The following is a 144,179-nucleotide window of genomic DNA, read 5'->3' as shown; positions in this document are numbered from 1 at the left end:
TCCAAGAAAACCTAGCTCTTGATGCCAACATGAAAGTTGTTTGGAATGTAATAAGGAGTAACTTTTCTCGGAATAATTTTCACATGACAAAAATTGTAGGATATAGGGTCTAGGGAACCTTAGTTTTGACTAGTTGACTTTCTCTGGTCAACTTCTTAGAACCAACTTGCAACAATGAAGTTCTCTTGATCTTTTAGACTCATGGAGGATAATATATGCATAATATGATATGAAATTACGTATAAATTTATATTTTTGACCATTTGTTTGAAGAAACTTACTTAGGAAGTCACACAAGATACCCAAATGAATTAGGGCTTCCAAGGCAAACAAGCTTCAAACTCTTGATGAATTATTGATCAAATTGGAAAACTAAGAACATGGGAATCCATATATGATGATTAGAATCATTTTGAAAATTTGTTTGATTGATCTCTTTGTATTGAGGGTCTCAAACCCTAGTTGTGAGCTTGATAGGGCATATGTGGACATACACACTACCTACAAATGACACAGACATTTATAGACATATTTTTGGTATTTTGGTTAGTAAACAAAGAAAAATAAAGTGTGATACAATCAAATGTGCTTGGTGATCTCTCCCAATACAAACCCAATGAATGAGGGGTAAGGAGGATGTCAAGGTGTGATCCCAAAGCCAATGCAAATGTGAGATGCCATGAGGGATCTTAGGGTCAAAATTGGGGTCTTATAGCTGCCCCTATTTAAGGACATTCTAGATGAGGATGTGAAGGTTAAAATATTCGTATCAACTCAGTGTAATGGAGTTAAATAAAAACATCTAGAAGCAAATTTTGGTCCATAAGAGACCTCATGATGCATATGATATGAGTGTAAAAATAATCTTTGTGGGGAATATATTGCCACAAAGGAAAATAATTCGGAGAGACTGAAAGTCCACAAGAGTATAAGGCATTCCATAAGGAAAACTCACTAGGGAGACATAGACTCTGGGGGATAAAAGCTATGCGTAGGCCAGACTACGTCTTAAAACTACTGGTGACACGAGGGGTTTTCCATGAAAATAAATCAATGGCAAGACTCGGTCGAGGAGAAAGGGAAATGGCATGTATTGTGGTAACACCGATACAGCAAGAAACACCTGTTGGAGAAATGCGTAAATCAGTGCAAAGCTGAAATACTCGAATGCAACAGAGGACTGGCGATTTCACTAGGGAAATACGCACTCGAACTCAACCGGGGAAAAAAGTTCAACACAAGAGTAAAAGAGATGTATTATATACTACTAGTTACTGTGTAAGAAGATTAATACACGTGGACAATGGGACATCCATTACCGGTTAGGGTAAATATATCAAGGATGACTCACTGAGAAAAATGAGATATATTTAATACCGGTTACTGGGTAAGAATGACTTACTGGGAAAAGATGTCAAATAGGATTTACAACTACCTATTACTGAGCAGAAGGCCGCATATAGAGTATTCATCACTAGTTAAAGTGAACATATCAAGGATAAACTCAAAAGAAAGAATATATGTCACCGGTTAGGATGAACATATCAAGGACAGAGTGCCATGAAAAAATAGGGTTTACAACTATCCGTGGGGATAGAAGATCAAACAAAGAGAAACTTCGTCACTGGTTAAAATGAACATATCAAGGATAGACTCTGAGGGGAGAATAAGATTTATATCTACCATTTACTGGGCAGAATACGCAAATAGGAATTACAAATACCGGTTACTGGATAGAAGACCGAAGAAAGGGACAATCTGTCACTGGTTAAAGTGAACATATCAAGGATGAACTCTTCTGGGGAAAAGAGGAATTACAACTATCTTTTTACTGGGTAGAATACCAAACAGGAAGAATATCTATCATCAGTTAAGACGAACATATCAAGGATATACTTGCTGGGGAAACGAAAAACGAATCTGCTAGAGAAGAACAAAGGAGAAAATTACCTTTTACCAGTTACTGGGTAAATTAACACAGGTAAAGTACTCAACACCAAGAAGAATATTACCAGTTACCGGGCACTAAACTCTCGGGGGACCAAAAGATCTATCTAGGTAAGAGCTAGAAAGAAACGGTCAAACAAGACTTAACCCAATGAGGATATAACTCAAGGGGAGTGGCTCCATCCAGATAACAAACTAGGAAGGAAACTCAAATAATAATCATCCACGAGGAAATAACTCAGTGAGGAAAGGAGAGAAGATAAACCTTTTCTGCTTAGGGGGGCTGACACTCTACAATTGAAGGAGAACAGACACACCAAATCTGCGTGGGGAAATAATATCACAAAAGCAGGGGATCAGAATAAAAATCAATGCGATAAAAAAATGCACAATAAAATATCCGATGATGTGTTTTATGCATGTATATGCATGAGTATGTATATGATTATGCTGACAATCGAACACGAAGGATACAAATAGAGAGGATTTGAATCATCATTACAAAACACTCGGCTAATCTCAACAAGATGGAAACACCCATTGGAGAATCTTCTATGGGTGAAAATAAATCATCTATCTCTGAATAAATCAACTTTGGTTGGGGAAGGACATATGTAACATGTTTCCCACCAACATGGTAGACTCAGCGGGGAAGAAAGCGCTACTGAAAAGTATCACCCAATCATGCTGAGGAATAAAGGGGGATCAGTCGAGGATTCTAACAAGTCAATGCTGCGGGGAATTTTAAGTCACCACCATATCAAATGGGAGACAATCTTGCAAGAGACATAATCAATATGGCTCAGGACTATCGAGGATGAGGGAACTTCCATCAGAAGATGAGCTCCGTCAGGGATACAATAGGCAAATCTCTGAATGAGGAACTCGGAAAACGGATGGGGATCTCGTGACTTGCTGGAACAAATCAAAGACTATCAGTTTCCTCAATAATCATCATATTCTTCTTGGAAATCATGAAATAAACCAATTCCAAGGTAGAGATAATCAGATCTAATTCGCACAGGGGAAAAACTTCTGCGGTTATGCAACACAAATGCAAATGAGGATCTGGAGACCAAATAAAGGTTCTGAGATAACCAAGGTTCAATCAAGTCACAATTGGGGAATACAAAACGTGAACACCTTAGCTAGGGAAGATGAACTGCTTCAGGGACTAATCATCAACTTAAACAGGGATAATAGGTTGCTTGGGGAGAAACTTATCAACCATGCTAGGGATGAATGACGAACTGTTAGTGAGGAGGAAGTTACCAAACCAACTGCTTGGGGAAGACAACAATGCTTCACTTCCATACTTACCCGTCCCTAGATTGTTGTTGACATTCCTTGTTGGAATCAATTATTCTTAAAGTGAATGGTTTTATTGTTTTAAGAAAAATAATTATTCATTGAATTATTTATTTCAAAATTATCATCATAAAAGTTCAATTTTAAGATAGAAACAAATAAGAATAAAAATAATTGGATAAAAGCTCAACTTCATTTAATAGAATGGTAGTCCGCAAATGGGGGAACTCCATGGATCTTTACAAAGTTTGAAAATGGTAATTTACATGGAAAATGGCTACATTGATTACAATGATCACTACTCTCCATACAAACTTCAAAGTCCACTACGTTTGCCTTCGGTTGAGAATGATGAATCAGAACCATATGATTGCTCAAAATTGCTTCCATGATTAGGACCAACCGAATGCAGTTACTTGCCATAATCCCTAACTTTTTCCTAGATTTCCCCAAGGCGGGGTACTCAATTTACCGGGATAATTTTTTTTTACGTCTCTAACTTTTTCCTGGATCGGCCTTTTGGGTTTTCAATCCACCGAGACACTCATTTTTGCCTAAGCCTCCCTTTCAGGTTTTCAACTTAGCGGGCTGTTCTTTTCTTTTTAGGAAAAGTATTTCTTGACTGCATCGATGTTCACAGGACGAGTGACCTCTTCACCATCCATAGTTGTAAGAATCAGTGCACCGCCTGAAAAGGCTCTCTTAACAACATATGGGCCTTCATAATTAGGAATCCATTTTCCCCTAGCATCAGGTTTGAAAGATAAGATCTTCTTAAGCACGAGGTCACCTTCTTTGAACACATAAGGCTTGACCTTTTTATCAAAAGCTTTCTTCATTCTCTATTGATACAACTGACCATGACACATGGCAGTCAACCTTTTCTCTTTAATCAAATTTAATTGGTCATATCTAGTCTGACACCATTCAGCTTTTGTCAACTTGGCCTCCATCAAAACACGTAATGATAGGATCTCAACCTCTACATGGAGCACAACTTCCATGCCATAAACGAGAGAGACAGGGGTTTCCCCTATTGAAGTGCGGATGGATGTACGCTAACCATGCAAAGCAAATGGGAGCATCTCGTGCCAATCTTTATATGTTACAACTATCTTCTGAATGATCTTCTTGATGTTCTTATTCGCAGCTTCAATAACCCCATTCATCTTAGGTCTGTAGGGAGAAGAATTATGATGTGCAATCTTGAAGTCTTTGCAAAGAGCTTCCACCATATTGTTATTCAAGTTCGATCCATTATCAGTAATGGTCTTGCTTGGCACATCATAACGGCATATAATCTGATTCTTGATAAACCGGACCACCACCTGCTTGGTCACATTTACATATGATGCTACTTCAATCCACTTTGTGAAGTAATCAATAGCCACCAGAATGAAACGATGTCCGTTTGAATCTTCGGGCTCAATCATGCCAATCATATCACTTCCCAACATGGATAAAGGCCATGGGGAGGAAATGACGTTCGACAGTGTCGGAGGAATATGAATCTTGTCTGCATAAATTTGACACTTGTGGCATTTCTTCATAAACTTGCAATAGTCAGATTCCATTGTCAGCAAATAGTAACCTGCTCTCAACATCTTCTTTGCCATAGCATGTCCATTGGAATGAGTACCAAAGGAAACTTCATGGACTTTAGTCATCAACAGGCTTGCTTCGTGTCTATCCACGCATCTGAGAAAAACCATATCAAAATTTATTTTGTAAAGCACGTCACCATTCAGGTAGAAATTGCCAGCTAATCTTCTCAAAGCCTTCTTATCTTTCAAAGATGCCCCAGGTGGGTAAATTTGTCTTTGGAGGAAACCTTTGATATCATAATACCATGGATTTTCATCTCTGACCTCTTCAAAAATAAATACATGAGTTGGCCTGTCAAGACACATTATAGTCAAATTGGGAACCTCATTCCAAAAATTCACCATAATCATTGAAGCCAACGTTGCAAGAGCATCTTCCATCCGGTTTTCATCTCAAGGGATATGATGAAACTCAACCTTTGTAAAGAAAGTTGATATCCTTCTCGCATAATCTCTATATGGTATCAAACCTGGTTGATCCGTCTCCCATTCACCTTTGATCTGAGTCACAACCAAAGTTGGATCTCCATAGATGTCAAGATATTTGATTCGGAGATCAATGGTTTCTTCAAGCCCCATAATGCAAGCTTCATACTCAACCATATTCTTTGTACATTTGAAGGTCAATCTAGCTGTAAACGAAAGATACATGCCTTGAGGAGTAATAATCACTGCCCCAATGCCATTACCATATGAATTAACAGCTCCACCAAATACTATGCCCCCACGGGAACTAGGTTCTGGTCCTTCTTCAAGCAATGGTTCATCACAATCTTTCATCTTCAAGTATAAAATCTCTTCGTTAGGAAAATCATACTGCACTGACTGATAATCTTCAATGGGTTGGTGAGCCAAATGATCAGCCAAGACACTACCTTTTATAGCTTTTTGAGATCGGTATTCAATATCATACTCGGATAACAACATCTGCCAACGGGAAATCCTCCCAGTTAAAGCAGGTTTCTCAAAAATATACTTGATTGGATCCATTTTGGATATCAACCAAGTAGTATGATTCAACACATACTGACGCAGACGCTTAGCAGCCCAAGCCAATGCACATCATGTCTTCTCAAGCAGAGAATATTGAGTCTCATAGTCGATGAACTTCTTATTAAGGTAGTAAACTGCATATTCCTTCTTCCCAGATTCATCTTGCTGACCAAGGTCACATCTCATACTCTCTTCAAGCATAGTCAAATACATGATCAACAATATTCCTTCAACAAGCAGGGATAAAGTCAGAGGCACAAGCAGATACTCTTTGATACTATCGAAAGCTTTCTGACAATCCTCGTTCCAATCACAAGACTGATCTTTCTGAAGAAGCTTGAATATAGGCGCACATGTGGAAGTCATATGTGATATAAATCATGAAATATAGTTCAAGCGGCCGAGAAAACCTCTGACTTGCTTCTCAAATTTGGGCATAGACATTTCTTCTATTGCTTTGACCTTGGTAGGATCAACTTCAATACCCTTCTCGTTGATAATAAAGTCCAACAACTTACCAGAACGAACACGAAAAGTACCCTTATTGGGATTCAAGTGGAGTTTATACTTCCTCAAATCCTGGAATAACTTTAACAAATGCTCAACATGTTCTTCTTCATCACTTGACTTAGCAATCATATCATCAACATAAACTTCAATCTCTTTATGCATCATATCATGAAAAGAGTGGTCATAGCTCCTTGATACGTTGCACCAACATTCTTTAAACCGAAGGGCATCACTCGATAACAGAATGTTCCCCAAGGCGTAATGAATGTGATCTTTTTCATATCTTCGGGTGCCATCTTTATCTGATTATAATCGGAAAATCCGTCCATAAAAGAAAAGACTTTGAATTTAGCTATGTTGTCTACCAACATATCAATGTGTGGCAGAGGAAAATCATCTTTTAGACTGACTTTATTCAAATCTCTATAATCAACACACCTATAGACGTTTCCATCCTTCTTCGGAACATGCACAATATTGGCCACCCACTGCGGATATTCGGAGGTAACAAGGAAACCAACATCAATTTGGTTTTGCACTTCCTCTTTGATTTTCACGGCCATATCAGGATGAATTCTTCTCAACTTCTACTTGACCGGAGGGTATTCTGGCTTCAAAGGCAATCTATGCTCCATAATTTCAGAATCTAAACCAGACATGTCTTGATAGGACCAGGCAAACACATCTGAATACTCTCGAAGAAGATCAACCAACCGCTTCTTAGCCTCTTGACACAATTGAGACCCAATCTTGATTTCCTTCACTTCATCATCAGAACCCAAGTTGACTAATTCAATTTGCTCTTCGAATGGCTGAATGCCTTTCTCCTCGTGCTCAAGCAAACAAGATAACTCATCAGATACTTCTTCATCATCATTATCTTCCTCAACTTCAAACACATGGAAATCAAAGTTTGGAGAGGGAGTATGATCATTATATTCAATGGGTTTGAGAACCAACCTGCATAATCATTTGATATTTTGATTTTAGAGAAATGGAGTGCAAACAAATATTATACAGATGGAAAGTTCATTATTTATATATGTTTTTTTTTGTGATTACCATTTCAGAAAAAGCGAAAAGTAAAATAAACATCATAGATGTAGATGAAAAAAATTGTACTTTATTGATGATAATAAGAAAATGTCCGACAATGTTCACTTCTCCCTTAGGCATATGAGAAGGATTTTTCTTAAAATAAAGAAAAAAATTACTTAGAACGGTGAATAACAGTAGGAATATCAATAGCAACCCAGTTGTTGCAAGTCTGGCCACGTGTCACGAAGTCGTCACAAGCCTCGTCTTCATCACTACTGACTTCAATAACGGCAGCTGAGTGTTGATCATTCCCATGAATGAACCCTCCACTACGGAAAATTGGTTGCATAACCTTGACATTGGCGTTGAATGTCCCTGGTTGAAACCTAGCTATGCTTTATCCTTGTTTTCAGCGACTTCCATAATACAACCCTATTTATCAATACTAACAACCTGAATAACCTCTTGCGCATCTTTTAAAGAAGACATGGGTGCCCCATCTTTCTTTAATTCATCAGCAATGGACAAAGCTTGGAATGGCATTCCAACTTCCTCCTCAGCATCAACATAAGTGAAAGATTACAAATGGCTCACCAACAATGCCTTTTCTCCACCCACAACGACAAACTTGTCGTTCTTCACAAATTTCAGCTTTTGGTGCAAAGTAGATGTCACAACTCCAGCTTCATGGATCCAAGGCCTTCCCAACAAGCAGCTATAGGCGGGTGGATATCCATCACTTGAAAAGTAATTTGGAAATCACTCAGACTTATCTTAAACGAAAGGTCCACTTCTCCAATGACAGTTCTATGAGAACTGAAAGGTCTACTACATCGATGTACCTCATCGGGGCGCCTTGATAGGAGAGTCTTGATAGAGTTGACTTTGGAAACATGTTCAGTGATGACCCAGTGTCAACCAACACATTGGGCAGAGCATCCTCCTTGCAATTCATCGAAATATGTAATGCCAAATTGTGATTCCTTCCTCCCTCAGGAAGCTCTTCATCACAAAAGCTCAGATTGTTGCAAGAAGTGATATTGGCAACAATATGGTCAAACTGATCCACAGTAACATCGTGTTCAACATAAGCATGTTCCAATAGTTTCTACAATGCTTCTCTATGTGCCTGGGAATTCATCAATAAAGACAGCACAAAAATCTTTCACGGCATTTGGAGTAGCTGCTCCACAACGTTAAATTCACTTCTCTTGATTAATCGTAACATCTCATCATCATCGTTAGTCTTCAATTTGTTGGATTCACCAGTCTGCCACATTGGAGCACTAACCGAATCAACTGTAGGAATCTATGCCTTCTTACCTACTGACATATCTTCCACAACTTTTGGAAACACTTGACTGAACAAACGACCACGACGGCTCACCTTTGCAATATCTGCAATGTTTACCAATAAGTCTGCACTTGGAAGAGGAACCTCTTGACCATTCTTTATCATAGTGGCATTATATTGGCATGGAACAACTTTATCGGATGCATAGGGAACATGGCATGCTAACCGTATAACCAACAACGATACCAATCTGTTAACATTACTGTTGTTGCTGCTATCAAACAGAATGACTACCCGCTCAAGGGTCTTGAACACTGGCAGAATGACATTCACATCATCCCCCATATCCCTTGACTGTTGAATCTGAATAACATTCTCATCCATCAACGTTTGTATGTCCCTTTTAACAATTATACACCCATGAGGGTTCATACTGCAAATGACACAACCATCATGGTCATGTTCGCAATCACTAATCAAACACAGAGTTCTCTGCAACTCAACTAGAGACCTACAGATACGCCGTACATCAAAAACTCTAAAGTTCCCTGGACAGCCGTCCACCGTGTTGACAAAAGTGTTACCATGAGCGAGCAACGGATAAGCTTTTAGATTTGGCGCTCTATCCTTGAAGGACACCATACCACTCTTCACAATCTTATGAACTTCATACTTCAGCGGATAACAATTTTCTATATCATGACCAGGGGCTCCTTGGTGAAAAGCACAATGAAGATCAGGCTTGAACCATCATGGTAGTGGCTCAGGGATTTGCGGAGGGTTCCTTGGCTGGATACGATTCTTGAGTACCAAGGACGGATACAACTCTACGCATATCATAGGAATAGGGTCAAAAGATACCTTCTTCCTCTCAAAATTTTGTTGATGATTGTTGTTGTAGTTAGTTCTTTGTTGTGGTTGTTGCTGATGATGTTGTTGAATTAGAACTGATTGATTGGTTGAGTTATTGGTGAAAAGTGGAATTACTGATGATACTTGATGTTGATGTTGATGGGATTGGGAACTTTTCCTAACCTGAGGCCTCCTCTGCCTCCCAATTGATACTACATTAGTTTCTCCTTCTTTCTTCTTGGATAAACTACCACCATACTTCTTGCTAGTTAACGCTTCATCCTTAGACAAACGTCCTTCACAAACTCCTTCCTCAAATATCATTACCATGTTTACCATCTCAGTAAATTCATTGGGGGCACTTGCAATCATGCATTCATAATAAAATGAACTTAGCATCTTCAGGAAAATCTTAGTCATCTCCTTCTCTTCTAGAGGTGGATTGATCTGAGCGGCTAACTCCCTCTATCTCTAGGCATATTCCTTAAACGTCTTCTTGTCCTTCTGAGACATAAACCTCAACTGGTGCCTATCTGGTTCCATATCCATATTATACTTGTACTATTTGATAAAGGCCTCACCCAATTGAAAGTACAAATGCTAGCACTGTCCAGGCCCATGTACCATCTGAGGGCACCTCTAGTCAGACTAGCCTGGAAGTAGTGAATAAGCAGCTGATCATTATCAGTTTAAGTAGACATCTTCCTAGCATAAATAACAAGATGGCTCAACGGACACGTATTCCCTTTGTATTTTTCAAAGTCTGGGACCTTGAACTTCACCAAAATCTTGATATTGGGAACCAAACAGAGTTCAGCAACACTCATTCCAAACAGATCCTTTCCTCTCAGAGTCTTCAATTCCTTGCGCAATTCAAGAAACGAATCTTTCATTTCATCCATCTTCTCATAGACATCTGGACCTTCAGACGGAGGAAGAGTGTGAATAATAGAAGGACGCACTGACAGGACCGGGCTAGATGCCGACAGAGAAGCACAAGTGGACGCATACCCCTCAGGCACAAAATTAGGTGGCATTCCCCACGGGAACCCAACTGGCATAATAGGAACAAATTGGATGGCAGCAACAACAATTATAGATGGCGAAGCAATCTCTGAAATCACAGTCCTCTGAGGAGGAGGAGTTGCAGTAGGCGAAGACTACTGGTTCTGAGCAGCTATCACAGATTCCATTAGCACCGTGAGTCTGGCGATCTCATCCTTAAGCTCTTTATTCTCTTTTTCTAGATGCTACATTCTTCTCAAACAATTAGCATAAGTGTTGTAGTGGTGAGTCAGCTTGGCTGATACACAAAAGAAGAACTGATAAGACACCTGGCGGAAGAAACATGTTATGCAAATGATGCATGAAATGAAATGAAATGTTTTTTATTTTAATTTCAAGGAACATATGAAAAATAATCAATAATAACAATTCAATTAACCATAAAATCTCTTTTTATTCATAAAATTTGGAAGGATTACACTGAGTACAATTTCAGAAACCAAAGTACAAATACAAGAGAAAAGGAAGCTATAATGCTAAGGATCCCTATCAACTACATCAGATGATCTGGCTATGGGAGCATACTTACTTCGGATGCATCGAATCTCAGTCTCAAAGGATGTCTTCATCTGAGCCTTCTCAAGGACAAGCTGACCAACAATGTTCTTCCAAGCACCGGAAGGTTGAGGCATACTAGAGACAGCTAAACCCTTTGGCTCTCTCTATCTCTTCACTGCACGATATTCAAGAATCTCAATAAGTATATCCTTGTCTTTCAACTCAAGCTGCAACTCCTCATGCTTTTGGCTCAAAGCATGGCACCGCTCTTCCCATAAATCTCTCTCTTGCTTCATCTTGGCAAGTGCATCTTCCAACTCCTCTACATCTTTGTAACGGTAAATTCATGACCATTAAGCTATGGATAAACTTAACATCAATAAAACCAGAGTCGCCACCGCGCTTTTATTGTTTCCAAAAGAAAAGGGAAAAGTATGAACAAAACCCACAAGATAAGAAGTTTTCAAATCAAAACTAATAAAATGCCAGTGATTACAGGTAATGGGGTTGGTTACACAGAGGGAAGGTGTTAGCACTCAATGTGTCCTAGGTACTCCTAGGGAGCCCTTTTTTATGCCTGTATGTGTTTTTGGTATAAAAGATGTTTGCAATAAATAAAGTGTGGGGATGAGAAAAGAATTCATTAATTATATTTTTGTGTTTGACAAGACCTTCAGACTTGTGCCTACGTACCAACATAAAAATGAGGGATCAAAACCTCGTAGTTCGTGATAACAATTTCAAAATGAGTGGATTGTTTTTTATTCAAAAGTTAAGTTTAAAAGAGGCACAAAAGGCCCAAAAGTTTGAATAGGTGTTAGTTCTTTTCGTCTTTTGAAATTTTAAGTCAATATGATTAGATTTATTTACAAGTTTGATTAAGAAAAGAGTTTGAAAATTCAATGGCATATCACCAAAGTTTCTAATTTGCAATAAAGTCTAAGTGTAAAATAACAAGCAAAGAAGGTTTTTTAAAAGGGGGAGAGATTTGAAATTTAATAAGTGAGAGGAGATGAAGAGACTAATCCTAAGCATAAAATTAAAAGTTAAGAGTTGAAAAGTTCTGACCAATGGGATGCAATCCAACAGACAAGAATGTCATATAGAAATCCGACTTTCCCTTTGGACTTAGAATCAAGCAATAATCAGCAAGCAATTAGAAATATCAAGAGCAAGGCATCAAATAAACATAGCCAAATCCAATCAAGAAACTTCACAGCTAACAGTCTTCTTTGCCTTCTTATGCACCAGATGAAGTACTCCTTGATTAACTCAGAATAAGGCATTAGGTACCAGATCAAAATGACAATTGCATCAAGACCATGTAGCAGATAAACTTAAGTGGATCCAAATACTTGTATCATATGAAAGCTTAAATCATAATGACTTGGTTTCAGAAATATTGTCATTGACCAAGTCCTTTTGCATATGGAATGTTGCCTAATTCTAAGTCCAAAAGCTCAGATCAAACCCAACACTCCACACAAACATTTTTTAGGGTTTTTGTTATTTATTAAGTATTTTAAGGTCTTAAGAATACAAACACAAACAAATATATACAAGCAAATATATATATACAATCACAATATATGGCTCAAATGAGCAAAGTGAAAACGGCATAAAGTATAAACAAGTTAAATGATATGTAAATGACAAGTGAAATGGTAAATGACTTGAACTTAAATTGCATAAAGTAAATGACTTGAAAGATAAAAGAAATATTAATACAAGTTAGTCAAAGGTTAGTTGATTAGATGTTAATGGTCTTTTGCTTTTCAATTGATTAAGTCATTCTTTGGAGAACACTCAACTCTCTATTCACAAGCATGGATCCTTGAACCAAGACATCTTCCAAAGGAAGGAAAAAAGGCCAAGTTTCCATATAATACCATGAAAGGGGGAGACTTACAATCCCACTTACTAAAATGTTATGCCGTTAGGGTCAAAATTTAGCTCTATGTTAAGCAATCGTAATTGGGCTTATGTAGAAGTCACAACTATCTGAGGCCGGGTAATAGAAATTTAGGTGCTAATGCATGTTATAGATTTGGTATAATGAACCAAACTCCTAAAACATACCATACACTAAAAGAAAAAGATCAAAGGGATGGACCTATCTCATCCATAATTGTATTGGTTCATCTAACATAAAGTTATTGATGAACCAATTAGCCTTAGGATATTGAGATGTCATTGGTCAATGGAAGGGATGGGAAAGAATGTGATTGGAGATGAAGAGGTAGGGGAGACGAGATAACACAAATTGGTCATGGGAGGAATTTTATCAAATTAAAAGCATCCATTCATTTTGGGATATGAAATGTACATTTCATCAATCCCCTAAATCCAATGATTTTAACTTAACAAAAGTCAAATCAACCATGACCAAGGCCCAAACACATAGTCAAACATCACAAGTCAATAAAAATGGCTCAACATAATTTCCATACAATTAATCAATTAAAAATCAAATTAAAATGAATTAAATTTCAATTTAAATTGGCCAAAACCTAAAACCTCTTCAAACTACCAAATAAATGGCCAAGAGATTTATCCTAGGTCAATGAAAGTCAAAGGACCTTGGACAAAAAAATTCATGATTTTTGAAAAGTCAGAAGTATTTTTAAACAATTAGAAATATGCACAAAAACAATTAATTCATGAAAAATATCAAAATTAATCCAAAAAATAATTTTAGTTCAGAAAATGAAATAGGAAAAAATTAAAAGATTATTTAGGAAAGTACCATATTTTTTGGATTAAAAATGAAATTGATATGAATTAATTAAAATAAATGGATTAAATGGAAAAAATAGAAAATCAAAAAAACAAGGGCCATCTGATCTCCCTCATTCATTGAGGTGGCAGATCAGATGGCCAGGAGTGCACAATCCACAAGGACCTTAGTCAAACACGCTGCATGTATGGTAATCAGATTGGACGTGTGAGATTAAAACATTTCAAATGGATCAAATGACTTGGATTGATCCAGCGCACCACTAGAGCCTTAGCTCCGGTCATCTTCTCCGACGAGGACCACCAGATTGGTCCAATCAAAACCTTATGAAAAATGAAAAGTGAGTACACTAATTTGAAGGAAAAATGCTCAGGAGCACGAATCTGGTCTCAATTTTCTCCAATTCCAAGTATATAAAAAGATACAGGGATTTGAATTTTGAGGATCATGAACTAAGTTGCTTCGATTTGACCTTAATGCAACTTAATTTTCTTGCCTACATTGATAAAAATTCAGACAACAAAAAATCATAAAGAATGGTGAAGAATTGAGGGAGAATCGAAGAGATGAAGTTTCTAAAAATTCACCTTCAATGGAGCTTCAGATTGACACGATTTTGATTCCAATTGTGATTGGCCTTACTTCAGATGCTTGTTGGAAGTGATTAGGATCAAGTAAAGGTATGGACTCTTGGAGTTTCAATCTCAAAAATAGATGGAGATTTGAAACTCGATTTTCAAATAAAACCTTCAAGATTATACTTCAATGGTGAGGGTTTGAGATTGCAGATTCAAAGCTTGGGCATGAGGTCCTTAATTCTGAGCAATGAGGGTCTTATTTATAGCCAAGGAGATTCATTTCCACACACTTCCAAATTTGGCAAAAAAATGAAAAATTCTCTTTGCCTGCTTGCATGGGCATGTGATAGGCCCATTATGTGATGTAATTAGGTCCAAAAATGAATGAGAACCATGCTGAAATCATGCTACAAAACCACGCAATCGTGTATGAAAAGTGGAAATCATCCAAATGGTTCTTCATATTGAACCCATGTGCAAGTCCTTCATCCTTTGGCCAAATGAGATGATCTTGAACATTTTGGAAAGGTGAGATCAAGGGGAATAACTTTCATGTTGAACACTTTTTCATTTGAAGCTTAGATCATGATGAATTTTCAGGTGTAAGTTTGGGAAATCAACCATATTTTAAAATTTTCTAAGTCCCAAGCCATATGTTCACTTCTTCCACCTTGAATAACTTTTTATATGGACTTCAAATGAGAAAAGTTCCTTAATAAAAGTTGTAGATATTTTAAACATATTCAATTTGGTCACAAATTTTACCTCATTTGGATTTGGCATGAAGACGTTATGCATTTTCCAAGTTGAGGAAAATCACTTGTTCAATGGTATTGGTCCATAATGACCTATAATGCTTCCTCTTGGCACATGCATTTTCAAGTTGAATTTGAACCTCCTCCAAACATCAAAGTTGAAGTAGACATATTTAATTAGATTATTGAATTTTAATGGCTTTCATATCATAAAAAAATGAGCAAGTTTTGGTCTTGGGAAATTGACCTCCAAACTAGGGTTTAGACAAAATGACCTATAATCTTTCACCATAAAACATGACTTTCCAAGCAAAACTAGCTCTTGACTTCAACATGAAAGTTGTTTGGAATGTCATTTTGAGTAAAGTTTCTCTTGTAATAATTTTCATATGATAAATAGTGTAGGAGAAAGGGTCTAAGGAACCCCAGTTTTGACCAATTGACTTTCTCTGGTCAACCACCATGAACTAACTTACTAGCTTGACATTCTATTGACTTTTGGGACTCATGGAGAATCATATATGTATATGATTATGTAATATCAAGTATCCCTTAAAATATTTGATCAAATGTTGAAGAAACTTGTTGGAGAAGTCACATAAGATACCCAGATGAACTAGGATTTCCAAGGCAAACACATCCCAAACTCTTGATGATTTCTTGATCAAAATGATATGTGAAGATCATGGGGATCCATATATGATGCTTAGAGCCAATGTCAACCATTTATTGATTGAGCTCCTTGCATTGAGGGTCTCAAACCCTAGATATGAGCTTGATGGAGCATAGGTGAGCATACACAACTACCTACAAAAGAGTTAAACTATACATTAACATATTTTTGGTATTTTGGTTAGTAAATAATGAAAAACAAAGTATGATACAATCAAAAGTGCTTGGTGATCTCTCCCAATGCAAACCCAATGAATGAAGGGTAAGGAGGATGCCAATGTGTGATCCCAATGCTAATGCATATGATGAGATGGCATGAGGGATCTTAGGGTCAAAATTAGGGTCTTACAACTGCCCCTATTTATAGACGTTCTAACTGAGGAGATGAAGGTTAAAATATTCGTATCGACTCAGTAGAATAGATTTAAATAACAACATATAGAAACAAATTTTGGTCCCTAAGAGACCTCATGATGCATATAATATGAATGTTTAAAATAATCTTTGTGGGGAAAATGTTGCCACAAAGGAAAAGAATACGGAGAGACTGAAAGTCTACAGGAGCATAATGCATTCCATAAGGAAAACTCACTGGGGAGACAGAGACTCTAGGGGATAAAAAGTTGTGTGCAGGCCAGACTACGTCTAAAACTACTAGGGGATACGAGGGTAATTCCATGAAAATAAATCAATGGAAAGACTCAACCGGGGATAAAAGGTAAATCTGTAGGGGGAGCGAGTAAATTAGAACAAAACTGAAATACCCGAACCAAACAGGGAATCGGTGAATTCACTAAGGAAATGCACACTCAAACTCAACTGGAGAAGCATAAACTTCAGCACAGGAGTACCAGAAGTATATTATCCATTACCAGTTACTGGGAAAGAAGATAACATAATCTGATAGAGATACATCCGTTACCGGGTTAAGGTAAACATATCAAGGATGACTCGTTGAGGAATATGAGGTGTATTTGTTACCAATTACTGGGTAAGAACAACCTGCTAGGGAAAATATCAAATAGGATTTACAACTACCGTTTACTGGGCAGATGACCAAAGAAAGAGAATATCTGTCACTAGTTAGAGTGAACATATCAAGGATAAACTCAAAGGGAAGAATATCGTCATCGGTTAGGATGAACATATCAAGGATATACTGTCGGGGGAAATAGGAATTATATCTATCACTTACTGGATAGAATACCAAAAAGAGAATATCCGTCATTGGTTAGGATTAACATATCAAGGATAGACTTAGAGAGGAAAGTAGGATTTACAACTACCGGTTACTGGGCAGAAGACCGCAAAGAGGAGAAAACCCGTCATCGGTTAGGATGAACATATCAAGGATTAACTCTTTGGGAAATGAAGTAGGGATTACAACTACCTTTTACTGGGTAGAAAACCAAAGAATAGAATATCCATCACTGTTTAAGGTGAACATATCCATGATAGACTCAAAGGAAAGAATATTTGTCATCGGTTAGGATGAACATATCAAGGATAAATTACCTGAGGAAACGTAAGACGAATTCGCTGGGGATAACAAAAGAAGTAGGTTACTCTTACCAGGCATTGGGAAATAGTAAAGTACTCAACAATTGAAAGGAATATTACCAATTACTGGGTAATAGACTCTCAAGGGACCGAAAGCATCTATCTAGGTAAGAACTAGAAAGAAATGGTCAAACAATGACCCGACCTGGTGAGGATATAACTCAGGGGGAGTGGTTCCATCCAGATAATCAACTAGGGAGGAAGCTGAAATAATAATCATCCACGAGGAAATAACTCAGTGGGGAATGGGAAAGGTTAAATTCTTTCTGCCTAGGGGGCTGACACTCTACAATTGAAGGAGGACACACACACTAAATATGTATGGGAAAATAATATCATCGTAACACGGAATCAGAAGTGTGATAATAATGCATAATGAAATCTATATGAATGTATATGTATATGTGTATATGATTGATGATTATGCTGACAAACTTATCACAAAGGATACATATGTCACTGATCTGAATCACCATTGCAACACTCAGCTAATCTCGGCAGGATGGAGGCATCAACTGGAGAAAAAGCTAGGGATGAACATAAATCATCCATCACAAACAACTCGACCTAACTGGAGAGATAGAAAAGACATGCGGAATTGTCCAACTCTGTGGGGAATTTTAGGTCAACACCACATCAAATGGGAGACAACCTTGTAGAGGACCAAAATGTTGCTCAAGAATCAATGTTGGCAGGAGTCAGGAGTGAATTCCATTAACAACTTGAGGGGAATAAAACTTATGCTAGACTTATGCAAACCGTTGAGAATATGTGCCTCTAGCTCAGCTGGGGAGGTGATCACAAAACTCGGATGGAGAAACGGAAATGTCGTGGGAAGAAAAAGTGATCAAACCAATTGCTTGGGGAAGACCAACAATGTTCCGCATTTTTAGACTTCCTTGTTCTCAGATTGTTGTTGACATTTCTTTAATGAAGTCGTTTGATATTGAAAGTAATTGCTTTTATTATTTTAAGAAAAATTTCAATTTTATTGATTTAAATATTTCAAAATTATCATCATAAAATTTTAATTCTATTTTAGCTGAAAGATAAAATAGAGTAGAAACAATTGGATAAAAAGCTCAACTTTATTTAATAGAATGGTAGTCTGTAAATGACAAGACTCCATAGATCTTTACAAAAGTTGAAAAATGGTAATTTACATGGAAAAGGGCTACATTGAATACAATGATCACTAATCCTTCTATCAACTTCAATATACATTGTGCTCTTGGTTTCAGTTGAAAATGATGGATCCGAATTGACTAACTTGCTCAAGATTGTTCCAAGTCTGGAGATCAACCGAATGCAGTTACTTGCCATAATCCCCATTTTTTGCATAGATTTTCCCCAGGTGGGGTACTCAACCTATCGGGATGAATTTTCTGTTTTATGTCTCTAATTTTTTCCTGGACCGCCATTTCGGGTTTTCAATCCACCGAGACGCTCATTTTTGCCTAAGTCGTCCTTTCGGGTCTTCGACTTAGCGAGGTGTTCTTTTATTTTTTAGGAGAAGTATTTCTTGACTGCATCAGCATTTATAGGACGTGTGAACTCTTCACCATCCATAGTTGTAAGAATCAAAGTACCGCCTGAAAAGGCTCTCTTAACAACATATGGTCCTTCATAATTGGGAGTCCATTTGCCCCTAACATTTGATTTGAAAGATAGGATTTTCTTGAGCACAAGTTCACCTTCTCTGAATACACGAGGCCTGACTTTCTTATTAAATGCGTTCTTCATTCTCTATTGGTACAACTGACCATGGCACATGGCAGTCAACCTCTTCTCTTCTATCAAATTCAATTGATCATACATGGTTTAACACCATTCAACTTTTGTCAACTTGGCTTCCATCAAGACACACAATGATGGGATCTTAAACTCTACTGGGAGCACAACTTCCATGCCATAAACAAGTGAGAAAGGGGTTGCCCCAATTGAAGTGTGGATGGATGTACGGTACCCATGCAAAGCAAATGGGAGCATCCCATGCCAATCCTTGTAGGTTACCACCATCTTCTGAATGATCTTCTTGATGTTCTTGTTTGCAGCTTCAACGACCCCGTTCATCTTAGGTCTGTAGGGAGAAGAATTATGGTGTGCAATCTTGAAGTCTTTGTAAAGAGCTTCCACCATATTATTGTTCAAGTTTGATCCATTATCAGTAATCACTTTACTTGGCACACCATAACGGCATATAATCTAATTCTTGATAAACCTCACAATAACTTACTTGGTTACATTTGCATAAGATACCGCTTCAACCCACTTTGAGAAGTAGTCAATAGTCACCAGAATAAAATGAGGTCCATTTGACGCTTTTGGCTTAAACATGGCGACCATATCAATTCCCCACATGGAGAAGGGACATGGAGAGGAAATGTCATTCAATAGTTTCGGAGGAACATGAATCTTATTGGCATAGATTTGACAGTTGTGGCATTTCTTCACAAACTTGCAACAGTCAGATTCCATTGTCAGCGAATAGTAACCTGCTCTCAACATCTTCTTCGCCATAGCATGTCCAATGGAGTGAGTACCAAAGGAACCTTCATGGACTTCATTAATTAATAGGTCTACTTCGTGTCTATCCACGCATCTGAGCATAACCATATCAAAGTTTCTCTTGTAAAGCACATCACCATTCAGGTAGAAGTTGCCAGCTAATCTCTTCAAAGTCTTCTTATCTTTCAAAGATGCCCCAGGCGGGTAAACTTGACTTTGTAGGAAACTCTTGATGTCAAAATACCACGGATTTTCATCTTTGATTTCTTTTATAACAAACACATGAGCTGGCCTATCAAGACGCATCACCGCTAGATTGGGAACCTCATTCTAAAAATTCCACCATAATCATTGAAGCCATTGTTTCAGGAGCATCTGCCATCCGGTTTTCATCTCAAGGGAAATGATGAAACTCAACCTTTGTAAAGAAAGTTGAAATCCTCCTTGCCTAATCTCTGTATGGTATCAAACTGGGTTGATTCGTCTCCCATTCACCTTTGATCTGACTAACAACCAATGTTAAATCTCCATAGACGTCAAGATACTTGATTCTGAGATCAATGGCCTCTTCAATCCCCATAATGCAAGCTTCATACTCATCCATATTGTTCGTACACTTGAAAGTTAATCTAGCTGTAAACGGAAAATGAGTGCCTTGAGGAGTCATAATCACTGCCCCAATGCCATTACCATACTGATTAACAGCTCCATCAAATACCATGCCCTAGCGGGAACCAAGTTCTGGCCCTTCTTCAAGCAATGGTTCGTCATAATCTTTCATTTTCAAGTACAAGATCTCTTCGTCAGGAAAGTCATATTGCATTGACTGATAATCTTCAATCGGTTGGTGAGCCAAGTGGTCAGCCAAGACACTACCTTTCGTTGCTTTTTGAGACCGGTATTCAATATCGTAATCTGATAATAACATCTTCCAATGGGAAATCCTCCCGGTTAAAGCAGGCTTCTCAAAAATATACTTGATTGGATCTATTTTGGATATCTACCAAGTAGTATAATTCAACATATACTGGCGCAGACGCTTAGTAGCCCAAGCCAATGCGTAACAAGTCTTTTCTAGCATAGAATACCGAGTCTCACAGTTGGTGAATTTCTTACTCAAGTAGTAAATATCATATTCCTTCTTTCCAGATTCGTCTTGCTGACCAAGAATGCAACCCATATTTTCATCAAGCACAGTCAAATACCTGATCAACGGTTTTCCTTCAACAGGTGGAGACAGAATTGGAGGCTCAAGCAGATACTCTTTGATACTATCAAAAGCTTTTTGGAAATCTTTGGTTCAATCATAAGACTGTTCTTTCTGAAGAAGCTTGAATATAGGAGCATGTGTGGTAGTCATATGTGATATGAATCTTAAAATATAGTTCAAGCAGTCGAGAAAACCTCTGACTTGCTTCTCTATTTTGGGCGCAGGCATCTCTTGTATTGTGTTGACCTTGGCATGATCAACTTCAATACCCTTCTGACTGACGATAAAGCCCAACAACTTACTAGAACAAACACCAAACGTACACTTATTGGGATTCAAGCGGAGTTTGTACTTCCTCCAACGCTGGAATAACTTCAACAAATTCTCAATATGTTCTTCTTCATCACTTGATTTAGAAATCATATCATCAATGTATAGTTAGATCTCTTTATGCATCATATCATGAAAAAGAGTGGCCATATCTCTCTGGTAAGTTGCACCAGCATTATTTAGACCGAAAGGCATCAATCACTCTATAACAGAATGTTCCATAGGGTGTAATGAATATGGTCTTCTCCATATATTCGGGTGCCATCTTGATCTGATTATAATCGGAAAATACGTCCATAAAAAAAAAGACTTTGAATTTAGCTGTATTATCTACTAACATGTCAATGTGTGGTAGAGGGACTTTTCCATCCTTCTTAGGAACAAGCATAATATTGGCCACTCATTGTAGATATTCAACGGTAACAAGAAAACCGACATCAATCTGCTTCTGCACTTCTTCTTTGATCTTCACTGCAATATTAGGATGAGTTCTCCTCAATTTCTGCTTGGTTGGCCGGCATTTTAGCTTCAACGACAATCTATGCTCCATAATCTCAAAATCCAAATCAGGCATATCTTGATAGGACCAGGCAAACACATTTGAATACTCTCGAAGAAGATCAATCAACCCCTTCTTAGCCTATGGACACAGCTGAGACCCAATCTTGACTTCCTTCACATCTTCTTCGGAACCTAAGCTGACTAACTCAATTTGTTCTTCGAACGGATGAGTGGCTTTTTCCTCGTGCTCAAGTAGACGAGACAATTCATCAGACACTTCTTCATCAATCTCTTCCTCAGCCTCAAACACAGGGAAATCAAAGTTTGGATAGGGAGTAATGTAAGACCCCAATTTTTACCCTAAGATCCCTCATGGCATCATATCATTGCTCAGTGCATTGCCTCAAGGATCATAATATGTTTGGCTCCTTAGCCCTAGGGGTGGGACTTGTGTGAGTGGTTTGAGACCACCAAGCATGCTTGCATTGTATATTATTGCTTTTCTTATTTTGATTACTAACTAAAAGCACAAAAATATGTCACTAACTCTTTTTGTTTTGAAGCTCAAGTGATCATGTGCTCCCATGCTCCTAGGAGGCTCCTAAGCTCAATGAATTGGCTATATGAAGATGAGAAAAGGCATGAAAATGGTCCACCAAGTTCCTAATCATCATATATGTCTCCCAAGTATGTCAATTTGCCAATTTGATTAAGGTAACCCAAAGGGCTTGAGGATTGTTTCCCAAGGAAACCCTAATTCAAATGTGCATTGAATGTGCCTTGCTCATGAAGCAACCTCAACCTATGATTAAATTTAATCAAGGTAAGTTATTTCATTCATCATTTTATGCATAAAAGAGCCTATGTGAGTATCCTCAATCATTCATTCATCAAGATTTGAAGTTTGGCCTTGAGAAGTTGACTAGTCAAGTCATCTGACTAAACTGAAGATCACTGAGACACAACTTGTGATGTGTTTCTCAAATGAAGATTACGCCAAGAGAAAATATGTTCTTAAGAACCATATTAACAACTTTCATGTTCATCAAAAATCCATTTGAAACTTGGAAGGTCATCATTAATTGCAAAACATTATAGGTCATTTTGACTGAAACCCTAATTTTGGGTCAACTTCCCAAGGACCTAACTTCCTTAATTTTTATTATGTTGATGTGAGACCAAATTCATTGGAAATATTAAGATGTCTACTTCAAATGTTATGTTGGACAAAATTTCATAATCCTAAAACAAATACATATGATAGTACAAAACATTATAGGTCACTTTGGACCAAAGCCATTGAATTTGAAAAATGTCCAACTTCAAGTGCCCATAAATTTCTCATGAAAAATTCAAATGATGAAAAAATTAAGTATAAATTGATCATCTTGAAAATTTATACAACTTTTAAGTTGGAGGTTTTTCCATTTTAGGCTTGCATCACTGAAACAGAAGGGCTTGAAGATGCTTGCTTTTGGTAAAAAAATTCAAAGGGAACCTAGACATGTTTTGTACCCAAACCTTCACAGTTAGTTTTCATAAATTTCCAAACTCCAAATGAATTTTTTCCCAACATGACTTTTGTTCCTTACTTCAAGGGCTTTCCAACCATTACTCACATTAATATTTTGGACTTTCCATGAGTGAGTCTCGAAGAAATTCATGTTTATGTTCATTTTTGCATTTCACTTTGTAACTTCATGTGCAAGTAAATGCCAAGCCTGATGCACGTCCAATTCACTTCTATTTGATCTCAGCATGGATTTCCATTCATTCTTGGGCCTCACATGCGCCTGTACAGGCCCATGCATGGAGGATCCAAATTTCATGGACACGAGCCAAGCATTGCTTTGCATCCATTCCAGCTATAAATAGAAGCTCATTCTCATTCAAATGGGAACCACAAGGAGATCTGAAGTGCTGCTGAATTGAAAACCAAACCCTCACTAAAGGAATTTTCAGTTTTCAATTTCAATTTCATGCTTGAATTTCAACATCATTAGTTGATCTTCAAAGACCAATTCCTTAACCTTGTATCACCATCACACTTCCAGAACAATATTGGATCAAGAGCTTGGACAATTCGTGCTGTTTGAAGCTGCATTTCAGAGGTAGAACCTCAATTTTTCTTGATCTAGATCTTGCAATGTGATGTGAATTCCTTTGGTTTGTGTTGTTTTTTGAAGTCCTCATGCATGAGGCAGGCCAGTGGTGGTCTCAATTTTGCAAATCGTGCCATTTCAATTCATGTACCATGATCTTCAAGCTCATGTTTCTCTCTAAATAGGAACTTTGAGGAGGATCCATGGTTACAGGGGTGAGTACATCACCTCAGCTTCATTTTGATATCCTCAGTTTTCATTTTCATTAAAGTTTAATTCCCTGTGCGTGGTGGCCGGATCTGGTTAGATCGCCGGAGAAGATGGTGGTTTCCACCACCATCCCCACGTGGGAGCCTCAGAGCCATTGGATCTTGCTAAAATGTTCTAATCGTGGCCTTCCAATGTTATGACTTATTTTAAATCCATATGTAGCGCGCTTGACTTTGGTCTTTCATGGATCCGCGCCTCTGAGCCACATGATCATTGTCACGTCAATTAATGAGATGATCAGAGGGCGCTGGTTTTTCCTGATTTTTCTTATTTTTGTTTTAATTTCATTTCATCCCTTTTATTTTCAAAAATTCATAAATATTTTATTTGAAGTCACAAAAATATGAGACCAATGCCAAAAAATTTCTTAAAATATCTAGTTTCATATTTTGATTTTTAATTATTTTTGTGACTTCATTTATTATTTTTTGTGAATTATTTGGTTTTTCATAGTTTTAATTCATTTTAAAATACTTTTTGATATTTGAAAAATCCAAAAAATATTTTTCTAACACCTATAGATCATGATAAGTCAATGAAAAATAGTCTCATCAATTAATTAATTGATTTGAGATTTATTTATTTTTCATTGTTTTTAATTGTTTTTAAATAGTTTTTGATTTCAAAAATTATTGAAATTTTTTGTCAAAGCTTGTTTGACCATGTTAGACCTATGAGAATTTAATTGGACTTGTTGAAGTTGATTTGAATTAAATTTGAGGTTTAACCATATTCTGTTCATTTTTATTTTTGCATTTATTTTTATTTCAAAAATACCAAAAAAATATGTTTGACTTGCCGACTTGTGATCATCATTTCTCTTCTGTTTGACATTGATTGATGATGATTTGATTCATATTTGATCATTTGTGTTTCACACTTTATTTCTCTTTCCATCCATTTCATCTTCATCCCATTTCTTTTTTTCCTTTTTGGCCAATGAGTTAATGTCTTATGGTTGGTCTTGACAAATGAGAGGTTTATCCTTTTTTGATCCAAATCAAACTCAACTTGATCCAAGATCAAGTGAGTTGCTTTGTGTCCAAGATAGGTTGCTTCTTGGTCAAGCAAAAAACCTAAAGTCCATACAAGGCTTCTTCTGTTTTCTTTTGGCATGGCAAGTTTGTGGAGCTTGGCTTACTAGTCATGATCTCTAACTTGTGCTTATTTGCCTATAGTTTTAATAATCGGCCTCAGAGAGGTGTGACTACTACATTAGTCCACTTACGATTGCTTAACATAGCGCTAAATTGTCTTATGACAAACTAACATAACTTCACTAATTACTAACTTTAATTTGAGCATTTAATTTCTTGCCCTTTACTTTAATGCAATTTACTTCTTTCTCATTTATTCATATTTCTTTTTATTTTTCTCACTTGAGCACATATTTTATGTTTATGTCATTTTCCTTTTGCTCATTTGAGCTCATTATTGTATATAAATATATTCTTGTCTTGTGTTGGTTTTGCTTTTGTTTTGTGTGAACCTAATGCAAAAAGGAGAAAGGACTTAGAATTAGGACATACCCATGCTTAAAGGAGTTCAAGAGCAACTAGGCCTCATGCCTTTAGAATGCTAAATTTGTTCAAGAGCAACTAGGCCTCATGCCTTTAGAATGCTAAATGTCCAAGTTGATTTCAAAGGACTTCCTTTCCAAAACTTATTCTTTGTCCATTTCTCTTATTGTGTTGTGAACTTTTTGATGTTTGCTCTTGTGTGATAGGGATTCCATCTTGAGATAGTAAGGAGGACCATTGTCATGAGTAGCCAAGTTAAGAGAGACAAGCCAAATGGAGATCCTAGGAGCTTGAATAATTGTTTGATTGCTTGATTGTGTGCTAAGTCCAAAGGAAAGGAGCATCTTGAATCATATCTATGATTTCAAGAAAAGGGACTCCAGGGGTTTTATCTTCTCTCTTATCTTTGTATATTTTAGGACTAGCCCTTCTCTTCTTCTCCTCACTCTAACCCAAGCCAAAAACCTTTTCTAAACTTTGACATTGTTTTTCAAACTAGAAATCTAGCCCTTATGCCTTTGACTTTTCAAAATCGTTTCATCAATACTCATTGTTAATGAATCTTAATCCAAATTTGACTTCATTTTGTAAATAAGTCTAATTTGTAAATACAACTCACTTCAAGTTAATTTTGTGGTTCCAATGGCCACCCTTTATTAAAACCTTTTCAAAAAAATTAGTCATAGGTTTGAGTTATCATAGATGTTGATGTAAACCTCACCTTATCCTTAGTGATTGGATTATAAGTATTCCATACTTATTATAGGGTTAACCCCTCACTAGTATGTTGAAGTCTTCCTCACATGGTGGATTGTTGGTTTAGGTTGAGTTTTCTCCCTTTGATAACAAAAGACCTTAAGGCTTTTGATCAAATCAATTCACCAATCTTTGAGATTTTTACCCTGAACTACGAGGTTTTGATCATATCTTTGTGATGGTACGTAGGCAATGGGTTTATCCATTCAAACAAAAAAATTGTAAATATAATCGATTCTCTTCTCATCCCCCCAATCTTTTGCACATATTTTCACAAATACCAACCTACAACACATGTTTGCAAAAAGAGGTCCCCTTAGAGTACTAAGGATGTTTTGGGTGCATAAAACCTTCCCATTTCATAACCAACCCCCTTACCTAGATCTCTGACATTTTTATTAGTTTTTGATTTGATAAAACTTCTTACTTGGCTTTTGTTCGCTTTTTAGCCTTTCCTTTGGACAAATAAAAGTGCAGTGGCGACTCGAATTGTATGTTCACTTTTGGTTTAGTCAATAAACCTAAAGGTAACGAATACCCCACTAGAAGTAGGATCATTGTATTCAATGGGTTTGGAAACCAACCTGCATAATGATTTGATATTTTGGTTTTAGAGAAGTGAATTGTGACCAAATATTATGCAGATGGACAATTATTATTTATTTATGTTTTTTGTGATTACCATTTTCAGAAAAGCAAAAAGCAAAAATAAAACATCATAGATGTGGATGAATAGAATTGCATTTTATTAATGATAATTGATAAATGCCCAACAATGTTCACTTCTCCCTTAGGCATAGGAGAAGGATTTTTCTTAAAACAAATGAAAAACAAATTACTTAGAGCGATGGACAATAACAGGAACATCAACAACAACCCAATTGTTGCAAGTCTTGCCATGCGTCACAAAGTTGACACAATCTTCGTCTTCATCACCTTCAATCACAGCAGCTGAGTATTGTTCATTACCATGGATGAACCCTCCGCTACGGAAACTTGGTTTCACTTTTTCAGTTTTGACGTTGGACGGCCCTTGTTGAAATCCCAATCCAGCTCTATTCTTATTTTCTGCAATTTCTACCATACGGCCCCATCAGTCTGTACTGCCTGCCTCGATAGCTTTATGAGCATCTTTGAAAAAAGACATGGGTGCCCCAGTTTTCTTTACCTCAGCAATAGACAAGTCTTGGAACAGAGTTCCAACCTCCTCCTCGGCTTCCACATACGTAAAAGATGACAGATGGCTCACCATAAGTGCCTTCTCCCCACCAACAACGACAAGCTTGCCGTTCTTCACAAATTTCAACTTCTGGTGCACAGTAGACGTTATAGCTCCAACCTCATGAATCCATGGCCTTCCTAACAAACAGCTATAGGCCGGGTGGATATCCATTACCTGGAAGGTAATTTGGAAATCACTCATACCTATTTTCACAGGAAGGTTCACTTACCAATGACAGTTTTTCAAGAACCATCAAACACTTTGACAATTATGCCATTATACCTCATCGGGGCGTCTTGATAGGATAATCTAGATATAGTTGATTTTGGGAGTACATTCAGAGAAGAACCGGTATCAACTAGCACATTTGACAGTGCATCCTCCTTGCAATTCATCGATATGTGTAATGCCAGATTATGATTTCTACCTTCCTCAGGAAGTTTTTCATCACCGAAACTCAGATTATTGCAAGCAGTGATGTTAGCCAAATGTGGTCAAATTGATCAACAATCACGTCATACTCAACATAAGCTTGCTCCAACACTCTTTGCAATGCTTCTCTGTGCCCTTCAGAATTCATCAACAGAGACAACAGTGAAATCTTCGAAGGAGTTTGGAGCAGCTGCTCCAACATATTAAATTCACTCTTCTTTATTAGCCTTAACACTTCATCATCATCGTTAGGCTTTAGCTTGCTGGATTCACCAGACTGACATGCAGGAGCACTAACTGGGTCTATCACAGACACATCAACCTTCTTACTAACTGAAACATCTTCTACCACCTCTTTTGGAAAGACGGGACCGAAAACACGACCGCTACAGGCCACCTTCGTAATATCATCTATATTCACCACATAATTTGTCGTAGGCAATGGAACCTCCTGACTATTCTCCACCGTCATGGTGTTATACTGATAAGGCACAACTCTATCGGATGCATACGGGATGAGGCCCGCTAACCGTATCACTTACGGCGATACCGATTTGTTGTTATTATTGCTATCAAACTGAATCACTACCTGCTCAGGGGTTTTGAACACTGGTACAATTACGTTGACATCATCTATATCCCTTGACTGTTGAATTTGGATTACATTCTCATCCATCAACCTCTGGATATCTCTCTTGAAAAGAAAACAACCTCGGGGGTTCACGCTACATATTGCACAACCCTCATGGTCGTGCTCACAGTCACTGATTGTACACAAGGTCTTATGCATGTCCACCAATGACCTACAGACATGTCGTACATCAAATACTCGAAAGTTCCCTGGACAACCGTCCACCATGTTGACAGAGGAGTTACCATGCACGGGCAACAAATTAGCTTTTACATTCGGTGCACGGTCCTCAAAGGACATCATCCCACTCTTCACAAGCTTCTGTACCTCGTACTTCAACGGGTATCAATTCTCAATATCATGGTCGGGAGCACCTTGATGAAAGGTGTAAGACCCCAATTTTGTCCCTAAGATCCCTCATGGCATCATAACATTGCATTTGCATTGCCTCAAGGATCATAAGCATCTTGGTTCCCCTTACCTTTGGGTGGGACCTCTTGTGAGTGGTTTGAGATCACCAAGCATGCTTGAATTGTATATTATTGCTTTTCTTATTTTTGTTTACTAACCAAAAGCACAAAAATATGTCACTAACATTTCTTGTTTGTAGCTTGAGCAATCACAAAGTCAAAAGCTTCAAAGAGATCCTTTGTGCAGAGATATGGCCAAGTGAAGATGATAGCAAACATGGAAATGGTTCCCAAAGCTCTCATCCACCAAATATGCCTCCCTAGTATCTCAATTCATCATTTTTATCAAAGCAAGTCAAGGTTTTTGAGGTTTGCTCCCCAAGGAAACCCTAATTCATCTATGTACCACAATGCCTTGCTCTTGAAGCAACCTCAGCCCATGATCAAATAAAATCAAGGGAAGTTCTTTAATTCATCATTTCATGCATATTGGAACTTATTTGAGTTCCCTCAACCATCAATTCATCAAGATATGAGACATGGACTTGAGAAGTTGATCAGTCAATTCATCTGACTATTTTGAAATGCACTGAGACCTAACTTTTTATGTGTTGGTCAAATGGAGATGATCCCAAAATAAAAACTGTTCTTAACGCCAATATGAACAACTTTCATGTTCATCAAAAATTGATTTGAAGCATGGAAGTTCATCTCCCATTCCAATACATTATAGGTCATTTTGACTGAAATCCTAATTTTTGGTCAACTTCCCAAGAACATAACTCATTCATTTTTTATGATTTTGAGGTGGGATTAAATGAATTAGAATGATTAAGATGTCTAATTCAAATGTTATGTTGACCAAAATTTCAAAATTTCAAAGGAAATACATGTGATAATGCAAAACATTATACGTCACTTTGGACCAAATGCATTGAAAGTCAAAAAGTCCAACTTCAAGTGCCCATAACTCTTTCATAAAAAATCCAAATGATGCAAAATTTAAGTCCATTTTGATATTCTTGAAAACATCTACAACATTTTTGTTGTAGGTTTTTTCATTTGAGGCTTGCATCATCAAAACAGAGGGGCTTGAACATTGGCCAAATTTGGAAACCTTGCCTTTGCATGTTTTGCACCTTACACTTTAAACTCAAAATTCACTAATTTCCACACTTCAAATGGATTTTTCCCAACATAACATTTGTTCCTTACACCAAGGCCTTTCCAACCATTACTCACATGCTCATGTTTGGATTTGGCAAATGGCATTTTCGAAGAGGAGACGTTTTAGGCATGATTATGCATAACATGTTGAAATTCATCACACAAGCCAATTCACTCCAAACTACACGTCCAAACCATCTCACATTCATTTCAACTTGCATTTGCACCAAGTTTTGGGCCTCACATGCGCCCGTATAGGCCCATGCATGGAGGACCCAATTCACATGCACACGAGTTTGATCATGCATTGCATCAGCTCTTGCTATAAATACACTTGCTTGCTTCACTTGAAATCGAACCTAATGGCGCCTGAGATGCTGCACAACTGAATCCATAACCATTACCAAAAGAACTATTTCACTTTTCTTCAAATTTTTCAGATCTAAAATTCAACTAAATCTGGTTGAATCTTTGGATCTAAAGTTCCTAGACCTCCATACTACAGTCCATAGAACGTCTGTTTGGCCAAAGAAAGCAAAGAAATCAGATCAGATCACCACAATCCAAAGGTATGGTCCAACTGATTTTTGCTTCGAATCTCCTTATTCCATGAACTATTTTCCTGGCCAATGTGTTTTGTGAAGTCCTCACTTGAGAGGCAAGCCAGTGGTGGCTTTAATTTTGTGTTTTAGTGAACTGTAATTTTTGTACCTGAATCTTCTAGCTCAGATTTCTTATTCTATAGAAAGATTGAGTGCAATTCAAGGTTACAGGGGTGATGTACATCACCCTAGCTTCATTTTGATATAAGGAACGTGTGGTTTGGTTAAGGTTTGAAAACCTGCAAATTCTGGCCGGACGGTGAGTCTCACCGGAGAAGACGGTGGTTTCCACCACCGTCCCCACGTGGATGAGTCCATGGCCATTTGATCCTTTGACTCTGATCTAATCTCAGCGCTCCATTTGATTGACTTCATTTAATGTCATGTGTTTCGCTGCTGACTTTGGTCTACCATGGAAGCGCGCATGTGGAGCGTTTGATCAGCCACGTCAATTAATGAGGCTTGATCAGACGTTCCTGGTTTTTTTGATTTTCCTATTTTCTGATTTTATTTCTTTTATTTCCATTATTTTCAAAAATTCATATCTTCTTCATTTTAATTCCAAAAAAATATGGGACCAATTGCATTCTTCTCCAAATAATTTCTAGTTTCTAATTTTGATTTTTAATATTTTTTATTTTGTCATTTGATATTTTTTGTGAATTTTCTCTTTTCTGGTTATTTTTTATTCATTTTAAATAGTTTTTGATATTCAAAAAATACAAAAATATTTTCCTAACCTATTTGAATGATGATGGATCTATGAAAAATATTCTCATCAATTTTTTAATTGATTTGAGATTTATTTGAGATTTTAGTTCAATTAGGTTATTTTTATCCATTTTTAATTGATTAAAAATAGTTTATGACTTTTAAAAATGCTGAAATTTTTTGTCAAACTTTGTTTGACCTTGTTGAACTTGGGATAAATCACTTGGACCTTTCAAGGTTGATTTGAAGTGATTTTGAAGTTTGACCTTTCTTTTATTTTTAATTCAAGTATTTTGATATTAAAAATGCCAAAAATATTTTGCTTATTATTTGACCTCCAATCTTCATCCCATTTCTGGTTTCTCATTGTTTGACTTTGACTTTCAATGTCATTTGGTCAACACACATGGAGTGGTACATTTTATCTCACCTTATGCACTTTATTCTTTCCATTTCCTATTCCATTATTCATCTTCTTCTCCTTCTTCTTCTTTTTCTTTTTTGATCAATGAGTTGAAGGTTGATAAGTTAGCATTGATTAGGGAGACTTAATCTTCCTTGATTCAAATCTAATTCATCTTGATCAATTGATCAAGTGAATGGCTTTGCATTAAGGATAGGTTGTTTCCTAAATCATGCAAAGGACTTAAACCAATACAAGATCAATTATGTTTTCTTTTGGCATGGCAAGTTGTTGGAACTTGGTTCACTAATCAAGACTTCTAACTTATGTTGTTGCCTACATTATTATTGACTGGCCTCAAATAGTTGTGACTTCTACATAATTCCAATTACGATTGCTTAACATAGTGCTAAATTTGCATCATGGCACACTAACTACTAACACTAACTATTAACCATTAACATTTACTTTTGCTCTTTAATTTTATGCAATTTACTATTCTTGCACATATTATCCATTTGCTTTTTCCTTTGCTCACTTGAGCACGTGTTTATGTTAATGCAATTTGCCTTTTGCTCACTTGAGCACATAATTGTGTATATACTATTGTGTTTGTGTTTTGTTTGATTGTTGTGAACCAAATGCAAAAAATGGACAAAAGGACTTAGACTTTAGGACCTTCCCTATGCAAAATGGAGTCAAAGAGCAACTAGGCCTCATGCCTTTAGAATGCTATAAATGTCAAAGAGAAACTAGGCCTCATGCCTTTAGAATGCTTAAAGCTTGAAGATGAACATTGAAAGGACCACATTCTAAACTCCCTCTTGTCCATTCTTTGATTTGTTAATAGAACCTTTTGATGTGTGTGTTTCTTTGTGCTAGGGATTCCAACTTGATCCAAATTGAGGAACCATTGCCATGAGCTTCTAAGAGAGAGGGATCTTCCAAGGGTTCATTTGATTGTTGATTGCTTAAGTTTATGCTTATGTGATTGCTTATTCCAAAGGATTGGAGCTACTTGGATCATCAATATGATCTCAAGAGAGGAACTCCATTGTGGTCTCATTCTTTATCCCTCACCTCTTGTATGTTTAGGATTTATCCTTTCTTCTTCTTCTCTCCACTCTAACCCAAGCCAAACTTTTTGTGCAAACATTAACATTGCTTTCAAAATTAGAAACCTAGGCATTATTCCTTTGATTTTTTAACCTCTTTTCATAACACTTATTTTGAATTGAATCTTAATTCAACTTTGACTTTATTTTGTGAATACTTTTCATTTGTAAATACAACTCACTCAATTGTTTTTGTGGTTCCAATGGCCACTTTTCCCAACTTTTTTTCATAACCTTTAGCTATTAGGTTTGAGTTATCCTTGAGGTAGATGTAATACTCACCTATATCCTTAGTGATGGACAATGAGTCTTCCATGCTTATTATAGGGTTAACCCCTCACTAGCATGTTGAAGTTATCCTCACATGGTGGATTTGTGGTTTTAGGTCGAGTTTTCTCCCTTGGATAACAAAAGACCTTAAGGCTTTCGGACCAATCAATCCACTCACTCATTTTGAGATTTTTACCCCGAACTACGAGGTTTTGATCCTAATATTTTTTTTAAGATGGTACGTAGGCAATGGGTTTATCCAACCAAACACAAAATGTAAATAACTTGTACATTCTCTCCTCATCTCTTCAATCATGTTTGCACAAACAAATTTTTCAAAAAAAACCAACAACCTTACAACGAATATGAAAAGGGCTCCCTAGGAGTACCTATGATGTTTTGGGTGCCTAACACCTTCCCATTGCATAACCAACCCCCTTACCCAGATCTCTGACTCTCTTTTACTAGTTTTTGATTTGATAAAACTTTTAGGTTTTTGTTCGCTTTCTAACCATTCCTTTGGATAAATAGAAGCGCGGTGGCGACTCGACTTGTATGATTTACCTTGGATTTAGTCAATATCTCTAATGGTAACAAATACCCCGCTACAAAAGGCACAATGGAGTTTAAGCTTATACCCCCATGGAAGTGGTTCAGGAATTTGAGGTGGATTTCTTGGTTGAAGTAGGTTCTTGAGAACCAAAGATGGGTAGAGTTCGGCGTATGACATATGAATACGGTCAAAAGAGACCTTCTTCCTCTCGAATTTTTGTTGTTGATTATTGTTGTTGTTGTAGTTGGTTCTTTGTTGTGGTTGTTGTTGAATTGGCACTGATTGATTGTTGGAATTGTTTGAAAACACTAGAATTATTGATGAAACTTGATGTTGATGCTGACATTGTTGAGGGTTTCTTTTGACATGAGGCCTCCTCTTCCTCCCCACGGACACTGCATTGGTTTCCCCTTCCTTATTTCTGGAAAAACCACTTCCATATTTCTTACTGGACGACACCTCTTCCTTAGACAGACGCCCCTCACGGACTCCTTATTCTAACCTTATCCCCCTGTTTACCATTTCGGTAAAGTCATTGGGGGCACTGGAAATCATGCGTTCATAATAAAACGAACTCAAGGTCTTCAGGAAAATCTTTGTCATCTCCTTCTCTTCCAATGGAGGATTAACATGAGTAGCGAGCTCTCTTCACCTCTGGGCATACTCTTTAAACGTCTCTTTATCCTTCTGAGACATATACCTCAGTTGGTCTCTATCAGGCGCCATGTCCATATTATACTTGTACTACTTCACAAAAGCTTCACCCAAATCGTTGAATGTACGGACACTTGCACTGTCTAGCCCTATATACCATTTCAGAGCAGCACCAGTCAAACTGTCTTGAAAGTAGTGAACTAGTAACTGATCATTATCAGTTTGAGTTGACATCTTTTTGGCGTACATCACAAGGTGACTAAGTGGGCAAGTGTTTCCCTTATACTTTTCAAAGTCAGGGACTTCGAACTTCATCAGGATCTTCACATTTGGTACCAAGCAGAGTTCAGTAGCACTCTTCCCAAACAATTTATTTCCTCTCAATGTCTTCAACTCCTTTCGCAACTCAAGGAACTGATCCTTCATTTTGTCCATTTTCTCATAAACATCTGGACCCTAAGATATATCAGAATGGTAGATAGTGTCCTTAACACGAGGCAGGATATGAACAACTGGAGGTGGCACAGACATGACCGGGCTAGATGCCTAGAAGCAAAAGTGGGTGCAAACCCTTCAGGCATGAAATTTGGTGGCACCCCATCGGGAATCCAGCAGGCATAAGTGGACCAAGTTGAGTAGCAGTCACAAGCATGGTTGAGGTAGCAACCTCTGAAATGACAGTCCTTTGGGGATGAGTTGCAGGAGTTGGTGAAGACTGGCTCTGTGTAGCAAGAACAGACTCCATCATGGCAGTCAGACATGCAATCTCGTCCTTTAGTATCGGTGAGTTAGCTTGGCTGAAGCACAGAAGAATAACCGGTAAGACATCTGGCAAAAGAAAACTTGTTATGCAAATGATGCATGAGATGCAATGTTTTTTTATTGTTTTAATTTCAAGGAACATATGGTTTTATTTACAAACATAATAATAATAACAATTTGATTAACCATACAATCACTTTTATTCATAAAATTTGGGAGGATTACACTGAGTACAAATTTCAGAGACCAAAGTACAAATACAAGAGAAAAGGAAACTAATCATCCTAAGGATCCTCTAGCAACAACGTCAGATAATCTTGTTGCGACGCGTACTTCCTTTGGATGCGTCAAATCGCGGACTCAAAAGATGTCGTCATATGAGTTTTCTCATGGACAAGCTGAAAAACAATCTTCTTCCAAGCACCGGAAGGTTGAGGCATGCTAGAGGAAGATGAACCCTCTGGCTCCCTCTGGCTCTTCACTACTCGGTCTTCAAGAAGTTCAATAAGTGCATCCTTGTCCTTTGACTCAAGTTGCAACTCCTCATGCTTTTGGCTCAAAGAATGGAACCGCTCTTCCCACATGTCTTTCTCTTGCTTGAAGTCCAAAGGATCTAATACAAAGGAAGATAACTTCCTTAGCTCTTTCAAATCCGGACATCTAAAACTGTACTTCTTAGTGTTCCTTTGTCCACAATCCATGGTCTGAAAATATTTGCAAATGAGACCTTAGTTCCTTGAAATTTATTTTCTGTGATGAGTGTCATGATGCGCATGTATGCATGAATGCAACAATCACAAACAAGGAATCACACACAAGGCGAACAAACCAAGGTCAAGGGATGAATCAAGTCATTGTCAAGATCAATCATCCATTTTGGTGGATTATGGTTTTCACCTTATCAACACCCAAGTTCTATTGATATTGACAAGACTTGATCAGATCAACCAAGAATCAAAGGGTTTGTTGTGAGTCACGAGCACGGATTCAGGTTAAGAACCATCCCAAAGGAGTGTACTAAGGATATCAACCTGTATATCATGTTCTAAAAAGTTCCCAGAGTCTTAATCCCAACTATTGAATATTACAGGTTAGGATGACTGACTCATCAACCCATGATATTCTCAAGAGGAACTCGTCTGAGTGTAGTATCGTGTAACAACTGTTATCAAGTCTACACCTGAACAGTCTTTGCACTACATCGTAAATAGGCTAAGTTGGGTTAAATATTCTACGGTCCTAAGCTTCTCGGACCCCAAGTCAGAGAAAGTAATACCTATCCACAAATAACTTGTGTGACATCAGTAACTCCAAAAGGGTCTCCACTGAGTAGATGGGTCTCAATCCAACTTGTTAAGAACTACTCCACACAAGTCGAACATGACTATACCATCCTCCTATCTTAATTGCACTCAAGTTCGGGTTAGAACTTATCTCACCGCTCAGAGATCACCAAGCACAACAAGCAGATTATATCACACAAACAAATGTACAAACATCAAATATACAAATATATACACATAAAAAAGTAGGCTACACCCACCGAGGACTACTCCCCAGCAGAGTTGCCACTTAATTTTTGTAGCGGTAAATTCATGACCATTAAGCTATGGATAAACTTAACGTCAATAAAACCAGAGTCGCCGCTGTGCTTTTATTGTTTCCAAAGGAAAAGGGAAAAATATGAACAAAACCCAAAAGATAAGAAGTTTTCAAATCAAAACTAATAAAATGCCAGAGATTACAGACAGAGGGAAGGTGTTAGCACCCAAAGTGTCCTAGGTACTCCTAGGGTGCCCTTTTTTATGTGTGTATGTGTTTTGGTATAAAAGATGTTTGCAATAAATACAATGTGGGGATGAGAAAAGAATTCATTAATTATATTTTTGTGTTTGACAAGACCTTCGGACTTGTGCCTACGTACCAACATAAAAATGAGGGATCAAAACCTCGTAGTTCGTGGTAACAATTTCAAAATGAGTGGATTATTTTTTAATCAAAAGTTAAGTCTAAAAAAGGCATAAAAGGCCCAAAAATTTGAACGGGTGTTAGTTCTTTTCGTCTTTTGAAACTTTAAGTCAATATGATTAGATTTACTTACAAGTTTGATAAAGAAAAGAGTTTGAAAATTCAATGGTATATGGCCAAAGTATCTAATTTGCAATAAAGTCTAAGTGTGAAATAACAAGCAAAGGAGGTTTTTTAAAAGGGGGAGAGATTTGAAATTTAAAAAGTGGGAGGAGATGAAGAGACTAATCTTAAGCATAAAATTAAAAGTTAAGAGTTAAAAAGTTCTAATCAATGGGATGCAATCCAACAGACAAGAATGTCATATAGAAAACGCACTTTCCCTTTGGACTTTGAATCAAGCAATAATCAGCAAGCAATTAGCAATATCAAGAGCAATGCATCAAATAAAGATAGCCAAATCCAAGAAAGCAACTTCACAGCTAAGCGTCTTCTTTGCCTTCTTATACACCAGATAAAGTACTCCTTGATTAACTCAGAATAAGGCATTAGGTACCAGATCAAAATGACAATTGCATCAAGACCATGTAGCAGATGAACTCAAGTAGATCTAAATACTTGTATCATATGAAAGCTCAAATCATAATGACTTGGTTTCATAAATGTTGGCATTGGCCAAGTCCTTTTGCATATGGAATATTGCCTAATTCTTAGTCCAAAAGCTTGGATCAAACCCAACAGTCCACACAAACATTTTTTTAGGGTTTTTGTTGTTTATTAAGTATTTTAAGGAGTACCTAGGATGTTTTGGGTGCCTAACACCTTCCCATTGCATAACCAACCACCTTACCCAGATCTCTGACTCTCTTTTACTAGTTTTTGATTTGATAAAACGTTTAGGTTTTTGTTCGCTTTCTAACCATTCCTTTGGATAAATAGAAGTGCGGTGGCGACTCGACTTGTATGATTTACCTTGGATTTAGTCAATATCTCTAATGGTAACGAATACCCCGCTATAGAAAAATGGCGACTCTGTTGGGGATCATTTGCCTAATGGGTTTTGCCTACTTTTCATTTTTTTCGTATTGTTGTTTTGTGATATATTTTTGTGCAATTTGGGATTACTGTATTGTATGTAATGATTGAATTGCTTGAATATTAATTCCTTGTATGCTTGGTGATCTTTGTGAGATGAGTTCTATACCCGAACTCGAGTGCACTTAGGATAGGAGAACGACATAGTCTTGTTGACTTGTGTGGAGTTATTCCTTAGCAAGTTGACTTGCAAGTCCATTCACTTGGTGGAGGTCATATTGGGATCAATAATGTCACACAAGTAGTTGTGGCTAGACATTACTCTTTCCAATATGAACCTTAGAAGCCAAGGACCTTAGTTTACCAAGCCCATCTTAGCCTATTCTTAGGATGTAGTGCGAAAGTCGTTCAAATGTAAGATTTGATACGATTGTTACGCGATACTATACTCATAAGAGTCTCTCTTGAGAATATTTTTGGAATACGAGTAGTCGTTTCCGATAATATCTGAAAGATGGGATGATGACTATGGGAACCTCTTGTAGAACATGTTTGGCAGGTTTAAACCCTAGTACACACCCTTTGGGTGGTTCTTAACCGAAACTCCATGCTCGTGACTCGCAACAAACCCTTGATTCGTGGTTGATCCGTTCATGTGTCCTTAATATCAATGGAACTTGGGTGTTGATAAGGTGTAAACCATAATCCACCAAAATGGATGATTGATATTAAGGATAACATGATCCATCCCACGACCTTTGTTTGGTGTGCTTTGCTTGATCCTTGAGTGTGATTGTTACATTCATGCACCCATTTGCATCCATATCATCAATAATGAAGAAAATTTTCAAGGAACTTAAGAGGTCTATTTGCAAATTTTCAGACATGGAAAGACAAAGAAGGAATACAAAGAAGTACAGCTTCAGACAACCAGATTTGAAAGAGTTAAGGAATTTGACATTCTATGTACTAGATCCTTTGGGTTTCAAGGCTCGTTTTGGGAAGCTTCTTCCTCTTCTGACTACTCAGGTGGATGAAGGATTGATGAGTGTATTGGTGCAGTTTTATGATCCATTGTACCATTGCTTCACATTTCCGGATTTTCAGCTTTTGCCCATGCTCGAGGAGTATGCCTATCTTGTGGGTATACCAATTCTAGACCAGTTGTCATTCAGTGGCTTGGAGAGTATTCCTACTTCTCAAGAGATAGCAAACATGTTACATATAAATGAATCTCTGGTTAGTGCTCATATGACTACCAAAGGTGGAATTCAAGGTCTCCCTTCTGATTTCCTCATTGCTCAAGCTATTATGTATGGGAAGGCCATGAGTGAGGACGCCTTTGAGGCCATATTTGTACTTCTCATCTATGGGTTAGTATTGTTCCCCAACATCGATAAGTTTGTGGATGTGAACACTATTAGGATCTTCTCTACTCTTAATCCCATTCCGACTCTGTTGGGTGACACTTATTTTTCTTTGCATATGAGGAATGCAAAGGGTGGTGGTGCCATTGTGTGTTGTTTTCCTCTGTTGTATAAGTGGTTTATTTCTCACTTACCACAGACGGTCGCCTTCAAAGAGAATAAGGGATGTCTACGGTGGTCCACGAGGCTTATGTCTCTCACTAATGATGATATCTCTTGGTACAACCGTGTGTGTGATGGTGTGCAGATTATCGACTCTTGTGGTGAATTCTCCAATGTACCTCTTCTCGGTACATGTGGTGGGATTAACTACAACCCTGTTTTGGCACGTTGTCAGCTTGGGTTCCCCCTAAAGGATAAACCCAATAACATTCTGTTAGAGAGTGTGTTCTTTCAGGAGGGTAAAGATCCCCAAGGCTTGAAAGCTAGGATGGTCCGCGCTTGGCGTAAGATTCATAGAAAAGGAAGGAATGAGTTGGGTCCTAAGAACTGTGTCGCTTTGGAGCCTTACACTGCTTGGGTTAGGAAGAGAGCGTCTGAGTATCTCATGCCGTACGAGTATCCGAGACCGACACCTTTGGTTATGGCTGGGCCTTCAACTCTCCCTGACCAAGGAGTAGAGGAGTTGAGAGACGAAGACCGTTCACGTGCCTGGATCCGCGAACGAGAAGAGTTGCTTCAACAGATTAAGGAAAAGGATGCTTTGATTGAGTTCCTCGAGCATCAGGTTATTGATGATCCTAATGATGCATGGACTTCTCTACTTCCTCAGTCTTCCAAGTTCTGGAAGAGGAAGTACGATCGACTCGCCAAGGAGAAGGCAGATATGGAGGCAGACTATAAAGAGGAGGTGAAGAGGATCCGCGCTTCTTATCTTCCTATGTCCCGAGCTTTAGATGATTGTTTCTAGGGATCCATGGGATGATCATTTTCCTTCTCTCTTGTATTTTTGTCTAGCTACCCATGTTGTACTTCTTTGATGATATTAGTGACAAGATACTTTCATATATGATAAATGCTTCAAAATATTTACAAATAGAACTCTAAAATTCCTCTGAAAAAAAACAAATCATATGCACTAGCATTGCATGCATCATGTGCATAAGCAGGTTTTGTTCCCGACTTCTTGTCCTTTGGTCTAACTCTGTGTTCTTCATTTATTTCAAAGATAAGATGACTCACCGGTACTACACCAGAGCCAATTTTTCGAGACTGATGGATCATCTAGAATAAGAAAACCGCGAGTTGAAGGAAGAAGTAGCCAGGTTGACTGCCTTGATGGAGTCATTCTTGACCGCTCAGAGTCAATCTTCTCCAACGCGATCAACTCCTCCCCAGAGGACGGTCATTTCTGAGATTGTAACTTCTACTGTGCCTGCTGCAACGACGCATTTTGCGCCATCTATGCCAGCCGGGTTCCCTTGGGGAATGCCCCCCAACTTTGTACCAGAGGGTTTCGCCCCTACTCTTGCTTCTCTGCCGGCATCTAGCCCGGTCCTTTCAGTGCCACCGCCCGTTGTGCACACGCTACCAAGGGTCGAAGATACCATCTACCACTCTGAGCCATCTGAGGGCCCAGACGTTTATGAAAAGATGGATGGTATGAAGGACCAATTCCTTGAGCTTCGTAAGGAACTGAAAACTTTGAGGGGGAAAGACCTCTTTGGTAAAAGTGCCGCTGAGTTGTGCCTTGTGCCCAACGTGAAGGTCCCTATTAAATTCAAAGTGCCTGACTTTGAGAAATATAAGGGAAACACATGCCCACTCAGCCATCTTGTGATGTATGCTCGCAAGATGTCAACGCAAACTGACAATGACCAACTGCTCATCCATTATTTCCAGGACAGTCTGTCCGGTGCCACTCTCCGGTGGTACATGGGTTTGGAGAGTTTGAACATCCGATCTTTCAACGACCTTGGCGAGGCCTTCGTCAAGCAATATAAATACAATATGGATATGGTTCCTGATAGGGACCAACTGAGAGCAATGTCGCAGAAGGATAAGGAGACCTTCAAAGAGTACGCTCAGAGATGGCGCGAATTGGCAACTCAGATAGTGCCTCCCCTTGAGGAGAAAGAGATGACCAAGATCTTCCTAAAGACCTTGAGCTCGTTTTATTACGAGAGAATGATAGTCAGTGCTCCCTCAGACTTCACCGAGATGGTGAACATGGGGATGAGACTGGAAGAAGGGGTCCGTGAAGGACGCTTAACTCGAGAGGAAGGCTCTTCGGCAAATAGATATGGAAGCTTTGCAAAGAAGAAGGAGGGAGAGGCACATGTTGTGTCTTCCCATGTCAAAAGAAGACCCTTTGTGAAGAGGAAGAGTGCTCGCCCAGTCAACAATCATCATCAGGTGGCTCATATAGCACCTGTTTTCAGGGAAGCTCAACACTATCAGCAACCGCAAGCTCAGCAATATCAACAACAACAGCGTCCACAACAGCAGGCCTACCAGCCTCGAAATAACAACAACAATGCCAGCACTAGGTATGAGAGGAAGAGGGTCACCTTTGATCCAATTCCTATGACTTATGCAGAGCTATATCCTTCATTGATTGAAAGGAAGTTGATCACGCCGCGAGACCCTCCCGCTGTACCTGCCAACCCTCAGTGGTGGGACAAGCCTGAGCTTCATTGTGTGTATCATTCCGGTGCTCCCGGGCATGACGTAGAGAACTGTTATCCCTTGAAGACCAAGGTGCAAGACCTTGTGAGAAGCGGGATTTTATTTTTCGAGGATGTCGGTCCAAACGTAAAGAAGAACCCATTGCCCGAGCATGGGAAGTCTGTCAATATGGTCCAGGGCTGCCCTGGCAAGTACAAGGTGAAATATGTCAGTCATATCCGGCAATTGCTGGTTGAGATGCATAGATTGTTGTGTGACTATATCCATTACGAGCATGATCACGACAGATGTAGAGTCTGTTCCGTCAATCAGAGAGGATGTCGCCAGGTGCGCAAAGATGTGCAAGAGATGTTGGACGAAGGAGTCATTGAGATCCTTCAAAATAGAAATATTGACGAAAATGAGCTTGAAGTCAATGTGATTTCCCCGGTATTCCGGATACCTGAGCCTATTGTTATCAAGTATGATGGTAGCAAGCAGAAGGTTTCTCCAGTTCTGACTATCATGCCAGCCAGTCCTGTACCGTACTCTACTGAGAAAGCAGTTCCCTATCGCTACAATGCTATGGCAGTGGAAAATGGGAAAGAGGTGTCCTTTTCCTCCTCATCTATTGTTAACATTGTCGACGTCAGCGGTTTGACCCGCAGCGGTCGTATATTTTCAGCACCGTCAAAGCCTCAAGCTGATGCTCGAGGAAGTGTTGATACTGATTTTGTTGAGCGCCCGATTGGGAATGTTGTGAGCACTCCGAATCCGGCACTTGTTGTTAAGCCCTCCTTTACGTTAAGAACTCCTTCTTCTGCTGGCCCGAGTGGCAATGCGAAAGAAGACTGTGATGAGATGCTGAAACTCATCAAAAGGAGCGAGTACAACGTTGTAGACCAGCTTCTACAAACGCCATCCAAAATATCTGTGTTATCATTGCTTTTGAATTCAGAACCACACCGAGAGGCTCTGCAGAAGGTTTTGGATGTGGCGCACGTGGATCACGATGTCACGATAGAACAATTTGATAGGATTGTTGCAAACATTACCGCTTGTAACAACTTGAGTTTTTGTGACTCTGATCTCCCCGAGGAGGGAAGAAACCACAACTTGGCTTTACACATATCTATGGGTTGCAAAGAAGACGTCATGTCCAATGTTCTGGTGGACACTGGGTCATCATTAAATATATTGCCGAAATCCACTCTTGCGAAGCTGTCATATCAGGGGCCTCCCATGAGGCAGAGTGGAGTGGTTGTGAAGGCTTTCGATGGATCTCGCAAAACTATGATTGGCGAGGTTGATCTCCCAGTCAAAATCGGACCAAGTGATTTCCAGATTACCTTTCAAGTTATGGATATTCGCCCATCGTATAGCTGTCTTTTGGGCAGACCATGGATTCACGAGGCAGGCGCCATGACATCCACCCTACACCAGAAATTGAAATTTGTCAAGAATAAGAAGCTGGTGGTGGTAGGGGGAGAAAAGGCTCTCCTGGTTAGCCATTTGTCTTCCTTCTCTTATATAGATGCTGAGGATGAAGTTGGAACTCCGTTCCAAGCTTTATCTATTGTTGAGCCTATTAAGAAGGGAACTTCTTCATTTGCTTCCTATAAAAATGCAAAGTTGGCCATTGAGCATGACGCAACTGCTGGTTTAGGGAAAATGATTGAGTTAAAAGACAACAAGTCCCGGGCTGGCATAGGTTATTCTTCTGGGATTTCCAATATGCAAGGGTTGTTCAAGAGTGGAGGTTTCTTCCACACCAGTCAAGACGAAGAGGCTGCTGCCATCTTGGAAGAGGACGAAGAGGATTCTAGCAACTTTGTCATCCCTGGAGGGATCTGCAATAATTGGGTCGCTATGGATATTCCAACAGTTATCCATAAGTCAAAGTAATGTTCATTGTGTTTAAAACCCCTTCTCCCATGCCAAAAGGAGGAGTGATGACATTGTTGGCGCATAAATGCAATGATATTTTCATTCAATAAATTCATGTTAAATGTTTGTTTTTCCAGTTATTTTCCCTTTTTGCTTTTTGCATGAAATGGGTGATCACATAAAACCTCAAAAATAGAATAAAATCAATCTTTTCATCTGCATAATGATTTGCCTTGTTTGAGTTCTAAAGTTGCTTTTATATCCAAAATCATTATGCAGGTTGATCAAACCCATTGAACATAATGATCCTACACCATCTCCCAACTTTGAATTCCCTGTATTTGAGGCGGAAGAAGATGATGATGAAATGATTCCTGACGAGATTACCCGTCTACTTGAGCATGAAGAGAAAATCATTCAGCCGCATCTTGAGAATCTGGAAACAGTCAACTTGGGGTCTGAGGATTGTGTGCGAGAAGTGAAGATTGGGGCACTCCTGGAAGAGTCTGTTAAGAAGGGGTTGATTGAGTTGCTACGAGAATATATTGACATCTTTTCCTGGTCATATGAAGACAAGCCTGGTCTAGATATTGATATTGTACAACATTTCCTACCTTTAAAGCCTGAGTGCGTGCCTGTGAAGCAGAAGCTCAGAACAACTCATCCTGATATAGCAGTAAAGATCAAAGAGGAAGTTCAGAAGCAAATTGATGCGGGGTTTCTGGTGACTTCTACATATCCTCAATGGGTGGCCAATATTGTGCCTGTCCCTAAGAAAGACAGAAAAGTCCGGATGTGTGTGGACTATAGAGACTTGAATAAAGCTAGTCCTAAAGATGATTTCCCTCTACCTCACATTGACATGTTGGTAGATAATACGGCTAAATTCAATGTCTTCTCATTTATGGATGGATTTTCCGGATATAATTAGATTAAGATGGCACCCGAAGATATGGAGAAGACAACATTCATCACACCTTGGGGAATATTCTGTTATCGAGTGATGCCCTTCGGTTTGAAGAACGCCGGAGCCACGTATCAACGAGCTATGACTACCTTGTTTCATGATATGATGCACAAGGAGATTGAGGTATATGTTGATGATATGATTGCTAAGTCGAGAACGGAAGTTGAACATGTAGAGCACTTGTTGAAGCTTTTTCAACGTTTGAGAAAGTATCAGCTTCATCTGAATCCCAACAAGTGTACATTTGGAGTCCGTTCTGGTAAGTTATTGGGCTTTATTGTCAGTGAAAGAGGTATTGAGGTTGATCCTGCAAAGGTCAAAGCAAAACAAGAGATGCCTGCGCCCAGAACTGAGAAGCAAGTCCGAGGTTTTCTTGGCCGCTTGAATTACATTTCCAGATTCATATCCCACATGACTGCCACATGTGCGCCAATATTCAAGCTCCTCCGGAAAGATCAGTCTCATGGTTGGACCGAGGATTGCCAAAAAGCTTTTGACAGTATTAAAGAGTATCGGTCTGAGCCTCCGATCCTGTCTCCGCCCGTGGAAGGAAGACCATTGATTATGTATCTGACTATTCTTGAAGACTCAATGGGTTGTGTGAAGGAGAATTGCGGTCCAAAACGCAGCGGAAATTAAAATTTTCTCCTTTAGAGATCCTTACGAATGGTCATGATCAGCGATAGAATATTTACCTCTTGTGACGACTGAAACCTTTGGTGCAGATCTCTTGTGACAATCAAAACCTTTGATGCAAATCCACGAAGCGATCACGAACGTTGAACGATGACAACGTCTCTACTCAGTCCACACGAACGGGTTCCTTCAATCTCAGTGCTAGCTGGTATGAATGAAGGCTTTGAGTGAGAGAGAGAGAGTGAGAGAAAACGAAAATAATGCAACCGCAAATTTTTGCTTCTGCACAAGGGTTCTATTTATAGAACCACTTGTGTGGGCTTCAAGCTAAAAGCCCACTTAAGTGTATTTTGGCCCATATCTTATAACATGCCCAAAATCACTTAAGCTCATGGTACCTTACCATATTTCGTATTCTACTCAAGTACATCGTACCTTACGATGCTCTATAACTCACTTAAGGGCACCGTACCTTACGGTATTCCTTAGTTACTCTATCTCTCATCAATCCGTCCTTTGTGTGTGACCCTGTAGGTTTTCGTGACGTTGGCAATTATATTAAATCACGCATTTAACATAATAAACAGTGAGCGGTATCTAGCAACACATCACTGCTACCCAAGACACGAAAATGTCATGTGATCTGACAATTCCTTCTGTGATAATACTTATGTGTATAATTACCCTTTTTCCCTTATGTCTATATTGAACACAAGGCATAGACTGTGTCATCCTTGTCCAATTCAATATTGGGCCCATAGACATTTATCCTGTTATGCAGGATGGGCAAATTCCATCTAGGTCACTCATGTCCCTCAGCATGCTTTGTGGAGTACCCATCAACTGTCTTTATGGTTATCCAGTTACGGACAACGTTGGATCAGCAATAAAGCACTCGACTCTACATCTAGGATCCATAGTGGTTTCAGGTCGAAGAGTGGAATACACTATTATCACCATGAGAATAACTTATGACACCTTGCATAACTTTCTATATAGTATTCTCATAGCGGGTCAATCCGGTATAAATATTACTCCTAATATTCATACCTATGTTTAAGACTTGATAACTCTTTATCCATGATCCATGAGATGTGATCATCGGTCTACAAACATAATAGTCTTAATGCTTTAATGTTATCCCACTTCACACTAAAGCTCGACTAGGGATACTTTAGGAATAATGTCCTTATGTTTAATGTGTTCTCATGATTAAGTCACACTTAATACATTAAACGGACTATCTATTCCAGGGACTTTATTAATCAACCATAATAAAGAGAATGCCTTTTATTATTCGATACAAGTACCAAAATGTATTGGCCTCTAGGGCTTACACCAACAATCTCCCACTAGCACTAGAGCCAATCAGGTATACCCCTTATGCCCATTGATCTAGTATGGCCATCATGCTTCTGCTGCGCAAGAGGCTTTGTCAGTGGGTCAGCTATATTGTCAAGTGTAGGTACTCTACATATTCTCACACAATATCTAAGTATGTGTTTGGATCGTCGGTGAGATCTAGGCTCCTTGGCTTGTGCGATAACACCATTGTTATCATAGTAGAGACCAATGGGATCCACAATGCTAGGGACTATGCCAAGTTCACTAATGAACTTTTTGATCCAAACACCTCCCTTTTCTGCATTTGAGGCAGCAATATACTCGGCCTCGGTTGTAGAATCAGCAACTGTATCTTGCTTTGAACTTTTCAAGCTCACAGCGCCACCATTTCAGCAAAACACATAACCATTGGAATCATTCATATTAAAGCGTCTCAGCACCTTGTCTATGTACTCTGACTTAGGCCAAGCATTTTATGATCTATCTCTATAGATTCTGATTCCTAATATATAGGCTGCTTCACCTAGGTCCTTCATAGATAAGCATTTCCCCACCCAAGACTTTGCTTGTTGCAGGGTAGGGATATCGTTTCCAATAAGTAATATGTCATCTACATATAATACCAGGAATACGATCATGCTCCCACTAACCTTCTTGTAGACACAAGGCTCATCTTCGTTCTTGATGAATCCATATTGTTTTACTGTTTCATCAAAACGAAGATTCCAGCTTCTGGAAGCTTGCTTCAATCCATAGATTGATCTTTGTAACTTACATATCTTATGGGCTTCCTCTGGTATGTCAAATCCTTCAGGCTGTGTCATGTACACATCCTCAAGAAGATTTCCATTAAGGAAAGCAGTTTTGACATCCATCTGCCATATTTCATAATCATGATATGCAGCGATAGCAAGTAAAATCCGAACAGATTTAAGCATTGCAATTGGTGAAAAGGTTTCATCATAGTCAATCCCATGAATTTGTTTATATCCTTTTGCAACCAGTCTTGTCTTATATGTATGTACCTTACCATCCATGTCAGTCTTCTTTTTAAAGACCCACTTGCATCCTATAGGGTTAACTCCTACAGGAGGCTCTACCAAGGTCCAAACTTGGTTTGTGTACATGGAATCCATTTCAGATTTCATGGCTTCTAGCCACTTCTCAGACTCGGGACCAGTTATGGCCTCTTGGTAGGTCACAGGCTCATCTTGATCCATGAGTAATACATCACCTTGATCAGTTATGAGATATCCATATCTCTCAGGTAATTGACGTATCCTGCTTGACCTACGCTTGTCTTGTTCTACTTGAGCAGGTTGCTCTTCCACAACTTCTTGTGTCTCCTGCTCTAATTCCTCCATAGGTGTATCTATGCTTTGTGATTCTTGAATTTCTTCAAGCTCTACTTTCCTCCCACTGGTTCCTTTGGAAATAAAATCCTTTTCTAGGAAAACTCCAGTTCGAGCGACAAACACTTTGCCCTCAGAAGGATTGTAGAAGTAATACCCTCTTGTTTCTTTAGGATACCCCACAAATAAGCATTTGTCAGATTTGGGCTCAAGCTTAGTTGAAATTTGTCATTTCACATAAACTTCGCAACCCCAAATCTTCATGTAAGACATATATGGTCTCTTACCACTCCATATCTCATATGGTGTCTTCTCAACCCTTTTGGATGGAATACGGTTAAGTGTCTAAGCTGTTGTCAATAGTGCATGTCCCCAAAAGGAGTTTGGAAGATCGGCGTGACTCATCATGGATCGTACCATGTCTAACAGGGTTCGATTTCTTCTCTCAGATACACCATTCCATTGAGGTGTTCCAGGAGGAGTAAGTTGGGATAGGATCCCACACTCTTTCAGATGGTCATCAAACTCTAGGCTTAAATACTCACCACCTCGATCTGATCGAAGAGTTTTAATATTCTTACCTAGTTGGTTTTAACTCGTTAGGTTTCACCCTTTTAGTATTAATGTTATTAATAGGCATTTTGAGATCAAGGACATATAGTCCATTACTCATTTGTGCAGTAGCATAGAATATATCATTCAAATAAATTGAGCAACAATTGTTCTTTATTATAAATGAAAAACCAAACTTGTCCAAACAAGAAATGGAATTAATATTCCTGCTAATTGCAGGTACATAATAACAGTTCTCTAACTGAATTATAAAACCACTAGGTAAAGTTAATAAGATCCTACGGCTAAAGTAGCAACCTTTGCTCCATTGCCAACTCGTAGGTCAACTTCACCTTTTGCCAAATCTTTACTCCTTCTCAGCCCCTGCACATATGTACAAATGTGAGAACCGCATCCAGTATCTAATACCCATGATGCAGAAGTAGATAAATTTATTTAATAACAAAAATACCTGAAGTTGAAGTCTCTACTCCATTCTTCTTATCTTCCAGGTACTTTGGGCAGTTCCTCTTCCAGTGTCCGGTCTTACCGCAATGGAAGCAGGTGCCTTCTTTTGCTATGCCTCCACTAGGCTTTAAAGCATCAACAGTGGGTTTGGGTTTGGCAACTTCCTTGCCTTTCCCTTTATCACCCTGCTTAGTGGGCCTTTTGTTCTATCTCTTTCCATTTCCGATCATCATAATGGACTTCCCTTTTGACTTCAGATTCTTCTCGGCAGTTCTTAACATGGCGAGCAGTTCAGGAAGAGATTTGTCCATATCAATCATATTGAAATTTAGGACAAATTGACTGAAACTATCTGGCAACGATTGCAAGATCAAATCAGTCGCAAGTTCCTTTTCGAGGGGAAAACCCAATCTCTCAAGGTTTTCCACATACCCAATCATCTTGAGTACATGGGGACTTACAGGGGCTCCCTCAACTAACTTGCTTTGGAAAAGGGCTTTTGAAACTTCAAACCTCTCATGCCTTGCTTGCTCTTGATAGAGCAGCTTCAGGTGTTCGATCATATCGAACGCTGACATGTTCTCATGTTGCTTTTGCAATTCTGAGTTCATGGTAGCCAGCATGAGACAAGCAGTTTCATTGGCATCATCGACATGCTTCTTATAAGCATCTCTTTCTGCCTTAGGTGCAGAACTAGGAGGTTCCTCTTCAGGAACAGGTGTCTCCAAGACATACAGCTTTTTATCATGTTTGAGGACAATCCTCAGGTTTCGGTGTCAATCCAGAAAATTTGTCCCAGACAATTTTTCCTTGTCAAGGATTGATCGCAAGATGTTGTTAGAGGTGTTTGCGGTCATGGTTATCTACATAAGGATTAAGAAAATATAAGTATCATTGACATATTTAATTAGGCCTTTAATCAAATATGCTCCCACTATTTTACTCAAAACAAATGACCCTCATCATTTGATTCGGAAAATCCCATTGGAAGATTTTCTAGTGGGTCGAGATCCATATTTCACTTCGTTCTAAGTCCGCGTAGGCGGATTACACAAAACTAGGTTATTTAGGTAGGAACTCCTTCCAGTTGTATCTCATACAACTCTCGAAAATTTCAGTTGGGTGAATAACTCCTTATTCCAATCCATCATATGGATCATTCCCAACTCTTGCTTCTAAAACATATATGATATTATTATAATTAAGTTTGACCCATTGTCTTAGCAGTTGGATATTACAATTATCCCATCGCACCTTACTAATATAGAACATGCACCTCGCTTTGGCGAAACCTACATTATCCGATACTAGTCTTGATGAGTGCTAAAACTTGGAAAGCAAACATATATAATATCATCATAATTTGTTTAGTTAAGTTTGACCCATTGTTTTAGCAGTTGGATATTACAATTATCCCATCGCACCTTACTAATATAGAACATGCACCTCGCTTTGGCGAAACCTACATTATCCGATACTAGTCTTGATGAGTGCTAAAACTTGGAAAGCATAAACTTAATATTTTAGTTTGAGGGAATTAAAATTGTTATGATCTCACCGGCTTGTTTATCATATAAATCGTCTCTCACATGCATCAACATACATTCACATGCATCAACATACATACAAACAAAATGAAACAGTTATGGCCCCTAGCGCAATTGTTCTCCCAAGCCAATGAGAGAACCTAAGCTAACCTACAACGATCTAAGCTTCTCCAAGCAAGATCTTCAAGGTTGTCCTCCTTTAATATTGAATTCTTCTCTAAGCTTCTCCAAGCAAGATCTTCAAGATTGTCCTCTTTTGATATTGAAATCTTCTCTTTCTTCATAACATTGTCTTCTTCTCTTTATTCATAACATTACATTCCAGAAGAAACTCGTTTTACATACGAGGGTTTGAGATGAGAAAAGAAGTTACATTAAGAGATCAAAAGGAGAGGCACGACACGCAGGTCGTATTTAAAAACCCAAAACAAAATAAAGGACAACTAAGGCCATAACTGATCACCACAAGGCAATAATAATAAACACATTGTTATTATTAAATTTTAATTCCTTTAATTAATTAAAACCAAATTAAATTTCGGCGACCGATCACACTACGCAGAGTTAGCCGGGGTTTCCGCTACCCCTGTCCAAAATTTTAATGAACAATTCATTTGAAATGGACATTGTTTTGCATGAACACAACCCTTGCGTAGTCACAAAACAGGAACCCCAAAATTTTGACTCTGGAAGTGTGACGATCGTCACAGGCGTGTGACGACCGTCACAGGCGTGTGACGACCGTCACAGGAAATGTGAGTGTGACGACCGTCACACAAAACACGTTACGACCGTCACAGGGCCAAAACCAGAAACGCCTAGTTTTCTGGACTTATGAATGTGACGACCGTCACAAAGCACGTGACGACCGTCACGCATCCAGTTTGTTACGCCTGTTACGCTCGTCACACGAGCTTCACGCGGCCAAACTAATAGGACTTTGAAACAATCTACGGACCTCTTCCAAAAAGCCCTAAATTCACAACTCCTTGACGGCACAACCCTTGCGCCGTCACCAACCCTAATGCTCCAATTTCAGACCGTCAAACACACCTCGATTGTTGATTCAGTATGATTGATCAACAGGTCATTGCTTCACCATACTAATGTCGGATTCCGAAGCAAATGACCATTGATCGCTCAAAGGAAAACAATCATTTAGTGTTCGAATGAACGAAACAGAAACAGTATATCACATATACCGTATTTTGCATTAGGATTACTTATATCATATATAAGTTGATCGGTCTCAATTGCGTAACCTATGGACGATCGATGTATCGCTGCTTCACCATACTAATGTCGGATTCCGAAGCATAGTCAACATCAATCATCCAACTCGTACACTCATGATGCCAAATTTAATTACTCGTTTAATTAATTGATTCATTCTGTCTTTTAATCATATTAATACAGAAAATAAACAGCTATCCGAGTCATGGTTTCGTAAGTGGCTCTGATACCACTGAAGGAGAATTGCGGTCCAAAACGCAGCGGAAATTAAAATTTTCTCCTTTAGAGATCCTTACGAATGGTCATGATCAGCGATAGAATATTTACCTCTTGTGACGACTGAAACCTTTGGTGCAGATCTCTTGTGACAATCAAAACCTTTGATGCAAATCCACGAAGCGATCACGAACGTTGAACGATGACAACGTCTCTACTCAGTCCACACGAACGGGTTCCTTCAATCTCAGTGCTAGCTGGTATGAATGAAGGCTTTGAGTGAGAGAGAGAGTGAGAGAAAACGAAAATAATGCAACCGCAAATTTTTGCTTCTGCACAAGGGTTCTATTTATAGAACCACTTGTGTGGGCTTCAAGCTAAAAGCCCACTTAAGTGTATTTTGGCCCATATCTTATAACATGCCCAAAATCACTTAAGCTCATGGTACCTTACCATATTTCGTATTCTACTCAAGTACATCGTACCTTACGATGCTCTATAACTCACTTAAGGGCATCGTACCTTACGGTATTCCTTAGTTACTCTATCTCTCATCAATCCGTCCTTTGTGTGTGACCCTGTAGGTTTTCGTGACGTTGGCAATTATATTAAATCACGCATTTAACATAATAAACAGTGAGCGGTATCTAGCAACACATCACTGCTACCCAAGACACGAAAATGTCATGTGATCTGACAATTCCTTCTGTGATAATACTTATGTGTATAATTACCCTTTTTCCCTTATGTCTATATTGAACACAAGGCATAGACTGTGTCATCCTTGTCCAATTCAATATTGGGCCCATAGACATTTATCCTGTTATGCAGGATGGGCAAATTCCATCTAGGTCACTCATGTCCCTCAGCATGCTTTGTGGAGTACCCATCAACTGTCTTTATGGTTATCCAGTTACGGACAACGTTGGATCAGCAATAAAGCACTCGACTCTACATCTAGGATCCATAGTGGTTTCAGGTCGAAGAGTGGAATACACTATTATCACCATGAGAATAACTTATGACACCTTGCATAACTTTCTATATAGTATTCTCATAGCGGGTCAATCCGGTATAAATGTTACTCCTAATATTCATACCTATGTTTAAGACTTGATAACTCTTTATCCATGATCCATGAGATGTGATCATCGGTCTACAAACATAATAGTCTTAATGCTTTAATGTTATCCCACTTCACACTAAAGCTCGACTAGGGATACTTTAGGAATAATGTCCTTATGTTTAATGTGTTCTCATGATTAAGTCACACTTAATACATTAAACGGACTATCTATTCCAGGGACTTTATTAATCAACCATAATAAAGAGAATGTCTTTTATTATTCGATACAAGTACCAAAATGTATTGGCCTCTAGGGCTTACACCAACATTGTGTCCTTGGTCAGCAAGACGGATCAGGAAAGAAAGAGTATGCTATTTACTACTTGAGCAAGAAGTTCACTGATTATGAGTCTCGATACTCAATACTTGAGAAGACATGTTGTTCTTTGGCTTGGGCCGCTAAGCGCTTACGCCAGTATATGTTAAATCATACGACTTGGTTAATATCTAGAATGGATCCCATCAAGTATATCTTCGAGAAGCCTTCTTTAACAGGGAGAATTTCCTGTTGGCAAATGTTGTTATCTGAGTATGATATTGAGTATCGAGCTCAGAAGGCTATTAAAGGTAGTATCTTGGCTGACCACTTGGCACATCAGCAGATTGAGGATTATCAGTCAGTTCAGTATGACTTCCGAGATGAGGAGATTCTGTATTTGAAAATGAAAGATTGTGATGAGCCTACACTTGACGAAGGGCCAGAACCATGTTCCAGATGGAGCATGGTATTTGATGGCGCTGTAAATCAATATGGAAATGGTATTGGAGCAGTAATCATTACTCCTCAAGGCACACATTTTCCTTCTATAGCAAGGCTAACTTTCAAATGCACGAATAATATGGCTGAGTATGAAGCTTGTATTATGGGATTGGAGGAGTGCGTTGATCTAAGGATCAAGTATCTTGATGTTTATGGTGATTCGGCCCTCGTTGTTAATCAGATTAAGGGTGAATGGGAAACGAATCAGCCTGGCCTCATTCCATATAGGGATTATGCGAGGAGGATTTCAACGTTCTTTACTGAGGTTGACTTCCATCATATTCCTCGAGATGAGAATCGGATGGCAGACGCTCTCGCTACACTTGCTTCGATGATTGTGGTAAGACTTTGGAATGAAGTTCCCAATATCACTGTGATGCGCTTGGACAGACCAGCTCATGTGTTTGCGGTTGAAGAAGTGAAAGATGATAAGCCGTGGTATCATGATATCAAGTGTTTCCTTCAGAGCCATATTTACCCGCCTGGGGCATCTGTGAAAGATAGGAAGACTTTGAGGAGATTATCGGGAAGTTTTTACCTCAATGGTGATGTACTCTACAAGAGAAACTTTGACATGGTTCTGCTCAGATGCGTGGATAGACACGAAGCAGACCTGTTAATGACTGAGGTCCATGAGGGTTCATTTTGTACTCATTCCAATGGACACGCCATGGCTAGAAAGATGCTGAGAGCAGGCTACTATTGGCTGACAATGGAGTCTGACTGCTGCAAGTACGTGAAGAAATGCCATAAGTGTCAGATTTATGCGGATAAGATTCATATTCCCCCGACACTTCTGAATGTGATTTCATCACCATGGCCTTTTTCCATGTGGGGAATTGACATGATTGGCATGATAGAACCGAAAGCGTCCAATGGACACAGATTTATTCTCGTAGCAATTGATTACTTCACTAAGTGGGTTGAAGCAGCATCATATGCTAATGTGACCAGGCAGGTAGTCGTGAAGTTTATCAAGAATCAACTCATATGCCGATATGGTGTGCCAGATAAGATCATTACTGATAATGGATCTAACCTGAACAACAAGATGATGAAAGAGCTATGTAGTGAGTTCAAGATTGCGCATCATAATTCTTCCCCTTATAGACCCAAGATGAATGGGGTTGTTGAAGCTGCTAATAAGAATATCAAGAAGATTATCCAGAAGATGGTTGTCACGTATAAAGATTGGCATGAGATGCTGCCGTTTGCTTTGCATGGATATCGTACATTTGTCCGCACTTCAACAGGGGCAACCCCTTTCTCTCTCGTTTATGGCATGGAGGTCGTGCTCCCAGTAGAGGTGGAGATCCCATCAATGAGAGTCTTGATGGAAGCCAAGTTGACTGATGTGGAATGGGTTCAGAGTCGTTATGATCAACTAAATTTGATAGAAGAGAAGAGACTGACTGCCATGTGCCATGGACAGTTACATCAGCAAAGAATGAAGAAAGCCTTTGACAAGAAGGTCAAGCCTTGTGTGTTCCGAGAAGGTGACCTTGTGCTCAAGAAAGTCTTGTCTTTCGCGCCCGATTCCAGGGGCAAGTGGACTCCAAACTATGAGGGTCCATATGTTGTTAAGAGAGCCTTTTCAGGCGGTGCTTTGACACTTACAACTATGGATGGGGAGGATTTCACTCGTCCTGTGAATTCAGATGCAGTCAAGAAATACTTCGCCTAAAAATAAAAATAGAATAGCTCGCTAAGTTGAAAACCCGAAAGGGCGGCTTAGGCAAAAATGAGCGTCTCGGTGGGTTGAAAACCTGAAAGGGAGATCCAGGCAAAAGTTAGAGACATAAAAAAAATGAATGTATGTATCCCGCTAGATTGAGTACCTCACCCTGGGGAAATCTAGGCAAAAAAATAGAGATTTGGCAAGTAACTGTGTCCTGACAAGACTTTGATTCTACAAACTGTCATCCGTCAGAGATTCCCGCTCAGTCATCGTCAATTGAAGCTTCAAATACATCGGATTCAGAATTGGTGGAGAAATGGTCATTATGTTTAATGTATCCCTTTTCCAATATATATCACCAATTTCAAATTTGTAAAGATCTATGGAGTCTAGCCATTGGCAGACTACCATTCCATCAAGTAAACTTGAGCCTTTATCCAATTATTTGCACTCTTAATTGTTTCTATTCAACAAATGTTTTGCATGTTTTAATTGAAAAAAAATGTCATTGTTTTAAATAATCAAATTTTTTCATAATTTGTTTTTAAACAAAGTGAACATTCACAATGACATAAGGATACTGGGAATGCCTTCAGTGCTCTCCCAAGGATGGTAAGATTCTTGACAGGGTAAGACAGTTGTTCATATTCCTGGCATGTTGGTGTCCTCTTCCTCCTGAGCCTTTTGTGGCTTCTCCCCCTAGCAGAGTGTTGGGAAGATTTATTCCTCCCTCCTTCTTTCAGTAGAATAATGATTCTTCCTCCTCGGAAGATGTGATTTCATTATTTGGGACAATGTTTGATGACCTTTGGAAATTTCTGATTTGGTGGTTGTTCCCCACAGAGTTCCATGATCCCCTCTGATGATTTCCCCAGTAGAGTGTTTCCATGGAGGATTTTTGATGATCTTTGCCCCAGTTGGAATGAATGATGCTCATCCCCTGCGGAGATCTTTGTTATCCTAGCTTTCTCTCTTGAGATGTAGTACCGGATGTTTGTACTTGTTCGATGGACTTGTTGGTGTTAGAGATACATGTTTGTCAGCATTCTTCATATATAAAACTACGCATGTGTGCATATAGTTTTCAAACATTCGGATATTCATGTTGCAATCTTTGCCATATATCTTTGTTTGCGATCCCCTGCTAGTTGCTAATACATTTCCCCAAGCAGATGACGGTGTCTGAACTCCCCATATAGAGTCAGCCCCTTAAGCAGAAAGTGTTTATCTTTCCTTCCATATTCCCCACCGAGTTATATCCTCGTGGATGATGGTTGTTTCTGTTTCCTCCCAACACATATATTGGGATGGGGTTTCCCTATTGAGTTATATCCTCACTAGGACGAGTCTTGATTCAACTTTCCTCTTTAGTTTAATCCTAGATTGGCCTCTTGTGACTGTTTCCTGCGCTTCCCTGTGGTATAAATGAATAATTGCTCAGTAGTCAGTAATCATTCATCTTATCCCCGATGGAGACTGTAGTTTTCTACCCTCATACCGGTAGTTGTAAACCCTATTTTATCCCCTTGCAGAGTTAACCTCTTTTTCATCTTAATCGATGACGGTTACCTTTCCGTGGTTTTCTACCCAGTATCCGGTAGATGTAATCCCCTCCTTGACGGTTATCATTATCCAATATTCGGTATTGATAAGTCCTTCACCCCCGGTGATATATCTCTTGGATGATTGCCCTTATCAAGCAGTTTATCCCCAGCAAGCTATCTTTCATTTACCGATTGTCGGTAATGGTTGTTGCTCCCCTTGAATGGTCATTATTATATACCTAGTTTCGGTATCCAGATGCCTTTCTTTGATGGTCGATTTATCCTTTATTAACCCAGTAACCGGTTGTGGATAATCTTCCATGCGAGTATATTATCTACGTTCTGACGGTAATGGATAATATATCTCATGTACTCTTTGGTCGAAGCCTTTTGTTCTTCCCCAGTTGAGTAAGATTCGTATCCCTTTCTGGAATCGAATTTCCATCATATAATCGAGTTTGCTTTTAGCCCTCTTTAGGATGATGAGTGTCTTGGGAATATTCCCCAACTCACATTTTGGTTGGTCACCTATTATATGCCCAGTAACCGGTATCCTTGGTGTTCCTTCCTTCTGCTCCCTATTATGACCTTGTGTCCCCCTGCGGAGTCAGTTTTTTTTTCTGAGCCAAAGTTTACATTTTTAGGTATACCTCAGATGATTTCAGATGTTTGATATCTCTCACCCTTGTATCGGTCATAGATATTCATTCTTCCCAAGCTTGTTGTTCTCTCACCTTTGTACCGGTGTCCAGATCGCGTGTCTCCTTAAGCTTATTACCCAGTAACCGGTAATACCTCATTTGTGATTTCCCCACCTGTCCGGATCTTATCCGAAGTATCTGTTATGGATAATTTTTTGCTGTATTGGCATCACTCCCCAATACATGCGCCTTTGAGTCAACTCGGGTCTTTCCGTGGATTTACTCCTTTTGGAATTTTGCTCCCCAATCTTTGAAGTCGTGACCTTCTCACGCATTTTATTCCTTTCTTATCCCCATGAGAGTCCCAGAATCTCTGTCCCATGGAGTAAATTACTCATATGGATTATCAGTTTCTCCTAATTTCTTTTCCTTCTTTGTGGACGCATATCTCCATAGAGTGTTATCTTTTGCATACATACATTTGCATCATGAGGTCTCTTAGGGACCAAAATTCGTCTCTCTGTTATTATTTAAGCCCATTCTACCTCGTCGAGACGAAGATTTTAACCTTCACTTCTCCGGCTAGAATGACCTTAAATATGGGCATCTGTAAGACCCCAATTTTGTCCCTAAGATCCCTCATGGCATCATAACATTGCACTTGCATTGCCTCAAGGATCATAAGCATCTTGGTTCCCCTTACCTTTGGATGGGACCTCTTGTGAGTGGTTTGAGATCACCAAGCATGCTTGAATTGTATATTATTGCTTTTCTTATTTTTGTTTACTAACCAAAAGCACAAAAATATGTCACTAACATTTCTTGTTTGTAGCTTGAGTAATCACAAAGTCAAGAGCTTCAAAGAGATCCTTTGTGCAGAGATATGGCCAAGTGAAGATGATAGCAAACATGGCAATGGTTCCCAAAGCTCTCATCCATCAAATATGCCTCCCTAGTATCTCAATTCATCATTTTGATCAAAGCAAGTCAAGGGTTTTGAGGTTTGTTCCCCAAGGAAACCCTAATTCATCTGTGTACCACAATGCCTTGCTCTTGAAGCAACCTCAGCCCATGACCAAATACAATCAAGGTAAGTTATTTAATTCATAATTTCATGCATATTGGAACTTATTTGAGTTCCCTCAACCATCAATTCATCAAGATATGAGACATGGACTTGAGAAGTTGATCAGTCAATTCATCTGACTATTTTGAAATGCACTGAGACCTAACTTTTTATGTGTTGGTCAAATGGAGATGATCCGAAAATAAAAAATGTTCTTAAAGACAATATGAACAACTTTCATGTTCATCAAAAATTGATTTGAAGCTTGGAAGGTCATCTCCCATTCCAATACATTATAGGTCATTTTGACTGAAACCCTAATTTTGGGTCAACTTCCCAAGAACATAACTCATTCATTTTTTATGATTTTAGATGGGATCAAATGCATTGGAAATATTAATATGTCTACTTCAAATGTTATGTTGAACAAAATTTCAAAATCTCAAAGGAAATACATGTGATAATGCAAAACATTATAGGTCACTTTGGACCAAATGCATTGAAAGTCAAAAAAGTCCAACTTCAAGTGCCCATAACTCTTTCATCAAAAATCCAAATGATGCAAAATTTAAGTCCATTTTGATTGTCTTAAAAAGATATACAACTTTGATGATGGAGGTTTTTTTTCATTTGAGGCTTTCATCATCAAAACATAGGGGCTTGAACATTGGCCAAATTTGGAAACCTTGCCTTTGCATGTTTTGCACCTTACACTTTAAACTAAAAATTCACTAATTTCCACACTTCAAATGGATTTTTTCCCAACATAACATTTGTTCCTTACACCAAGACCTTTCCAACCATTACTCACATGCTCATGTTTGGATTTGGCAAATGGCATTTTCGAAGAGGAGAAGTTTTAGGCATGATTATGCATAACATGTTGAAATTCATCACACAAGCCAATTCACTCCAAACTACACGTCCAAACCATCTCACATTCATTTTAGCTTGCATTTGCACCAAGTTTTGGGCCTCACATGCGCCTGTATAGGCCCATGCATGGAGGATCCAATTCACATGCACACGAGTTTGATCATGCATTGCATCAGCTCTTGCTATAAATACACATGCTTGCTTCACTTGAAATCGAACCTAATGGCACCTGAGATGCTGCACAACTGAATCCATAACCATTACCAAAGGAACTATTTCACTTTTCTTCAAATTTTTCAGATCTAAAATTCAACTAAATCTGGCTGAATATTTGGATCTAAAGTTCCTAGACCTCCATACTACAGTCCATAGAACTTCTGTTTGGCCAAAGAAAGCAAAGAAATCAGCTCAGATCACCACAATCCAAAGGTATGGTCCAACTGATTTTTGCATCGAATTTCCTTGTTCCATGATCTATTTGCCTGGCCAATGTGTTTTGTGAAGTCCTCACTTGAGAGGCAAGCCAGTGGTGGCTTTAATTTTGTGTTTTAGTGAACTGTAATTTTTGTACCTGAATCTTCCAGCTCAGATTTCTTATTCTATAGAAAGATTGAGTGCAATTCAAGGTTACAGGGGTGATGTACCTCACCCCAGCTTCATTTTGATATAAGGATCGTGTGGTTTGGTTAAGGTTTGAAAACCTGCAAATTCTGGCCAGACGGTGAGTCTCACCGGAGAAGACGGTGGTTTCCACCACCGTCCCCACGTGGATGAGTCCATGGCCATTGGATCCTTTGACTCTGATCTAATCTCAGCGCTCCATTTGATTGACTTCATTTAATGCCATGTGTTTTGCTGCTGACTTTGGTCTACCATGGAAGCGCGCATGTGGAGCGTTTGATCAACCACGTCAATTAATGAGGCTTGATCAGATGCTCCTGGTTTTTTTGATTTTCCTATTTTCTGATTTTATTTATTTTATTTCCATTATTTTCAAAAATTCATATCTTCTTCATTTTAATTCCAAAAAATATGGGACCAATTACATTCTTCTCCAAATAATTTCTAGTTTCTAATTTTGATTTTTAATATTTTTTATTTTCTCATTTGATATTTTTTGTGAATTTTCTATTTCCAATTGCATTCTTCTCCAAATAATTTCTAGTTTCTAATTTTGATATTCAAAAAATACAAAAATATTTTCCTAACCTATTTGAATGATGATGGATCTATGAAAAATATTCTCATCAATTTTTTAATTGATTTGAGATTTATTTGAGATTTTAGTTCAATTAGGTTATTTTTATCCATTTTTAATTGATTAAAAATAGTTTCTGACTTTTAAAAATGCTGAAATTTTTTGTCAAACTTTGTTTGACCTTGTTGAACTTGGGATAAATCACGTGGACCTTTCAAGGTTGATTTGAAGTGATTTTGAAGTTTGACCTTTCTTTTATTTTTAATTCAAGTATTTTGATATTAAAAATGCCAAAAATATTTTGCTTATTATTTGACCTCCAATCTTCATCCCATTTCTGGTTTCTCATTGTTTGACTTTGACTTTCAATGTCATTTGGTCAACACACATGGATTGGTACATTTTATCTCACCTTATGCACTTTATTCTTTCCATTTCCTTTTCCATTATTCATCTTCTTCTCCTTCTTCGTCTTTTTCTTTTTTGATCAATGAGTTGAAGGTTGATAAGTTAGCATTGATTAGGGAGACTTAATCTTCCTTGATTCAAATCTAATTCATCTTGATCAATTGATCAAGTGAATGGCTTTGCATTAAGGATAGGTTGTTTCCTAAATCATGTAAAGGACTTAAACCAATACAAGATCAATTCTCTTTTTCTTTTGGCATGACAAGTTGTTGGAACTTGGTTCACTAATCAAGACTTCTAACTTGTGTTGTTGCCTACATTATTATTGACCGGCCTCAGATAGTTGTGACTTCTACATAAGTCCAATTACGATTGCTTAACATAGCGCTAAATTTGTCTTATGGCACACTAACTACTAACACTAACTATTAACCATTAACATTTACTTTTGCTCTTTACTTTTATGCAATTTACTATTCTTGCACATATTATCCATTCGCTTTTTCCTTTGCTCGCTTGAGCACATGTTTATGTTAATGCAATTTGCCTTTTGCTCACTTGAGCACATAATTGTGTATATACTATTGTGTTTGTGTTTTGTTTGATTGTTGTGAACCAAATGCAAAAAATGGACAAAAGGACTTAGACTTTAGGACCTTCCCTATGCAAAATGGAGTCAAATAGCAACTAGGCCTCATGCCTTTAGAGTGCTATAAATGTCAAAGAGCAACTAGGCCTCATGCCTTTAGAATGCTTAAAGCTTGAAGATGAACATTGAAAGGACCACATTCTAAACTCCCTCTTGTCCATTCTTTGATTTGTTAATAGAACCTTTTGATGTGTGTGTTTCTTTGTGCTAGGGATTCCAACTTGATCCAAATTGAGGAACCATTGCCATGAGCTTCTAAGAGAGAGGGATCTTCCAAGAGTTCATTTGATTGTTGATTGCTTGAGTTTATGCTTATGTGATTGCTTATTCCAAAGGATGGGAGCTACTTGGATCATCAATATGATCTCAAGAGAGGAACTCCATTGTGGTCTCATTCTTTATCCCTCACCTCTTGTATGTTTAGGATTTAGCCTTTCTTCTTCTTCTCTCCACTCTAACCCAAGTCAAACTTTTTGTGCAAACATTAACATTGCTTTCAAAATTAGAAACCTAGGCATTATGCCTTTGATTTTTTAAACTCTTTTCATAACACTTATTTTGAATTGAATCTTAAGTCAACTTTGACTTTATTTTGTGAATACTTTTCATTTGTAAATACAACTCACTCAATTGTTTTTGTGGTTCCAATGGCCACTTTTCCCAAGTTTTTTTCATAACCTTTAGCTATTAGGTTTTTGTTATCCTTGAGGTAGATGTAATACTCACCTATATCCTTAGTGATGGACAATGAGTCTTCCATGCTTATTATAGGGTTAACCCCTCACTAGCATGTTGAAGCTATCCTTACATGGTGGATTTGTGGTTTTAGGTCGAGTTTTCTCCCTTGGATAACAAAAGACCTTAAGGCTTTTGGACAATCAATCCACTCACTCATTTGAGATTTTTACCCCGAACTACGAGGTTTTGATCCTAATATTTTTTTTAAGATGGTACGTAGGCAATGGGTTTATCCATCCAAACACAAAATGTAAATAACTTGTACATTCTCTCCTCATCTCTTCAATCATGTTTGCACAAACAAATTTTTCTAAAAAAACAAAAACCTTACAACGAATATGAAAAGGGCTCCCTAGGAGTACCTAGGATGTTTTAGGTGCCTAACACCTTCCCATTACATAACCAACCCCCTTACCCAGATCTCTGACTCTCTTTTACTAGTTTTTGATTTGATAAAACTTTTAGGTTTTTGTTCGCTTTCTAACCATTCCTTTGGATAAATAGAAGTGAGGTGGCGACTCGACTTGTATGATTTACCTTGGATTTAGTCAATATCTCTAATGGTAACGAATACCCCGCTACAAAAGGCACAACGGAGTTCAAGCTTATACCACCATGGAAGTGGTTCAGGAATTTGAGATGGATTTCTTTGTTGAAGTAGGTTCTTGAGAACCAAAGATGGGTAGAGTTCGGCGTATGACATATGAATACGGTCAAAAGAGACCTTCTTCCTCTCGAATTTTTGTTGTTGATTATTGTTGTTGTTGTAGTTGGTTCTTTGTTGTGGTTGTTGTTGAATTGGCACTGATTGATTGTTGGAATTGTTTGAAAACACTAGAATTATTGATGAAACTTGATGTTGATGCTGACATTGTTGAGGGTTTCTTTTGACATGAGGCCTCCTCTTCCTCCCCACGGACACTGCATCGGTTTCCCCTTCCTTATTTCTGGAAAAACCACTTCCATATTTCTTACTAGACGACACCTCTTCCTTAGACAGACGCCCCTCACGGACTCCTTATTCTAACCTTATCCCCCTGTTTACCATTTCGGTAAAGTCATTGGGGGGCACTGGCAATCATGCGTTCATAATAAAACGAACTCAAGGTCTTCAGGAAAATCTTCGTCATCTCCTTCTCTTCCAATGGAGGATTAACATGAGTAGCGAGCTCTCTTCACCTCTGGGCATACTCTTTAAACGTCTCTTTATCCTTCTGAGACATATACCTCAGTTGGTCTCTATCAGGCGCCATGTCCACATTATACTTGTACTACTTCACAAAAGCTTCACCCAAATCGTTGAATGTACGGACACTTGCACTGTCTAGCCCTATATACCATTTCAGAGCAGCACCAGTCAAACTGTCTTGAAAGTAGTGAACTAGTAACTGATCATTATCAGTTTGAGTTGACATCTTTTTGGCGTACATCACAAGGTGACTAAGTGGACAAGTGTTTCCCTTATACTTTTCAAAGTCAGGGACTTCGAACTTCATCAGGATCTTCACATTTGGTACCAAGCAGAGTTCAGTAGCACTCTTCCCAAACAAGTTATTTCCTCTCAATTTCTTCAACTCCTTTCGCAACTCAAGGAACTGATCCTTCATTTCGTCCATTTTCTCATAAACATCTGGACCCTAAGATAGATCAGAATGGTAGATAGTGTCCTTAACACGAGGCAGGATATGAACAACTGGAGGTGGCACAGACATGACCGGGCTAGATGCCTAGAAGCAAAAGTGGGTGCAAACCCTTCAGGCATGAAATTTGGTGGCACCCCCCACGGGAATCCAGGAGGCATAAATGGACCAAGTTGAGTAGCAGTCACAAGCATGGTTGAGGTAGCAACCTCTGAAATGACAGTCCTCTAGGGATGAGTTGCAGGAGTTGGTGAAGACTGGCTCTGTGTAGCAAGAACAGACTCCATCATGGCAGTCAGTCGTGCAATCTCGTCCTTCAGCTCTCTGTTCTCTTGTTCCAAATGCTCAATGATTCTGGGTTGATTGACACGAGTGTAGTATCGGTGAGTTAGCTTGGCTGAAGCACAAAAGAATAACCGGTAAGACAACTGGCAAAAGAAAACTTGCTATGCAAAAGATGCACGAGATGCATTGTTTTTTTATTGTTTTAATTTCAAGGAACATATGGTTTTATTTGCAAACATAATAATAATAATAACAATTTGATTAACCATACAATCTCTTTTATTCATAAAATTTGGGAGGATTACACTGAGTACAAATTTCAGAGATCAAAGTACAAATATAAGAGAAAAGGAAACTAATCATCCTAAGGATCCTCTAGCAACAACGTCAGATAATCTTGTTGCGACGCATACTTCCTTTGGATGCATCGAATCGCGGACTCAAAAGATGTCGTCATATGAGCTTTCTCAAGGACAAGCTGATCAACAATCTTCTTCTAAGCACCGGACGATTGAGGCATTCTAGAGGAAGATGAACCTCTGGCTCCCTCTGGCTCTTCACTACTCGGTCTTCAAGAAGTTCAATAAGTGCATCCTTGTCCTTTGACTCAAGTTGCAACTCCTCATGCTTTTGGCTCAAAGCATGAAACCGCTCTTCCCACATGTGTTTCTCTTGCTTCATCTTGGTGAGTGCATCTTCCAACTCCTATACATCTTGGTTAGGGAGAGTTGATGGCTCATCCACAACCAAAGACATAGGTCTTTCACAAGCATACAACATTTTCAACTCCAAAGCTCTCTTCTTCACCCAAGTAGTGTAAGCTTCCAAAGCTACATAGTTGCGTGAACCAAGCTCTGATCTTCCTTTCCTATGCACATTATGCCAAGAATTAATCATCTTCTACTTAAAATGTTTGGGATCTTTACCTTCTTGATAGAAGAAACCTTCTAACTGGGTGTTATTAGGTTTGTCTCTCAAGGGGAACCCAAGTTGACAACGAGCCAAAGCAGGGTTGTAGTTGGTTCCTCCTTGTGTACCAATAAGGGGTACATTAGAGAATTCACCACAACTATCAATAATATCCAAGCTACTCATTGAAGCATCATACCAAACAATATCATCATTAGTGAGGGACATGAGTCTCTGAGACCACCGTAGACATTGCTTGTTCTCCACAAAAGCAGGCGTCTGTAGCAAGTGCGAAATAAACCACTTGTTTAGAAGAGGAACACAACACACTATAGTTCCACCACCTTTAGAATTCCTTAAATGCACAGAGAAATATACATCACCCATCAAAATAGGAACAAGATTCCCAATCAAGAAGATTCTAATGGCGTTAACATCAACAAAACTGTCAATGTTAAGGAACAAAACTAAACCATAGATGAGAAACACAAAGATGGCTTCAAAAGCGTCCATACTATCGGCTTGAGCAAGGACAGTAGCATTTCCAATGAGGAACTCATAAGTCAACCCAAACATCCCTCCTTTCTTCACCCAATGAGCCTCAATCTCAGACTTCTTCAAGTGAAGAGCTTTAGCTATGATATGAGATCTGGGAATCTCCTCTAATCCACTAAAAGGCACTTTGTCAGAAACAAGTATCCCCAAGAGATGGGCATACTCCTCTAACGTAGGCATAAGTTGATAATCGGGAAAAGTGAAGCATCGGTAGAGAGGGTCGTAGAACTGAACCAGCACGCTCAAGAGTCCTTCGACCATATCAATAGATAACACATATAAAATCTTCCCATGATGTTGCTTGAACTCTAAAGGATCTAATACAAAGGATGATAACTTCCTTAGCTCTTTCAAATCCGGACATCTAAAACTGTACTTCTTAGTGTTCCTTTGTCCACAATCCATGGTCTGAAAATATTTGCAAATGAGACCTTAGTTCCTTGAAATTTATTTTCTGTGATGAGTGTCATGATGCGCATGTATGCATGAATGCAACAATCACAAACAAGGAATCACACACAAGGCGAACAAACCAAGGTCAAGGGATGAATCAAGTCATTGTCAAGATCAATCATCCATTTTAGTGGATTATGGTTTTCACCTTATCAACACCCAAGTTCTATTGATATTGACAAGACTTGATCAGATCAACCAAGAATCAAAGGGTTTGTTGTGAGTCACGAGCACAGATTCGAGTTAAGAACCATCCCAAAGGAGTGTACTAAGGATATCAACCTGTATATCATGTTCTAAAAAGTTCCTAGAGTCTTAATCCCAACTATCGAATATTACAGGTTATGATGACTGACTCATCAACCCATGATATTCTCAAGAGGAACTCGTCTGAGTGTAGTATCGTGTAACAACTGTTATCAAGTCTACACCTGAACAGTCTTTGCACTACGTCGTAAATAGGCTAAGTTGGGTTAAATATTCTACGGTCCTAAGCTTCTCGGACCCCAAGTCAGAGAAAGTAATACCTATCCACAAATAACTTGTGTGACATCAGTAACTCCAAAAGGGTCTCCATTGAGTAGATGGGTCTCAATCCAACTTGTTAAGAACTACTCCACACAAGTCGAACATGACTATACAATCCTCCTATCTTAATTGCACTCAAGTTCGGGTTAGAACTTATCTCACCGCTCAGAGATCACCAAGCACAACAAGCAGATTATATCACACAAACAAATGTACAAACATCAAATATACAAATATATACACATAAAAAAGTAGGCTACACCCACCGAGGACTACTCCCCAGCAGAGTTGTCACTTAATTTTTGTAGCGGTAAATTCATGACCATTAAGCTATGGATAAACTTAACGTCAATAAAACCAGAGTCGCCGCTGTGCTTTTATTGTTTCCAAAGGAAAAGGGAAAAGTATGAACAAAACCCAAAAGATAAGAAGTTTTCAAATCAAAACTAATAAAATGCCAGAGATTACAGACAGAGGGAAGGTGTTAGCACCCAAAGTGTCCTAGGTACTCCTAGGGTGCCCTTTTTTATGTGTGTATGTGTTTTGGTATAAAAGATGTTTGTAATAAATACAATGTGGGGATGAGAAAAGAATTCATTAATTATATTTTTGTGTTTGACAAGACCTTCGGACTTGTGCCTACGTACCAACATAAAAATGAGGGATCAAAACCTCGTAGTTCGTGGTAACAATTTCAAAATGAGTGGATTATTTTTTAATCAAAAGTTAAGTCTAAAAAAGGCATAAAAGGCCCAAAAATTTGAATGGGTGTTAGTTCTTTTCGTCTTTTGAAACTTTAAGTCTATATGATTAGATTTACTTACAAGTTTGATAAAGAAAAGAGTTTTAAAATTCAATGGTATATGGCCAAAGTATCTAATTTGCAATAAAGTCTAAGTGTGAAATAACAAGCAAAGGAGGTTTTTTAAAAGGGGGAGAGATTTGAAATTTAAAAAGTGGGAGGAGATGAAGAGACTAATCTTAAGCATAAAATTAAAAGTTAAGAGTTAAAAAGTTCTAATCAATGGGATACAATCCAACAGACAAGAATGTCATATAGAAAATGCACTTTCCCTTTGGACTTTGAATCAAGCAATAATCAACCAGCAATTAGCAATATCAAGAGCAATGCATCAAATAAAGATATCCAAATCCAAGAAAGCAACTTCACAGCTAAGCGTCTTCTTTGCCTTCTTATGCACCAGATAAAGTACTCCTTGATTAACTCAGAATAAGGCATTAGGTACCAGATCAAAATGACAATTGCATCAAGACCATGTAGCAGATGAACTCAAGTAGATCTAACTACTTGTATCATATGAAAGCTCAAATCATAATGACTTGGTTTCAGAAATGTTGGCATTGGCCAAGTCCTTTTGCATATGGAATATTGCCTAATTCTAAGTCCAAAAGCTTAGATCAAACCCAACAGTCCACACAAACATTTTTTAGGGTTTTTGTTGTTTATTAAGTATTTTAAGGTCCTAAGACCACAAACACAAACAAAGATACACAAGCAAATATATATACAATCACAATATATGGCTCAAATGAGCAAAGTGAAAATGGCATAAAATATAAACAAGTTAAATGATGTATGTTGGTTCTAAGTGTTGGCAGCAATTTTGGCAAAACAAAGAGTGTTCACAAGATGTTATGTGTGATGTCTTAACATAAGATATCCTATGTACCTGCTGGAGCTTAAGAAACATAATCTAGCAGGATTGTTTCAGAATGTCATAATGACATGGCATCTGATGATGTGTACCTGCTGGAGTTCAGATAGAAACATGATCATGTAGGATTGTTTCAGAATGTCATACACAATGTCATGGCATCTGATATGTTTGTACCTGCTGGAAATTATAAAAGGAATTATGGAATTATGCAGGATTGTTCCAGGATGTCAGACCCGATGTCATGACATCCTGTACACAAAACATTCAGTGTGAATGTCTGGTGTTTTGTGATTGCACAATTAATGGCAATCTTTGTATGATTAAAGATCTGATTTGCAGGCGCATTCAATCATGGATTACAACCTAATTTACTTATTTTCCAAAGAGATCTAACCAGCTTTCATGAGAAGATTTAATTGGAAAATAGATTTAGGGTTTTCAAGATGTCCAAGCCCAGCTAAAAGCTTTTATAAAAAGGGACTTGGAAAACCTGATTGAACACACAACCAATACTGCACGAAATACAGAGAGAGATCTAGGGTTTGTGTCTTGTTTAGTCGTGAGACTTGTAAGCCATTCAAGTCATCCATTGATGATTGAATTGGTCTGATTTGTGGTTGTAATTTGTCACTCTAAAGCTGTTAAGCAAGAGTGCGTGTCTACTTGATCAAAGTTTTTAAGCAAGATCCAGTGTGTGTCTTCTTGATCAAAGTTGTTAAGCAAGATCAAGAGTGTGTCTTCTTGATTGAAACTGTGAAGTAAAATCAAGAGTGTGTTATTGAAAAGTGTTTTCTTTTCACAAGGGATTGTTGTTTAAAATCACAGGTGTGATTGTAGGGAAGTGAGTGGGTTCTCATATCTAAGAGTGCTTAGGTAGAAATTGCACGGGTAGAGATTAGGTGAGAAAGACTGTAACTTGTTGAAGTGTACGGAGAGTCTTTGAACTGATTCTATTTTAGTGAATTTCCTTCCTGGCTTGGTAGACCCCAGATGTAGGTGAGTTGGACCGAACTTGGTTAACAATTGCTTGTGTCTTTTGCAGTATTATTCTCTATCTTTATTCTGTTTGCATTACTCAAATATTAGTGTCGTGACATTACCTTCGACATCTCATATCTGATACCAGAATTTCAATTAGTATCAGAGCAGGCATCCTGCTCTGGTTCTGGGTGAGATCTAGGGGCAATACTTTCTGGTACGATGGAGAGAGATGGAGGATCAGTCCATAGGCCACCAATCTTGGATGGATCTAACTATGACTATTGGAAACCTTGAATGGTAGCTTTCCTAAAATCTCTTGACAACAAGGCTTGGAAGGCTGTGTTAACAGGTTGGGTACATCCTATAATTACTAAAGAATGAGGAGCCACAACTTATAAGAAACCTGAAGAACAATGGTCCAAGGAGGAGGATGATCTAGCTCTTGGAAATTCTAAAGCATTGAATGCAATATTCAATGGAGTAGACAATAATATTTTCAGGTTGATAAACAACTGTGAAGTGGCTAAAGATGCTTGGGACATTCTCAAGACCACTCATGAAGGCACCTCTAGAGTAAAGATGTCTAGACTACAACTGCTCACCAAGTTTGAAAATTTAAGGATGAAAGATGATGAAAATATTCATGAATTTCATATGAGTATCCTTGAAATTGCTAATGCCTTAGGAGCCCTAGGAGAGAAGATGTCAGATGAGAAGCTGGTAAGGAAAATACTCAGGTCACTCCCTAAGAGATTTGCTATGAAAGTGACAGCCATAGAAGAGTCCCAAGACATCTCCAACATGAGAGTTGATGAGCTAATTGGTTCCCTCCAAACATTCGAGATGGGATTGAATGATGGTTCTGAAAAGAAAACCAAAAGCATGGCCTTCATGTCAAACACAGAAGAGGAAAACAGTCAGGATGTTGATGAAGATTTATCAAATGAAGTAGCAATGCTGGGAAGACAGTTTAACAGACTGTTGAAAAAGATGGATGTAAGATCCAAGGCAAATGTCAAGAACATCTCACCTGACATCAGTAGATCCAACAATGCTGAAAGAAGAGCAAGGTCAGATGATAAGCCCAAAGAAGGAAAAGAAGTACAGTGTTATGAATGTGATGGGTATGGACACATTAGAACTGAATGTGGAACCTACCTCAAGAAGCAAAAGATGAGTCTTGCTGCCACTTGGTCTGATGAGAGTGAAACAGAAGAAGCTGCAAATCTGGTAACTGCCTTGACAGGAAGACGGGGTTCTGATGAAGACTCAAGTGATGATGAAGTAACCTTTGAAGAGTTGGCCTCTACCTACAGAAAGTTGTGTCACAAAAGTGTAGAGTTATGTAAACAGGTTGAAAGCTGGAAAAAGGAAATAATTCAACTTGAGAATGAGAAGGTAGAACACTTGGAACCATCTCCAAATTAAAAACAGAAGCAGTGGTTCTGAATGCCAAGCTAGATGAAAGTCAACAAGTTGAAAGCCAGAAGATAGTACAGCTGGAGAATAAGAAGGCAGACCATGTGGAAACCATCTCCAAGTTAAAAACTGAAGCCATGTTCTTAAATTCTAAACTAGAAGAGATGACCAAGTATGTAAGGATGTTAAGCAATGGATCTGACTCCTTAGACAAGATTCTCCAAACTGGACAAAAAACTGGAGACAAATTTGGCATTGGTTATAATGATTCTAAGCCTGAGAGCAGTTGCAAACCTCAAACCAAACCTAAGTGCATCCATAGTAAAAATAAACCTGTGATGTCACATCATATGTCACAACATCAGAGGAGAAGACAACAGAAAGGGAAACACCAAAGGTGGAGATGCCATTACTGTGGGAAATTTGGTCACCTGAAGCCCTTCTGCTATAAGCTGTATGGTTATCCTAGCCCTGTTCATCATCAGACTCACTATCAACCCAGACCCAAACAACACAGGCCTATCAACAAGAAGCAATGGGTTCCTAAGACTAATGTTACAAGTCTATTAGCTCACATTCCCCTTAGAGTCTCAGCCAAAGAAGAGTGGTATTTTGATACTGGATGTTCCAGACACATGACTGGAAACAAAGACCTGCTAATTGGCCTTCATCATCATGCCATAAGCTATGTAACCTTTGGTGATGGAGCAAAGGGTGAAATCAAGGGAACAGGTAAGCTTGATTGTCTTGGAGTTCCTGAACTTGACAAGGTCCTACTGGTTAAGGGCTTGAGTGCAGATCTAATAAGCATCAATCAACTATGTGATCAAGGTCTGAATGTTAACTTCACCAAAACTGAATGTTTGATTACTAACAAAGACAGTGAAGTGATTATGAAAGGAATCAGGACCAAAGACAACTGTTACATGTGGAGCTCTCAATTTGGTTATTCCTCAAAGTGTACATATGTCAAAGAAAAAGGTATGAAGATGAGTATTGATGCTAGAGGAACTCTCAAGAGTGATGAGAGACAAGCCTGTGGGAAATGTCAGACAAGGATGTCACACCAGAAACTCAGACTTAACATCACTTCCAAAGGAGAAAAGCTCATGATGGCTCAAATAGATAGGAAGTTGGATCAAATGGTTGAACATGTTGATAGTCATACACAGTCTGAAGTTGGAAAGAGCTTTGTTGGACTTGGACTACAAGTCAAGCAGATAGAAGGGCCTGTGTGTCTATCTCAAAGCAAAAGTACCAAGAACAATGGTGTGAAGATTGAGATGGAGAGTGAAAGGACACCTGCTCCTACACATTTGAAAGAAGAAAATAGTGTTTATACTATAGTAGATAGAAGTAGCTGTTCTCAACAGGGTTGGTTGAAAATACTGATGATTGCATACAATGTCACACACAATGTCTTAACATTGTACTATAACTACCTGAATGCTATAACTATGACCAGAAATCCTATTCAACACAGTTGGACCAGACACATTAATTTATGTCATCGCTCCATTAGAGAATTTATGAAAGACAAATTCATAGCTCCAGAGCATGAAATGCAATTAGTTGACAAATTTGCAAAGGATTTGGATGACAATCAACTTGAATATGTAAGAGGGAAATTGGGGATTTGGATTCTTGAGAAATTATGGCAATTAATGTGGAGTGGAAAAGGTAACAAAAACATTGTCTGCCCAATTAAAAGAAAGAGCCACATTAATGATAAATCATTCCCTAGCATTGGAAATAGTATCTATGCCATTTGCACACGCTACCTGAACACAACTCTTTTCATCTTCACCAAACTACTCAGAGAACCTCTGCTAGGGCAAAGAAATTTCTTTCAAAAGTTCAACAACATGTCTCAACATCCTTCATCATCTGGGTCAAAACCCTCTCATCATGCAAAGACTCCCTCCATGGAGTTTCTAGATGAAGACGTGTTGGACGTCACTCCTCTTTGTGTGATACCCGGTGATGCCCCAGGCCCCTCTTCCACAGCTGGAAGTAAACAAGGTAATATCCCTGGTAAATCTCCTCTTCCAAATGACATGCATTATGCTGATCGTGCCATTAGGAACCTAGTTACTAGGATTCTAAGTGAAGGGCATTCAGTCAAGGGTGTGTCTACCCCTCTGTCCAGAAAGGACCCCTCTCCTGAGGAGGAACCCCAAGCTGAGAAAGATGATGACTCATCTAGATCAGAAAAAGAAGTGGCTCCTGAGGGGTTATGTTCCCTAGGTAAAAACTTACCTAGCAAGAAACCAGCAAGTATGTCTCATGAAACTGCTGAGGATATTGTTGATCTGGAGGAAGAGAGTTCAGAGGAAGAGGATGACACCTTGGTTTATCATGTAAAACCAAGTGCTGCAAAAAAATTGAAGACCAGAAAAGGGAAGACTGTGGATGAAATGCTGACAGCCAGGACTAGGAAGAAGACTACTGGTGTAGGATCCTCCAAATCATGGAGCAAAGTAGAGGCTAAGAAGAGGAAAGTCAGAGATAGTTCTGACTCTGAAGACGATGTCAAAGACGATGTCCCAGACATCTCATCTACAAAAAGGCAGGCTGTTAAGAAGTCTCCAGGCAAAGCTGCAGCTGTGCACTTAGATAACATCTCTTTTCACTTAGAAGATGGTGCTGCCAAATGGAAGTTTGTCATTCAGAGGAGAGTAGCTGTTGAAAGAGAGCTGGGAAAAAAGGCTGTTAAGGTGAAAGAAGTTATGGAATTGATTAAGGTTGTTGGACTTATGAATACAGTTGTTGGTTTACCCCAATGTTATGAGGGGTTGGTAAAATAATTTGTTGTGAATATCCCTGAGGATATTTCTGAAAAGAGTAGCAGGGAATTTTGCAAAGTTTTTGTAAGGGGTAAATGTGTGATATTCTCACCAACCATTATCAACAAGTTCCTAGGGCGAGGAACTGATGGAAGAGTGGATTTAGAGACTACAGATAATGAGGTATGTAGGACTATTACAGTTGGCCAAGTTAAGGAATGGCCTAGTAGGAATCACCTATCAGCTGGCAAGCTAACTGTCAAATATGCCATCTTGCACAAGATTGGTTCAGCTAACTGGGTGCCCACTAATCATGTCTCTACCATCTCCATTGGTCTTGGAAGAATCATTCATGCAATTGGAACCAGGATAAATTATGACTTTGGAAGGTTTATGTTTGATCAAATTGTCAGACATGCCTCCACAAATGCAGTGAAGCTGCCCATTGCCTTCCAATCTATCATTTGTGGTATTATCTTGAGCCAACAACCAGACATTCTTAACACAAGTGACATTCCAAGCAGAAGAAAACCCCCACTATCAATTCACTACAAGCTGTTTGAGGGAAGTCATGTCAATGATGTTGTCATGACATCTGCCAGAAAGGAGCCTGCATCTCAAGGGAGCTTAATTGATCAATTAAAGGAAACCTGCAAGGAACTGGATAATGGTATAAGGGTGGCCAAGGCAAGAAAAGAAACTTTGGAGGTTCTTATTAGTAGCCTAGAAAAGGAAGAAATGGAGAAGGCTGGTGAGACCAAAGATTCAGATGCCAATACCTCAAGTGAGAAGTCAAATGCTCAATCTAGTGGCAGCTCTGAAGGCTCTGAAGGTGAAAATGATACTTCTTCCTCTGATTAATGGTCCCCCCCCCCTTTATGTTGAAAACTGGTATGAAGACTGTATTAGGTATGACTGTAATGTGTGTGCTGTGTTTGAAGACTGTTTTGTTGTGGCTGATGTTATGGAAGTTGTTCCCCCTGCTGTTTGGATGCTGAAGTTTTTATTGTTTTTTTTTGTGTGAAATATGTGTAATGTGTGGCAGTCCTTATTGATGCCTTTTTGTAATATTGTGGGCTCTTAATGAATTCCATGGATTTTTTCATTATCTCAGCTATCACAGCTGTGTATGATGATGGTTTGCATGGCCTTGTAACACGATTTTAGCATGATCCTCACTCATTTTTGGACCTGATTACATCACTTGATGGGCCTATCACACGCCCATGCAAGCATGCAAAGGGAATTTATCATTTTTGCCAAATTGGGAAGTGTGTAGAAATGAATCTCCTTGGCTATAAATAAGACCCTCATTGCTCAGAATTAAGGACATCATGCCCAAGCTTTGAACCTGTAATCCCAAACCCTCACCATTGAAGGATAATCTTGAAGGTTTTCTTTGAAAATCGAGTTTCAAATATCCATCTATTTTGAGATTGAAACTCCAAGAGTCCAGACCTTTTCTTTATCCTAATCACTTCCAACAAGCATCTGAAGCAAGGCCAAGCACAATCGTGCCAGTCTGAAGCTCCATTGAAGGTGAATTTTTAGAATTTTCTTCTCTTCGATTCTCCCTCAATTCTTCACCATTCTTTGTGATTTTTGGTTGTCTGAAGTCCTATCAATGTAGGAAAGAAGATTGAGTTGCTTGGAGGTCAAATCGAAGCAACTCAGTTCATGATCCTTAAAATTCAAATCCCTGTATCTTTTTATATACTTGGAATTGGAGAAAATTGAGGTCAAATTTGTGCTCTTGAGCATTTTTCCTTCAAATTAGTATATTCATTTCCCATTTTTCATGAGGTTTTGATTGGACCAGTCTGGTGGCCTTCACCGGAGAAGATGACCGGAGCTAGGGCTCCGGTGGTGCGCTGGATCAATCCAGACCATCTAATCTGGTTCTCATGTTCTAATCTCAGGCGTCCAATTTTATTACCATGCGTACCACGCGTTTGACTCAGGTGTTGGTGGAATGCGCGCTCCTGGCCATCTGATCTTCCACCTCAATTAATGAGGGAGATCAGATGACCCTGGTTTTTTTTATTTTGATTTTGATTTTTTGATTTTTCATTTAATCCTTTTATTTTGATTAATTCATATATATTTCATTTTTAATCTAAAAAATATGGGACTTTCACCAAAAATATTTAAATATTTTTCTCTTTCACTTTCTGAATTAAAATTATTTTCTGGATAAATTTTGATATTTTTCATGAATTAATTGTTTTTGTACATCTTTTTAATTATTTAAAAATACTTCTGACTTTTCAAAAATCATGAATTTTTTTGTCCAAGGTCCTTTGACCTTTACTGACCTAGGATAAATCTCTTGGCCATTTATTTTGTGTTTTGAAGAGGTTTTAGGTTTTGGCCAATTTAAATTGAAATTTAATTCACTTTTAATTTGATTTTTAATTGATTAATTGTATAGAGATTATGTTGAGCCATTTTTATTGACTTGTGATGTTTGACTATGTGTTTGGGCCTTGGTCAAGGTTGATTTGACTTTTGTTAAGTTAAAATCATCGGATTTAGGGGATTGATGAAATGTACATTTCATCTCCCAAAATGAATGGATGATTTTAATTTGATAAAATTCCTCCCATGACCAATTTGTATTTATCTCATCTCCCCTTCCTCTTCATCTTCAATCCCATTCTTTCCCATCCCTTTCATTGACCAATGACATCTCAACATCCTAAGGCTAATTGGTTCATCAATAACTTTATATTAAATGAACCAATACAAGTATGGATGAGATATGTCCATCCCTTTGATCTTTTCTTTTAGTGTGTGGTATGTTTTAGGAGTTTGGTTCATTATACCAAATCTCTAACATGCATTAGCACCTAAATTTCTATTGCCCGACCTCAAATAGTTGTGACTTCTACATAAGTCCAATTACGACGCTTAACATAGAGCTAAAATTTGACCCTAAAGGCATGACATTCTAGTAACTGGGATTGTAAGTCTCCCCGCCTTTCATGGTATTGTGTGGAGACTTGGCCTTTTTTACTTCCTTTAGAAGATGTCTTGGTTCAAGGATCCATGCTTGTGAATAGAGGGTTGAATATTCTCCAAAGAATGACTTAATCAATTGAAAAGCAAAACACCAATAACATCTAATCAACTAACATTTGACTAACTTGTATTAACATTGCTTTTATCTTTCAAGTCATTTACTTTATGCAATTTAATTTCAAGTCATTTACCATTTCATTTGTAATTTACATATCATTTAATTTGTTTATATTTATGTCATTTTCACTTTGCTCATTTGAGCCATATATTGTGATTGTATATATTTGTTTGTATATTTTGTTTGTGTTTGTGGTCTTAGGACCTTAAAATACTTAATAAACAATAAAAACCCTAAAAAATGTTTGTGTGGACTGTTGGATTTGATCTGAGTTTTTGGACTTAGAATTAGGCAACATTCCATATGCAAAAGGACTTGGTCAATGCCAACATTTCTAAGATCAAGTTACTGAGATTTAAGCTTTCATCTGATGCAAGTCTTGGGATTCATTTGATTTCATCTGCTACATGGTCTTGATGTCATTGTTACTTTGAACCCGTGTCTAATGTCTTATTCTGGGCAAAGTCAAGAAGATGTCATCTGACACATGAGGAAGCAAAAGAAGACTGTTAGTTATGCAACTGTTTGCTGGGATGTGACCATCTTTATTTGATGCCTTGCTATTGATATTGCTATTTGCTTGCTGATTATTGCTTGATTCAAAGTCCAAAGGGAAAATGGGTTTTCTATATGACATTCTTGTATGTTGGATTGCATCCCATTGGTCAGAACTTTTCAACTCTTAACTTTTAATTTTATGCTTAGGACTAGTCTCTTCATCTCCTCCCACTTCTTAAATTTCAAATTTCTCCCTCCTTTTTAAAAAACCTTATTTGCTTGTTATTTCAAACTTAGACTTTATTGCAAATTAGAAACTTTGGCCTTATGCCAATGAATTTTTAAACTCTTTTCTTAAATCAAACTTGTAAAAAAATCTAATCATATTGACTTAAAATTTCAAAAGACAAAAAGAACTAACACTCATTCAAACTTTTGGTCCTTTTGTGCCTCTTTTAAACTTAACATTTGATTAAAAACAATCCACTCATTTTGAAATTGTTACCACGAACTACGAGGTTTTGATCCCTCATTTTTATGTTAGTACGTAGGCACAAGTCTAAAGGTCTTGTCAAACACAAAAATATAATCAATGAATTATTTTCTCATCCCCACACTCTATTTTTTCAAATATCGTTTATACTAAAACACATACACACATAAAAAAGGCTCCCTAGGAGTACCTAGGACACTTTGGGTGCTAACACCTTCCCTCTGTGTAACCAACCCCCTTACCTGTAATCTCTGGCATTTTATTAGTTTTGATTTGAAAACTTCTTATCTTTGGGTTTTGTTCGTACCACGAACTACGAGGTTTTGATCCCTCATTTTTATGTTAGTACGTAGGCACAAGTCTAAAGGTCTTGTCAAACACAAAAATATAATCAATGAATTCTTTTCTCATCCCCACACTCTATTTTTTCAAATATCTTTTATACTAAAACGCATACACACATAAAAAAGGCTTCCTAGGAGTACCTAGGACACTTTGGGTGCTAACACCTTTCCTCTGTGTAACCAACCCCCTTACCTGTAATCTCTGGCATTTTATTAGTTTTGATTTGAAAACTTCTTATCTTTGGGTTTTGTTCGTACTTTTCCCTTTTCCTTTGGAAACAATAGAAGCGCGGTGGTGACTCTGGTTTTATTGATGTTAAGTTTATCCATAGCTTAATGGTCATGAATTTACCGCTACAACTTAAAAAAAACATTATTCAATATGTTTTGATCAAAGGTAGAAAAAGGACAAATATAACCTGTAAAAAAATGCCTTATTGTGTGCTACCACGACGAACTCCCCTCTGATCATGTTGTTGTTGTTCATATCTTTGTTGACCACTCCTGCTTCAGCTTCAGGTATTTTGAGATATCTGCATTTGTTGAAGCTGCTCTTGCATGATGCACATGTTCTCTCCTAAAAGATTCCCTTGTCGAACCTGATGAACTACCTTATCTGCGTCTTGGTTTCGATTAACCATCATGATAGACAGACACTCTACTTCCTTGGGTATCTCTTGTTCGACCACTTGGGGCATAACTTATTGCCCTATTCACGATGTTTTCCTTAAAAATTGGTCCTTCATTTCGGACCTGCCTAATGACTTGGGTTTGAATGACATGTCGAACTTTCCCCAAAAAGGTCAGCAATTCGATTCATTTGAGTTGCCAACTATTGGTAACTCTGATTCGTATTCTGAATCAATGGGTTGAATATGGTACCCATATGCTAGGTAAGAGTATTTATCATATCATGGTTACTCTCATCCATCTGTTGTCTCATTTCCATTACAAAATTCGTCATGAATGTTAGCATTGCCTGAGAACCATATCTCATTCCCATATAGGGTGGCATGGTTCGACCGTGATTCCCTATGGCCGATCCAGAGGCCAAGATTGACGAATACGTGTTTGTAATATTATCAGCAAATGTTGCAGGATGAGTTTGTAAGTTTTCCATCATTGATGTTGGCATTCCATCTAGTTGATCATGTCCCATCATGGGCATTATGGAACTCGTGATGAAAGGCCCAACCTCTCACTACGCCAAATAAGGGAAAAGAGGGCGCTTTTTTTGGCCTATAACAGCGCTTTAAAGCGCCCTCTAATCTGGCGCTGGCATAGGTAAAGACAGCGCTTTTTTTCCTAGTGAAAGCGCTGTCTAAAGTGGCTCTTTAAGACCTTTAAGGGCCACTTTAGAGGGCGCTTTTTCAAAAAAGCGCCCTCTAAAGTGGAAACATTTAAGGGGTTTAGAGGGCGCTTTTACTGGAAAGCGCCCTCTAAAGTGGAAACATTTAAGGGTTTAGAGGGCGCTTTCCAGTAAAAGCGCCCTCTAAACCCTTAAATGTTTCCACTTTAGAGGGCGCTTTCCAGTAAAAGCGCCCTCTAAAGTGGGTGGTTATTTAAATTTTTTTTTTTAAAAAGCGCTATATTTTTATTTTTATTTTGAGACAACCTGTATATTGAAGCAGTACACCCAAAACTATATAATTTGAAGCCCTTTTTCACACATTGCATTCAACAAGCCTTATATACAACAATCCATACATATACAACAATCCACTGATATATAATCGTTTAACTTCTAAAGATTCTATATACAACCAATTCATAACTTAAAAAGAAATAAAACTAAGTAGCAAAAGCATCTCTAAGATGTATGTTTTTTTTGGTAGCAGCAGTCTTCTTAGCAACAACCTCTTTTTGTTCAATATCAATAGCATGAACCTAAAATATCATAAAATTAGTTAGGTGATGTATAAGATCAAGAATTAACATTTTCTATGCATAAATATCATATAATTGTGTTTATACCTTTTTCTTTTTATGCAACTGACTCGATTTGCTGCGTAATCCCCTTATATTTTTGGTCCCTTATCTTTTGAAGATAGAATTGATATATGTTTAGATGGACATGTTCCATTGTCGTAGAGGGATACTTTCAAATATCCAGCATCATCATCTACGCGAATGAGGCTTGACAACAATAGAGCATCTCCATCTAAACAAATATCAATTGATACTTCCGAGCATCCCTTGCCCCTTGCACGAATGATTGACTTCATAATAGCCATTTTACCTGTAAAAAAGAAAACAATTAAAATCAGATGACAAATGTAAAAACAATTAAAATCATAAATATCATATAATTGTGTTTATACCTTTTTCTTTTTATGCAACTGACTCGATTTGCTGCGTAATCCCCTTATATTTTTGGTCCCTTATCTTTTGAAGATAGAATTGATATATGTTTAGATGGACATGTTCCATTGTCGTAGAGGGATACTTTCAAATATCCAGCATCATCATCTACGCAAATGAGGCTTGACGACAATAGAGCATCTCCATGTAAACAAATATCAATTGATACTTCCGAGCATCCCTTGCCCCTTGCACGAATGATTGACTTCATAATAGCCATTTTACCTGTAAAAAAGAAAACAATTAAAATCAGATGACAAATGTAAAAACAATTAAAATCATAAATATCATATAATTGTGTTTATACCTTTTTCTTTTTATGCAACTGACTCGATTTGCTGCGTAATCCCCTTATATTTTTGGTCCCTTATCTTTTGAAGATAGAATTGATATATGTTTAGATGGACATGTTCCATTGTCGTAGAGGGATACTTTCAAATATCCAGCATCATCATCTACGCGAATGAGGCTTGACGACAATAGAGCATCTCCATCTAAACAAATATCAATTGATACTTCCGAGCATCCCTTGCCCCTTGCACGAATGATTGACTTCATAATAGCCATTTTACCTGTAAAAAAGAAAACAATTAAAATCAGATGACAAATGTAAAAACAATTAAAATCATAAAAGTCATTTTACCTGTAATAAAGAAAATAATTAAAATAAACAAAAAACAATTTCAGAAGAGTTCAAACACATTCGGACCTAGGTTTCTAATGATACTGGTGTTGACACAAAATCATATGTTCATAGGTCGTATAACCCTAACTACTGGGTAATGTAGTCCCATTGCATGCGCTATCATGGTCACTAAAAACCAACCGTCAATAACATAAAACAGGTCGAAAACAAATGTAGTCCCATTGCATGCGCTATCATGTTCATAGGTCGTATAACCCTAATAAACCCAAACTATTTAAATGACTTTGAATATTGAAACTTTACAGGTCGAAACAAACGTAGCATAGACAACAATAACATAAAACAGAAATTGGGCAAAGCTAAAACAAAGCAATAACATAAAACAGAAATTGGGCAAAGCGTGTACCTTTGATTGGTAGAAGGAGGAAACGCGCAATAATAATGTAGATCTAACAGAGGTGGAAGGAAAACGCCTTAGAACCCTAACGTGAAAAAGAACGAAAATATATAACAGATAGTGAAATAACAAAACGCGCAGTATTTTATAATTTTAATGTTTACTAAAGGGGACATTAGAGGGCGCTTGTGGAAAAAAAGCGCCCTCTAAAGGGGGCCTAAGAGGGTGCTTATGGAAGCGCTCTCTAAGGCTTTCCAGAAGCGCTTTATAAGCTGGAAATGCACATGGACTTATAACAGCGCTTTATACAAAGCGCCCTCTAAGGGTAACCTTAGAGGGCGCTTTACAAAAAGCGCCCTCTAAGGGTAACCTTAGAGGGCGCTTTATAAAAAGCGCCATGTATTGTTGTCCCTCTATCTCCTCCTTATTTTTTCGCTTCACCTTAGAGGGCGCTTTATTACAAAAGCGCCCTCTAAAGTGCGTTGTCTATTGCTCCTTATTTTTCGCTTCACTTTAGAGAGCGCTTTTGTAATAAAGCGCCCTCTAAGGTGCGCTGTCTATTCCAGTTTTTGGCGTAGTGTCTATCACCATAATTGGTCTAGGAGTCACTAGGTGACTCTGGGGTATTGGAGACAAAACCGTCCAGTCTGGTAGAGTTGATAGTGCAACCGTCATAGACGGTATGGCTGTTGTACTAGCACTCAAAGGAATTAGTTTAGTCGATATCACAATGATCGCTACTGCCCTAATGCTATTAGAGGACCGCTCTCCGTTGTTATTTATGGGGATAGTCATCCTCCTAATGTATCTTCTTATAGGATTCCTAACTTCTGTCTTTGTTATTCTGCCACTTCTTAGTCTCATGCACACTCAGATATGAGAAGTTGATGATAATGAAAAACCTATAAATGCTATATTTTTTAAATGAAATCAACAAGTCACAAAAAAAGCCCCACTGGGCGTGCCAATTTGTTTACTGGTGAATTTGGTAAACAAAAAAAGTTTCTATTAATACTTAAGGGATCAAACTTGAAAATCTCCCAGAACATATTTGTGTGACTTTAAATATTTAAACACCATGATGTGCTTGAAAATCGAAACACAGTGAATGTAACAACATGAAATTTTGACAAGATGATTTTGAAGATAATGACACTTGAAATCAAAATGCAGAAAAAAAAAATTAAGTGATAAAGGATCGAAACGTAAATGAATGCGGAAAAATACTCGAATGTAAAATTGTTCGAATTTCATAAGTATGGAATGCATACGTACATTTTCTTCACTCGTTTCTCAAATACGCAGATACTTTAAGTATGTAGAAATATGAGTATAATTGTGGACCTCCACAATGTAAACAGACGTCCCCTTATATACTAAATTAAAATAACTACATAAAATGATCGATTAAACAAATCACGACACATATCACTTACATGCATTAGTTATCTTCGACGAGCCTTCACGTGTCCTTGAGTAACCACCCATTCTAATCCAATTCCTGTTAGGCCAAATAACCGTCTATAACACTTGAAATTTTCACAGATCCTGCTCACGTCCTTCGACCTTCAACTGATTCGACCTATCTTGCCTTATGCATAATTTTCGACACGTTCAAAAGCTTTCATCTTGACACCTTTATTCTTATTTGCCATTTATAGTTAAGTCAAAAAATCTATAGTAACAATATGATAGTCCTCTAATGACATGTAGACTAAACTTCACTTATGTGACATTACAAAAATCAAGTCAACACTGACGTGACCTAAAAATAATGGCTGATATAAAAAAATTGTAATAAAATCAATTTTTACCAACAATATGTCATGAGTGCATGTTATGAGTATGTAGATTCAAAGATATTGAAAAATATAAAATTTATGATATATAGAATTATGTGTGGAAGTTTGACAAATATGTGTATATTATGTAAATGTGAAAAGAATGATTGAAGTTAAAAGAACGATTAAAATTTTAACAATTGTGGAATCTATAAACAAGATGAAAAAACTTACTTTGATATATATTTGAGAAGGCTTGTCGTCGTTCTGTTGTTTGATTGTCGTCTCGTCTCTTATTCTTTATTTTCTGTTCTTCTAAAATGAACCCTATTTCTATTCAATAGCAACATAATATTTCAATTCAAGTCCACACAATTTTTTAATCACAATTTTTTAATCAAATATTTAAAAATCATTACTAATTTATTTTTTCTTTTTAAATAATCAAATCTTACGAAAATACTTTCTTTTGCATTGACAATTTTTTTACCACATTAGCCATTTTTTACGTCACATCAACGTCGGCTTTATTTTTTAATGCCACATAAATAAAATTTAGTTTTCATGTCACTAAAAACTTATCAAATGCAAAGGGGACAAATATGAGGAGCTAAAACCAAACAATTGAAACTTTTGGGTCCAAAATCAAACAATTAAAAAATTTGGAGGCCTAAATTACCTTAAAGCCAAATTAAAAAGAATAATTAAAAAAAATCTATACACATATGTTTTTCATATATATATATATATATATATATATATATATATATATATATATATATATATATATATATATATATATATATATATATATATATATATATATATATATATATCAAGAATATCTTGACTAGTAGTAAATTTGGATTAGGTTTAAGAAAAGGTTAATTGACATGTTATAAGGAATTTGAGTTGCATACATACGTATTAGTACTAGTAGTTTTTATTAAGTCCAATTAGATTTTACATGGGTTGTGGGGGAGAATATCATGAATAGATTGAAGTATATTTAAATGGAATTAGAGCAGTAAACTTAACATGATTTAATTTTTTTTTTAGTGAATCTCCAAATCGTATCACATGAAGTTTGAATCTGAACTCAAACTCAAAGAGATCAACATATTTAACGTATATTTTGTTCTAAAAAAGTTGTACAATGAGCATCTAGTACAATTAGCAGCAGTAACTAATATCTCTAAAGCTGATTTCTTTTGGGGTGAAGCCTCTAAAGGTGATTTATATTCATTGAGACATTGATTTGGGTGATTACACTTCACAAGTCAACAGTTTCCTTTGCTGGGACCAGAGATCGAAGCTTAGCTTCTAGGGTCTTGTTGATTGTATAAACAAGTCATATGACGAAATGACTTTTTTTTATTGACTATGCTCTGTCACTTTAATTCCCCATGTACGGTATACTTTCAAAAATCATCACCATAAAAAGTGTAAATCCATCGTAAACCAACATTAATTGGCACAGTAATAATACTAATAATATTGACCATTGTAAAAATATGAGTTACTGTTAACCGATGAATATACAAAAATGATGTAAATTTTTTATTTAAAATGAAAAAAAAATGAAAGTGTGAGATTATAGAGAGAGATGGGAGCGTGTGTGTGCATGTACAGAAGAAATTGAAAGTAGGGATTGGAAAAGGCTAAAAATAATAAGGTAATGATGATAGAATCACATTAAAAAAAGGTGAAGTGAGTAAACCCTTTTGTCTTGTTCTCTGTGTTTGACTAGGAGGCAACTTGTGTAACAGGTAACAGGTCGGTTTTTCTACCGGCATCTACAGGTCATTCAATCGTATTGGAAATCAAAGTCTTTTTTTCCCAATGAAAATAAAAGTTTGGAAAATGTTCCTGTAACTTGTAATTTAAACATATTAATTAAAAAACTTAAATGTAACAATTTTATTTTGTAAATGTGTATTGATTTTTACAAAAATTTAAACTTTACTTTTTCCAACACAAACTATTGAATAAAATATTACACCTCCTCCTTTTTTTAAATCAATTATTAGAATAAAAATTATTAAAATACCCATATAAAAAAATAATTACTAAAAAGATTAAGTTGATTGAGGTATCATCAAATTATTCGTCGGTATTATTTTAAAATAACAAATAATTTAAAACATACAATTATTTCAATCTAATTACCACTACTTTTATTTACTGGTCAATGTAATTTTAAGGTTAATAACATGTATAAAAATAAATAAATAAAATTATTTTTATTGAATAAATTTTCATACACTTACTTTTGTATTTTCAATAAATAATTTAAAAATCTGAATACTCAACATTTAAAAAATTATTTTAAAAAATTACTAATATATTTATATATATATTAAAATTACAAAGTAATCCCTACTGATAGTAGTAGTAGACATAGATGGAGGGGCCTCTCCTAAATCCCAGTTGCACTAGTGAGTCAGATGTTTTGTTTTGGTGGGTGTTAGTAAAGTGAATTAACATGCGTGTTGGGAAGTGTAAGTAAAATATCAATCCCTTAAAAAAATTCCATAGAATTAAAAATTAAAATTTCATTACTAATTTACAATTTTCAAAATTATAGTAACAAAGTATAATTGGTTTTAAGAATTATTTTTCTAAAGTAAAAAAAAGAGGAATACATTTTACAAAGGTAATTTTGGGGGACAGGCTGGCATGCACATCTGAAGGCGGTAAGTGAAAATAAAAAACAAGATAAATTGGATTAGTGAGAGTCAGTGCTGTGCGGCTGTGGCTATATATAAGAAGCTATATCCGGTTAGGGTTTATTGTGAGTCAAGTGAGAGAGAGCATAAACGGCAGATTATTGTTGGGTTGTTGAGGGGAATGTTGGCTGGCTCGAGGCTTTTCATTCTTGTTGATCCATATCATCATCATGATTACGCCTTTTAGTCATAAGATCATCATGATTAACGCTTCGGACCAGGCTTCATTCCCCTCAAATTAAACCTCTCCTCCTCCATCATCACTTCATAATTACGCTACTCGCCGCCTCCGCAAAGGTTCGGCTGAGAGGAATGCTGGCTGGCTCGAGGCTCCGATGATCTTATCAGATCTGATCTGATCATAACTAACTGACTCTCGGACCAGGCTTCATTCCTTCCATCCAACTTTTGCTTCTTATTTTCCGTTACTCATCATTCGGTAAGACCAATTACATTTTCGCTGTTTCACAATATTCATATTACATTTTTGTAGCAGTGATCGTTTTCGCAGAAATGAAGCCAAGGATCTATAGATTTAGTCATGAAGATGAAGATGGAGGAATCAATCGACGAGAGAAAGACACGGAGAGAGCGACAAAGACCATAGCGCCACCAACCCCAACGCTCTCTAGTTTTCTGCAATATAATACTAATTTAAGATTAATTAACTCTAACATTGACAGACCAGAAATATTATTATAATTGTAATTTTATTTATTTATTATTATACTGTAGAGTGTAGAGGTTCATCTATATATTCAAATGTTGATTTAGTTTCTCGTGTAATACATACATAAGAAAGGTGAAAGCATGTACAGTGAAAACCTAATGGATGTGAAATTCTTTCTTTCTTTATCTGCAGGTGCCGTGTTGCCCTCACTAGTTAGGTCTTTTTACCTATGTCTTTCAAACTATTGCATCCCTTTTCCCTCTTCACAATTTGTCCTTTCATCCTTTTTTTGAATTAACCCCCTTATTTCACTGAGATAATGAATCAAAACCACATCATTTTCATCAATCTGAATCTGTCTCTCTGATTGAAAGAAAATACGTAGTACTTGTACTACAGGTAAATTAACAGTTGCCAAGTAAATATATCTACCGATACAATTAACGTAAAAAGTAAACTTTCAATGGTTATTAGTGAAGCCTGTTATTCCAATGGTTGTTTATTTTATTTGAATATATTGTATATGATGTGAGGGGCTAGAAAGTAGAGATAGCTAGGTTTTGAAACGTAACTGTTGAATTTATTGTGTTTTGTAGTGTAGTGAAAAATAATGGCAGTGATGACATGAGTATTAATTAAAAGACATGCACTCGGTTCTGAAGCATCTGTGATGGTGTACTGCATGAAACAAGGAGGGAAGGATGGGGGATTTTGAAGGAGATGAATAAATAAATTATATGCTGGAACAGTTAACGAAAATTAACAGGAGAAGTTAGCTATGGATTCTGTATATATGTATGCATGTGTCACTATATCTAGAGAATAGATATGTTTTTAAATGTTTCCATTATGATGAGGAAGAGCTTTCTAGCCAGATACAAGGTGATGCAAACTAAACATAGAAAAAAACAGAAATTAAGCAGTGTTTGCTAGCTTCTTCTCACTTCTACTGGTACACTATTACAGGCACTAGTACGTGTGTGTGTGTTTTAGTGTAAAGTATTTATGGAGCTTATAAAGTTGTTGAAAAAGCAGAAACCATGTATGGAAAGAAAAAGCTTGGATCAGGTTAATTTGAAAATGAAAAAGGAGAGAGTGAAAGAGAAAAGAGAAAGAGAGTAGTAATATTAAATGACGACTATCTGACAAATCTTGGGAAATGAAATTGGGAGAGAAAGAAAAAGAGTAGACAGAGGTGGCACAGTTTCGGGGAACGTTTCATAGCAAAAGTTGGTCTCTTAATTTTAGGGAAACAATATTGCGTACCTTTATGGTTCACAGTTTCGTTTCATCATCAATTTATCATTATCACTTCAACTGTTTCTTTCTCCGTTTCTTCTGTTTCCTAGTGCTAAAGAATTTTTTCTTCCCCAATGTGCACTTCACTATTTTTTTACTCCCGTACAAGGAGGAGTTCTGCACTTTACACCCAAAATAGAAGAGTATCTAATCAACCTTATGTCATACTAGATCTTACTTTCTCAGTAGTTTTTTTTAGTATACCATTAATTAACATTAATGTCTGAGTAGTTAAGGATTGCAATCTAACTAGAGATCTAATATATACAAAATGCATGTTTGGTATCACATATTTGATCTTAAGTTTGAAATATTCATGGTGAGATTGAGAATTTGTTGAAGTTACAAACTGTGGTTTTTGCATAATCAAGTTGATTAATCATGATTTTATGCCAATCAAATACTACTATTAGAGTGTTTGGATCTGCGTTTTCTATGTCAACCTCTTATTTCAATGCTTTTCTAACATGAATTTTAACAAGCTTCAATTTTGAGCTTTGGTCAAGACATACGTGTTTTGCAAGGCCAACGCGAAAGCAAACAAACATTATGTCTTTTTTGTGTGTACAAATTGGGAATGTTCTACAAGTATAATCACAAAGATTAATTATTCAAATCTAAATTGTTGATAGTTTTCTTGAAGTTTTGAATGAACATGGTAAAAGTGAAGAAATATAGAGAATTCGATGAAGAAGAAGAGAAAATTTGGAATACTTTCATTGAATTGGGTTTACAAGTTAGTTACGGTTGGTATATATAAGTTGTTAGATTCTATAACTGATCCTAACAAACTTCTCCGACTGAATAACCAACCATAAAGGTTGTGATATGCTGCATCTGGTGCAACTCTTCAATGACGCAACTTTATTTACTTGTGCTTTAAGCTATTGATCATTGATGGTTTTGACACTGTCTCTCAAGCTTGCCTGGCATATGTCATGTATGTTAAAGTTGGAAATGAAAGAACTAAAGCTCTTTGGTGGCAAAGGTTTGGTGAAAAAGTCAACAACTTGAGCTTGTGATTTAATAGGAAGCAACTTGAAGATGCGTGGCATGAGGATTCTCGTACAAAGTGGCAATCAATCTCAAGGTGCTTTGTACGTACGTGAAAGACTGGATTAACTGTAATGTGAATGATGCTTTGGTTGTCATAATAGATCACAAGCGATTTGTTGCATTGAAAATCTAAGTCACGCAATAAGTAGATCAACCATTGGAGTTCATAACTAGCAAAAGATAATGCCTGATATTCAGCTTCTGATGAAATCCTCAAAACCACTTGTTGTTTCTTTGATCTCCATGAAACCAATGATGATTCAATGAAAAAGCAATAACCTGAGGTTGTCCTTCGAGTGTCAATGCACCCTGCCCAATCAGCATTTGTGAAGCAAAGTATTTGAGGATTAAAATCTTTTATGAATATGAGACCTATTCTAGGCGATCCTTTCAGATATTTCACAACTCGACATGTGTCATAATTTGTAAATGTTGGTGAGGATAGAAATTGGCTGAGTTGTTGTGTTGCAAAGCTGATATCGGGCCTGGTAGTTCTCAACTATAATAGTTTTCCTACTAGTCTCCTATATCCAAGTATGTCTTATACAATACAGATGAATCTTGATGTAGCTTCTCACATGGATCAAGATGAGTTTTGGCAGGTTTACAACCAAGAAGACATGTGTCTTTTAAGAGATCCAAGCAATACTTCCTTTGGCATATGCTAATTCCAGCCTTAAAGTGTGCAACTTCTATGCCTAAGAAATATTTGAGCCTTCCAAGATTCTCGATTTTAAACTCATAATCAAGTGCGAGTTTGGTTCTCTAAATTTCTTCCAAATTGTTGCCAACTAGAATCACATCATCCATATACACTAAAAGTGCAATGAAACGAGTTCCTTTGTGGAGAATAAACAAGGAATGATCAGAAGTGGATTGTTTATATCCTTTAGTGATTAGGAAGTTTGCCAACCTCTCATACTACTTTATACCGGCATGTTTCAATCTATAGAGAGGCTCTAGCAACTTGCACTCTTGATTTGGTTTGGGACTTGTAACACCTTGAGGAACTGATATATACACCTCTTCATGTAAGTCTCCATGAAAGAAGGAATTGTTTACATCTAATTGATGTAAATGCCAAAAGTTGATAGATGCTAGAGCAAGTAGTGTTCTCACAGCGGTGATTCTTACAACTGGTGAGAAAATGTCAAAGAAATCAAGCCATTTTAATTGATTATATCGTTTGTTACTAGTCTAGCCTTGTGTTTTTCAACTGTCCCATCTGATTTATGCTTCACTTTATAAACCCATTACTACCAATAGGTTTAATATTTGGTGGTTGATCAATAAAAACCCAGGTCTTGTTGAGTTTTAAGGCATCTAGTACAAAATTCATGGCTTTGATCCAACACTCATGCTTGTTTCCTTCCTTGTAACTTGTTAGTTTGGTATCGACAGTCACAGAAAGAGAAAAATGTTATTGTGAAACAACTCATTTATTCAAGGAATGGAAATTCTCAATAGGATAAAGAATACCTGAAGATGTAGGATCAACTGATTTCTTTGAGAGACTGCATACATAATCATATAGATGGCTTGGCTTATGAGTGAATTTGTTTAACACCTTAGGTTTTGTGGCTCAGGTATTTGGTTTTAATCAAGGTCATGTACAGTTGGATTGAGGTTTATTATGATTGGTGACTGAATCAGGTGTGATTTCTTCATCATGGTGTGAATTATTGTTTGAGTAATATGTCCATTGTGGCTGTTGGTTTTGGTTATGATAAGGTAAAATATGGTCACGATGTGTAACATGTCTTGACATGAAAATAACTTTGGTATTCAAATCTAATAAAACCACTCCTTTGGCATTTTGCTTGTACCCAATGTCGCAACCTGAAAAATACAGTGCGCGAAAAAACAACCGGCGAAAGAAAATGACAGAAGAGTCGCCACCGTGCGTTATTCATCCCAAAGGAGGGAAAGGAAACGCTCGAAGTAAACCTGAAAAAGGAAAGGACAAGACGGGGTCTCGCAACCAAATCTTGGGTTCGGGAGTCGGTTATGCGAAGGGAAGGTATTAGCACCCCTTTGTAGTTCTTGTCTAAAGTGTGTGGGTTTATCTAATGTGTTATTTACTAAAAAAAGGGGTTAAATGAAAATGACTCGCGCGGATGTCGCATCCACTACATACGTATCTCATATGAATATGAGAATCAGAGTCTTCGTAGCTCGGCTGACCTATGGGTTGGGGGTAATTGTGCTCGCTAAGACATCGCGTCTTATGCCTACGTATCTCATCTGGAATGAGAATCAGAGCAAGCCGTAGTTCGGCTAACTACGGGGTTATGGAGTGGGTTTTGGACGAACGACGTTACTACGCAATCTACCGGATGCTCGACCTTTGAAGACTTACTCGCCTGTAGTAGAAGGAGTTAACGTGTTGCTTTGGGTTTTAGGGTTTGAGGGTTACTCATGCAAAAGGGCAAAAAGGCAGTCCTTGACGAAGGAACCGCGCTACCTGCAGGGATACGAACATATACAAAACAAACATGTATAAAGTAAATGTGCCAACAAGGGGCTCAGAAGTAAATAGACAAAAGAAAACAAATGCCTCCTATCGAGGTCTTCTAGCTAAGAAAACGATAAAATGCGGAAAAGAGGTAAAAGTACCACACGGATAAAGATCCGAAGTAACAACAATTAAAGGAGTAAGAAACCCAGGGATCTCCCAAGCTAATGCCATCAAAGAAAGGTGAGTCAGTACAGGTAATCGGAATGAACCTCCAGGGGTTATCCCACAAATAAAGTGGGAAACCACGCAAGTTATCCCTGCAAAAGTCATGTGAGCCCTCACAAAAACTCAACAAAAGGGTTAGTGAAACACCATAAGCATTTTTTTCATGGATAACAGTATGGTTTCAGAAACCTCAAACCCTGTGGCATACACTTCAGAAATCATGTGATTAAACATTCAAGGCATAGGTTTCACCCATTCATGCATAATTAAACCCGTGGGCAAAAACATAATGAAATTCATCCATCATACCTCATACATTCAGATGATCCAAATTAAGAGCATAAAATCATGGGAATGAGGCAAACCTGATGGGAGAGACCGGTTGAAATCAAATGGCACGGCTGGGTTTGCAAGGCAATGAAAGTGTGTGAGTCAGATTGAATTTTTCAAAGCTGCCTGGGGGTTGCTCTGAGTTCTCTGTCAGGTTTCTCTTCAGGTTTTGTCCAGGGTTTTGTTCAAAGGAAACTTCAGAGTATTTTGCTTCTCTTCCTTTTTCTCAAGTGAAGCCTTGGTATTTATAGACTGAATTTCATGGTTTTGTGGGCTCAAATGAAAGAGACCCAAGTCCAAATTTTTTTATTATATTTTATTTATTTTTTTATTATTATTTTTATTTATTTATTTTTTTTTGTAAAAAAAAAAATTTTTTTCGTTTTTTTTTTTTTCATTTTTTTTTTTTTTTGGATCTAATTCTGATTGACATGATGAAATGCAATATGAAATGCTAAATGAATGCATGAATGAGGAGGGCAAATTTTGGGGTGTTACAGCTGCCCCTATTCAATCATCAGCTAAATCGAGTAGGATGAAAGCGAACAGCTCATCAGACAAACGGGGTGAGCTGTGACTGAATACCAAAGATAGACCGAAAATTTGCGCTCCAAGAACACCACAAAAACGCGGAAATACACCGCGCTGTTTATTTTTCTTCCGATCCTCTGGCTTAATCTGGAGTTTCGATCCTCTGGCTGAACCTATACTCAATTTAGTCCTCTGGTTGGATATTAATTTTGATCCTCGGGCTGGATACGATTTTGATCTTCTGGCTAGATCTTCTTCGATCTTCTGGCTTAATCTGCTTCGTTTCGATTCTCTGGCTGAATCTATTTCCTTTGATTCTCTGGCTGAATCTACTTCGATCTTCTGGCTAGATCTGAATTGTTTCGATTCTCTGGTTGAATCTATTTCCGGTCTTCGGGCTAGACCTGACTTCGATCTTCTGGCTAGATCTTCTTCGATCTTCTGGCTAGATCTGGATTGTTTTGATGATAAATTCCCATCATTAGGATCCCGCATCTGAGGCATGTGCTGGTTGACCCTCTTTTGAAATCTGCACCCAACCTTCATATTAGATATGCAGCTTCAAGCATATTCCACTTTTGGGCTTCGTACATATTCTTCGGGCTAGAACATGTTGTAACGACTCCTCAATTAGACTTGCTGGGGAAATAAAGCTTGTAGGCGACTTCACTGGGGAATCTTCGAAATGACCCTCAGGCTGGATCACTGGAACACGATTCTCAGGCTGAATCTTCGAAATGACCCTCAGGCTGGATCACTGGAACACGATTCTCAGGCTGAATCTTCGGAATGAACCTCAGGCTGGATCACTCACGCTTGATCCTCTGGCTGGATCTCATGACCTTGGTTGTAAAGTAATTCTTCAGTCTGCTTGGAAGAACCTGTTTATCAGCTTATGTGTATGCTTGATATGATATGCATGCAAATGCAAATGTTATGCATGGTGTAAAAAGAAATCTGCTTGGGGAAGCAAACTCCGGTAGGGAACAGATCGTTGTATCAATCCTTGAACGCTCTGTGGGGAATGATCCGTCTGCCGGGACCAATGAGCCACCAAAAATAAATTGCCTGCTTGAAAAGTTGACCTTGCGGGGGGAGTATCAATTATGGAAACTTTTCTCGACGAGGCTCTGTGAGGAGAGTCTGTGGGGAAAACACTTCCTGGGGAAATGTCGTAGGAAACGACCTTTGTTGGGGATATGAACTTGCTAATCGTCCTCAAGCTGGGGATTAGAACAAATCTGTTGGAAATAATCTGCTGGGGATGAGATGAACACTGGGAACACCACCCTCTTGTCCGTTGGGTATGCAACCACTCCGCTGTTGCTAGGAAGATACAGTCTGACACCGTCAACTCCGCTGGGGATATATAGTCTGGATACTGTCAACTCTACTAGGGATAGACAGTCTGGATACTGTCAACTCTACTAGGGATAGACAGTCTGGATACTGTCAACTCTGTTGGGGAACATGCTCTGCTGAGGAGAGACTTTGTCAACCGCTTGGGGATGAGGATTCATGACTTGGCATCCGGTTCCTGTGACCTGCAACCAAAAATACACGTATGCCTCGGGGGAATTACTCGGTTTGAATTCACCGTTCGGGATTAAGCACATTCAAAGCAATTTTAAATGTTTTCCTGTGCAAATCATCTGCAAAAGCCACCATTATGTTCATATGCAATATGTTTTATCAAAAATTCAGACATTTTTGCAAACAAACTGATAAATGAAAAATAAAGAGGCTCTTTAACTGAATTATTCGACTCTTAATGGGGAGAAAATTTGTGCCAGGAATAGGCGAGGGTATCAGGAAGCTGATCCCTGAAAAGAGGTGATCGCTATAAAAAGAGAACTATCCTAATGGCAATGGGGATACGGGGTCCCACCGAGTTTCGACTCTGCTATGGCTCGTATGTCCTCAAGACGCTCTGCTCATCTTGCTTTCTGAAGTGGATGATTAGTCGATCTTTAACCTTCGAAGATTGCCGGATTGAATGAAACGGTGATATAACACTGATGAACTCAGATCACAGTCATTCGCTTATTCCCTAACTTTTGCCTGGATCGCCCCTTTTTCGGGTTTTCAATCCACCGGGATACCCATTTTTGCCTGAGCCGCCCTTTTGGGTTTTCGACTCACCGGGTGTACTCTTTTTTTATATCCCTAATTTTTGCCCGAACCTCTTTATTCTTTTTTTTTTGGTTCGTCGGGATGCCCTTTTTTTGCCTGGACTATTCTTTTTATCGTCCAGCGGGTCTATTTTATGCGAAGTATATTTTTTTTTTAACTGCGTCTGAGTTAATAGGGGACGGGAATCCTTCGCCATCCATGGTTGTTAGCATCAAAGCTCCGTCATAGAAAATCCTTTTAACCACGTACGAACCCTCATAGTTTGGTGTCCATTTGCCCCTGTGATCTGTGTTGGGAGGAAGAAATATTTTGAGTACCAATTCACCGACTTGATACCCCCGAGGGCGCATTTTCTGACCAAATGCTTTCTTCATTCGTCTCTGACCGAGATACGTCAATTCTGGGTACGTAGTTCCAGCATAGCACCATTTCCCGTTGGTTTGATTGATGACCAAAGCTGAATCCCCGTATACATCCAGGGTTTTAATCTGTATATTGACGGCTTCCTCAAGTCTTAGGATACAAGCTTCGTATTCGACTTCATTGTTGGTGCAGGAAAAAGTTATTCTGGCACCAAATGGCATATGAACCCCCTTCCGGTGTGATCAACACTATACCAACTCCGCGACCATTGACGTGGACCGCCCCATCAAACATCATAACCCGTTTGGATTCAGGGTCAGGCCCCTCCTCCGAGAGTGGTTCCTCTCAATCTTTCGATTTGAGAAACATGATGTCCTCATCAGGAAAGTCAAATCTCATAGGTTGGTAATCATCAACCGGTTGCTCTGCAAGATAGTCTGACAAGACACTTCCCTTGATGGCTTTTTGTGAAGTGTATTGGATGTCATACTCTGTCAGTATCATTTGTCACCTAGTAACCTTTCCGGTAAGTGCTGGCTTTTCAAAAATATACTTGATTGGATCCCTTTTTGATATCAATAGAGTCGTGTGAGTCAACATATACTGTCTTAGTCGGCGAGCAGCCCATGCCAAAGCGCGGCAAGTTTTCTCGAGCAATGAGTATCTTTGTTCACAGTCGGTAAACTTTTGCTAAGGTAGTATATTGCATGCTCTTTTCGACCTGACTCGTCATGCTGACCGAGCACACAACCCATTGACCTTTCTAACACAGTCAAGTACATGATCAACGGTCTTTCCTCTCGGCTTGTAGACTGGCCCCGATCTTGATCTCTTTCTTGTCGTCTTCGGTACCAACGTTGATGGTCTCAACCACCTCCTGATAAGGTGTAATAGCTCGGTCCTCCTGTTTCAACAATCTGGCTAACCCTTCAGGCAATTCACAATCTTCCTCAGCCCCTTCTCCGGCTTGATAGATAGGATTGTCGAAGTCATACTTGGCCATAGCAATGTCGTTAGCAGTGAGATCCGAGTGGTCGGTTCTGCATGATGGAGGATCATGCTTTACCTTAGAATGAGAGATTTTTTTTGAAAGAAAGGAAAAACGAAAAAAGAAACATTGCCATTTTTTTTTGTAAAAAGTAAAAAAAACTGAAAGAAAGAGAACACAAAATTGTTTGCAAAAGCCGTCCTTTATTGATGATAAAGATAATTGGGAAATGTAACTAAATGGATGGCCCTACAAATGAGCCGTTACACCTTGGGCAAAGTGTAAGACTTTATTATGCATGTAATAAAGGAAAACAATAAAAATCACTCTTTCAGCAGAGTAACCCGGACGGTTTTTTCACACGACCAATTGTCGAGCTTTTCTCCCGGGACACACGGGCGAATCCAGCTATCTAAGTCACAGTCGCTGTCAGCCTTGTCTTCATCTGCAGCATTGACGATGTGGGGAGAAACCAAACCCCCGCTGGAGAGAGTACCGGTTTCATTCTTCTGAGATCCCGGAGCATACCCCAATCCAAACTTGTCTTCTTTGATGACTGGCTCCACAAATTTGCCCCAGCCTTGGGCATTACCAGCTTTAACCACTTCGACAGCTTGCTTGTATGAAGAGATAGAAGTCCCGACCTTCTCAAACTCAGGTGAAAAGACAGCTTCGGGCGCGACCTCATTGATGTTTGTAGTTTCGAAGCCCTGACAGAGCATCTCATGCATCTCGCCGTCCATCTCTACATACTTAAATGTAGACAGGTGGCTAACAAAAATATCCTCTTCACCACATACAGTGACGATCTGACCTTCTAGTTCATATTTGAGCTTCTGGTGGAGGGTAGAAGTAACAGCACCGGCAGCATGAATCCAAGGCCGACCTAGCAGACAGCTGTAGGCAGGCTGGATATCCATCACATAAAAGGTGCTCTTGAACACCTGCGGTCCAATCTTAACTGGCAACCCAACTTCGCCAAAGACAGCTCTCTTAGAGCCATCAAAAGCCCTCACAACTAAGTTACTTGGCCTCAGGATGATGCCATCGCAATCCAACTTCATTAAGGCTTTCTTTGGAAGAACATTCAGAGAAGAGCCTGTATCAACCAAAACATGGGAAAGCATCACCCCTTTGCACTCCATTGTGATATGCAAGGCTTTGTTGTGATTCCTGCCCTCAGACGTCATGTCATTATCGGTGAAACCTAGCCCCCGGCTAGCGTTTACATTAGAAACTACCGACTCTAGCTGGTTAACAGTTATCTCCGGTGGAACATAGGCCATATTCAGTACTTTCAACAAGGCTGCTTTGTGCGCCTCAGAGCACAACAATAGTGAGAGAATGGAGATCTTTGAGGGTGTCTGATTTAGCTGGTCGACTACCTTTTAGTCACTTTTCTTGATAATCCTCATAAACTCATCCACTTCCTTCTCGAATGCGGTCTTAGGAGGATCTTCCTCAGTAGTAACCTCTTCAGTGGATACCTGTTTCCCTTTAGCCTTGGCAGCTGCCTCGGCTTCAGTATTCGCGCGTAATGTTGATGGTGCAAATAGGCGTCCACTGCGAGTGAAGCCACCAACCCCTCCAACATTGTCTACAGCGGAGCTACCAATGTCAATGTCTTCTTCGTTAACTTTCTGCCCCTGGCAGTAGATATCAGCCCCATAGTGCCACGGGATAGCACTGTCTTTCTCATACGGAACAGGTCCTGGTACCGTGATGGTGATTGGACCAACCAAAGTCGGTTGAGGGATGTCAGAGTAAATTGCGACTGGTGCTGAACTTTCGATGTTCACCGTTGCTGGTTCTGTACTTTCTGGGAAATATATTATTGTCGGAGCGAGTCTCTCGGGAACATATATTTCTTCAGGAGTGAAATAAAACGTCACCGTCGATACATCATTCTTCACCGGACGAGCCTGATCGAACTGAAGAAAACCTTCATCTATCAGCTGCTGAATACCCCTTCTCAAACTGTCACATTCGTTTTCGGCAGCTTGACAATTTCTGCATTCTTCCCCACAGCCCGGGAAAATCTGTCCTTTCAGAAGTCGGTCTTTAACCACCGATAGCGAAGTCTTCACCTTAGTCACATCAGAAACCAAATTCAAAGTTTCCCCACTATCAACAGCATTAATCCTCTGCCCGCCGTGAGCCGGCATCGGGTTCTGGATAACATTAGGCACCTGAGCAAAATTGATAGCCTGAGCATCTCTCAAATCTTGTACCTTTAACTGGAGAGCCTTGCAATTATCTGTAGTATGGCCAGGTGCGTTGGAGTGAAAAGCACATCTGGCATTGACATCATAACCTCTAGGCAAATTATTGGGATCGATTGGTGGGGCCAGAGTTCTCAACGTAACCAGATTCATATCAATCAGCTTGGGAAGTAATACTGAATAAGGCATTGGGATTGGCTCGATGACCTGGTCCGTCTGCCTTGGACGTTGTTGATAGTGTCTCTGCTGACCCGGATTACCTCCTTGTTGTTGATTGTTGTACCTGGGTTGTTGTTGCGGATGATATTGCGGTTGAGGAACAGGTGTTGGAATAGTGACTGCGGCCACTTGATCTTGATAATAATTAGGGCGTCCTCTACCCCTGCCTTTGCCGGCATACACAACGCTTGCCTCGCCTTCTTTTCTTCGCTGACCGTTACCAGCAAACGGTCTCTTGGGACCTGATGAGTTGGAAGCACTATTGTCTTGAATTCGGCCCATCTTCAACAGACTCTCGATTCTTTCTCCAGCAATTACTATTTCTGCAAAGCTGATTGACGGGCAAGCAGCCAATCTCTCAATATAATTGCCTTGAAGAGTGTTCATGAACATGTCCGCCATCTCCCTTTCAGACATAAGGGGTTGGACGGACGCAACAATCTGTCTCCAACGCTGAGCATATTCTCTAAAGGTCTCCTTGGCAGTCTGGGACATACCTTGCAACAAGGTCCGATTTGGAGCCATGTCCAAGTTGTATTGATATTGCTTGACAAAAGCCTCTGCCAAGTCTTTCCAGCTCTTAATGGTAGTACGAGACAAATGAGAATACCATTCACGAGAAGCTCCAGTTAGACTGTCTTCAAAATAGTACATCCACAGCTTTTCATCTTCCGTGTGAGCTCCCAACCTTCTCAAATAAGATTGGAGATGAGTGCGTGGGCAAGAAGCCCCGTTGTATTTCTCAAAAGTAGGGGGTTTGAACTTGTGAGGAATCCTTACTCCCTGAACCAGACCAAGATTTGTGACATCGAAGCCTAAGGAATTTTGAGACTCCAAAGATTTGAGCTTCTCAGCAAGCTCATCCATATGGCGAGTGGTCTCGAGGGCCTCGTCGTGCAAAGAAAATTGATCATACTGATAATCTTCAGTAACAGGGCGCCCGTTAATCCGAATTCCTTGATTCACATCGTACCTTCCGCCAATACCATTCCCAACATTCCCTGTGTTGCCAACATTACCCAGGTTTCCATCAGCATTTGCGTTACCCGCGTTACCAATGTTCACAGGGTTATCAGCGTTCCCAGGGTTAGCAGGGTTTCCCTCAGCATTTGGTATCTCCACCTCCGGATCGGGTCTCGGTTGCTCAACCAATTCCCTTAGCTTCGCTTGGCCTTCTGCCATACCAGTCATCAATGTCATGAACGGATCCATCCTTTCACGCATATCAGCCAACTCTTTCTGTACTTGGTCCATCGCTAGTCGTGGACGGTTTTCCTTTGTCGGGTACCTGTGGACTCGCTTGGGACCAATAACTGCCTGATACAGGGAACAAACATTAGACACTGTGGTGACACCTGCAAAACAGACAAGGGTTAATATGCACGGTATGCGATGCACTACTTGTTCAGTTTTAAGGCACCCCCATTTTGAAAGGGAATACCCTGCAAATGAATAAGCATGAGATGTTGGATGCAAATATGCAGATGATGTTATGCAATGCAAAGGCATGTCAATCAGAATTGATGGATCCGCTTGAACATCTGTCAGGTTGCACTGCCTGGAGAGAAATTCACTGAGGAATATAATACAAGACCAAAACTCTGCTCCAGAAAACCGGGTTGGTTGGAGGTTAAGGTTTCCTGAATTTAGCCCGCCCCTCACTGGTAGGTTCTAGGAACAAAAGTTCGTCAGCTTCAGCCCTTCAGTCGCGAATAATACGTTTACCACTGAAGGTTTGGCATTATTACGGGATAAAAGACCTCCACTGACTCCCCTTAACAGGACATCCTAATAGCAAGTTCCCAGTCTCGGGGTCCTCGGATTGATCAGCGAGAATGCACCCACCAGAGCTAACATAATCACGTCTCGGAGGAGAGGCCTCGACTGAGTTCTCGGGAAATGGTCACCAGAGTCGACGATTTCTAAAGGAACATCATGTCGTTACGGAACATCCGTAGGACATAATATATCCAAAAGAAACCTCGTCTGGGTGTGGTTCTTCACGAACGACTTAACGTAGCAACATGCCACGCAAGCCTCATGATCATCCACTCTAAAACCTGTGTGTACACTCAAGCCTGGGTAATGGGCTTATCTCTCATAGAACATCCCATCCCAACAAACAAACAAACAGATCCAATAGATACAACAGATGTATGCAAGCAGGTAAGCAAATAAATGTACAAAAGCATGAACACCCAATAAACAAGAAATCACACAAGCTAGGAGGGACTCGCTTAGGGAAGATGGACCAGCAAGAGGTCAACTTCTTAGTGTCCCCAGCAGAGTCGCCAGCTGTCGCAACCTGAAAAATACAGTGCGCGAAAAAACAACCGGCGAAAGAAAATGACAGAAGAGTCGCCACCGTGCGTTATTCATCCCAAAGGAGGGAAAGGAAACGCTCGAAGTAAACCTGAAAAAGGAAAGGACAAGACGGGGTCTCGCAACCAAATCTTGGGTTCGGGAGTCGGTTATGCGAAGGGAAGGTATTAGCACCCCTACGCATCCGTAGTACTCTACGGGATCCACTTTTGTAGTTCTTCTCTAAAGGGTGTGGGTTTATCTAATGTGTTATTTACTAAAAAAAGGGGTTAAATGAAAATGACTCGCGCGGATGTCGCATCCACTGCATACATATCTCATATGAATATGAGAATCAGAGTCTTCGTAGCTCGGCTGACCTATGGGTTGGGGGTAATTGTGCTCGCTAAGACATCGCGTCTTATGCCTACGTATCTCATCTGGAATGAGAATCAGAGCAAGCTGTAGTTCGGCTAACTACGGGGTTATGGAGTGGGTTTTGGACGAACGACGTTACTACGCAATCTACCGGATGCTCGACCTTCGGAGACTTACTCGCCTGTAGTAGAAGGAGTTAACGTGTTGCTTTGGGTTTTAGGGTTTGAGGGTTACTCATGCAAAAGGGAAAAAAGGCAGTCCTTGACGAAGGAACCGCGCTACCTGCAGGGATACGAACACATACAAAACAAACATGTATAAAGTAAATGTGCCAACAAGGGGCTCAGAAGTAAATAGACAAAAGAAAACAAATGCCTCCTATCGAGGTCTTCCAGCTAAGAAAGCGATAAAATGCGGAAAAGAGGTAAAAGTACCACACGGATAAAGATCCGAAGTAACAGCAATTAAAGGAGTAAGAAACCCAAGGATCTCCCAAGCTAATGCCATCAAAGAAAGGTGAGTCAGTACAGGTAATCGGAATGAACCTCCAGGGGTTATCCCACAAATAAAGTGGGAAACCACGCAAGTTATCCCTGCAAAAGTCATGTGAGCCCTCACAAAAACTCAACAAAAGGGTTAGTGAAACACCATAAGCATTTTTTTCATGGATAACAGTATGGTTTCAGAAACCTCAAACCCTGTGGCATACACTTCAGAAATCATGTGATTAAACATTCAAGGCATAGGTTTCACCCATTCATGCATAATTAAACCCGTGGGCAAAAACATAATGAAATTCATCCATCATACCTCATACATTCAGATGATCCAAATTAAGAGCATAAAATCATGGGAATGAGGCAAACCTGATGGGAGAGACCGGTTGGAATCAAATGGCACGGCTGGGTTTGCAAGGCAATGAAAGTGTGTGAGTCAGATTGAATTTTTCAGAGCTGCCTGGTGGTTGCTCTGAGTTCTCTGTCAGGTTTCTCTTCAGGTTTTGTCCAGGGTTTTGTTCCAAGGAAACTTCAGAGTATTTTGCTTCTCTTCCTTTTTCTCAAGTGAAGCCTTGGTATTTATAGACTGAATTTCATGGTTTTGTGGGCTCAAATGAGAGAGACCCAAGTCCAAAATTTTTTATTATATTTTATTTATTTTTTTATTATTATTTTTATTTATTTATTTTTTTGTAAAAAATTATTATTTTATTTTTTTCGTTTTATTTTTTTTTCGTTTTATTTTTTTTTTGGATCTAATTCTGATTGACATGATGAAATGCAATATGAAATGCTAAATGAATGCATGAATGAGGAGGGCAAATTTTGGGGTGTTACACCCAAGAAAACACATTTTCTTGCTCGAGGGTCAAGCTTTGTTCTATGATTTTGAATAGTGGACGTATAAAACAATGATCCAAAAAATTTTAATTTATTAAAGTCAGGATTAATTCCAAATCTAAGGTAAAATGGTGATCTGTTTTGAAGGTTAACACTAGGAATTCGAGTAATGAGGTATGTAGCATGTGTGACCGAATACGACTAAATTTTGTTTAGCCAATTTTGACTGAAACAATAAGGCTCAACCTACAATCAATATGTGTTGATGTTTTCTATCAACCCTCCCATTTTTCTAGGGGGTTTGCACACAATTTGTTTGATGTTCAGTGCCTTTGGAAGCATATAATTCATGCATGAGGAACTCGGGCCCATTATCTATCTTAACAATTTTGGAAGCATAGAATTCAGACATGAGGAACTCGAGTCCATTATCTATCCTAACAGTTTTGACATTGCAATTATATTGTTTTTCAATCATTAAAATGAATCTTTGAACAAGATTAGTAACTTAAGACTTAGATTTACATAGAATGATCCAAGTAAATCAACTATGGTCATCAAGTGCAGTAACGAAATACTTGTGACCATGAATTGATGGAATAGACAAAGGGTGCCATATATCAAAATGTAAAAGTTAATAACATTGTACAGCTATGTGATTACTAATTTGAAATGGAAGCTTCTTATGCCTTGCATAGTGACAAATGTCACATGCAACATTTGTATCTAAGGTTACAAAAGGAAATTGATGATGTAAAGAAAGTAATCTCTTATTGGAAAGGTGTCCAAATCTAAAATGTCAAATGGTTGTTTGGGAATAGAAGTGATGTCATATGGAGCTTGTGAGTAGGATGATGCTATGGCAGCTTGAGGTGTATCTTGTGTAGCAAGGAAATAGAATCCCTATATCAAATTAGTCAAACCAAAAAATTTCATGCTCCTATTTTCCTGAATCAAACATTTGTCATTGTCAAAACTTATTGTGCAGTTAAGATCAAGGCATATTCTAGGGACTTATAACAAATCCAAATTGAAACCAGGAAAAAATAGAACATTCTAAGCAATCAACTTTGATGAGAATTTTAGAGTGCATGCATGCTTTGTTACAACCATTTGTCCATTAGGTAGTCTAATGTTAAGTGACAAAGTTGTCTTGTAATCATCAAAGAATCTCATGGATGAGTAAATATGGTCACTAGCACCATATTCAACTATCCATGATCCATGATTTGAATGATCAAAAGAGTGTGAGATTCTAGAAATACCATAAGTAATATGACTATTATTATGAGATACATGATTCACTTTGCTTGTCGAAGCATTATGAGTTGAGTTTGATGCATGCAGTAAATGCACAAGTTCATTATATTGGTCTCAGGTGAATCCATAATTATCGTTTCCTCTACAACTTTTGGAGTCATTAGCACCCTCCCTTTCTTCATTCAACTCAACACAAGATTGGTTAGCCACTACAGGATTTTTTCCATAATGTAGAGGAAAACCACGTGTCTTATAGCAAGTGTCAATAGTGTGGCTATTTCTTCCATAATTTGTACAAGCTTTCTTGTTTCCAAATGTGAATGAAGAATCATTGTTGTAACCTATTCCTTGAGGTCTATGATAATAAGTTTCATTAATGAGGATCTTGGATTCATCTGATAATGAATACTTAAATTAGCGTTCTTGTTGCATAAGCAAGGAAAATATCTTGTTTATGCTAGGCAAAAGATGCATGAGCAGAATTTGAGAACATACCAAATCAAAGGAATCATTCAATCCTGTAAGGAATCACATTAAGCGAATAATATCATGTTGGTGCTTTGCATTTCTCAATCCTGTAATGCATGCACATCGATGCGGGCAATAGGAAGTAGGGATAGGTAGATATGTTTAAAGTTTGTTGATTCTAAGTGTTGGCAGCAATTTTGGTAAAACAAAGAGTGTTCACAAGATGTTATGTGTGATGTCTTAACATGAGATATCCTATGTACCTGCTGGAGTTCAAGAACATGTTCATGCAAGATTGTTTCATAATGCCACATACAATGCCATGGCTTCTGATATTGGATCTACCTGCTGGAGCTTAAATGAAAGACATGTATATGCAGGATTGTTTCAGATGACATACACAAGGTCATGGCATCTGATATGGTTATACCTGCTGGAAGTTACAAAAGGAATTATTGAATTATGCAGGATTTTTCCAGGATGTCAGACCCGATGTCATGACATCCTGTACACAAAACATTCAGTGTGAATGTCTGGTGTTTTGTGATTGCACAATTAATGACAATCTATGTATGATTGAAGATCTGATTAGCTGGCGCATTCAATCATGGATTACAACCTGATTTACTTATTTTCCAAGGAGATCTAACCAGCTGTTATAAAAAGATTTGATTGGAAAATATATTTAGGGTTTTCAAGATGTCCAAGCCCAGCCGAAAGTTTCTATAAAAAGGGACTTAGAAAACCTGTTTTTATACACAACCAATGCTGAGCGAAATATAGAGAGAGAGAGCTAGGGTTTGTGTCTGTTTAGTCGTAAGACTTGTAAGCCATTCAAGTCATCTTTTGATGATTGAATTGGACTGATTTGTGGTTGTAATTTGTCACTCTAAAGCTGTTAAGCAAGAGTGTGTGTCTACTTGATCAAAGATGTGAAGCAAGATCAAGTGTGTGTCTTCTTGATCAAAGCTGTGAAGCAAGATCAAGAGTGTGTCTTCTTGATTGAAACTGTGAAGTAAAATCAAGAGTGTGTTATTGAAAAGTGTTTTCTTTTCTCAAGGGATTATTGTTTAAGATCACAGGTGTGATTGTAGGGAAGTGAGTGGGTTCTCATATCTAAGAGTGCTTAGGTAGAAATTGCACGGGTAGAGATTAGGTGAGAAAGACTGTAACTTGTTGAAGCGTACGGAGAGTCTTTGAACTGATTCTATTTTAGTGAATTTCCTTCCTGGCTTGGTAGCCCCCAGATGTAGGTGAGTTGGACCAAACTGGGTTAACAATTGCTTGTGTATCTTGCATTACTATTCTCTATCTTTATTCTGTTTGCATTACTCAGATATTAGTGTCGTGACATTACCTTCGACATCTCATATCTAATACCAGAATTTCAATTGGTATCAGAGCAGGAATCCTACTCTGGTTCTGGGTGTGATCTAGGGACAATACTTTCTGGTACAATGGAGAGAGATGGAGAATTTGTTCATAGACCACCAATCCTGGATGGATCAAACTATGACTATTGGAAACCTCGAACAGTAGCTTTTCTAAAATCTCTTGATAACAAGGCTTGGAAAGCTGTGTTAACAGGTTGGGTGCATCCTGTCATTACTAAAGAAGGAGAAGCCACTACTGAGAAGAAGCCTGAAGAACAATGGTCCAAGGAAGAGGATGATCTATCCCTTGGAAATTCTAAAGCTTTGAATGCCATATTTAATGGAGTAGACAAAAATATTTTCAGGTTGATAAATAACTGTGAAGTGGCCAAAGATGCTTGGGACATTCTCAAGACCACTCATGAAGGCACCTATAGGGTTAAGATGTCTAGGCTTCAGCTGCTCACCTCCAAGTTTGAAAACTTAAGGATGAAAGAAGATGAAAACATTCATGAATTTCACATGAGTATCCTTGAAATTGCTAATGCCTCAGGAGCCCTGGGAGAGAAGATGACAGATGAAAAACTGGTAAGGAAAATACTCAGGTCACCCCCTAAGAGATTTGCAATGAAGGTGACTGCCATAGAAGAGTCTCAAGACATTTCCAACATGAGGGTAGATGAGCTAATTGGTTCCCTCCAAACCTTTGAGATGGGATTGAATGATGGTTTTGAAAAGAAAACAAAGAGCATGGCCTTTATGTCAAACACAGAAGAGGAAAAGAGTCAGGAGGTTGATGAAGATTTGGTCAATGAAGTAGCAATGCTAGGAAGACAGTTCAATAAACTGTTGAAAAAGATGGATGTAAGATCTAAGACAAATGTCAAGAACATCTCATCTGACATCAGTAAATCCAACAACACTGGAAGAAGAGCAAGATCAGATGAGAAGCTCAAAGAAGGAAAAGAGGTACAGTGTTATGAATGTGATGGGTATGGACACATCAGGACTGAATGTGGAACCTACCTCAGGAAACAGAAGACGAGTCTTGCTGCCACTTGGTCTGATGAGAGTGAAACAGAGGAGGCTGCAAATCTTGTGACTGCTTTGACAGGAAGATGGGGATCTGATGAAGACTCAAGTGATGGTGAAGTAACCTTTGAAGAATTGGCCTCTACCTACAGAAAGTTGTGTCTCAAAAGTGTAGAGCTGTGTAAACATGTTGAAAACCATAAGGAAATAACTCAACTTGAGAATGAGAAGGTAGAATACTTGGAAACCATCTCCAATTTACAAACAGAAGCAGTGGTTCTTAATGCCAAGCTAGTTGAAAATCCACAAGCTGAAAGACAGAAGATAGCACAGCTGGAAAGTGAGAAGGCAGACCATGTGAAAACCATCTCTAAGTTGAAAACTGAAGTCATGTTTCTAAATTCTAAACTAGAAGAGATTACCAAGTATGTAAGGATGTTAAGCAATGGATCTGACTCCTTAGACAAGATTCTCCAAACTGGACAAATAACATGAGACAAATCTGGCATTGGGTATAATGACTCAACGCCTGAGAGCAGTTCCACTGGTGCCAAATCTCAAGCCAAACCTAAGTGCATCCATAATAAAAGTAAACCTGTGATGTCACATCATATGTCACAACACCAGAGGAGAAAACAGCAGAAAGGGAAACACCAAAGATGGAGATGCCATCACTATGGGAAATTTGGTCATCTAAAGCCATTCTGCTATAAACTGTATGGTTATCCTAGGCCTTCTCATCATCAGAATCACTATCAATCCAGACCCAAACAGCACAGGTCTATCATTAAGAAGCAATGGATTCCTAATACTAATGTTACAATTTTGATAGCTCACATTCCCCTCAGAATCTCAGCCAAAGAAGAGTGGTACCTTGATAGTGGATGTTCCAGACACATGACTGGAAACCAAGATCTGCTAACTGATATGCATCATCATACCATAAGCCATGTAACCTTTGGAGATGGAGCAAAAGGTGAAGTCAAGGGAACAGGTAAGCTTGATTGTCTTGGAGTTCCTAAACTTGACAAGGTTCTACTAGTTAAGGGCTTGACTGCAAATCTAATAAGCATCAGTCAACTTTGTGATCAAGGTCTGAATGTTAACTTCACCTAAACTAAATGTCTAATCTTTGACAAAAATAGTGAAGTGATTATGAAAGGAATTAGGACCAAAGACAACTGCTACATGTGGAGCTCTCAAATGGATTATCCCTTAAAGAATTCCTATGTCAAAAAGGAATGGAGAAAGATGAGTATAGATGCTCTCAAGAGTGATGAAAAACAAGTTTGTGGGGAATGTCAGACAAAGATGTCACACCTCACCTTCATAGGAGAAAAGGTTATGATGGCTCAAACAACTGAGAGGTTAGATCAAATAGGTGGACATGTGACCAGTCATAGGCAGAATGAAACTGTTGGGACTAGGACACAGGGGACTATATGTTTATCTCAAAGCAAAAATGCCAAGAACAATGTGGAGAAGATTGGGATGACACCTGCTCCTACACATGTGAAAGGTATAGAAGATGGAAGCAGTTGGGCTCAACTGGAGTGGATGAAACTATTGATGATTGCATACAATGTCACACACGATGTCATGACATTGTATTATGACAACCTGAATACTGAAACTAGGTCCAAAAATCAGATTCAGCACAAATGGAAAAAGTACTATTTTTGCTATTATCACTTCATTAGAAAATTCGTGGAAGACAAATTCAGAGGTCTAAAGCATGGACTGGAACTAGAAGACAAGGTTGCAAGGAATTTGGGTGAAATACAAATTAAATATGAGGGAGGGAAATTAGGGATTTGGACTCTTGTGAAATTATGGCAATTAAAGTGGAAAAATAAAGGAAATAAAAATAGTGTCTGCTCTTTTAAAAGAAAGAGCCACATTAATGATAAATCATTCCCTAGCATTGAAAATAGTATCTATTCCCTCAGCACACGCTACCTAAACACAGCAATCTCCATCTCCATTCAACTTCTCAGAGAAGCTCAGCTAGGGCAAAGAAACTTATCTCAAGAGTCCTACAACATGTCTCAACATCCATCATCATCTGGTTCAAAATCCTCTCACCATGCAAAGACTCCCTCCATGGAGTTTCTAGATGAAGACGTGATAAACGTTACTCCACTTTGCGTGATACCAGGCGACACCCCAGGTCCCTCCTCCAAGGATGGAGATAAGTAAGGTAATACCCCTGGTAACTTTTCTCTTCCAAAAGACATGCATTATGCTGATCGTGCCATAAGGAACCTAGTCACTAGGATTCTAAGTGAAGAACATAAAGTCAAAGGGGTTTCTACCCCCCTGTTCAGAAGGGACCCCTCTCCGGAGGAGGAACCTCATGCTGATAAAGATGATGATTCATCTAGATCAGAAAAGGAAGTGGCTGCTGAGGGGCTACGCTCTCTAGGTAAAACCCCACCTAGCAAGAAACCAGCAAATATGTCTCAGGAGAATACTATTGACCAAGAGGAAGAAATCTCTGAAGAAGAGGATGATCCTTTGGTTCATCTTGTAAAACCTAGTGTAGCTGAGAAACTGAGAACTAGGAAAGGGAAAAGTGTGGCTAAAATGAGAACAACTAGAGTGAAAAAGGCTGCTGGTGTATGACCCTCAAAATCCTGGAGCAAAGTTGAGGTTAGGAAAAGGAAAGAAAGAGACAGCTCTGACTCTGAGGAGGATGTCGAAGACGATGTCTCAGACATCTCCCCTGCAAAAAGGCAGGCTGTTTAGAAGTCTCCTGGCAAAGCTGCTGCTGTGCACCTAGATAACATCTCCTTTCATTTAGAAGATGGTGCTGCAAAATGGAAATTTTTCATTCAGAGGAGAGTAGTTGTTGAAAGAGAGCTTGGAAAAGAGGCCGTAGAGGTGAAGGGAGTAATTGATTTGATCAAAAATACTGGACTAATGAAGACTATGGTATCTCTACCCCAATGTTATGATGGGTTGGTAAAAGAGTTTATTGTTAATATCCCTGAGGATATTTATGAAAAGAGCAGCAGGGAGTTCTGCAAGGTGTTTGTAAGGGGAAAATATGTGAAATTCTCACCAAGTATTATCAACAAGTTCCTAGGAAAAGGAACTGATGGAGGAGTGGACCTAGAGACTACAGACAATGAGGTCTGTAGGATTATTACAGCTAGCCAAGTTAAGGAATGGCCTAGTAGGAATCACTTATCAACTGGGAAGCTTACTATCAAATATGTCATCTTACACAAGATTGGTTCAGCTAATTGGGTGCCTACTAATCATATCTCTACCATCTCCATTAGTCTTGGAAGAATCATTCATGCAATTGGAACCATGATTAACTATGATTTTGGAAAGTTTATATTTGATCAAACCATCAGACATGCCTCTACAAATGCTGTGAAATTGCCCATTGCCTTCCCATCCATCACTTGTGGTATTATCTTGAGTCAACAACCAGGCATACTCAATACAAATGACATGCCAAGCAGAAGAAAACCCCCTCTATCCATTCATTATAAGCTGTTTGAGGGAAGTCATGTCAATGATGTTGTCATGACATCTGCCAGAAGGGAACCTGCATCTTAAGAGAGCTTAATTGACCAACTAAAAGATACCTGCAAGGAATTGGAGAATGGTATAAGGGTGGCCAAGGTAAGAAAACAAGCTTTGGAAGCTCTTATCTGCAGCTTGGAAAAGGAAGAAATGGAGAAGGCTTCTAAGAACTCAGATGCAGAAGCCCAATCCAATGGCAACTCTGAAAGCTCTGAAGGCTCTGAAGGTGTAGGTGAAGGTGAAGGTGATACCTCTTCTGATTGATGCCCCCCCTTTTTTGGAAGACTGAAGATTGTGTGAGGGGTGTTGTGTGGCTGTTGTGACTGTTGCTGTTTTGGTGCTGCTGTTTGGAAGACTGATGTTTTCTTGTTTTTTTTGAAAAATGTGTAATTTGTGGCAGTCCTCATTGATGCTTGTTTTGTAATATTTTGGGCTCTTAATGAGTTCCTTGGATTTGTTCATTATCTCAACTATCACAGCTGTGTATGATGATGGTTTGTACTTCCTGAATATTATGTTTTAACATTCTTAATGTTATAACATCTTATCTAACATTCTCTGCTAGGCTAATAGACATTTATTTTGTCTGATTGGTCACCTTTGGTCCATTTTGACTAAAAAGGGGGAGAAATGTGAAATGTGGAAGCAGTTGTGGAGTTGTGAGATGTATGTGGCTGGACAGAAGGACAGATATATGTTCTGGCTGTGGTGCACAGGTGTTGATGTTGAAGCAGATGTCAGAATGACATTCTGGCTGGTACAGGTATTGTGGTTACAGTAGCTGTGATGTTCATGGAAGATGTTTGATGTGTGCACAGATTTAGGGGGAGAAGGAGTACCCTTGTGCATTTGTGTGTCTTACTAGTTGCATCCATAACTAGTAATTCTGTTTTTGTTGCACAGATTTAGGGGGAGGAGAAGTACCCTTGTGCATGTGTGTATTACTAGTAACTATAAGCTAGTAATTGTGTTGCTTCTGCTGCTGTTTAAACTACTGTTATGTTGTTTAACTGCTGATAGTTTACCTTGTGAACAAAAAGGACAGATATATGTTTTAGCCAAAATTTGCCAAAGGGGGAGTTTGTTGATTCTAAGTGTTGGCAGCAATTTTGGTAAAACAAAGAGTGTTCACAAGATGTTATGTGTGATGTCTTAACATGAGATATCCTATGTACCTGCTGGAGTTCAAGAACATGTTCATGCAGGATTGTTTCAGAATGCCACATACAATGCCATGGCTTCTGATATTGGATGTACCTGCTGGAGCTTAAATGAAAGACATGTTCATGCAGGATTGTTTCAGATGACATACACAAGGTCATGGCATCTGATATGGTTGTACCTGCTGGAAGTTACAAAAGGAATTATTGAATTATGCAGGATTTTTCCAGGATGTCAGACCCGATGTCATGACATCCTGTACACAAAACATTCAGTGTGAATGTCTAGTGTTTTGTGATTGCACAATTAATGGCAATCTATGTATGATTGAAGATCTGATTAGCTGGCGCATTCAATCATGGATTACAACCTGATTTACTTATTTTCCAAGGAGATCTAACCAGCTGTTATAAAAAGATTTGATTGGAAAATAGATTTAGGGTTTTCAAGATGTCCAAGCCTAGCTGAAAGTTTCTATAAAAGGGACTTAGAAAACCTGTTTTTATACACAACCAATACTGAGCGAAATATAGAGAGAGAGCTAGGGTTTGTGTCTGTTTAGTCGTAAGACTTGTAAGCCATTCAAGTCATCTTTTGATGATTGAATTGGACTGATTTGTGGTTGTAATTTGTCACTCTAAAGCTGTTAAGCAAGAGTGTGTGTCTACTTGATCAAAGCTGTGAAGCAAGATCAAGTGTGTGTCTTCTTGATCAAAGTTGTGAAGCAAGATCAAGAGTGTGTCTTCTTGATTGAAACTGTGAAGTAAAATCAAGAGTGTGTTATTGAAAAGTGTTTTCTTTTCTCAAGGGATTATTGTTTAAGATCACAGGTGTGATTGTAGGGAAGTGAGTCGGTTCTCATATCTAAGAGTGCTTAGGTAGAAATTGCACGGGTAGAGATTAGGTGAGAAAGATTGTAACTTGTTGAAGTGTACGGAGAGTCTTTAAACTGATTCTATTTTAGTGAATTTCCTTCCTGGCTTGGTAGCCCCCAGATGTAGTGAGTTGGACCAAACTGGGTTAACAATTGCTTGTGTATCTTGCATTACTATTCTCTATCTTTATTCTGTTTGCATTACTCAGATATTAGTGTCGTGACATTACCTTCGACATCTCATATCTGATACCAAAATTTCAAAGTTATTCCCAAAGAACTTTCAAAGTAGTGTAAAATTATGAAACTGAATGAGATTCTTGCTTCAAATTGAAGATGTCACATTGTAACTCAAAGATGCAAATGCAGTCACCTTGGGAAAAGCGTTCTTTGAGTTTGTTCCACATATCAACTACATTTTCAAGAAAAATGATGCTTTGAGCGATCGGTTCTTCAGCATAGTTCATAATCCATGAATGAACCAACATGTTACGTCGGTTCCATGCTTTGAAACTTGGATCAAATTATTTTGGAACTGGTATCGATCCATCAATGAAATCAAACTTCTTTTTGCTGCCAAGTACATGTCTCATAGATCTTGCCCATGCATGGTAATTAGAATGTGTAAGAACTGGTGTAACTGACACCGATGAAGGACCATCTGAAGGATGAACATAGTAAACATTTCCAGGTTGCTGAGTGGTATCGTGAATCATAGCTACTGGTGTTGCAACATTATCGGCATCGTTGATGAAATTGTTTGCACCACACACCATGTTGAATGTTAGAAATGAATGGAAATGCGATGAAATAATGCACGTAAGAGCTCATAAGAGATCTAATATCATCTTGAAGTTTTGAATGAACATGGTAAAAGTGAAGAAATATAGAGAATTCAATGAAGAAGAAAAAGAGAAAATTTAGAAAACTTTCATTTAATTGAGTTTACAAGTTAGTTATAAATGGCATATATAGGCTGCTAGGTTATATAACTGATCCTAGCAAACTTCTCCAATTGAATAACCAACCATAAAGGTTATGATATACTGTGTGTGGTGCAACTCATCAATGGCGCAACTTCATTTACTTGTGCTCTAAGATATTTATCATTGATAACTTTAACAACTCTAAAAAATTCATTTGATAAATAAAGAAACTTTTGAAAAATTCAGATTCACTTTAACTCGTGTTAGAAGTTGTAATTTGATGTGTTGTCAAAAGCTAGCATTCGACTATGTCAAAGTAGTTAGTCGAGGTGTAGAAGTCAACTGCATTCGACTAAGCTGAATACAACATATAGTTGTTATGTTGAAATGTAAGTTGTAGTTTTGTACTTTGTATTGTGTATATTTTTGGGCTTGGGTTGATTTGTATAGTTTTGGAAATAGGCTTTAGTTGCCTATATAAAGGCATTGTATGATGTTAATACAACATCAACTTCACTCAATAATATTTCTCTTTGACAGTTTATAGTTTTTCAATCTTTCTCTCTTCTTGCTCTTCTCTCATCTTTCTTGAAAACCCGTTTGTTCCAACAAATTGGTATCAAAAAGCCTTGGTTGTGATTCAGAGAGAATCTGTAATGGCAAACGGAACAACAAAATCAACATAATTTCCAGCAAATCTACCGGTTTTTAAAGGGGAGAACTACGAGAGGTGGGTTACGCAAATGAATGCCATCTTCAGATTTCAAGATATGGCTGAAATCGTGAACGATGGAGTATCGACATTGGAAGCGAATGCAAATGATGTTCAGAAAGTTGCGCACAAGGATCAATGGAAGAAAGATGGAAAAGACTTGTTCTTGATTCACCAGTGTGTGAATCATAATGTGTTAGAGAAGATAATTGAAGAAGAAACAGCCAAATGAGCGTTGGAGAATTTGAAGAACTTGTACAACAAAGATGAAAAATTGAAAAGGGTCAAGTTGCAGACAATGAGAAAGCAATTCGAGATGACTCAGATGAAGGAAGAAGAATCAGTCTCATAATACTTTTCATGTGTGGTGTTGTTAATGAACCAAATGAAGTCGTGTAGTGAACCAATCCATGATTTGCAGAAGATTGAGAAAGTGTTGAGATATTCGACTGCGAATTTTGATTACATCATAGTGTCAATTGAAGAATCCAAGAGCCTAGCTGAGACGAAGTTAGAATAACTTCAAGCTTCATTAGAGGCTCATGAGATGAGGCTGAAATAGAGGAACTCAAAAAGGGAGAAGGTGGTTGGACATGCACTATAAGCAAGATTCATCAAGAAATTTGGGAAAGCGAAGGTGAATCAGGGAAAAAATCTTGCTAATGATGAGAAGTTAAGAAAGAATTCAAAGAATCACTCTGATTCAATCAAGAAAGGCATGGGCAACAAGTATTTTGGGAAGAAATTTGACATGTAGGAGGTGCAGTGTTACAACTGTCAAGGATTTGGCCACTATGCTCGAGACTGTCGAAGAAAGAAAGATGTACGAGTGAAAGATAATGATGAAGTGCGGTATACACATGCTGAAGATAGTTATTTTGATCATGTGCTACTCATGGTCATTACTTAGTCAAACACTAAGGAAACCAACATGTGGTACCTGGATTCAAGATGCAGTAACCACATGACTGGTAATAAAAGCTGGTTCACCAAGCTAGATGAATCAGTTAAGAAAGTGATAAAGTTTGCAGAAGGCAGGCACATCATATCAGGTGGAAAATGAGATATCACTGTTGTCATAAAGGATGGTCGAATATCCAATATCACCGATGTGTTGTACGTACCTTCGATGACAAGTAACTTGATAAGCGTAGGTTAATTACTAGTAAAAGGATACAACATAAAGCTAGAAAAGAATCAGATGAAGGTGTATCATCATGATGAAAAGTTGATTCTGAAGGCACCATTAATAGACAACATGTCCTTCAAAGTAGAGATCAATATAGTTGATTACAAGTGTTTTGCCTCAACTGCAGAAGAAGACAAGATCTAGCTATGGCATCATAGGTATGAACATCTAAACTTCAGAAGTTTAGGTATGCTAAACCAGAAGAAGATGGTGTATGGCTTACCTCAGGTGAAAGAACCAATTCAGGTGTGTGATAAATGTTGCAAAGAAAAGCAAGATAGGAAAGCATTCAAGCATGACTTGCCAATGAGGTTGAAGGAAAAGCTGGAGCTAGTTCACTCTGATGTATGTGGACTATTTGAAGTAAGGTAGAATGGAGGTACTATTTCCTAACTTTAATAGATGAATTCACCAAATATATGTAGTTTACCTTATTAAAAGGAAGAGTGAGGTATTCATACAGTTCAAGAAGTTCAAAGTGCATGTCGAGAAGCAAAGTGGATGCATGTTATCATACCCCAAAATTTTCCCTCCCTTTTCCTACCTTTTGATTTGCCTGATTTTCATACATGGAATCATATCATGCATCATCATAATATTAGCATGGCCATTGCATTTGGTCATTAGCTCACAAGCATGGCCACATTCTTTGGTTTGATCTTAACATTAGGGCTTTTCACTTTGTTTCACTTTTCAACTAACCAATGCCTTATAAGAGATGATACTTGTTTGTTCCCTTATTCATGTAGGTGATCATGTCTCAATTCAAGATAAAAAAATGGCCATATTGGTCAAGAAAGATGCAAGTGTGGTTCATTAATTCAAGGGTGGTTCATGTGTTTATTTCCATGTTATTTCATCCAATCTTCAAGCCATCGTCAATATTATTCAAGCCTTCATCAAGTTTCATTCAAAGGATTCTCATCCCATCATCATTTTGTCTCAGGATGCAAGGAAACTTCAAATTTTCACAAGTTGGCACAAGTTTGGTTGACCTAATTTGCAAGTATGGCTTACTTTTGGTCCAAACCCCATAACTCCTTTAATTTTCAACCAATTAACAAGTTTCTTTCATCCAAATGTTCCTAATGAGTTCCTCTACAACTTTGATTCAAGTATCAAGCATTAATTTAACCCCTAAGGACCTCAATTTTGGAAGGGGCTAAGTTGCCATAATAGGCCAAAACCTTGTCATGGCCTCCACTTGACAACCATGCCATTTTCAGATCAAGTATCTTTTTGATCACGTTCTTTTGGCATTTTTTTAAGCTTATGTCAAAGTTAATTTGGCCCAATTTTGGCTCAAAATGCACAAGGGAATCAAAGTTTATGGTGTTATGAACTTGGAGCCTCAAGATGCCTAAAATGTGCCAAGACTGCTTGACCAAATGCCTGACCTAGAAAGCATGTCACGACCTTAACTTTCACCACTTGCCATTTTCACCTCAGACCTCCTTTTGAGTTGATTATTTTTACATTGAATTCGTGGAATTGAATTAAACAAAAGGCACAAAGAAAATCACAAAACGCACGAGTGGATTCCATTTGGCCTAGCTTCAAACATGGCATGTTGAACTTTATTTTGTCTGATGCCCGGAATTCGTAATTACAAGTCATTTATCATCCTGGGACCACTTGCACATGTGTAACTTGTTTTTGATGCTAAAACGTGTGCAACTCAACCCAAAACTGTTGGTTTAAGCCCTAGAGGCCAATACTTTTGGTACTTTTATCGAATTATTTATTAATAATAAAAGGCTTTTTCTTTATTATGTTTGTTTAGTAAATTCCCTAGAATAGCTAGTCCGTTTAGTGTATCAAGTGTGACTTAATCATGAGATCACATTAAACATAAGGACACTATTCTTAAAGTATCTGTAGTCGAGCTTTATTGTGAAGTGGGATAACATTAAAGCATTAAGACTATTATTTATATAGACTGATGATCACATCTCATGGATCATGGATAAGGAGTTATCAAGTCTTAAACATAGGTATGAGTATTAAGAGTAATATTTATACTGGATTGACCCGCTATTAGAATACTATATAGAATGTTATACAAAGTGTCATAAGTTATTCTCATGGTCATAATGGTGTATACCACCCTTCGACCTGAAACCACTATGGACCCTAGATGTAGAGTCAAGTGCCTTATTGCTGATCAAACATTGTCCGTAACTGGATGACCATAAAGATAATTGATGGGTACTCCATGAAGCATGCTGAGGGACATGAATGACCTAGATGGAATTCGCCCATCCTGCGTAATAGAATAAATGTCTATGGGCCCAATATTGAACTGGACAAGGATGACACGGTCTATGCCTTGTTTTCAATATAGACATAAGGGCAAAAGGGTAATTGTACACATAAGTATTATCACAAAAGGATTTGTCAGATCACATGACATTTTCGTGTCTTGGGTAGCAGTGATGTGTTGCTAGATACCGCTCACTGTTTATTATGTTAAATACGTGATTTAATATAATTGGCAATGCCACGAAAACCTACAGGGTCACACACAAAAGAACGAATTAATGAGAGATAGAGTAACTAAGAAACACCGTAAGGTACGACGCACTTAAGTGAATTATAGAACATCGTAAGGTACGATGTACTTAAGTAGAATACGAAATATGGTAAGGTACCACGCGCTTAAGTGATTTTGGCATATTATAAGATATGGGCCACATACACTTAAATGGGCTTTTTAGCTTGCAGCCCAAACAAGTGATTCTATAAATAGAACCCTTGTGCAGAAGCATTTGTACAGTTGCAATTTCGTTTCTCTCTCTCTCTCTCTCTGTCTCTCTCACACACACACACACACGCAAAGCCTTCATTCATAGCAACTAGCATTGAGATTGAAGGAATCTGTTCGTATGGAATGAGTAGAGGCGTTGTCATCGTTCAACGTTCATGATCGCTCCGTAGATCTACATCAAAGGTTTCAATCGCCACAAGAGGTAACGATTCTATCACTGATCAGGCCCATTCGTAAGGATCACTAAAGGAGAAAATTTTAAATTCCGCTGCATTTTGGATCGCCCTTCTGCTTAAAAAACGATCGGGTTTCATCATTAAATCACACATTCCATGCCTCATTTCACACGAGCACCATTTGCCAAAATATCAACCCTAATTCACACAAATTCAGTTTTTTTGAATGTGTGAGATTCCCATTTCATTTCCTATAAATAGAGGATCATTTTTACTTGATTGGTAAGCTTGTAAATCTAGAAAAACTCTGCCTCACTTGAACCTGATATTGCTCCCAAACTACTTTATGGTTACTTCATTTCAAGCTCTTTCAAACTCAAATCTTTGCCCAGAAAACTTCATCGACATCCTCTAAAGATAACTGCATCATCACTTAGCCTTGAAACCTCTTGCATCATGCTCCCCATTTTTCCATTGTTGACCTTTGGAGCTTCAACTAGAAAGGTAGCTACGAGTTAAATCTTTGAGCAAACAAGTTACCACTCTCTTCACCTTGTTCAACTTATCAAAAGCCCTCTCCTACCATTAATTTATCTTTCATATTAGTCATTTAATTTTACTTTGAACACTTAGGGTTCATCGTGTTCTTGAGAAAAATTCTTCCTGCTCAGAGCCAATCAATGGCTTTGATGCATGGAGACATGAATGATGTTGTGTTTCGAAGCTAACTCCATGCTTGAGTGTTGCTAAAAACACGAATTCATGATTTGCAGAAATCGAATCCAAGGTTGAAGATGAAATTGGTTATGCGCGTGTGTTGGTGCCGAATTCAAACTCTAACCAATCACAGCTAGCCAACGTATTTTTTCAAGTTCTATTGACCTTGGCGCCGTTTTCTACTTTTATTTTTTTTCCTTTTTTTCCTTTTATTTCCAAATTAATTTCTCTCTCATTTTTAAACATTTTTTATCCAATTTTTTAGACAAGGTCTCTAAAATTATTTTGCATCACATATATTTTTCTAACTTTTTTTAAAATCATTTTTGCAATTATTAATATTTTATTTCATTTTCTATTTGATTTCTTTTTACAATTTATTTTTCAATCATTTTCAAACCTTTTTGCATCCAACCTTTTAGATCTATTCATGTAAAATACTTTGGACTTTGTATAATATATTGGCCATTTATTCTTTGTTCTGATGATAGTTTGGGATTTTCTCTTTAATTTCCATTATAAATCATTTTAAAACCTTTTTATTTTGATTTTTAATTCAATTTTGTCATGCCTTTGACTTTTGCTTGAGCTTTTGACTTAGTTGACCATTGCTTCTACATTTCAAGTCATCCATAGATGGTCTCTTAGGTTGATTCAATCTTCTCTAATTCAATATGTTGATAGATGATCATTTGATCTTATTTTTGACACTTTGAGTTAGTGATATGTTATCCCTAATTTGTGCCATATGTTTGGGTCCCTTGACTTGCTTGATAGTGGATCATAAGTCAAAAATTTGTATTTTATTTCATTTTTCCTTGTGTTCCTTTCTTTCTTCTTGGAATTTTGAACATTGTGCTTAATACCTTGAGGGTTTAATTAGATATCAATACTCTAACATGTTTGCCAGATAGATTACTTGCCTTATGATCACTAACTTGTTACACCTAACCTCTTAACATTTAATTTCATGCCTTTACTTTATACAATTTACTTCCATGCCTTTACTTTATGCAATTTAATTTCATGCATTTACTTTATACAATTTACTTTTATGCCTCATTATTCATCATCTCACTTCATACATTATTCATCTTGTCTTATTCATCTTATGCTTCTTATCTTGTGTTTGGTTTGCTTGAAAATCTCAATGAATCAAAACATGATAAAATGGGCAGACTTGATCCTTTAGACATATGCTTGACTTGGAGTGATACTTTGGACTTTGGATTTTGCACTTTTGAATTTGGACTTAGGACTTAGACCTTTGCTTGATTTGGAGTAACTTTGGACTCGTTGATCACTTGGTCACTTGTGTAACACCCTAAAATTTGCCCTCCTCATTCATGCATTCATTTTTAGGTCATTTAACATTTCACATTGCATTTCATCATTATCAATCAGAATTAGATACATTGCATTTCATCATGTCAATCGGGATTAGCTCCAAGAAGCTTGAACATCATCCAGGATACTTTGTGGGTTCTATTTAGATGATCAGTCAACACAAGGGAAGGACTTGAGTTACTTCCAACAGGGGTCTATTCATCAGTCAAAACGTTAATCTTGAAGGAGCAAAAGTTTGTTCATGAGTTGTCATGCTCGCTAGGCGAGCAGAATGGGTCGCCTAGCGAGTCCCAAGAAAAGCCACCAGAATCACCTACGCTCAGAGGAATTTCTTGAACTGTCATGCTCGCTAGGCGAAGCCCACGCGTTTTGAAAATAAAAATAAAAATAAAAATAAAAAAATAAAAAAAGTATAAAAAAAATATAAAAATATAAAATAAATAATAACGAAAAAAATAAAAAAAAACGAAAAAAAATAAAAATAAAATATAAATAAATAAATAAATAAATAAAATATAACAGAAAAATCTTGGACTTGGACCTCTCTCATTTGAGACCACAAAAATCAGGTTATAAATTCTAGACTTCCATCTCCCAAAAAACCCTGGGAAAAAGATAGTGAGAGAAGAGCTAACAGAGTTCAGAGCAACCTCCAGAGACTGAAGGGAACTCATCTGCAAAGAACCAATTCCCTCTCATATAAACCATAAGAGTGCTTTGCAAACCCAACTGTGCCATTCAATTTCAATCGATCCTCCCCAATCAGGTATGCCCTATTTCCACTACTTTATACTTTCAACCTGAAATTTTTGATACCCTTTTAATGCATTTGTTTGACAAGAGGTTTAGGCCTCCTACCCTTGGTTGCTTTTTGTGACCTTTTTGTGAATTTTAATGGCATAATTCATGTGGTTACATTTTGATTTGGGGCAACTCTTGATTGCACCCCATCTTGTCACTCTAACCTGCTTGTTGAGTTTTTTGTGAGGGCTCACATACTCTTGCAGGGATAGCTTGCTTGGTGTTCCACTTTATTTGTGGGATACCATTTGGAGGTTTATTCCGATTATCTGTATTGACCTGCTTTCTTTGATGGTGCTAGCTTGAGAGATCTCCGGGTTTCTTATTTCCTTAATTGTTGTTGCTTCGGATCTTTATCCGTGCGGTAGATCTCCTGATCCCTTTATTTTTTCCCGCATTTTACCGTTTTCTTAGCTGGAAGACCTCAATAGGAGGCAATGTTTTTCTTTTGTTTGTTTACTTTTGTGCCCAAAGACCTCCATGCAGAGGCAATTGGCGGATAAAAGGGATTAGTAGTCAATCCCCCGTTATTCAGTGCGTCGTTCTTTAAGATCACACTACGTGTCGATGCTTCAGAACAAAAGCCCAAGATCTTTTGTCCGGTCGGTCAGTGGAGAGGGTTCCATCTTTCTGAACCCCCACGCCTTGTCATGAGCTCACCCGGTCCAGGGTTAAGAGCTATGAGGTCTTATCCTTATTACCCTTCTAATCTGCTCACCCTGACGTTTAATGTCAGTGGTTAAGAGCCCTGTTTGATTACCCTTCCATGGCTTGTTTGTCGAGGTTGATATGACCCCTCTTGACTAAAGCCCTACCCATATGTTTGAGCCCCCTTGCTGGCTTGTTTACTTTATGCATGTTTGTTTTGTATGGTTGATCGTTCCCCCATAGGATTGCTAGGTTTCGTATAACCTCCCGTTTGCATGTCAATTAAGGTAGCGCGGTTCCTTCGTCTAGGACTGCCTTTTTGCATCCCTAAAACACCAACAACTCATTGATTTTTCTTCTCCTAAGAACACGTTTACTCCTTCTACTACACGCGAGTAAGTCTCCAAAGGTCGAGCATCCGGTAGATTGCGTAGTAACGTCGTTCATCCCAAAACTTAACCCGTAGTTAGCCGAACTACGGCTTGCTTTGATTCTCATTCCAGATGAGATACGTAGGCATAAGACGCGACGTCTTAGCGAGCACACACTCCCCCCTAACCCATAGGTAGCCGAGCTACGAAGACTCTGATTCTCATATTCAGATGAGATACGTATGCAGTGGATGCGACATCCGTGCGAGTCATTTTCTTTGAACCCGTTTTTAGTAAATAGTACATTAGATAAACCCACACCCTTTAAACAAGAATAACAAAAGTGGATCCCGTAGAGTACTATGGATGCGTAGGGGTGCTAATACCTTCCCTTCGCATAATCGACTCCCGAACCCAAGATTTGGTTGCGAGACCTTGTCTTTTCCTTTCCTTTCTCCCAGGTTTACTTCGAACGTTTCCTTTCCCTCCTTTGGGATAAATAACGCACGGTGGCGACTTTTCTGTCATTTTTCTTTTCGCAGGTTGCGACAACTTGCACCTTGTTCACCTGTTGAACTTTTGAACTTATGACCTTGTCATCTTGTTTTGTTCATTCCCTTGTCTCTACTTATCATATTCATCTGTTTAGGCTTAGTATATATTTCCACACATATGGATTTCTCCTGGGCTACCTAACAATGAGACCTAGGCTTAATACACTTTTGCACCCACATAGATTTCTCTTGGGCTACCTAACAATGAGACCCTAGGTTAGTCTTTGTATGATCACTCATGGTGTGTTTTATCCATCTTCTTTCCTTTGATTTAGCTTGATCAAATTCCATTTGATCAACTAGATCCTTTGACTTTACACATACCCTTTATCTTTGTCAAGTGACTATAAACCTCTTGGTCACTTGATGGGACTTGTCTCTGTTACTTTGGAGCTCATCTTCCCAACAAGTACAAGACTACAAGCTCAAGTCAAGGCATCAATCATCTACCTCATCCCCATAGCATCCCAAAGACCTGTTTCAACAACTTGTCAGACATTGACAATGATTGCATGCCATGATCCTTAAGAAAATAGGGAATGATGAGAGGGAATCTTTCCTACCCCTGTCTAGAGTACCTCTAGGTACGAGGGTGTATACCCTAGTTTCTTAGAGTATTCACCTCTGTTCATAGACTTTAATGCAATTCTAGTCAATCCATTATTAAGTCTGCAATTAGCCTTGTGGATCCTCTTTTCAACTCTTTTTGGTTTGAACACTGTTGCCCTTTATTTATGGGACATACCTTTATGGTTAATCCACTTTCACTTATGGGACATACCGTTATGGTTAACCCCCTTCTCTTTTGGGACATACCTCTATTATTAACCCCATTTCCTTTTTGGGACACACCTTTATGGTTAACACCCTTTCCTTTTGGAACACACCTTTATGGTTAACCCCCTTTCTTTTGGGACATACCTTTATGGTTAACCCCTTCCTTCTTGTGACACACCTTTATGGTTAACTCCCTTCCTTTTGGGACACACCTCTATGGTTAACCCCTTCCCTTTATTGGTTATCACACCATAATTTGGATTGATACCTTCATGGTTATACACTCTTTTACCTTTCTCTTTTGGGTTAATCACCTTTATGGTTAAAAAGCCCTTTTCTTGGTTTTGATGTCGCTTCAGTCACTTTCTAGCCTTTTCCAGTTTAAACACTAACACCGATCTCTCTTTTAGTCTTAGTCCTCCAAACTACGGAGCTCTGACTTCCTTAGTGCACTATGAAGATATGTAGGCACAAGGATACGAACCCTTGGCGAGCACTTTTCTTTCTCCTCCCCCTTTATTTCTCTAGTTCCATGAACTACGAGGCTCTGACTTTCTCATTGCACTATGAGAATATGTAGGCATGAGGGCCATAATTTTCCTCGAGCACTCTATCTCTAACCCATTTTCTATTTTGCAGTTACATAAAGATAGCAACACCCATCCAAGCAAGAGAAATCAAAACGGTTCCCATGAAGTACCATGGATGTGAGAGGTGCTAATACCTTCCTCATGCATAACCGACTTCCTTACTCATTTTTGTGTTCTCCCTTGGGTTTGATCAATATTTCCCTCCCCTATTTTGTGATAAATAAAGTTCGGTGGCGACTCTACTGTATGTTCGATCGTGCGACGCATTCGAGTATATTCTGTCCAGCTTCAGGTGGAGACTCTGTTGGGATTGCAACCTAGTTGCTAGAAGGAGTCGAGCCTAGTTTTGTTTGGTTTCTTGTTTTGCTTGGGTGTTTATTTTCATGATTTACTTGCTCTGTCATTATGTTTTTATTGTTTCTTTATTGCTTTAGATATTCAAGTTCATTATATTCTGGATATTGTTGTTATATTCTTTGTGGGGTTAAGCTGATGATACACGAGAGAAGCTCAATACCCGAGCTCGAGAACAAACACATGATAGTATCGTGACTTTAATTGTGGAAATCTACTTGGAGTTAGTCCTTGTTTATGGTTGACACGAGACTTCACACATAGAGTAGATCCTTTTGAGAGCATCATTTGTTTGATGAGTCATTCGTCTTAGGCAATGGTATCTCAATTTGGATCCATGACTCTAGGGACCTTGTTAGGAACCTCCCTTCGAATACTAGTACATACCTATGATGGGATATTGGGTTTTCTAGGAAACCATGACCCTACATACCTTTGTTCTCGTGTAATGTCGGGCTTTTGAAGCTATGGAGAGCAATATTTGCAGTTTAGCTAGAATATGTAGAGCTTCTGAATCAATGATACTTGCATTATCATTACATCATATAAAAATTATTTTTTAGCATATGCATTTTTCAGGAAATCATCAGTTTGTCACTTAAGGTAGTTCATATGATAATGGAGAAATCTGATCGAAGAAACACATATAAGTACAAACTCTGAGAGTCTAAGTTCGATGAGCTAAAGAAGCTCGGTTCCCTCTTGATTGGTGAGCAAAGAGATGTCTTCAAGAAAGCCTATGGAAATCTGTTGGGAGTTTTGTTGACCAAGGTAGATCTAGGGTTGATCCTCACTATTGCTCAGTTTTCTGACCCTACACTGCACTGCTTCATGTTTCAGGATTTTCTTTTGGCTCCTACTCTAGAAGAGTTTGCTCACATCATCCATATTCCAGTCATAAATTAGGTCCCTATATGATTATTATTGGTTTTCCAGAGGTCGTTTTGTTTGCTCAAGCTCTTCATCTTAAGAAGGATGTGATTGAGTCTAATCTTCGCGTTAAGGGCAACTTCAGAGGTTTTCCTTCGAAGTTCCTTTTTGAGAAGGCCACCTTGTTTGCCAATAGTGGAAGCTGGGACGCCTTCTATGATGTGTTTGATCTTCTTATTTATGGTTTGGTACTCTTTCCGAACATCGAAGGATTCATTGACAAAGTCATTACTACTCTCATCTCCCAAAATCCAGTGCCCACTCTCTTAGTTGATGTATTCCTTTCTTTCCATTGGAGAAACTAGAAAATAGATGGGATGATTAATTGTTGTATTCCTTTACTTTACAAGTGGGTTTTGACCAAGTTTCCAAGAAGAGGACCTTTTCTTGTCAACATTCGAGCATTAAAATGGTCTCAGAGACCGATGTCTTTGGATGCTGATGATATTGTTTGGTATTACCGTGACTAGGATGAGGTTAAGACTATTTACAACTATGGGGACTTCCAGAATGTTCTTTCGTTAGTGTCAGAGGTCGTGTGATCAATTATAATCCCGTTCTTTCACTCCGTCAGTTGGGTTATCCGTTAAAAGAAAAGCCTGAAGACAAGTTGTTAGAAGAGTTTATCATAGTTGAAGGGATCGAGGATTCTGATATGATGAAGAGGATACACCGTACTTTGGGAAAGGTTCGTCGTATTAGGAATAAATAATTGGGAAAACAGAGTTGCATTACACTGAAGCTGTACACAGATTGGGTATAATCAAAGGTCAATTCAAGCTCCCGTATCCATGGGAACCCTCCATGAGTTTTAAACCAGCCAAGTCTCCTATTGCATTGGTTCTTGAAGAATATGTGCTTAAGGAAACTATCAAGGTCTTAGATAAAGAGAATGGTAATCTCTGATCTAACCTTGGTAAATTCGCAAAGGAAAAGGAAAATTTGAAGATCAACTATGATCAGAAAAGAGAAAAAGAACTCCAAGAAGAGGTTCAAGTAGAACAGAAGAAGAAGAGGAAGATAAGTGAAGCTTTGAAGGGGACTTTTGACAACCTAGACACTAAGAAGAAACACCTTGCAAACGCACGGTATCAAGCATACAAGAGGGAGATTAGTTTTCAAGACCAGCTCAAGGGACTCCAAGATCAATTTGAAGATGGAAAGAAGGAATTGAGAGAAGAAAAGATTCGCGCCAAGAGGTAAGAGGTTTCTTTGTCGCAACACCAGATTGAACTTGATAGGAGGTTTGAGGAGATTCGAGGGTTGAAAGACCAAGCGCACAAGAACCTAGAAGAAATCGATCAACTCAAGCAAGAGACTACATATTGGGAGAGACATAGTCGTCACTTCAAGTTCTCTTGGATCAGAAAGAGGCATTTCTACAAGACATTTTGGGTAGACCTAATCATATTCTATAGCACCTCGTCTAGCTTCCATCTCTTTGCTTCATGTTTGTAGAACTATGTTCAATCTTCTTGTAGCTCATTAAGCAGAATCTCGAGTTGTAATAAATTATACCTTTCAGTTATTTAAAAGATTGAATAAAAAAAAGAAGTTTTATGGTTTATTTCCCGCAATTGTATGGCTAATATATGTGTAACAATGATGATTTCCCTGGAAACATAATAATCAAATCTTTTTGCATAACATATCATTCATTCATATTCACTTTTCCATCCTCTTTAGAAAGACTCCGACCCGACATCGGTATAACACCTGATCCAACAAATAGAGAATCATGGCGGAATATGAACAAGAGAATGTTACAGCCAGAGAGGCCTTAGCTCAACTATAAGGTCAGATATGTACGATCCTGGAACATCTCGAAGATCAGAGGGACAATGCTACTGTTGTCAATCCAACCGACACTACTGTTGTAACTACTACTGCTGACATAACTCTTGGTGTGATAGATCTCGTTGACAATGTTATTCAATTTGTTGTTGTAAGCTAACCTCTCTTTCCAACTGGACTCAGTAGGTTTGTTGCTTCCCACCCTTAGGGAGTGTCTCATAACTAAACTCCACAGTTTTCTAATGGGAATCCTTTCGTGTCGTACCAGCCCTTCGCTGCTTCCTCTTCCAATGGGAATTCTGCTGCCTTCCCATGGGGGATGCCTAGTTATTTCTCTACTCAAAGGGTTGAAAATGAAGAGACTCATCATCCTGATATGAATGTTGATAATGTTGAGGACCAAGAGCTCGAGTTTATGGTCCCTCCTATTACTTTCCAGATTCCTGCTCAACTAGTTCAGCTGAATCAATATGTGTTTGCTGCTAACCATTTCCAAACAATGTTGCGCTCAAGTATGCTCATTATAGGGCACCATTTACTCCCAATGTGCAACCTGGGGGGAAGTTTACTCAAGAGGGTACTCCAGTTGCCCAAACTCTGAATCCCGCTTTGTTATATCAGATGTATAACAGTTCATGCCACAACCACTGCCTGCTCAGAATGTTGCTCAACCTCCTCCAAGGGTTGCCACTCAAAGGGTCCCCGGGTTCAATCCTCCTATGCCTGCAGAGTATCAACTTTTAGAGGAAAGGGTATATGTTATTGAAGGTTTCTCTGCTCATGGTTTGAATGCTAGAGAGTTGTGTTTAGTGTCGAATGTTGTGCTCCCGCAGAAATTGAAGGTACCAGATTTTACCAAGTACAAAGGTTTAAGTTGTCCTCATAGTCACATCACCATATCTTCCAGAAATACGGCTTCTTACATTGATAATAATGAGTTACTGATTTGTTGCTTCAAAGACAACCTATTTGGGGCATCGTTGGATTGGTATATGAATTTGGAACCAAGGAAGATAAGGACATGGAAATATTTGTCTGAGGCATTTTTGAATTAATACAAGTATAATATAGATATGGTTCTTACAATATTGAAGATACATAATCAATCACAAAAGTCTAACGAGACGTTCAAGGAGTACGCACAGAGGTGGCACAAAACGACTTCAAGAGTCAGACCTTCTTTATTTGATACGAAATTAGTGGATATCTTTATGAGAACTCTTCAAGGTTTGTACTATAAAAAGATGGTTGGTAGTTCATCTTCCAACTTTGCTGATATAGTTCTGATTGGAGAAAGAATAGAGAGTGGGCTCAAGTTTGGAAAGATCTCCAGTGGTAATAGTAATCAATAATCTGCAACCAGAAAGCCTCTAAGTGGTTATGTGAAGAAGAAGGAAGGAGAAAAAAATGTTGTGATGGTAAGTGTTCGTCAATACCAAGCTCTTATGGCCCCTACACCGTACTTCCCTTATCCATATGTAGTCGCTTCTCAGTTCTAACAACCACATTTCCAATATCAACCATAATTCTAGCATCCTCCCTAGGCCCCGCAACAACAACATACTCCTCAGGGACAAGCTCCGCGAAAAAAATATCAGAATAATAGAAATCAGAATCAGAATTATTGTGATTAGGGTCAGAATCAGAATCCGAATCAAATGCGTTTGTAGTATACAAAGATCCTTGTGTCGTACACTAAGTTGTTTCCCTACCTGGTGCATGTAGGGGCCATTGTTCCTAAAGAGATTCCACCAGCAGTGTTTCCTTATAATCCAAGACACAACCCCAATGTGTCATGTGCTTTCCATGCATGCTAGTTTGGCCATTCAACTGAAGACTGCATTATGTTCATGAACAGAGTGCAAGACCTTATTGATCAAGATATTATGTCCTTCACTGAGGAGAAGCCGAATGTGAAGAATAATCTGTTGCCCAATCATGGTGGTCCAACAGTCAACGTAGTTCCTGAAGAAGAGGAAACAAAAATGGTCAGTCTAGTGGGTGATTTGAAGACTCTGTTATCAGTTATCTCAACAAATTTACAAAAACATGGTATTTTGGCCGGAGTTCATGACAACGGTGACGTATGCAAGACTGATCCAGATAAGTATGAAGAACTTGAGGGTTGTGTCAAAGAGTTGATGAATCAGAGGGTCTTATAGTTTTCAAGAGCTAGAGCAGTGGAAGAGGTTTATGTCATTGAGATAATCAAAAGTGTGTATTATAAGAAGAAGATTAAAGTTCTAATGAAGAAAATACAACCCATCAACATCCGTGTTCCCACTCCTTTTCCTTACCAAGATTTCAAGGAGGTGCCCTGGAAATATGATGCAACTATTTATGTTGGTGGTAAAGAGATCCAGTTTTCCAATGCTAAAATTGTCAACATAGTAGGTACATATGCGATGACCCGCAACGATCGTATGTTTGCACCAAAGTGTACTCCTAAAGTTATTCAGGCAGTGGTGGTAGTTCCTACTCCTCAGGAAGGGGCATATGTGGTTGTTCCTACTATTCCATTTGAGACGCCTAGTTCCTTCATGTCAAAGGGTACTTCCAGTAGCACGGAAGAAGTAACCACTTCTAAGGGTAAAGAAGTAGTCAAAGAACATGAATAAATTGAAAAGCTTATAGCAGAAAAGGGACAATAATTCCTTAAGCTGATTAAGAAGAGTGATTTCAAGATTTTTGACCAGCTGGATCAAACTTCTTCCAAGATTTCAATCTTGTCATTTCTACTTAGTTTGGAGGCTCACCACAAGGCTCTGCTGAAAGTTATTAACGATGTCCAGATGATGCAAGACATTATAGTTGATCAATTTGATGATGTAATGGCTAATATGATTGCAAGTCGGTACATGGGTTTTAATGAAGCATAATTAATAGCCAAGGGGCACAACCACAACAAGGATTTGCACATCTCTATTACTTGTGCATATACCTTGGTCTCTAGGGTCCTGGTTGGTACGTGCTCTTCATTCAATGTGTTACCGAAGAGCACATTTAGTCAATTCAAGTTTGAAGGACCAAAGATGCGAGCTAGTGCACTGATTTTACGAAATTTTGATGAATCAAGGAAAGAAGTCATTAGAGAAGTGGATTTGCCAATCTGTGTGGGTCTTCACCAATTCATCATCACCTTTCGGGTTATGGACATCCATCCTGCTTACAGCTGCTTGTTAGGGAGGTCGTGGATTCATGTTATCGGTGCAATCACATTCGTTTACACAATAAATTGAAGTTCATGTTTAGAGACAAGCTTGTAATTATCCATGGTGAGAAGGACTTTGTGATAAGTGAGTTGTCATCCTTTCAATATGTGGAGATAGAGAAAGGGATAACTGAGGTCCCTTTCTTCTATTTGGCTTTTGAGGATGTCAGCTTTGCTTACATTAATCAAATCCAATTAGCAGCTGTAGTGTTATCCTCAGTGTAGCGGTAAATTCATGACCATCAAGCTATGGATAAGCTTAACGTCAATAAAACCAGAGTCGGCACTGTGCTTTTATTGTTTCCAAAGGAAAAGGGAAAAGTATGAACAAAATCCAAAGATAAGAAGTTTTCAAATCAAGACTAATAAAATGCCAAAGATTAAAAGTAAGGGGGTTGGTTACACAGAGGGAAGGTGTTAGCACCCAAAGTGTCCTAGGTACTCCTAGGGAGCCCTTTTTTATGTGTGCATGTGTTTTTTGGTATAAAAGATGTTTGATAAAATAGAATGGAGGGATGAGAAAAGAATTCATTGATTATATTTTTGTGTTTGACAAGACCTTCATACTTGTGCCTACGTACCAACATAAAAAATGAGGGATCAAAACCTCGTACTTCGTGGTCAAAATTTCAAATAAGTTGGTGAATTGTTTTTAATAAAAGTTTAATAAGGAAAGGCACAAAGGGACAAAAGTTTGAATGGAGTTGTTAGTTCTTTTTGTATTTTAAAATTATAAGTCAATATGATTAATTTTATTTAGAAATTTGATTTAAGAAAGAGTTTGAAAGTTCAATGGCATAAGGCCAGAGTTTCTAATCATTAAAGCAAAGTCTAAGTTTGAAATCACAAGTAAAAAAAGTTTTTGAAAAGTGGGAGAGATTTTGAAATTTAAGAAATGGGAGGAGATGAAGAGGCTATCCTAAGCATAAATTTAAAAGTTAAGAGTTGAAAAGATCTGACCAATGGGATGCAATCTAACAGATAAGAATGTCATATAGAAACCCATTTTCCTTTGGAGTTTTATCAAGCAATAATCAATAAGCAATGAGCAATATACATACATCATGAAGATCAAGGCATCAAATAAATATAGCCACATCCAAGCAAGCAATTCCAATAATTACCAATCTTCATTGTCTTCCCATGTATCATATGAAATATTCCTTGGTCAACTCAGAGCAAAGCATTAGACACAAGATCAAAATAACAATTAAGCACAAAGACAGAGTAGCAGATGAATTCAAACAAATCCCAAGGCTTGTATCAGATGAAGGCCCAATTCACAATAGATCAGTCTCAGAATGTTGGCATTGCCAAGTCCTTTTTGCCAAGGAATGTTGCCTAATCCTAAGTACAAAAGTTCATATCAAGTTCCACAGTCCACCAGGTGTTTTTTTAGGGTTTTTCTTGTTATTAAGTATTTTAAGGTCCTAGGACCACAAACAAGACCAAAACACACAAGCAATATATACAATCACAAGAGATGGCTCAAATGAGCAAAGTGAAAATGACATAAACATAAATAAGTTATATGAAATGTAAATGGCAATGAGTGATAAATGACTGGAATTTAAATTGCATAATAGTAAATGACTTGAAAATAAAGCAATATTAACAAGAGTTAGTCAAATGTTAGTCAAAAGTTAGTTAAAAGTTATTCAAGTGTTAATGTTGATTTTTAATTGATTAAGTCATTCTTTGGAGAACACTCAACCATTCATTCACAAGTATGAATCCTTAAACCAAGACATCTTTCATGAGAAGGGCTCTAACTTGGATAATTCAACAAGTATGCCACTAGCTCCCATGAAAGGAAAAAAAGGTCAAGTCTCCACACAATGCCATGAAGAATTGGAGACTTACAATCTCACTTACTAGAGTGTTATGCCTTGAGGTTCAAATTTAGCTCTATATTAAGCAATCGTAATTGGACTTATGTAGAAGTCACAACTATCTGAGGTCGGGCAATAAAATGTAGGTGTTAATGCATGTTAGAGATTTGGTATGAAGAACCAAACTCCTAAAACATACCACACACTAAAAGAAAAGATAAAAAAGGAGGGAACTATCTCAGATCACACTTGTATTGGTTCATCTGACACAAGGTCATTGATGAATCAATTAGCCTTTAGACATTAGAGATTTCATTGGTCAAATGAGGGAATGGGTAAGAATATGGATTAAGATGAAGAGGGAGAGGAAGATAGAAACACAAATTGATCATGGGAGGAATTTCATCAAATAAAAACCATCCATTTATTTTGGGAGATGAAATGTATATTTCATCAATCCCCTAAATCCAATGGTTTTGATCCATCAAAAGTTAAAAAAACCTTGACCAAGGCCCAAACAGAAAGTCAAACATCACAAGACCATAAAAATGGCTCAACAACATTTTTAAACATTTAATCAATTAAAAATCAATTTAAAATGAATTAAAATACATTTTTATTTGGCTAAAACTTAAAACCCCTTCAAAACACCAAATAAATGGCCAAGGGGTTTATCCCAGGCCAAACAAGGTCAAAGGACCTTAGACAAAAAATTTCACTATTTTTGAAAAGTAAGAAGTATTTTTAAATAATTAAAAATATGCATAAAAACATTTAATTCATGAAAAATATCAAAATTAATTCAAAAGATAATTTTAATTCAGAATATGGAAGAGAAAAATATTCAAAGATTTTTGGTGAAAGTCCCATATTTTTTGGATTCAAAATGAAATTTCTATGAATTAAATAAGATAAGTGGATTAAATGGAAATTCAAAAAATACAAAAAAACAAGGGCCATCAGATCTTCCTCATTAATTGAGGTGGCAGATCTGATGGTCAAGAGCGCACATTCCATGATGCACTGCAGTCAACGCGTTGCAAACTTGGTATTTAAAAGCAAAGGATCAGATTAAAACATGGGATGATGATCAAAGGGTTCTGGACATGCCAACACACCACCGGAGCTAGGGCTCTGGTGGACCTCACCAGACTGGTCCACCATGAACTAAACGGAAAATGAAAAGTGAGTACATGTTTTTGAAAGGAAAATGCTCAGGAGCACGTATCTAACCTCCATTTCTTCCAATTCCAAGTATATTGAAAGATACATGGATTTGAAATTTGAGGTTCATGATCTGAGTTGCTTCGATTTGACTTCAAAGTAACTCAATCTTGTTGCCTACATTGGTAGGACTTCAGCTAACAAAAAATCAAAGAGAATGGTGAAGAATTGAGAGATAATCGAAGAGAGAAATTTTCTAAAAAATCACCTTCGAGTAGCTTGAATCTGGCTTGATCTTGCTTCCAATTGGCCTTGACTCGACTCCAGAAGCTTGCAGGAAGTGAATTAGATCAAAGAAGCGCTTGGATTCTCGGAGTTTCAATCTCAAAACATAAGGAGATTTGAAACTCGATTTCAAGTGAAATCTTCAAGTTTATTCTTTAATGGAGGTTAGGGAGGCAATGGTTCAAAGCTTGGGCAAGCAGGGATCCTCTTTCTGATCATAATGGCCTTGTATTTATAGTGTATCAAGTTGCTTTTTACACACTTTGAAAATTTGCCAATTTTAGCAACTTTGGTGCATGGATGTATGGGCAATGATTTGGGCCTAAGGAATGATGCAATCCAACTACAATTCGTGCACATTGAGTACTGAAACCATAACATGTAAGCATGCAATAGGAAATGGTTACTTGAATTCAAATTTTACCAAAACAAACCTATGAAAGGAACCATGCGCAAGTCCCTCAATCTTGGTCCAAACAAGGTGATATTGGACTTTTGGAAAGGTGAGATCAAGGGGAACAACTTTCATGTTGAACACTTTTTCATTTCAAGCTTTAATCATGATTAATTTTGAGGTGGAAGTTTGTAAAATCAAACATAATTGAAAATTTTCTAAGTACCAAGTCAAATGTTCACCTCTTCCACCTTGAATAACTTTTGCTATGAGCTTCAAATGGAAAAGATTACTTCATCAAAGTTGTATATATTTCAAACCTCTTAAATATAGTCACAAACTTGACCTCATTTGGATTTGGCATGAAGGAGTTATGCATGTTAGAAGTTGAGGAAAATTGCTTGTTCAATGGTAATGGCCCAAAATGACCTATAATGTTTCCTCTTGGCACATGCCCTTGAAAGATGAATTTCTAGTTTATCAAAGAATAAAAGTTTGAGAGGACATATTTAAATTGATCATGAAACTTATATGGCCTTAATATTATAAAAATTGAGCAAGTTATGGTCCTTGGAAAGTTGACCTCCTAACTAGGGCACAAACAAAATGACCTATAATCCTTTATCATAAAAAATGACCTTCCAAGCAAAAATAACTATTGACTTCAACATGAAAGTTGTTTGGAATGTCATAAGGAGTAACTTTAATCTTGGAATCATTTTCATATGACAAAAATTGTAGGAGATAGGGTATAGTGAACCCCAGTTTTGACCAGTTGACTTTCTCTGGTCAACCACCATGAACCAACTTGAAAACTTGAAGTTATCTTGATATTTGGGACTCATGAGGGATCATATATGCATAAGATGATGTAATATGGAGTATCCCTTGAAATATTTGATCAATTGTTGAAGAAATTTACTGAGGAAGTCACATAAGATACCTAGATGAATTAGGGCTTCCAAGACAAACAAGCTTCAAACTCTTGATGATTTCTTGATCAAAATGATAAGTGAAGATCATGGGGACCCATATATGATGTCTATAACCAATGTGAGCCATATAATGATTGATCTCCTTGCATTGAGGATCTCAAACACTAGTTGTGAGCTTGATGAGGCATTTGTGGATGCACAGACTACCTACAAAGCTATACATAGACATAATTTTGGTATTTTGGTTAGTAAATAATGAAAAAGAAAAGTTTGAGATAATCAAATGTGCTTGGTGATCTCTCCAAATGCAAACCCAATGAATGAGAGGTAAGGAGGATGTCAAGGTGTGATCTCAAAGCTAATGTAAATGATGAAATGGCATGAGGGATCTTAGGGTCAAAATTGGGGTCTTCTAGCTGCCCATATTTAAGGACATTCTAAATGAGGATGTGGAGGTTAAAATCTTCATATCAACTCAGTATAATGGACTTAAATAACAATTTATAGAAACAAATTTTGTTCCCTAAGAGACCTCATGATGCATTTGGTATGTATGTAAAAATAATCTTTATGGGGAATAAATTGCCACAAAGAAAAAGAATCTGGAGAGACTGAAAGTCCAAAGGAGAATAATGCATTCTATAAGGAAAGCTCACTGAGGAGACAAAGACTCTAGGGGGATAACTAGCTATGCGTAGGCCATGCTACGACTTGAAAACTGCTGGAGACACAAGGGGAATTCCCATGAAAAATAATCAGTGGAAAGACTCGGTCTGGGGATGAGGAAAAAAATTGCATGGGATAGGAGTAGATCAGAACAAAACTGAAATACCCAAACCAAATAGAGGGTTGGCGATTTCACTAAGGAAATACACACTCAAACTCAACTAGGGAAGAATTAACTTCAACATAGGAGTACAAGAGATATATTATCTATTACCGGTTACTGGGTAGGAAGATAATACATTCTGACAGAGGGACATCCGTTACCGGTTAGGGTAAATATATCAAGGATGACTCACTGAGAAAAAAAGAGGTGTATCCATTACCGGTAACTGGGTAAAAATAACCTACTAGGGAGAGAACTTAAATAGGATTTACAACTACCGGTTACTGGGCAGAAGACCAAAGAGAGAGTATCTGTCACCTATTAAAGTGAACATATCATGAATAAACTCAAAGGAAGAATATCCGTCATCGGTTAGGATGAATATATCAAAGATAAACTGCCAGGGAGAAATAGGAATTATATCTATCAGTTACTGGATAGAATACCAAAGAGAGGATATCTGTCACCGGTTAGGATGAACATATCAAGGATAAACTCAACAGGGGAAAGTAGGAATTACATCTACCGATTCCTGGGTAGAATACCACGAAAATAGAGAGAATCCGCCACTGGTTAGAGTGAACAAATCAAGGATTAACTATGGCGAGAAAAGTAGTATTTATATCTATCGTTTACTAGGAAAAAGACCGCAAAGAAGAGAAAAATTGTCCCGGCTAAAGTAAACATATCAAGGATAAACTCTCTGGGGGAATAAAAGTAGGGATTAAAACTACCTTTTTACTGGGTAGAAAACCAAAGAAGGAAGAATATTTGTCACCGGTTAAGATGAACATATCAAGGATAGACAACCGAAGAGATGTGAAAACGAATCCACTGGGGAAAACAACAGAAGTAGACTACATTTTACCGGGTATTGGGCAAAAGTAAGGTACTCAAAAATTGAGAAGAATATTATCAGTTATTGAGTAATAAACTCTTAGGGGACCAAAATATATATCTAGGTAAAAACTAGAAAGAAACGATCAAACAAAGACTCAACCCAAAGATGATCTAACTCAAGGGGAGTGGTTTCATCTAGATAATTAATTGGGGAGGAAACTGAAAAAATAATAATCCACAAGGAAATAACTCGGTGGGGAATGGGAAAGGTTAAACTCTTTCTACTTAAGGGGCTGACACTTTACAATTGAAGGAGGACAGACTCACCAAATCTGCATGGGGAAGTAATATCACCAAGGCAGGGGATCAGAAGGAAAATCAATGCGATAAAATGCATAATGAAATATCTGATGCTGTGTTTTATTCATGTATATGCATGAGTATGTGTATGAATATGCTGACAAACGAGCACAAATGATACAAATAACGAAGATTTGAATCACTGTTGTAACAGTCGGCTAATCTCAACAAGATGGAAACACCTACTGAAGAACATGCCAGGGATGAAAATAAATCATCTAGCTCTGCATAAATCAGCTATGGACGGGGAAATACATGGAGAAAATGCTTCCAATCAATCATGACAAACTCTACGGGGAGAGAGCACTACTGAAAGATGATCAACCAAACATGACGAGGATAGAGAAAGGATCTGCTGAAGATCCAAATTGTCAACACTGCGGAAAATTTTAGGTCAACGCCATATCAAATGGGAGACAACCTTGCAGGGGACTAAATCAAATACTGCTCTGAATCAAACACTGTAGGGAAAGAGGGAACTTCTATCAGAAAATGAACTTCGTCGGGGATTACAAGAGATAAAATTCTGCATGAGGATTTAAGCAAATTGCTGGGGATGTTGTGACCAAGATTGTCGCATTCCTCAATAATCATCGAATTCTTCTTGGAAATTGCGAAATAAACCAATTCCAAGGCAAAGGTAACCGGATCTAATTTACACAAAGGAGAAACTGCCGAAGTTATGTAACACAATCAAAATGCAAAATGGAAACCAAATAAATGTTCTGGATCTCCAGAGTCCAACCAAAAACTGGGAGGATACAAAACATGAGCATCTTTGTCAGGGAATATGAATTCGCAAAGGGGACCAATCATCAGCTCGACTCTATTGGAGATGAGACTCACTGACCCTACTGGAGAGAGAACTCATCGATCAAGCTGGGGATAAATGACGAACTGTTGGGGAGGAAGTAATTACCAAACCAACTGCTCGGGGAAGACCAACAATGTTTCACACTTCAAGACTTACCCGTTCTTAGATTGTTTTAAGAAAAAATAATTATTCATTAATTTAAAATTATCATCATAAAAAATTAATTTTATTTAGCATAAGCAAATAAGAATAGAAATAATTGGATAAAAGCTCAACCTTATTTAATAGAATGGTAGTCCTTAAATGACGAGACTCCATAGACTTTTACAAAGTTTGAAAATGGTAATTTACATGGAAAATGGCTACATTGAACACAATGATCACTACTCTCCCTACAAACTTCAACATCCATTGTGCTTGTCTTTAGTTGAGAATGATGAACTAGAACCAAATGACTTGCTCAAAACTGCTTCCATGATTAGGACTAACCGAATGCAGTTACTTGCTAGAATCCCTAATTTTTGTCTAGATTGGCCCAAGGTGGGGTACTCAATCTACCGGGATGAATTTTTAATTTTATGTCTCTAAGTTTTTCCTGGACTGCCCTTTCGGGTTTTCAATCCACCGAGACGCTTTTTTTTGCCTAAGTCGCCCTTTCGGGTTTTCAACTTAGCGAGTTGTTCTTTTCTTTTTAGGTGAAGTATTTCTTGATTGCATCGACATTCACAGGACGAGTGAACTCTTCACCATCCATAGTTGTAAGAATCAAATCACCACCTAAAAATGCTCTCTTAACAACATATGTTCCTTCATAATTAGGAGTCCATTTTCCCCTGGCATCAGGTTTGAAAGATAAAATCTTCTTGAGCACGAGGTCACCTTCTCTAAACACACAAGGCCTAACCTTCTTATCAAATGCTTTCTTCATTCTCTGCTGATATAGCTGACCATGAAACATGGCAGTCAATCTCTTCTCTTCAATCAAATTCAACTGATCATACCTGGTCTAGCACCATTCATCTTCTGTCAACTTGGCTTCCATTAGCACACGCAGCGACGGGATCTCAACCTTTACTGGGAGCATAACTTCCATGCCATAAACAAGAGAGAAAAGGGTTACCCCTATTAAGGTGCAGATGGATGTACGGTACCCATGCAAAGCAAATCGGATCATTTCATGCCAATCTTTGTATGTCACAACCATCTTCTGAATAATCTTCTTAATCTTCTTGTTTGCAGCTTCTGAGGAAAACCATATCGAAGTTTCTTTTGTAAAGCACATCACCATTCAGGTAGAAGTTGCCAGCTAATCTTCTCAAAGTCTTCTTATCTTTCAAAGATGCCCTAGATGGGTAGATATGACCTTGAAGGAAACATTTGATATCAAAATACCAAGACTTTTCATTTTTGACTTCTTCGACAGCAAACACATGAGCTGACCTATCAAGATGCATCATAGTTAAATTGGGAACTTCATTCCAAAATTTCCCTATAATCATTGAAGCCAACGTTGCAAGAGCATCTGCCATCTGGTTTTCATCTCGAGGGATATGATGAAACTTAACCTTTATAAAGAAAGTTGATATCCTCCTCGCATAGTCTCTATATGGTATTAAACTGGGTTGATTTGTCTCCCATTCACCTTTGATATGATTTACAACCAAAGCCGAATCTCCATAGACGTCAAGATATTTTATTCTGAGATCAATGGCCTCTTCAAGCCCCATAATGCAAGCTTCATAGTCAGACATATTATTTGTACACTTGAAAGTCAATCTAGTTGTAAATGGAATATGAGTGCCTTAAGGAGTAATAATCACTGCTCCAATTCCATTACCATATGAATTAACAGCTCCATGAAATACTATGCCCCAACGGGAACCAGGTTTTGGCCCTTTTTCCAGCAATGGTTCATCATAATATTTCATCTTCAAGTACAAAATCTCTTCATCCGGAAAATCATATTGCATTGACTGATAATCTTCAAGCGGTTGGTGCGCCAAATGGTCAGGCAAGACACTACCCTTGATAGCCTTTTGAGATCGGTATTCAATATCATACTCAGATAACAACACTTGCCAACGGGTAATCCTCCCAATTAAAGTAGGCTTCTAAAAAATGTACTTAATTGGATCCATTTTGGATATTAACCAAGTAGTACGATTCAACATATACTGGCGCAGACGCTTAGTAGCCCAAGCCAATGCATAACATGTCTTCTCAAGCATAGAATATCGAGTATCACAGTTGGTGAATTTCTTACTGAGGTAGTAAATTGCATACTCTTTCTTCCCATATTCATCTTGTTGACCAAGAACACAACCCATACTCTCATCAAGCACAGTCAGATACATGATCAACGGTCTTTCTTCAACGGGTAGAGACAGAATCAGAGGCTCAAGCAGATACACTTTGATACTATCAAAAGCTTTCTGGAAATATTTGGTCCAATCATAAGACTGATCTTTCCAAAGAAGCTTGAAAATAGGCGCACATGTGGCAGTCATATGCGATATAAATCTTTAGATATAGTTCAAGTGGCCGAGAAAACCTCTAACTTGCTTCTCAGTTTTGGTCGCAGGCATTTCTTGTATTGCTTTGACCTTGGCATGATCAACTTCAATACCCTTCTCGTTGACAATGAAGCCCAACAACTTACCAGAACGGACACCAAAAGTACACTTATTGGAATTCTAGCGGAGTTTATATTTCCTCAAACGCTGGAATGACTTCAACGAATTCTCAACATGTTCTTCTTCATCACTTGATTTGGAAATCATATCATCAACATAAACATCAATCTCTTTATGCATCATATCATGAAAAAGAGTGGTCATAACTCTCTGGTACGTTGCACCAGCATTCTTTAGACCGAAAGGCATCACTCTATAACAGAATGTTCCCTAGGGTGTAATGAATGTGGTCTTCTCCATATCTTCAGGTTCCATCTTGATTTGATTATAACCAGAAAATACATCCATAAACGAAAAGACTTTGAATTTAGCTGTATTATCTACCAACATATCAATGTGTGGCAGAGGAAAATCATCTTCCAGACTAGCTTTGTTCAAATCTCTATAATCAACACACATGCGGACTTTTCCATCCTTCTTAGGAACAAGAAAAATATTGGCCACCCACTGCGGATACTTGGAGGTAACAAGAAAACCAACATCAATTTGCTTATGCACTTCCTCCTTGATCTTTACTTCCATATTAGGATGAATTCTTCTCAACTTCTACTTAACCGGCGGGCATTCTGGCTTCAATGGAAATCTATGCTCCAAAATCTTAGAATCCAACCCCGGCATATCTTGATAGGACCAAGCAAACACATTAGAATAATCTCAAAGAAGATCAATCAACCCCTTCTTAGCTTCTGGACACGGTTGAGACCCAATCTTGACTTCCTTCACATCATCCTCGGAACCCAAGTTGACCAGTTCAATCTGCTCTTCAAAGGGTTGAATGGCTTTTTTCTCGTGCTCAAGCAAACGACATAATTCATCAGATACTTCATCATCAATCTCTTCCTCAACTTCAAACATAGGGAAATCAAAGTTTAGAGAGGGAGTATGATTATTGTATTTAATGGGTTTGAGAACAAACCTGCATAATGATTTGATATTTTGATTTTAGAGAAGTGGAGTGCAAACAAATATTATGCAGATGGAAGATTATTATTTATTTGTGTTTTTTGTGATTACCATTTTCAGAAAAAGCCAAAAGTGAAAATAAAACATCATAGATGTGGATGAATAAAATTGTATTTTATTGATGATAATAAAAAAAATGCCCAATAATGTTCACTTCTCCCTTAGGTATAAGAGAAGGATTTTCCTTAAAACAATAAAAAACAAATTACTTAGAACGGTGAATGACAACAGGAACATCAAGAGCAACCTAGTTGTTGCAAGTCTGGCCATGTGTCACAAAGTTGGTGCAAGCTTCATCTTCATCACCACTATCTTCAATAATGGTGGATGAATGACGATCATTCCCATGAATGAACCCTCCACTGCGGAAAATCGGTTGCATAACTTTGACTTTAGCATTGAATGGCCCTGGTTGAAATCCTAGTCCAACTCTATTCTTATTCTTGGTGACCTCCACAACACAACTGCACTTGTCAATGCTGTCAGCTTGAATAACCTCTTGTGCATCCTTCAAAGAAGACATGGGTGCCCCAGTTTTCTTCAATTCATCAGCAATAGATAAGGCTTAGAACGACGTTCCAACCTCCTCCTTAGCATCAACATATGTGAAAAATTACAAATGGCTCACTAATAATGCCTTCTCTCCACCAACAATGACAAGCTTGTCGTTCTTTACAAATTTCAGCTTCTGGTGAAGAGTAGACGTCACTGCTCCAGCTTCATGAATCCATGGCCTTCCCAACAAGTAGCTATAGGCCGGGTGGATATACATTACCTGGAAAGTAATTTGGAAATCACTCGGACCTATCTTCACTGGAAGGTCCACTTTTCCAATGACATTTTTACGAGAACCGTCAAACGCTTTAATAACTACGCCGTTGTACCTCATCGGGGCTTCTTGATAGGAGAGTCTTAACAAAGTTGATTTTGGTAGCACATTCAATGATGAACCAGTATCAATCAACACATTGGACAGAGCATCCTCCTTGCAGTTCATTGAAATATGTAACGCCAAATTATGATTCCTGCCTTCCTCGAGAAACTCTTCATCATAAAAACTCAAATTGTTACAAGAATTAATGTTGTCAACTGTGTGGTCAAACTGATCCACAATAACATCATGCTCAACACAAGCCTGTTTCAACACTTTCTGCAATGCTTCTCTGTACGCTTCAGAATTCGTCAGCAGTGACAACACGAAGATCTTTGACGGAGTCTGGAGCAATTGCTCTACAATATTGAATTCACTTCTCTTAATCAACCTTAACACCTCATCATCATCGTTAATCTTCAATTTTTTGGATTCACCAGACTGACACATTGGAGCACTAACCGGATTCGCTACAGGAATCTCTTCCTTCTTACTTACTGAAACATCTTCTATTGCTTTTAGAAACACTGGACTGAACACACGACCAATACGGGTCACCTTTTCTATATCTGTAATATTTACCACTAAGTCTGCAACTGGTAGAGGAACCTTTTGACCATTTTCTATCATAGTGGCATTATACTGATATGGCATAGCTTTATCGGATGAGTAAGGGACAGGGCTCGCAAACCGTATAACCAACGGTGATACCGATCTATTGACATTATTACTGATGTTGCTATCAAACTGAATGACTACCTGCTCAGGGGTCTTAAATACTGGCACAATCATATTCACATCATCTCCCATATCCCTCGACTATTGATTATAGATTACATTCTCATCCATCAACTTATGGATATCCCTCTTGACGACCATACACCCACGGGGGTTCATGCTATATATTACACAACCATCATGGTCATGGTCACAGTCACTTATTAAACATAAAGTCTTATGAATCTCCACCAGAGATCTTCAGATACGTCTTACATCAAAAACTCAGAAATTTCCCGCATAGACATCCATCA

The sequence above is a fragment of the Lathyrus oleraceus genome, chromosome 5 (assembly GCF_024323335.1).
Source record: "Lathyrus oleraceus cultivar Zhongwan6 chromosome 5, CAAS_Psat_ZW6_1.0, whole genome shotgun sequence".
NCBI lineage: Eukaryota > Viridiplantae > Streptophyta > Magnoliopsida > Fabales > Fabaceae > Lathyrus > Lathyrus oleraceus.
The sequence above is the reverse complement of the archived record's forward strand: the minus strand, read 5'-3'. Positions refer to the sequence as shown.